Raw genomic sequence first — 121,896 nt, 5'->3', positions numbered from 1 at the left:
CTATAATATTGTAGGAACCACTGTCACCACCAGATAAAAAAGTTATTTGGAGCATCTTTTTTCCTCACCCCCAAGCACCTGAAGAACACTATAAATTGCCAATAGTAACAGCTACACACAACCATGATTTATCTTGAGAATCACTGGCCCACAAAATTTTTAAAGAGTTCTGGAGGAACTCTAGGATTACAGCTAAGTGCTAAAAACAAGAGTTAAAAAATAAAATTTGCAGGCTATGATTCTACAGATTCAACTGTTTAAATGTAGACAGGATAATATTCAGAGTAATCTTATACAAGTATATGAAACACTACTAGGCACAAGAGGATTAACGACTTTCTGTCCCCAGTAGAAAAAAGATAAAATGGGTTTTAGTGGCAGAAGGATTTTAACTACACCATCAGCCATGCCAAGCCCAGAAAGTTATAAGCTGAAAAATAAATCAAGATTTGGATAAACTTAAAATTTAACACTTGCTGCATTGTTACATACTGGCTCCCATGTCCCCTGCCATTTGAAAACATGAACAGTGCCAATGAAAATTCTCCAAGTTGAAGGCTTTGTCTTACCAAAACCACAAAGTTAAACTGTAAATATGAAACCTACAGGAAGGGTAAGAACACTAGAGGGGAACCTTTCCCTATTTTCCTGGAATCTTCAAATTAAAGATATCTATATATCTAGGATAGATTAGTGGCAATGCCTGGCTGGCTTAGAAATTTTCTACAGATTCCTTCCTATCTTTCTGTAGACTGTGATAAAACCTTAAAATAAGGTTTAAAAACACCCATCCTTACAAAAAGCATGCTGTTTTGTATAATGTACCCTAAAATTCTAGTAGAAATACTTCACTTTCCATAATATTTAACCACTGAGATACAATCTTTTAGTTTAATAAACAAGTATTTAAAACAACTCTAGTGTTTTAAAACATATTATTCTACTCTAAATAAATTTATACTATGGTACTTGAAAATCCATCGAAGTGTAGATTTTAACCATCCTCAATTATTTTTATATTAACTGCTTTTATTTCCCCCCTAAAGTTCTTCACCACATGGAATCAACAAATTCCTCTAAACATTTACCTTAAGGATAAAATGGAAGGAGGTACAGTGAAATGGTGCGTGATGGCCACTGTCATTCTAATAAGGGAAAGTTGCACAAAAAAATGTAACAAATTCTGTATATAAACAGTCTAAACGTAGATTTTTACCAATAAACATATAAAATTAGATGCTAATGTCACTGTTTTCAGAAAAAGATAAAGTAATAACTGTATAAGCATTATAGTACTACAAATGATTTACAGAAACTAAGAAACTTAATTAAACATAAACCCCCTCTAAAATGCAAACCATACATTATCTCAACATGATTTATAGAAGGACTGTATCCAATGAAAATTCAAACTCACTTTTAGGTAACACCCAGAAAACTGAAAATGCTGTTCCTATTTTAATTTAACATGTATTTCTCAAATAAGATTCACCATGAACATTATTTTAGACTATATTTTTATATCCTCTTTAGATAGCCAAGTGAAAAATCCAACAATACACAAATTTGTACTTTCATCAGTACATAAAACAACAACAGGTAGTGAGGCTAGAAAACAGAACACAAGTTCAGTCAAATCAATACAATACTAGTACAGAGGCATCCATGTTAACCTACAAGGAAAAATCTGGGCCACAAAACAGGTTTTCCATTTTAAATCTCACTAACTGCTAGACAGTCTGTGTATTTTGACTTTAAAGTGGTCAAAATATTTAATGAGTGAACCTCATGTTCTACTACCTACAAAGGTCCAAAGCAACAGAAAAATTGTCATTTTATGTTGCTAAGAGTTTTTAACTAAGTCTTTTATATTACTTATTTTGTTTAGTAGCACGTGATAGAATTATACACAAATTATTTTTTTAATTAAATGTGGTTATTTCTATATACATTAGGCCCTCAGCATAATTTCTGCCTCTGAAGTGCTAATACAGTATTTAAAACTATACAAACAAACATCCAGTAAACAGCATTTTATTTTATGACACTCTGTGTTAATACAGTAAATATACAAAACTTCCAAACCACTGAAAACATGCAACATTAGAGGGACAGATGGAGGGCATTTATACAGAACCATGACAGTCACCGTAATGGCAGCGCAATATTACTCGTTGACAAAATATACAAACATCCCTAGATAAATAATCCAAGTCCCAAATTAAAAACCACTGAGCAATGATTTTCCAGTGTTCAAACTTTAGTTTGAAATAAAATAGCCAAAACTTAACATTACCAACTGAAAAGTGACATGGATACTTACAATGTGAAGACCATTTCATGACTGAGATACTGGGTAATGCTAATATTAAATATAAAACACTAACAAGTGCCAATCTTCTACTGAGTGCAAATGTGACTATTTACTAATAATTATTGTTAAGAGAATAGAGATTATAAGAATTAAAAACCCCTCTACCTTAAACTGTTAAGCAGTGCCATCATTTTAATGCATTTATGTTTTTAAAAAAACATTTTTCTCTTATAAGCTTGTATTAACCCAAATAACTGGAATTTAAAACATTTCCCCCACCCAAACAAAAAAAGGTACAGTTGGTTGTAATTATTCTTTGCTATTTAGCAATAGAGGATTTCTACAGAATAGAGAGAAGCATTCCTAATTTTTGAAGGAAAGTATCTCAGTATTTTTCAAAAGTCTCTATGATAAAGTTTTCATTTTGCAGTTTAAAGAAAAACAAAAGGAACTTAAGAGATGAATTAATGACAGACATAAGTACTTCTGCTGTATTTTGTGGTTAATGTTTTGAATGTTTGTAAAATCCACACTCAACAAAGCATACTGATGAGACAGATTTTCAGTAAGATTATAGACTCTAAAAATCTTAAACTGGCTTATTTGGTTGAGAAAGTAAGTAGAGATTATCACTGATGAGAAATATTCATAAAAACAGCTTTAAATTCATACTCTGAATCCTACTTTCATCAGAATAAAAGAAATATCTTCCAAGTATATTACTTCAACAAAGTCCCAAATAAATCAAATGTAAACACCATCTGGATGGATCCGTGTTATATCTAGTATCACACAAAGCTTCTTTCATAAATAGTGAGAACTCACCATCCTACCCCCAGCATGAAACTCATTTTAACTCCAGATTTGGGGGGAAGAATAAAAGTGATTTAACCATTTACACCCAGCCAATTTTTTAGTCTCAAATAATATAATCTAATAGAGTACCCTTACTTGTCAAAATCAAGTTGAATACTTATTATTCTGCAATCTTTTAGGTTAGCTAATGACTTCCAAAACAACAGTATCGTGACTTTACAAATGTCTTTAAGTCATTTAATCAATTATTAAAAATGACTCAAAGTTTCAACCCAAGTATACTATAAGGATGAAGTTCTGTGCTGCATAGTAATAATTTTAACATGATTATATCCATAATTAATGCATTCAACTGTATCTGTATTTTCTTGCTTGATGCAAGTTAAATGTTTTATTTTTTCTGTTGCTACAAATTTTAATGTATTCTGTCTGTCTGTCTCAAAAATTCAAAGACTGAGGTGCGTTAGGGATTCAAGTATATGTGAAGTGCCAGGGTCTTTTTATTTTTAATGCCAGCTAGACATGAGAGGCTAAAAGAAAAATTTCTTAAATACTGTTATGTTCTTTTTGGACATGGAGTTAGGCTAGACTTTAATACCTCTGTTAAAAATTACACACACATACCCCAGAAAAGAGCTGCCAAACACAATCTCAGTTCAATTAAAAAGAGTAGCCACAAGAATATACCAAAGTTTCCATACAGTAATATTTTACTATGATATGAATACTGAAAATTAAAAACAAAAAGGTATTATCATCACTACATTCTATTCCATCAATTATCTACCTTTTCTTTTGGATAATGCACTGCATATTATATTATATCCTCGTATTGCACCCCAGTGAATTTTTATTTAGAAGAAAGTATTACAGAAAATCATTTCTATGATTCTATAAACAACTCCCCAATCCTGCAACCATAAGCAGTGCATAACCCAAAATACTCATTCTTTTAAGAAACATGGTGACCATGCAAGATCAGAGCTTGATTATCAAAATATCAACTACTCTAAAAAAAGAAAATAGAAAGATAAAATTTACATTATCTACCATGAAATGTACACAGGCTCTTCACTGGTGACTGAAACTGCTAAAAAGCAAGCCAATTAAAAAATCCCTAAGTCTCTGATGTCCTATTTCTTTCAATATAAATAAGGAAAAGGAATGAAGCATTGCTTTACTGCTCCAATGTGTAATCCTTACGTCTGACTCTTGAAAGAATGACTGCAGCAAGTACTAAGTGCATTTTTAATCATAAGTGCCATGTTAATTTCAGTGTGTCACCACTGAAATAATTCGCTGAACATTCATCCCCCAAAAATATGGAGAATATTTATGTCACATGTAATTTTTTTTTTTTGCAAGGGGCACTGAAATATTAAGAAACTATCAGGTAAATGATAAGACAAGGAAGTTTTTCTGGTTTTAGCCCATGCACAAGTGATTAGGAAATATACGTGCTGTGTGTACTGTGTTTTGAACAAAAAAAATATTTATAGAATACAGTAACTGGAGAAAAAAGTACAGTCAGAAGGTAACAATGTATTGTTTGAAGACTCTAAATTTGGTTACCCTTGAAAGCGTTCTGAGCTGCACTAGTTGCTGCGGTTGAAGCTGCATTTGCAGCTGCAGTCTGGACAGTTTTGTTGGACATCACACCTGTTGCAAACTCTTGTTGGGCCTTCTCAAAACTAGCACCTGTTGTGCGATACAGTCCATGTACCTACAGAGGCACAGAAAAGTGGGAGAAGTTGAGTGGTAATCTATGCGTTCATTATCAATAGCTCTTCAATTAATCCCAACATGACTCAGAGATAAAAAGACTAGATTCTAGGCAGAATTCCTAAGATCAAGAACATCAGCCACCACAGTGGCACACAACATTGTTTGTAAATATTTTCTTAAAATAGATTTTTCCCTTTTATCTCCAATGCAGAAGAGATAATTATGCCTATGCCAAACCAAAAATAATATAAAAAAGGACTTCTTAACCAAATGCAAAAAGCTATGTTTTCCACTGTACCTAATTAAGATATTACAGCCTTACAAAAGAATGGTTTAAACATAACAGGAGACATTCTGACTTAAATACATTAATTTACTACCCTAGACAATTCCAAAAAAATAATACCTTACCTATTTCTATGTTGGCTACATATACACCACTGCCCCTATTGTATCAAATGGTATCGTTTTATCATTTAATGTAGTGAGCAATATGTGTGTCCTTAAAGATAATTCACTCTGAATACTATTTATGTTTTTGTGTATGGTCAAGTCCTAAAGGATTTAAGAAGAAACACTTCTGAGCAATATCTGTCCATACTGATTCATCACTCAAATCTTAGATTTTTATGAGCAGGGTTCAAAAATACTCTTTCTGTTAGCATCTCTCTCGAAGATGCATAAACTATGAAGCACATCAATCCATAACATCAGCCACTCCATCTAATACAAATTTGAGAAAGGAAATAACAAGGCACATTAGGACAAATATTGATATTTACTTATTACATACCTACAAACTTGGGGGTATGAAAGATGAGGAAAAAAGATGAAAAGGAAAGATGAGACAGAAAAGTGAACTTGTAATTACACTGCATTGTGATTAGGTCTAAATTAGAAGCCTGACTAAGAATGTCATCAAAGTAGGTTTGGAGGATGGGGGCAGTACACCCAAGTCAGCCCTTTTCCCAAACCTAAATACGTAGGAACTGGTTAATTGTGGAGTTAAGTGTGGAGTGAGGAAAAGTAGGAGTCAAGTACTTTCAAGTCAAGTTTAGATACTGGGAAGTTGTTTCACAAAGAGAGAATACAGAGGATACGTTAGTTTGGGGGAAGAGTAGACGCTAAGTTCTAAACATTCATCCATTGCACAAATGTTTATTGAATACCTACTCTAAGCCTGCCCCAGCAGACAGGTGAAAATTTGGTTTGGAGGTAGAGAGGAATGGGCTAGAGACATGGACTTGGAAACCAATGGCACATAATGGTAGCTACAACTCTGACGTAATGAAACTGTCCACAGAGAGATAACACATAAAGTAGAAAGAGAAGAAAATCAAGTACCGAAGCCTGTTTAGACACCAATATTTAAGAGGTACCCATAACAACAAGAAATGATTAAGAGAGGAATGAGTAAAACCAGGGACCTTTTCACAGATGCCAAGGGAAGAAAGCAATTAAGGAATGAAGAGCTGTCGGGGAAAATAAGGGGTCAAAGTCCCAAGTTCTTCTGATACACAGTAGCGAAAGCAAATGCCATATTACTATGGATCAAAGTATTAAAGGGTCAGGGAAAGGGACTTCCCTGGTGGTCCAATGGTTAAGACTCCACGCTCCCAATGCAGGGGTCCGGGGTTCAATCCCTGGTCAGGGAATTAGATCCTGCATGCCGCAACTAAAGATCCCACATGCTGCAACTAAAAGATCCTGCATGCCGCAACTAAAGATCCTGCATGCCGCTACAAAGATCCTGCATGCTGCAACTAAAAGATCCCACATGCCACAACTAAAGATCTTGCGTGCCACAACTAAGACCCAGTGCAACCAAAAAAAAGAATAAAGGTCAGAGAGAGGGACTTCCCTGGTGGCGCAGTGGTTAAGAATCCGCCTGCCAATGCAGGGGACATGGGTTTAAGCCCTGGTCCAGGAAGATCCCACATGCCACGGAGCAGCTAAGCCCATGTGCCACAACTACTGAGCCTGCTGCGCTCTACAGCCTGCGAACCACAACTACTGAGCCCGTGTGCCACAACTACTAAAGCCCATGCGCCTAGAGCCTGTGCTCCACAACAAAGAGAAGCCACCGCAATGAGATGCCCACGCGCAGCAATGAAGACCCAACACAGCCAAAAAAAAATAATAAATAAAGTGCAAATTTAAAAAAAGAGAGAGAAAATAAGGGTCAGGGAGAAAAAGAGATCATTGACAAGTACATATACTGGTGAACCTTAAAATTCTTTTAGTACCACAGCACTACCATAAGTATATTTTTATTCCCTTTCCAAACCAAGTTTTTAAAATAAAAAATTAAAGATACAGATAAATTACTACGCCTATGTTCAAGAAATTTATCTCACAATGAGTACATATGATTAGATCCTACAAATTAAGTGTATTATAGAAATCTAATAAACCTTCTTTACTTACTAGACCTAGCCACAGTGCAAAGTAATTACAGGTTAACTTGTCTGTCTCTCCCCCTTCCCCCCACCCCAATTTATGGGCATGTAATTAACAAACATCTGTTCTAATTTATTCCTTTTTTCAAATTTGTATTAAATTGAGTGGCTGATGTTATGTATTCATGAACTTCATGGTTTAATTACTTAAAATGTAATTCATAGCCCCACAGAGCAGAGAGGTAAAATAAAGGTAGGAATAATACATTTCTCAATAGTCTATATCTATATAAACCCAGAGAGCCACCTAGAGGGAAAAGACTGCATATGTATTCAGTGCACAATGCTCAAATACTGCATTAGATCCACGATATCCATGTGAAAGGGGTGATTCTTCATTTCAGTGTCCCAGCAAGATGATGGGCTACTTACAAGGATCAACATCTCAAAAAGCTGACCATTTCCCTGTTATGTTTCAGTGATATCTACTGATATCTATTGATAACACACTCCTTAAGAAATCAGGGAGATAAAACTGTTTTAAGATAAAACAGTGTAATTAAAAAGCAAAAACTAAACAACTTAAATACTTGCTATCTCTTCTACTTATGAGAATTGCACTAACCTACATATTTAGTCCTAGAAGTACCACAGAAAGGACACTAGATTTGGTACCTAGTGATTCCACTACTTTCTGCAGGGCTGGACACCACTCAAAACCTCAAGTTTACTTCTCATACAACAAGAATATTTCTTGTCCTATTTGTCTCTCAGAGTTTTCCTGAGGATCAAATGAGAATTATGTAAATGTGTTAGACTAATAAAAATTAAAATTAACTTTAAAATATCTGCAAAAGTGTCACAGCCAAGACACAACTCCAGAAAAGAATCCTGATTCCTTAATGTATCTTCAAAAATATCTTAGTGTACAATGTGGTTGAATGACACACAAAATATTATTTACTATGGAAATTAAAAACCATGGTACTTTACTTAAACAAAATAATCCAAATGTATTGTTTCCATTAATGCTTCCAGAACACCATATCAAGAAATCATGCTTTTGGATGGCAGAGTAGGAAGACCCTGAGCTCACCTCCTCCCACGGGCACCCAAACTTACAGCTATTTACAGAGCAACTATTGATGAGAAAGACCTGAAGACTAGCAGAAAAGATCTACTAAAACTAAATTTATACAGAAGGAAGCACAATAAGACAGGTAGTAGGGGCAGAGATGCAGTACAGTCAAGGCCTAAACCCCTGGGTGGGCGATCCACAAACGGAAGGATAATTAGAATCACAGAGATTCTCCCTGAGAAGTGAGGTGTTCGAGCCCCACATTGGGCTCCTCCACTGGGAAGGTGAGCCCCCAGAACGTCTGGCTTTGAAGACCAGCAAGGTTTGCTTCCAGGAGAGCCAGAGGGCTGTAGGAACAGACTTCACTTTTAAAGGGCATGCACAAAATGCTACCTGCTCTGAGACACAGGGCAGAAGCAGTAATTTGAAAGAAGCCTGGGTCAGACCCACTTGAACAGCCTCCTGCAGACACAGGAGGCAACTGAAACTCACCTTGGGGACACAGATGCTGGTGGCAGCCAATTTGGGGAGCTCAGTGTCCAATTTGGGGAGCTCAGGTCACCACAAGGGCACTGGTGATAGAAAGTGCCATTTTGGAATCCTCCTTCTTACAAGGGCCGGGACCTGGTCCCACCCACCAACCTGTCAGCACCAGAACTGGGACACCTCAGGCAAAGCTACTAACAGGTGGACACAGCCTGACCCACCAGCAGACCAGCAGCCTTAGGATCCCCAGAGCCCCCAGCTACCCAAGACCCAGCCCCATAAACCACTGGCCAACATCAATCCCCAGATCTCCAGGGCCATGCAGCCAGAAACCCCAGAACCTGGGTCCACCCACCAGTGAGCCAGCACGAGCCCTGGGACCCCCCTATGTCCCATCCCCACCCGCAAACAGGCTGACCCTAGCTTCAGGATGCCCTGGTTCTGCAACCAGAGACCACAGGACCTGCCTATATTCACCAGTGGGCCAGCACCAGCCCCATGACTCAGCCTCATGCACCAGTGGGCAGTCACCAGCCCTGGGACCCCGTGGGCCCCAATCACACCCAAAAGAAAGCCAACACCAGCTTCAAGGCACCATGGACGTGGCAGACAGTTATGTCAGGAACTGGCCCCACCGACCAGCAGGCCAACATGGGATCTGGGACACCTAGCATACAAACCAGCCAACATGAGACCCAGCTCCACCCAGCAGTGGGCCAGAACTAGCCCTAGGACCCCCTGGGGCTCTGTAACCAGCCACCTCATGACACGGCCTGGCCCATGAGTGGCCGGCAGCCTCTACATAAGGCAGGGCATAGCAACCAACCAGAAGACCAGGGGCTAGCCATGCCTACCAGATTGCCCACAGTAGTCAGCATACCATAACAAAAGGGCCCATGCAACCTATCTATGGGGCAATCCTAGAGCATATAGCTCTGGTGACCAGAGGGGAGTGCACTGCTGGGACACATAGGACATTTCCTACATAAGGCCACTTCTCCAAGATCAGGAAATATAACAAGCCTACCAAATACAGAAAAATGAAAACAGTGAATGAGCCAAAATGAGGTGACAGAGGAATATGTTCCAAACAAAGGAACAAGGTAAAACCCCAAAGGAAGAACTAAGTGAAGTGGAAGTAGGCAATCTACACAATAAAGAATTTAAGGTAATGATCATAAGGATGCTTAAAGAACTCAGGAGAAGAATGGATAAACATAGTGAGAAGATTAACAAAGAGTTAGAAAATACAAAGAAGGGGCTTCCTTGGTGGCGCAGTGGTTGAGAGTCTGCCTGCTGATGCAGGGGGCGCAGGTTCGTGACCTGGTCCGGGAAGATCCCACATGCTGCGGAGTGGCTGGACCCGTGAGCCATGGCCGCTGAGCCTGCGCATCCGGAGCCTGTGCTCCGCAACGGGAGAGGCCACAGCAGTGAGAGGCCCGCGTACCACAAAAAAAAAAAAAAAAAAGAAAAGAAAAGAAAGAAAATACAAAGAAGAACCAAACAGAGTTGAAGAATACAATAACTGAAATTAAAACCACACTAGAAGGAATCAACAGTAGGCTAGATGATACAGAGGAACAAATCAGAGAACAGGAAGAGAGAGCAGTGGAATCACTCAAACTGAACAGAAAAAAGAATTTTTAAAAATGAGGACAGTTTAAGAGACCTCCAAAACAACATCAAGTGTACTAACATTCACTTTATAGAGGTCCCAGAAGGAGAAGAGAGAAAAAGGGACAGAGAACATATTTGAAGACATAATAGCTGAAAACTTCCCTAACCTGGGAAAGGAAATAGACATCCAGGTCAAGGAAGTACAGAGAGCTCCAAACAGGATCAACCCAAAGAGGATCACATTAAGACACACTGTAATTAAAACAGCAAAAGTTAAAGATAAAGAGAGAATATTAAAAGCAGCAAGGGAAAAGAAACAAGTTACATACAAGGAAACTCCCATAAGGCTATTACCTGACTTTTCAGGAGAAACTCGGCAGGCCAGAGGGAGTGGCACAATATATTTAAAGTGATGAATGGAAAAAAAACCTACAACCAAGAAGACTACTCAGCAAAGCTTTCCTTCCAGTTTGAAGGAAAGATCAAAAGTTTTACAGACATGCAAAAGCTAAGAGTTCAGCACCACAAAACCAGATTTATAAGAAATGTTAAAGAGACTTCTCAAAGCAGAAAAGAAAAGGCTACTACTAGAGATATGAAAATTACAAAAGGAAAACTCCCATTGGCAAAGGCAAACAAACAGTAAAGGTAGTAAATTAACCACTTATAAAGCTAGTAGAAAGCTTAAAAGACAAAAGTAGAAAATTTTGGACTTCCCTGGTGGCGCAGTAGTTGGGACTCTGTGCTCCCAATGCAGGGGGCCTGGGTTTGATTCCTGGTTGGGGAACTAGATCCCACATGCATGCCACAACTAAGGAGCCAGCGAGCCACAACTAAGGAGCCGGCAAGCTGCAACTGGGGAGCCTGCCTGCCGAACTAAGGAGCCCACATGCCGCAACTAAAAGGAGCCAGCAAGCCGCAACTAGGCAGGCCGCGAGCCACAACTAGAGAGCCTGCCTGCTGCAACTAAGACCTGGTGCAACCAAATAAATATTTTAAAAATAATAAAAGGTAGAAAAATTATCTATATCCACAATAAGTAGCTAAGGGATACTCAAAATAAGATGTAAAATATGATGTCAAAACTGTAAATGTGGCAGGGTGGAGTAAAAATACAGGGTTGTTAAAATGTGTTCAAACTTTAAGAGATCAGCAACTTAAAATAATCATACACACACACACACACACACACACACACACACACAGACTGCTATATATAAACCTTATGGTAACAACAAACCAGAAGTCTATAATTGATACACACACAAAAGAAAGGAATCCAAACATAACAGTAAAGATAGTCATCAAATCACAAGGGAGAGAGCAAAAGAAAGAAAAAAGAACTACAAAAAATAACCCAGGGGCCTCCCTGGTGGCGCAAGTGGTTGAGAGTCCGCCTGCCGATGCAGGGGATGCGGGTTCGTGCCCTGGTCTGGGAGGATCCCATATGCCGCGGAGCGGCTGGGCCCGTGAGCCATGGCCGCTGAGCCTGCGCGTCCGGAGCCTGCGCGTCCGGAGCCTGTGCTCCGCAACGGGGGAGGCCACAACAGTGAGAGGCCCGCATACCACAGAAAAAAAATAAATAAATAAAAAAATAACCCAAAAAACAATTAACAAAATGCCAATAAATACATAACCTAACAGTCATTACTTTAAATGTAAATGGACTAAATGCTCCAATCAAAAGACATAGAGTGGCTAAATGAATACAAAAACAAGATTCATATATATGCTGTCTACAAGAGACTCACTTTAGACCTGAAGTAACACACACGGACTGAAAGTGAGGGTATGGAAAAAGGTATTCCGTGCAAACAGAAAAGAAAGTTGGAGTAGCAATACCTATACCAGACAGAATAGACGTTAAAACAAACAGTAACAAGAGACAAAGAAGAACATTAAATAGATCAAGGGATCAATCCAGAAAAAGGTATAACAGTTGTAAATATATACGCACCCAACATAGGAGCACCTAAATATACAGACTACATACAGTAAGTCCCCTACATATGAACCTTCAAGTTGTGAACCTTCAAAGATTCGTTCCATCAACGTCAGGTGTGAGTGAAACTGCAGCTTACCCTCTATCTCCTATTGCTGACGATCCGTTACCTCTACCATCTCCCACCCCTTCTCCCTCCTCTAGTCAGTAACTCTTCTTGTCTGTTCACTTAATGCCAACCTCTGTATGCCAGCTATTGTACTGTACTGCTGTACTTTCCAAGGTACTGTACTGTAAGATTAAAAATGTTTTCTTGGGCTTCCCTCGTGGCGCAGTGGTTGAGAGTCCACCTGCCGATGCAGGGGACACGGGTTCGTGCCCCGGTCTGGGAAGATCCCACATGCCGCGGAGCAGCTAGGCCCATGAGCCATGGCCGCTGAGCCTGTGCGTCCAGAGCCTGTGCTCCGCAACAGGAGAGGCCACAACAGTGAGAGGACCGCGTACCGCAAAAAAAAAAAAAAAAAAAGTTTTCTTTATTTTTTGCATTTGTTTTTTTATGTATTATTTGTGTGAAAAGTATTATAAACCTATTACAGTACGGTACTATATAGCTGATTGTGTCAGTTGGGTACCTAAGCTAACTTTGTTGGACTTACGAACAAACTGGACTTACAAACACGCTCTTGGAATGGAACTCATTTGTATGTAGGGGAATTACTACACTAACACACATAAAGGGAGAAACTGACAGAAACCTAATAATACTAGCAAACTTTAACACGCTACTTACATAAATGGACAGATCATTCAGACAGAAAAAAAGGTAACACTGGCCTTAAATGACACAACAGACTAAATGAAGCTAATAGACAGATAGAGAGCATTTCATCCAAAAGTAGCAGAATCACGTTCTTTCCAAGTGCACTAGGAACATTCTCCAGGATAGATCACATGACAGGCCACAAAACAAGTCACAGTAAACTTAAGAAAACTGGAATCATATCAAGCATCTTTTCTGACCACAACGCTGTGAGACTGGACATCAACTACAAGAAAAAAAAATGTAAAAAAACACAAACACATGGAGACTAAACAATATGCTACTAAACAAACAATGGGCCACTGAAGAAATCAAAGAGGAAATTTTAAAAAATACTTGGAGAAAAAGGAAAACAAAAACACAATGATCCAAAATCTATGGGAAGCAGCAAAAGCAATTTCTAAGAGTGAAGTTTATAGTGATACAAGTCAACCTCAGGAAATGAAAAATCTCAAATAAACAACCTAACCTTACACCTAAAGTAACTGGAAAAAGAACAAACAAGGCCCAAAGTTAACAGAAATCATAAAGAACAGAGTAGATATAAATGAAATAGAGACTAAAAAAATAGAAAAGTTCAATGAAACTAAGAGTTGGTTCTTTGAAAAGGTAAACAAAATTGATAAGCCATTAGCCAGACTCATCAAGAAAAAAAGAGAGAGGGTCCAAATCAGTAAAATCAGAAATGAAAAAGAAGTGATAACTGACACCACAGATATATAATGGATCATAATAGATTGCGATGAACAATTATATGCCAATAAAATGGACAACCCAGAAGAAACAAATAAGTTCCTAGACATGTACAATCTCCAAAGACTAAATCAGGAAGAAATAGAAACTAGGAACAGACCAACTACCAAGAATTAAATTAAATCAGTAATTTAAAAAAATCTCACAGCAAACAAAAGTCCAGGACCAGATGGCTGCACAGGTGAATTCTACCAACATGTAAAGAAGAGTTAACACCAATCCCTCTCAGCTATTCCAAAAAACTACAGAGAAAAAATGTTTCTGAACTCATTCTATGAGGCCAGCATCACCCTGATACCAAAACCAAAGATATCACAAAAAAACAAAATTACAGGCCAATATTACTGATGAACATAGATGCAAAAAACCTCAATGAAATATTAGCAAACCAAATCCAACAATACATTAAAAGAATCATACACCATCATAATGTAGGATTTATCCCAGGGGTGTAAGTATGGTTCAATATCTGCAAATGAATCAATGTGACACATTAACAAATTTTAGAATAAAAATAATATGATCATCTCAATAGATGCAGGAAAAGCTTTTGATAAAATTCAACATCCATTTATAATAAAAACTCTGCAAAGTGGGTACATAGGGAACATACCTCAACGTAACAAAGGCCACAAATCACAAGCCCACAGTTAACATCACACTCAGTGTTGAAAAGCTGAAAGCATTTCTAAGAACAGGAACAAGACAAAGATGCCCAGACTCTCTTTTAGTCAACATAGTATTGGAAGTAATACACATAGCAATCAGACAAGAAAAAGAAATAAAAGGAATCCAAATTAGAAACAAGTAAAACTGTCACCGTTTGCAGATGACATGATACTATGCATAGAAAATCATAAAGACGCCACCAAAAAACTACTAAAACTCATCAATGAATTCAGTAAAGTTGCAGGATACAAAATTAATATACAAAAATCTATTGCATTTCTATACACTGACAATGAACTATCAGAAAGAGAAATTAAGGAAACAGTCCCATTTACAACTGCATCAAAAAGAATAAAATATGTAGGAATATACCTACCTAAGGAGGTAAAACGTCTGTGCTTGGAAAACTATAAGACGCTAATGAAAGAAACTGAAGACGACACAAACAGATGGAAACATATACTGTATTCATGTACTGGAACAATTAATATTGCTAAAATGACCATACTACCCAAGGCAATCTTAATATTCAATGCAATCCCTATCAAAATACCAATAGCATTTTTCACAGAACTAGAACAAGTCATTTAAAAATTTGTATGAAAACACAGAAGACCCCAAATAGCCAAAACAATTTTGAGAAAGAACAGAACTGGAAGAATCACAGTCCCCAACTTCAGACTATACTACAAAGCTACAGTAATCAAAACACTATGGTACTGACACCAAAACAGACACATAGATCAACAGAACAGAGTCCAGAAATAAATGTGTGTACTTATGGTCAATTAATCTATGACAAAGGAGGCAAGAATATAGAATGGAGAAAAGACAGTCTCCTCAATAAGTGGTGCTGGGAAAACTGGGCGCCTACTAGTAAAAGAATGACATTAGAATATTCTTTAACACCATAAACAAAAATAAATACAAAATGAATACCTAAATTTAAGACTGGAAATCACAAAACTCCTGAAAGAAAACATAGGCAGTATACTCTTTGACATCAGTCTTAGCAATATTTTTTGGATATGTCTCCTCAGGCAGGGGAAACAAAAGCAAAAATGAACAAATGAGACTACATCAAACTAAAAAGCTTTTGCACAGTGAAGGAAACCATCAACAAAACAAAAACGCAGCCTACTGTATGGGAGAAGATATTCCAAACAATTTTATCTGACAAGGAGTTAATATCCAAAATATACAAAGAACCCATACAACTCAACATCAAAAAAACAAACAACCGGGCTTCCCTGGTGGCGCAGTGGTTGGGAGTCCGCCTGCCGATGCAGGGGACACAGGTTCGTGCCCCAGTCCGGGAGGATCCCACGTGCTGCAGAGCAGCTGGGCCCGTGGGCCATGGCTGCTGAGCCTGCGTGTCCGGAGCCTGTGCTCCACAACGGGAGAGGCCACGACAGTGAGAGGCCCGCGTACCGTAAAAAAAACCTCATTTAAAAATAGGCAGAAGACCTAAATAGACATTTTCCAAAGAAAACAAACAAATGGCCAACAAGCACATGAATACATGCTCAGCATTACTCATCATCAGGGAAATGTAATTCAAAACCACAATGAGATGTCACCTCACACCTATCAGAATGGCTATTATCAAAAAGACAACAAATTACAAGTGCTGGCAAGGATGTGGAGAAAAGGAAACCCTTGTGCACTGTTTGTGGGAATATAAATTGAAGCAACCACTATCAAAGACAGTATGGAGATTCCTCAAAAAAATTAAAGAGAGAACTGCCAAAAGAGCCAGCAAACCCACTCCTATGTATTTATCTGAAGAAAATGAAAACACTAATGCAAAAGATATATACTCATTGTAGTATTATTTACAATAGCCAAGATATGGAAGCAACCTAAGTGCACATCAATAGATGGAGAAAGATGTGGCATACACACACACACACACTCACACACACACACACACACACATGCACACACAACAGAATACTACTCAGCTATAAAAAAAGAATGATATCTTGCCATTTGTGACAACGTGGATGGACCTAGAGGGTATTATTCTAAGTGAAATACTGTATGATTCCACTTACACGTGGAATCTAAAAAACAAAACGATTGAACAAACATAGCTAAACAGGAACAGAATCATAGATACAAAGAACAAACAGGTGGTTGCTAGAGGGGAGGGGGTGGGGGGAGGAGAGTAATAGCTGAGGAGATTAAGATTAGAAATTTCTAGCTGCAAAATAAATGAGTCATAGGTATGACATGTACGGTGTGGGGAATATAGTCAATAATTATGTAATATCTTTGTATGGTGACAGTTGGTAACTAGACTTATTGTGGTGATCATTTTGAAATGTACAGAAATAGCAAATCACTATGTTGTATAACAGGAACTAACAGTGTTAGAGATCAATTATACTTCAAAAAGAAACAAATTCATAGACAAGGAGATCAGATTTGTGGTTATGAGAAACAGAGGGTGGAGGGAGGGGGAACTGGATGAAAGTAGGCACAAAAGGCACAAACTTCCAGTTATAAGACAAATAAGTACTAGGGATGCAATGTACAACATGATGAATATAAGTAACACTGCAGTATGTTATATACAAAAGTTCTTAAGAGAGTAAATCCTAAGACTTCTCATCACAAGGAAAAATTTTTTTTTTTTGCGGTACACGGGCCTCTCACTGTTGTGGCCTCTCCCATTGCAGAGCACAGGCTCCGGATGCGCAGGCTCAGCGGCCATGGCTCATGGGCCCAGCCGCTCCGCAGCATGTGGGACCTTCCTGGACCGGGGCACGAACCCGTGTCCCCTGCATCGGCAGGCGGACTCTCAACCACTGCGCCACCAGGGAAGCCTGGAAAAATATTTTTGTATTTCTTTCATTTCGTATCTATACGAGATGATGGATGTTCACTAAACTTATTGTGATAATCATTTCATGATGTATGTAAGTCAAACCATTATGCTGTACACCTTAAACTTATACGGTGCTGTATGTCAATTATATCTCAATAAAACTGGAATTAAAAAAAGGAAATCATGCTTTTCAGATCCCTGTCATACCAAAATGATTTCAACATTTTTTAAAGCTGGGAAAAATGAGTTTTTGAAAATTGTTTCATTCTCATTTTGAGTTTCTGAAAAAACTTCTGGACCTCTAAACCTAATTTTTTCAATTCAACATTTCTTAGAAACTCCCTATGAACCCTCCTGCCCATAGATCTGGGTCAGATACCCTTTCTGTAACCTCTTAAGCTACTACTCTAGATTCACACTATTGAAATTCCACTCATCCTTTGAGGTCTATCTTAAATATTGCTGTCCTCCTTCTGCCTGAAGTAGCTGTGGCTCTCCCTTTCGTCAGCACTTCCAAGACTTTTAGGGATGTATATTGTGACTCTTCTTTTGCAGGGTTTATTCACATGTCTTATATCCTACATGCTTTTTAAGTTCCTTGAGGGGAAGTGGCAATTTCCACTCATAGTTATACCCCCAGAACACATAGTAACTTGTGGCAGAAGTCACTGAACAATTATTTGTTTCCATATCTCCTATGGATTAAACAACTGGCCCCAAATCATCCTCATTATTTAAAAAAAGTTACCAAATAAGTTCAGTACTACTCTAGCAGACTATACCTGTGTTACAAAGTAAAATGCTTATTAGTTTGCAATTACCTCAGAGGTTGTTTTAAAAGTGAACATACTATTTGACACCTACTAGGATGGCTATAATCAGAAAATGGAAAATAAATGTTGGCGAGGATGTAGAAAAATTGGAACCCTTGCACATTGCTTGCAGGAATGAAAAACAGTGCAGTCACTGCAGAAAACAGTTTGATGGCTCCTCAAAAAGCTAAACATAGAATTACCATATGACCACCAAGCAATTCCACTCCTAGGTATATACCCATAAGAACTGAAAGCAGAGACAAAGCAATATTTGTACACCAATATTCATAGTAGCACTACTATTCACAGTAGAAAAAAGATGGAAACAATCCAAGTGTCCATCAACAAACTAATAAACACAATGTAGTATATACACAGATTGGAATATTATTCAGTCATAAAAAAGAATGAAATTCTGACACATGCTACAACATGGATAAACCTTTATGTTAAGTGAAATGAGCCAGACAAAAAAGGAAAATATTGTTTGATTCCAATTATATGAAATATCTAGAATAGGCAAATTCATTGAGCCAGAAAATAGACTAGAGGTTATGAAGGGCTGGTGGTAGGGGGAATTGAAGAGTTACTGCTTAATGACCACAGAATTCCTGTTGGGGTGACGAAAAATGGAAATAGTGGTAATGGTTACACAACATTGTGAATGTAATTAATGCCACTAAATCATACACTTAAAAATTATTAAAATAGCAAATTTTATGTTTTATGTAGAGCCACAATTTTTAAAAATAATGTAATATACCAAAAAGCATTGAATTATACAATTTAAATGGGTAAACTGCATGATATGTAAGTTACATCTCAGTAATAAAGCCATTAAAATATGCATATAAAGATTATTTGGATGAAAATATCATATGTACAGCATTATAAACTAGCAGATCCACCGAATTTGAAGATGCCTAGGTAAAGATAATTCACAATAATTTAGTTATATTAACTGAGGTTTGGGACCTAATAAGTAACTAGCCTAGTACTTACAGAAAAGGATAACAAAATTAAGATTTGGGCAATCAAAAAAAAAAAGTGAACATACTAAGGATACCGACTGATGACAGATATAAAAAATCTGCTCAGAGTGCCAATTTTTCTAGGGATTCAAAAGTATTACTGTACCTACTCTGTGTCCCCTGGATGAAGATAAGCAGCATGTGGACTAGCATTTTAATAGGCAATGTGAATCATCTGAAATTGATACCTAATCAGGAAAGACCTTAGTGTTGGATGATTCAGAGAGAGGAAGAGAGAGAAGCAGCATGCCTGTGATAGTACAGAAAGATATTACAGTAAAATTATCAGCATTCTGTCCTAGATCCAAAATAAATCAGAAAGAAAAGGGGGGGGAGGGTAGTGAACAACTACAATGCTTTCAAAGAAAGTGAAATTCACTTTTAATCTAAGAGGACTATCACTTTATATACAGTAGGATAGCTTCACAAAGCATTTACTGTAAAACACCAATTTAACTAATAAATGAGACTTTTCATTATTGTGGATCTTATACCCCAATTCTATACTCTCACACAAAATAAAAGATTACTTGCAAAACAGATATTTTGGTATAGAAAAAAAATTTTTAAGTACTTTAAAAACTTGTTTTTTGGGCTTCCCTGGTGGCGCAGTGGTTGGGAATCTGCCTGCCAATGCAGGGGACACTGGTTTGAGCCCTGGTCTGGGAAGATCCCACATGCCGTGGAGTAACTAAGCCCGTGCACCACAACTACTCTAGAGCCTGTGCTCTAGAGCCCATGTGACACAACTAAAAAAAAAAAAAAAAAAAAAACTTGTTTTTTAAAGAAGTGAAATAACTTTTTTCTAAAATTCTTCTGAAGTGCAAAAAAATCACTACTAATAATTATTTTATTAATGTGGACAAAGTCTATTAACAATTTTTTAATTTCATAGAAAAATAACCATTCACAACTAGGTCCCAAAGGAAATACAAATTATGTATTATCTATTTATCTCTAGCATACGAAGTTATTCTAGCTTATATCAATTAAAGGATGGGGGAAATTTTGTATTCCACTGATATATAATCTCCTATGACTCATGCATTTGTTATTTGACCCATTTATAATACCTCTCCCTTAGCCCAACACTATTATTTAATTCTTTCTAATAGCTTACTATAAAAAGATGGGCCTGTAAAAAAAATATTGTTTGGGAATAATCTAAAAGAAAAATTTAAAAATCTATCTGTGAAAGGTAAGAATTAAACTATTCCCTTATCTATGAAGAGGTACAAGAGACAGATATTCTTGCATTTCAATTATTTTAAATTTGGATTATAAGATGACACTATGGGGAAGACAAAGATACCATAGTGCTCATACTGGGCACTTTAGACACCAATGATTAGCTAACTCCAAATTATGCAGGACTTCAGAATGTCCACAAAATTCTCAAAATTGTATTCATTGCCATTGAAATAAATATATACCACAGAGCACCATTTAGCTGGTACTGGAGACACAGAATAGCCTAATAAAAAGCAACTATTCTAAAGCCAAAACTGTGCACAGATAACTTTTAGAGGGCATTAACTGCTTATGGAAAGCCTGACTCCTAGTGGTTATAAACTATGGCTACATAGCCCCAAAGGACTTTTTTCTTTTAAAATGTCCAGTGTGGGGAACATAGTCAATAATAGAATACCGTTATATGATGACAGATGGTAACTAGACTTACTGTGATGATCATTTTGAAACATACAGAAATATCAGATCACTATGTTGTGTACCAGAAACTAACATAGTGTTGGAGGTCAGTTATACTTCAAAAACAAACAAATTCATAGAAAAAGAGATCAGATTTGTAGTTATGAGAGGCGGGGGGTGGGAGAAGGGAAATTGGATAAAGATAGTCAAAAAGGTACAAACTTCCAGTTACAAGATAAATAAGTAATAGAGATGTAATGAACAACATGATAAATATAATTAGCAGTGCTGTATGTTATATATGAAAATTGTTAAGAGAGTAAATCCTAAGAGGTCTCATCACAAGGAAAAACGTTTAAAAAATTTTTATTTTGTATCTATATGAGATGATGAATGTTTGCTATACTTACTTACTTACTTACTTACTTACTTACTTATTTATTGATTGATTGATTGATTGATTGATTGATTGTGGTACGCGGGCCTCTCACTGCTGTGGCCTCTCCCGTTGCGGAGCACAGGCCCCAGATGCACAGGCTCAGCGGCCATGGCTCACGGGCCCAGCAACTCTGGAGCATGTGGGATCTTCCCAGACCGGGGCATGAACCCGTGTCCCCTGCATCAGCAGGTGGACTCTCAACAACTGAGCCACCAGGGAAGTCCTGCTATACTTATTAAAAATCATTTCATGACGTATGTAGGTCAAATCATTATGCTGTACACCTTTAACTTATATAGTGCTGTATGCAATTATATCTCAATGAAATTGGAAGAAAAAACAGCAAGTTTTGAGCAAGTATGGAAAAGAAAAGAAAAATCAGGTGTTTTCATTGGATCTCCATTTCTATCAAATTAAAAGACATCCTTGCTGTTACAAATATGAAAGCTGGCTCAAACTATATTTTAGCTTATATTACCTCCATTTATTGTACTTCATAAAATCATCTCATCTAAATTCCTTATTTCACAGACGAAGAATATGAGACTGGAACTAGGTCTTGAAAGAGCACTTGTAAGACTTCAACTGGCAGAGAAGATAAAGTAACCCAGAGGTCAAGAAGCATACCATGAACAAAAACTGAGACCAAGGAATGTACGTGATGTATTTAAAGAAACCAAGCAGTAACTTTGAATGGAGTATAAAGTCTGGATCCGGGAGCTGTGAAGGGTCACCGCCAGCCCCACTACCACTACCACCACAATCCCATTCCCCAACCTGAAGTCCACTTCAAAACTCTTCAGAGCGCTGGCTTTGTTTGGGATTTTTTTTAGATTAAAACAGTAACTATACATAAAGTGAACTGAAGGAAGTGGGAATGGGGTATGAGCGACCTGTAAAAAAATCTCTGGGTTAGCTGAGGTTGGAAATGGAAAGGAAGAGAAAGATGGAACAGACACTAAGAAAGTATCTAGGAAAGTGAGTAAAAAAGTAATGGAGGCACTGACAAAGTACTGACATAAGTTTTAACTGGAATCACATGAAAAAGTACTTAGAACCACTCATGTATAATAGCTAATTTCCTTTTTAAAACACAGCTTCATTGAGATAAATGTTGTACACTATACAATTTACCCTTGTAAAGTGTACAATTCAATGGTTTTTAGTGTATTCGTAGACCTTTTTCATCATCACACCAAAAAAGAAATTCTATAACCATTTGTAGTCACCCTCTACCCCCGCCCCTGGTTATAGGCAACCACGAAACGACTTTCTGTCTCTATAGATTTACCTATTTTGGACATTTCATATAAGTGGAATCATACAATGTGTGGTGTTAATAAATGTTTCTTGAATATGAATCAGAACTTCTGGAAGGAGTGCTGGTTCTGAGAAAAGAATGAGTTTATGATGCATTACTGTGAGATGATGATACCAATCAACTGGGGATATAAACGGTCACCTGAAGATGCAACTAAATGTTTGTGTAAAGCATTGTCTTTCAACTCCAACATTCTAGTTCATGTAGGTAGGGAAGAAACTGAAACAATGAGGGAGGTTGAAATTCCCAAGGAAAAAATACTGTAGAGCAAGCACAAAGAGCAGAGACCTGACTGCATTTAAGAAGACCTTTACTTAAGAGCTGAACAAAGAAATGAAGGAGAAAGACTAGCCTCAGAGGCAGGAGAATCAGAACATAACCATAAAGGCTGAGGAAGAGGGGCCACCTGTAGAATAGAAGGCTTCAGCATCCAAGGAGGAGGAAAATGGAAAAAAAGGCTGGTATAGGATCTAGTAACTTTAGAAAGCGGAGTTTCAATAGTTATGTATGTGTATTTCTAAAAAGAAGTAAAAGCTTTTAAGAGGGAAAATGAGTAGCAAAATATGGACAGAAAGAACATAGCCTAGGTTTCACAGTTTTGAGAAGGATTAAAGACAAATGTACAAGCAAAATATTTTAAGAATGCAGTTTTCTTAAATATAAGGTACAGTTATTTCTGTGCAATCCTTGTACATATTCCCAAGTTGCCATAGAGTAAAAAAAAACAAAGAAAAAATGTTTTAAGGACTTATTTTCATTAATGTGAGACCCACCAAAAAGTATTATTTTAAAACATAGGTGTTATTCACAGGGTCTCTATATTATGTTGGAACATGTGTAGAATATCAAAAATACATACCCAAGGCACGATAAAACTTTATATATAAAAAACCTGACCTTTCTCCCACCCTATGGAATGATTTTCTTTAAGGCAGTGAAAACAGCCATGGGAATTTGACAGGAGGAGGCGCAGTCATCCCTCAGTATCTGTGGGTACGGGTTCCATGATACCCTCATCCTCACGCCCATGGGTACCACAATCTGAGGGTGTTCAAGTCCCGTATACAAAGTGGCGTAGTATTTGCAGGTGACCTACGCACATCCTCTCCACATCTGTCCCATATGTATACTTGAAATCATCTCTAGATTACTTATAAAACCTAACATAATGTAAATGTTATATAAATAGTTGTAAAAACAATGTAAATAGTTGCCATTGTGTGGCAAATTCAAGTTTTGCTTTTTGGAACTTCCTGGAATTTGTTTTGCCCTAATATTTTCAATCCATAGTTGCTCAAATTAGATGATGTGGAACATGTGGATATAGAGGGCCAACTGTATAGCTAAGATAATTGGGCAGTTACTAAAAATAAAATTCAGTCCATAATCCAGCCTGAATCTGTTACCAGCTCACTTTATACTCTTAGATAAAATAATTTAGTGTCTTTAAATTTTAAATACAAATAAAATGCATATACTACACAAGAGATTTACTTCTATTTATTAATCAGTCTACTATGTTTCATATTCAAAAAAAATCAGAATATATAAAAAGATACAAATTTTAAAAATGAGATTGACTCTTCAATTGATAAAAGAAGCCCTCAGTTAACAGAATTTAAAAATATTCCCTATCTATGGGAAACATTAAACGTGATGCAATTTTCTAAAATTTATCTATGCATAACTTTTAATTGTAAAAAGTAATCCTCAGAGAGCAAACTTGCATAAGAACAACAAACAAATGGCTTGAGGTTACACTAAATAAAGAGCAAAATGGGAAAATGAGAACTGAATATCAGGCTCACTAAAAAAAATTTACAGACATAAAATTTCACTTACCTTTTTAAACATAACTAGTGAGATGACTGCTGATGCTGTGAAAAGTGCTGCTATGATTATCATCATGATTCCAACAGGAATACTTTTGTTGAGACCAGTAAGGGATGAAATCCAACCGCTATGAAATTAAAAGAAGAAAACTAAAATTAGGCAAGTAAGTTAATGCACAATTTTTAAAAACAGCATAATAACTAACACATTTTCAGCACTTAAAATCCAAGCAACATTCAAGTTCTTTACATGTATTAACTCATTTAATTATCACAACAACCCGCTACGATGTATGCTATTTTTTTTTTTTTTTTTTTTGCGGTACACAGGCCTCTCACTGTCGTGGCCTCTTCCGTTGCGGAGCACAGGCTCCGGACGCGCAGGCTCAGCGGCCATGGCTCACGGGCCTAGCCACCCCCCGGCATGCGGGATCTTCCCGGACCGGGGCATGAACCCATGTCCCCTGCGTCGGCAGGCGGACCCTCAACCACTGCGCCACCAGGGAAGCCCCTGCTATTTTTAATCCCTATTTTACAGATAAAAAACTGAGTCACCAAGATTATTCAGTAACTTGCCCAAGGTCACACAGCTAATAAAAACAGCACAGTCTGAATTCAAACCTAAACACCAAAATCCAGAGCCTTAAATGTGTACCATGAGATTTTACATTTTTTAAGCCTATGATTTCATTATTATTTTTTAAAGTTCATTTTAAATTCTGCTTAATTATGTAAAAAAAAATATTTGAGAACCATATATTCAACAAAGGGCTAGTATCCAAAATATATAAAGAAACTTCAAAGCTCAATAGTAAAAATAAATTCTTAAAATTAAAAAGTTTCAATTAGAAAATGGGCAAAGGACTTCCGTGGTGGTCAGTGGTTAAGAATCCACCTGCCAATGCAGGGGACACGTGTTCGATCCCTGGTCGGGGAAGATCCCACATGCCGTAGGGCAACTAAGCCCTGCACCACAACGACTGAGCCTACATGCCACAACTACTGAAGCCCACGCACTCTGGGGCCCGCGTGCTACACTACTGAGCCTGCGTGCTGCAACTACTGAAGCCCGCGTACCTAGAGCCCATGCTCCACAACAAGAGAAGCCACCGCCACAATGAGAAGCCCGCGCACCGCAACGAAGAGTAGCCCCCCACTCGCCTCAACTAGAGAAAAGCCCACGCGCAGCAATGAAGACCAGTGCAACCAAAAAAAAAAAAAAAAAAGAAAATGGGCAAAGACATGAAGAGACATTTCACCAAGAGGATATATAGATGACAAATAAGCACATGAAAAGATAAAACGTCATGAGTCATTAAGGAAATAAATATTAAAACCACAGCAAGATATCATTACACACCTATCAGAACAGCTTAAAAAAAGAAGTAGTGACAACACGAGAGGCTGGTGAGGATGTGGAGGCTGAATCACTCATATGTTGTAGTTGGGACTGTAAAATGGTACAGCCATTTTGGAAAAGACTGTCAGTTTTTTAAAAACACTGAACAGGGAATTCCCTAGCAGGTCCAGTGGTTAGGACTCCCTTGGCTTTCATTGCCAAGGGCCTGGGTTCAATCCCTGGTCAAGGAACTAAGATCCCACAAGTTGTGGTATGCAGCCAAAAAAAAAAGAATCTATAAATAAATAAATAAATAAATAATTTAAAACACTAAACATGCAACTTCCATATGAACCAACAATTACATTCTTCTCTTGGGTATTTATCACAGAGAAATGAAAACTTATGTTCACATAAAAACTTGTTCACGAATGTTTTTAGCAGAATAGCCCCAAACCAGGAACAATCCAAGGTCCCTTGGACTTGTGAATGGTTAAACAAACTGTGGTCCATCCATACCATGGATGCTGCTCAGGAATAAAAAAGGATGAACTACTGAGACACAACAACCTGGATAAATCTCCACAGCATTATGCTTAGTGAAAAAAGCTAAAGTTTACAAACTGTATGATTCCATTTATATAACATTCTTGAAATGACAAGCAGATTAGTGATTGCTGGGGTTAAGGTGGGAAGTAAGTGCGGCTATAACGGGCAGCATAAAGGATCCTCTGGTGATGGGAATGTCCTGTGTCTTCACTGAATCAATGTCAAGATCCTGATTTTGATATTATACCATAGTTTTACAATATGTTACCACTGGGGAAAACTGGATAAAGGATACTTGGGATCTCTCTGCATTATTTCTTGTAACTGTCTGTGACTCTACAATTATCTGAAAATAAACAGTCTAATTTTTTAAAGTCTGCTAAATTACATGAGGTCTATCTTACAACCGGTCACCTTGTATGCACCCTCACTAGCAGATTCCTGTGCTATTTAGTCACCTCACAGGCTGCTGTGCTCAATTTTAACACTTTTTTCTAAGTCTGTTCTAAAAAGCAAAAGAAGGGCTTCCCTGGTGGCGCAGTGGTTCAGAATCCACCTGCCAATGCAGGGGACACCGGTTAGAGCCCTGGTCTGGGAAGATCCCACATGCCGCGGAGCAACTAAGCCTGTGCGCCACAAATACTGAGCCTGCGTGCTACAACTACGGAAGCCCACACGCCTAGAGCCCGTGCTCCAGAACAAGAGAAGCCACTGCAATGAGAAGCCCGTGCACCGGAACGAAGAGCAGACCCCGCTCACTGCAACTAGAGAAAGCCCGCATGCAGCAACGAAGACACAATGTAGCCAAAAATAAATAAATTTATTTTTTTAAAAAAAAGCAAAAGAAAATTATTTAGGTTTCATTAGAATACAAAAAGTGCTGTTAACATAAGCAGTGTATTTTTTAAATTAAACATTTAAAACATTTCCTTTCTCTCAAATGCTAAAGACTAAACACTTTTTAAAATCATAATGAATGCTACTCTTTCCTAGAACTGATTTAAAATACCCAAATAAATTCTCTGCATGTATATATGCCCGTTAGATCTGCAAAGCTATCAACAGTTGTCTGACTTCCAGTGACTACTCTAATTCAGTAGCATACTAAATGTTAAGTCTTCAAATACACTCTAGTTACATGATCGTTTCAGTTTATGTACGTAGCGCAGCAAAGTTGCCTCGCACATGCTTTTAGCTTATAAAAATTCAACTGTACGCAATGGTTGTAAGAGAAAGAAGAGAGGGAGGGATGATTTTATACATAGGTACTCTTCTATGCACCACTTCATTCAAGGAATGTTTGTTCCAGAGTGTCTGAAGAGAGATATAAATCTATGACCTTCTAACCTGTGTCCAAATAGTCTCAGTTTCTGAGGGTCCCCCACTGAGCGAGCATTTTGGCAGGCTAAGAATGATTCTATTTGTTTAAAGATATATCCATATATGTGCATGCAGCGACTCCACTTTTCAAAGACGTGTGTATGTGTGCACACACATTTGTGTGTGTATGAAAATATATGTTTGTATACCTAAAATAGTGCTTTACACGTAACAGATAGCCTTTTCTTAAATTCCTTCAAAGGTTATTCCTTAGGAAACTTTTAAATTGCATTTTTTATTATTTGTATACTTTTGCTAATCTGGTTTTTCTATGTCAAATATTTTTAGGAATCCAAAAATTATATTAGGATACTAGATGAACAGATTATAACTAGAGTAATTAAAGTAAATGACTTACCAGTTACCCCAATTATGAAATCCTGCAGCCTGGAGTACATGTACAGCAAACTGACAAATATAGACGAAAAAGAATACAAAGAATCTGAATGAACTGTCACTCCTGTTTTTAAAAAGGAAAAGAGTAGGGAGAAAAAGAAAGGGGAAAATGTCATTGTTCTCAATGCCTTTACATTCACTTGTAGACTGACATTCAAACATTAAAAAATATTTTTAAAAATACCAGTGGCAACTACCTGAGACTTGAAATTAAAATAATAACATAATAATGTATGTGAACCGTTTATCCAAATACTAGACGATGTTGTTATTATGATTCCAGCCTCACTTTGTCTTTTCAATTTCCAACTGCACCGCAAAACATCTTGGCAAAAGAAAAATTATTTGTTTTCCTTTTATTTTTTATCAAATAGCTTCACTGAATTATAATTAACATACAATAAACTGCAAGTATTTATAATATACAATTCGGTAAGGTTTGACATAAGTATATAACTATGAACCTTCTCTAATCAAAATAGTGAACATATTCCAAATTTTCCCTTGTGTTCCTGGTTAATCCCTCCCTCCCCACCCACTGCTTTCAGTCACTATAAATTCGTATTTCAGAGTTTTATTTAAATGGGAATCATACAGTATACACTTTTTTCTTGTCTGCCTTCTTTCATTCAGCACATTTTCAGATTCACTCATGTTGCTGCATGTAACAAAAGTCCATTCTTTTTCATTGCTGAGTAGTATTCCATTGTATAGTACCACCACAGTTTGTTTACTCATTCACCTGTTGATGATCAGTTAGATTGTTTCTAGTTTTTTACTTCTATAAATAAAGCTGCCATGGACATTCATGCATATGTCTACATATGAACATATATTTCTTTTTCTCCTGGGTAACTACCTAGAAGTGGAATGGCTAGAACACATAGACAGAAGTTTAACTCTTTTTTTTAATTAATTAATTTTATTTTTGGCTGTGTTGGGTCTTCGTTGCTGCGTGCGGGCTTTCTCTAGTTGCGGCGAGTGGGGGCTACTCTTCGTTGCAGTGCACGGGCTTCTCATTGCAGTGGCTTCTCTCGTTGCGGAGCATGGACTCTAGGCACATGGGCTTCAGTAGTTGTGGCATGCGGGCTTCAGCAGTTGTGGCACATGGGCTCTAGAGCGCAGGTTCAGTAGTTGTGGTGCGTGGGGCTTAGTTGCTCTGCAGCATGTGGGATCTTCCCGGACCAGGGCGCAAACCCGTGTCCCCTTCATTGGCAGGCAGATTCTTAACCACCGTGCCACCAGGGAAATCCCAAGAGTGTCTTTTAAAGAACAAAAATTGGATTTCATAAAAAGACAAAACTTATCAATTTGTTCTTTTATGGATCTTGATTTTATTGCTGTATCTAAGAAATCTGTGCCAAAGACAAGGACACAGTTTTTTTTCTTGTCTTTCTCCAGAAGTTTTATATTTTTTTGGTTTTACATTTAAGTCTATGTCCCTTTTTTAGTTAATTTTTAAAATATAGTATGAGGTATGGATTAAAGTTCTTTTTTGCATACAGATACGCAATTATTCCAGCATAATTTCTTAAAAAGACCATCCTTTCTATACTGTATTACCTTTGTACCTTTCTAAAAAATCAGTAATATATATATGGGTGCGTTTATTTCTGGACACTCTATTCTGTCTCATTGTTCTACATGTCAACGTTTATGTCAATACAATTACCTGGTTTTCTAATAAGTCTTCAAATTTGTAGTGTTAATCTTCCAACTTTGTTGTCCTTTTTCAAAGTTGTTGTGGCTATTCTAGACTATTACATTCCTATATACATTTTAGAATCACCTTGTTCATTTCTATAAAACAACATGCAGGGATTTTTACTGGGATTGCATCACATCTATAGATCCATTTTGAGAGAATTCACATCATCATAATGTTGAGTCTTCCAATCCATTAACAAGGTATATCTCTCCATTTATATTTTCTGCATAGATGATTATGTAATCTGTGAATAAAGACAGTTTTACTTTTTCCTTCCTAATTTGATGCCTCTTACTTGATTTTCCAGCCTGTTTATACTGCCTAAAACTTCCATTTCAATTTGAATATAAGTGGTGAGAATGAACATCCTTATCTTGTTCTTGATCTTAAGCAGAAACCCCTTTCAGTCTTTCACCATTAAGTATGATGTTAGCTGTTACAGTTTTTCATAGATGCCCTTTATCAAGTTGAGAAAGTTACCTTTTATTCCCAGTTTATTGAGTGTTTTTATCATGAAAGTGATTGTTGTTAGATTTTGTCAAATGCTTTTTCTGTATCAATTAAGATGATCATGTGGGGCCTCCCTGGTGGCGCACTGGTTGAGAGTCTGCCTGCCGATGCAGGGGACACGGGTTCGTGCCCCGGTCCGGGAAGATCCCACATGCCGCGGAGCGGCTGGGCCCGTGAGCCATGGCCGCTGAGCCTGCGCGTCCGGAGCCTGTGCTCCGCAACGGGAGAGGCCACAGCAGTGTGAGGCCCGTGTACCGCAAAAAAAAAAAAAAAAAAAACAACAAGATGATCATGTGGTTTTTCTATTTTAGTTTGTAATATGGTGAATTACAATAACTAATTTTCTAATATTAAACCAACCTTGAATTCCAAGAATAAGCTGCACCCACTTGATCATGACACAGTATCTTTAAACATACTGTTGAATTTGATTTGTTTGGCAAGATTTTCAAATGTCCTAAGTTTACTCCATTCCTGTTCATCCCAGTGACTATTCCAACCCCAAAACACATTTTTGGAAGTCTTCATTAGAGAAGATTTGTCCCTTCCACTTCATTTACTTATCATTTGTTTATGTGAGCATGGCTCATAGATATTTTTTTTCTTGTTAATTATTATCTTGCTTTATTATCTATGTACCAAGAAACCAGAATATCAGAATGGTTAAAATTATATATGTAATATATTCTCTGAATGAGGGCCTCATAAATAGACTAATTCTAAAGGCTTCACAACAGCTATTTCAGTTACCGAAGACGGATCTTTCTACTTAGTTCCAAGCTCACAGATATAGTCTAGAAGCTGAAACTGCCTAATAACAACCTCTAAGAAATCTATTACAAGGTACAGAATATGTTTTAAAATTTAAGCTGTCCTACTAAAAAGGAACTACTTCTAAAACATTGCTCTCAAATACAAATGGAGGAAGGTAAAAATTGGTTCGCCTTCCTCTTTTATAGGTACAGTTAGTACCTATAAAAGCACAGCTAGTATACTAAGTTGATGAAATGGAAACCTCAGAGCCCTTAAAACTCATTTTTTCTACTTTTACTATTGAAGGAGGCTAAATATCTTTCTTGATAGACTGTGTTTGCCTCATTTTATCAACCAACTTTCCTGTTTCTGGACAAGGAGACAGTAAAATTCATTTTGTGTACATTTACCATGCTAATACAAATGATTATTTTAAAAATATTTCAACTTTCTCTGAGATTTAAACTCCATGTGCCAGCACTTACTCAACTATCTGGACTCTTACAAGGTCTTACAACTATCTGGACTCTTACAAGAGTGCACAAATCTTCCTCTATCTAATCTATCCAAATTATTACAAATGTAAAATCAAATTCAAATTTTTTTTTTTTTGTAGACACATTCTTTGTGTGGCCAAAAATCCTGTTTGCGGTGGTCACACCACAACTAGATTAGAATGTGGGGAAGCCCAACAAACAAGTGTTAATTTAAATTTATTTATTTATTTATTTTTGCTGTGTTGGGTCTTCGTTTCTGTGTGAGGGCTTTCTCCAGTTGCGGCAAGCGGGGGCCACTCTTCACTGCGGTGTGCAGGCCTCTCCCTATCGCGGCCTCTCTTGCTTCGGAGCACAGGCTCCAGACGCGTAGGCTCAGCAGTTGTGGCTCACGGGCCCATTTGCTCCGCGGCATGTGGGATCTTCCCAGACCAGGGCTCGAACTCACGCCCCCTGCATTGGCAGGCAGATTCTCAACCACTGCACCACCAGGGAAGCCCCCAAATTCAAATTTTTAAAAGGTTACTTTGTTTTTAACTATACAAGCAGTCACTGAAAATATAGTTCTTCACATCAAAACAATATAAAAGGGCTTCCCTGGTGGCACAGTGGTTGAGAGTCCACCTGCCAATGCAGGGGACATGGGTTCGTGCCCCGGTCTGGGAAGATCCCACATGCCGCGGAGCGGCTGGGCCCGTGAGCCACGGCTGCTGAGCCTGTGCATCCGGAGCCTGTGCTCTGCAACGGGAGAGGCCACAACAGTGAGAGGCCCGTGTACCGCAAAAAAATTAAATTAAATTAAATTAAAATTAAAAAATTTTTTTAAAAAATAAAAAAGTGAATCTGACTCCCCTGTGAAAACGATTTTACAATACCGGGTTTCAATTCCCTGTCAAAAGCCTAAAATTTATTAAAGACATATGCAAAAAATTGAGGTAGTCATAGTGCTCGAAAGCACATTAAGTATAAATAATTTCCCGTATACTAAACAGTAGAAAACTCTGTGAAGTGTAAACTTAAACAATACAATCATCACATGAATTTCAAGTTCATTTGAGTTGCTTTAAGAGCCAGGTAAGGCTGCGAAGCTCTTACAGGGCCAGATAAGCACTCCCCACCCCTCAAGTGGAGGGCTGTACCAGAGCCAGAATCAGAAAAGGTCCAGAAGAAAAAACATCATTGCGGGTGTAGACAATGTCTATTGGCATACCAAAGCAAAGGCGATGGGTCTTGTATATAGAAAGAGGTTACAAAGCCGACTGTTTAAACAACCCAGCTTGTACACAGCCATTTTAATCCAAAGAAGAAAGAGTAGAACTACAGTTAGAAAAACACTATCAACTGACTTAAGCTAAGTAGTTTTAAATTGTAATCCGCCTCAGTTTACAGTGAAGTACCTGTATTCAAGTATTTTGAATATTTATTCATAATAGATCCAACTATGTAACCAATTTCTTCATCAGAATAGATAACTAAATAATAAAAGCTTCCTATTGCTTGCCATCCTGGCTCTTCCAGATCAAAGCCTATTGGAAAACTTAATCTCAAATAAGCCAGTTGTTTTTGGTTTAACTGTCTTCAAATAACATACTGACAAGTTATAGTACACCTTTCATAAAAATATCCTTCCCTATATTATTATTAAAAATCTCAGAAAAACTGTATTAAGATCACATAAACCTTTTATTTCACATTACATATCAATAACAGAGATTAATCACAACTACAGTTTGAGGAATCAGGGAAGACAAAGTATTTCATTATTTTAAAAGGGAGAACAGAAATTTTACATTTAACCAAAATAAATGGGTACAACTTAACTAAAGTACTAAACATTTTACTTTTGGTAACTCAGCATAGTAGTTAAGAGCATGTAGCTTTAGAGAAAGATTTGAGTTTGAATCCAGACTCTTCCAGTTAAAGTTGTGTAACTTCAAAGAAAATTTAGGCCTAAATCTGAGATTTTCTATTTGCAAAATAGGAACAACAGTGGAATTTACCTTTATATGGATGAAATAATACATGTAAAGTGCTTAGTGGGGGATGTACAGGCACATAGGAAAAAATCAATAAATGTTACTTGTTGGTACCTCTCTTACACCAGTACAGTACTGCACTGCAAACAATTTTGCTCACAGAAGTAATATTCTGCCTACAGAAGTGACATTTGGCTTCTGATAAAATCTTGAAATTTTCTGGGACATGGGTGGTAACTTCATTACTACCAGAATCAAGTAATACATGAAATTCCTGATGATGCAGATGATGTAAAGGCAATAGAATAAAAAGGAACCTAAGAAATACAGCTGCTTTCCTTGTCTTAGTCACTTTAAGATGCAAGGCTATCTAAACCAGCCTCATTCTCCCCCTAATGCTTTTGTGCCAAAATCAATTCTTTCTCCAAGAACAGGGTTCCATAAGTAGGCTTTAAAAGGCAGCACCACGAACCCACCCAAATTGTGCATAATATTTTGCATGTCTGCATCTTTTTAGGAAGAGGAGTCACAAATTTTAGATTCCCATTGGAATCTGTGATACAAAATCTATTAAGAACACTCACTAGCCTAAACTAAAATGCATAGAACTGGGATGGAAGGGACCCTAGACTTTGTCTTCTTTCCATCTGTGTTCTGCTAAAAGCAGGGGGCATAATAAAAAGTTTGTATGTAATGAAATTTTAAACTTGGACAATTTTTTTTTTTTTTTTTTTTGCCGTACGCGTGCCTCTCACTGCTGTGGCCTCTCCCGTTGCGGAGCACAGGCTCCGGACACACAGGCCCCGCGGCCATGGCTCGCGGGCCCAGCCGCTCCGCGGCACGTGGGATCCTCCGGGATCGGGGCACGAACCCGTGTCCCCTGCATCGGCAGGCGGACTCCCAACCACTGCGCCACCAGGGAGGCCCTAAACTTGGACAATTTTAAACCTAGTCCACAACCTGGGTTCAAGCTTTGGATCTTCTATACTTAATTGACTCCCTATTTTGCAATATCAGCTAACATTTGTTCAACATTATGTGCCAGGAACCATGGCAAACACATGCATTACCCATTTAATGCTTACATTACCCCCATGAGGTAGACACTAATATTGACTCCATTTTACTGATGAATGAACAGATTCAGAGAGGTTAAATGATCCAAAAACAGAGCTAGTAACAGAAATGCTGAGACCTGTCTGTGTACACTGATGTTTTTAACCATGTGATAAAACTATCTCTAGGATGTTATTTTAATTCCATCTCGTCCAAGAAAGCTAATCATCAATCAAAAGAATACCACTATCTACATTAAATTAATCCCAAATGCTCAGTCTTTCTTATATGAGAAGATTATAAATTTTTTCATTTGTAATAATTTAGGTTCTTTAAAATACTTCCTTTTAGAAAAAGTCAGGGAGGATACAATAGACAGAATAGTATTTTGCAGGTAATAAGAAAATAGGACTATAATTTACTAAAACTTTTACTTGATTAGTCAAAGATTTTCTTGAGTGACAACTAAAATCTCACAGTTGAATTGCAATTCAATTTAGAAAGCATTAAACAGCTAAACGCAGCCAATGGCCAACCATTTTCAAATTACCTTTGAACAGCAAAACTAATTAATTTAAAGCAAAATAGAAGTCAAGTTAACATTGGTTAGACTCTAGATCACAATTAAACTGTTTTCATCATATTACACAAGGCTCTTATCAAAGAGAAAACTTAAGAACATATATTTTTTTCCTACAAATATGCCTCTAAGACACTTCTGTCAACAAAGAATACTGAACAATAATACAGCTTGAGTTTTGAGGTATCTAGCACTCTTATTTTAAATAAGAAATTTAAAATAACTATGATTAATATGTTCAAGACTCCAGTCAAAAAGGTAGATACCATGAATGAAGAGGACTCTCAGCATATAAGTAAGCTAGAGAAAATAAGCAAATGACTATGGTAGAAATGAAAACCATGGTAATAGACATGAAGAATACCTTGGACAAGCTCATCAATACACTCAATACAGCTGAGGGTGAACTTGAAGATAGAAACTATACAAACTGAAATGCAAGGATTAAAAGAGTGGACAAAACAAGAACAGAGCATCTAAGAGCTGAAGGACAATATCAAGCAGTCTGACATACATATAACAGTAATTCCAGAAAAAAAAAAAGAAGTGGCAGAAGAATTACCTAAACAGATAATGACTGAGAATTTTCCAAAATTAACTAAATACTCCAAATGACAAATCCAAGAACATTAGAGAACACTAAAGATACACACCAAAACACACACAAATGAACACACAAACATGCACATCATAATCAAAATGCCCAAAATCAGAAATAAGGAAAAAATCTTGAAGGCAGAAAGAGAAAAAATACTTTAAAAACAGAACAAGAGGGGCTTCCCTGGTGGCGCAGTGGTTGAGAGTCCATCTGCCGATGCAGGGGACGCGGGTTCGTGCCCCGGTCTGGGAGGATCCCACATGCCGCGGAGCGGCTAGGCCTGTGAGCCATGGCCGCTGAGCCTGTGCGTCCGGAGCCTGTGCTCCGCAACGGGAGAGGCCACAACAGTGAGAGGCCCGCGTACCACAAAAAAAAAAAAAAAAAAAAAAACAGAACAAGAATTATAACAGACATCTCATCAAAAGCTCTGCAAGCCAGAACACATCAAAGTGACGTTTAAAATATGGAAAGAAAAAAAAACTGAACTCAGAATTTTATACCCAGTAAAAATATCTTTCAAAAATGAAAAACTAGGGCTTCCCTGGTGGGAACTTCTCAACAGTGGTTGAGAGTCCGCCTGCCAATGCAGGGGACACGGGTTCGTGCCCCGGTCTGGGAAGATCCCACATGCCACGGAGCGGCTGGGCCCGTGAGCCATGGCCACTGAGCCTATGCATCTGGAGCCTGTGCTCTGCAACGGGAGAGGCCACAACAGTGAAAGGCCCACGTACCGCAAAGAAAAAAAAAAAAAAAAAGAAAGAAAAACTAAAGGACTGGTTACCAGCAGACTTGTACTAAAAGAAATATTTAACAAAATTCTTCTGACAAAACAATTATGATATGAGACAGAAACTTGGGTCTAAACAAGAAAATGAAAAGTGATGAAATGGCTTTAATGAAGTCCATTATAAAATTCATTTCTATTTTTAATTTTTATAAGAGACAACTGTCTAAAGCAAAAGTAATTGCAATGCACTGTGTATTTCTAGTGTATGTAAAAATAAAATACCTACCAAAAATAGCACAAAGAACTAGGGAAGAAAATGGGAGTAATCTTTTGGGATGTCCTTACAGTACACATGAATAGGAATATTATAATTTGGACATAGACCAAGACAATTAAAAATGTATACTATAAAAACTCAGGCATCACTAAAAATGATTTTGATAAGAGGTAGAAATAATGAAGACATAGGAGAACATAAAATTATTTACAAATACTCAATTGATCCAGAAGAAGACAAAAAGGAATAAAAAAGAAACAAAAGTTGGAACTAATAGAAAATAGTTTGTAAAAAGACAGATTCTAATCTAATCAGATCAATAAATGTAAATGGCATAAATGCACAATTAATATAGATAGACTGCCAACTTGGATGCAAAAGCAAGACCCAAATAAAGATTGCCTACAAAAAAAGTCACTATAAATATAAAAACATTAGTAGGTTAAAGGTAAAAGAATAGAAAAAGATATAATATGCAAACATAAATTAAAAGAAAGCTGGAATAGTTGTCATAATATCAGATAAAACAGATGACATAAAAGGATTATTATACCAGCGATAATGAGGGAAACTACATAATGATAAGGAATTCAAAGCACAAAGAAAACATATCATAAATATATATCTACTTAACAAGAGTGTCCAACTACATGAAGATAAAACTAAAAGAAGAGAAAAATCCATAATTAAAGTTGGAAATTTCAACATTTTGTCAATTCTCAGGAACTGACAAAACAAGCAGACAAAAAATCAGTATGAATACAGAAGACCTGAACAACACTATCAACCATTTTGACCACACTGATATTAACAGAACATTTCATCCAACCAAAGCAGAATATACATTCTTTCAAGTGTACACAGAAGGAAGTGTCAGTTTCAGAGTTTTTAAATCCCCAGCACTGCTACATTCTCTATGGATTTTCATATCAGCTTCTACCCTCAATCTATTCTATATTACTATGGTTGAAAATTAAGAAAATCAGCTTTACACAGATATACAGTTAGAAAAGGGAGAACCTTAAGCTCTCTGAAAGGAGAATACCAAGGGTCCTTTCATCACACTAGAAAAACTACTATAAAATAAGCCACATAAAAATTAACAGACCATTTTCCTTCTCCTCACTCTCAACACCCAGCTGGTACAGAACTTTGTAATGAATAGTAAGCTCTTAACTACTGTGGATAAAGAACCATTCAAGAAATAAACATTGCCAGTAAATATAGCCGACCTTTGAACAACGGGTTAGGCGTTCGGACCCCACCCCCACCCCAGTCAAAAATCCACATAGAACTTTACAGTCAGCCCTCTGCATCCAAGGTTCCACCTCCACATATTCAACCAACTATGGACCATGTAGTACTGTAGTAGTATTTATTGAATAAAATCCACGTATAAGCGGACCCAAGCAGTTCAAACCCATTTGTTCAAGGTTCAACTGTATTCTAAGATTAATTAACCCACTGAACAGAGATCACTGAGTTACCTAGATTCTCTGCATATTAAATAATAATGTAAACATAATAAAGTAGAAAGGAAAACAGGAGCCCTAAATTTCTAGTCTGAAGGCCTAGGTGAAAATCTTAACAACTAATGAGCCACTAGAAAGATTCTAAATATTAAACAATATAAAGTACTGAACAAGACTTGTAGGCTCTAAAGCACTATATATTTATATACACATGTAAGAAGCTAAACAGTAGGTTCCTCTTGCAGGTATAGAAAGAATATTACCCTTCCTTAAGATAAATTTAATATGAGACTTCACTTTGGAATCAAAAAAGAAAAATTCTCTTTTTCTGGTTATACAAACAGGATGAAAAAGAGTCAAGTTAATTACAAAAGTCAGTATTTTAACGTACATTAAACTAACTTGAAAGACTATTTAAACAACATAAAAATGAACTAATATCAACTCCTGAGCTTTGGATGTTTTTACACTTAAAATCAAATATAAAGTATCTTTTTACAGAAAAAATTTGATTGACTTTCTGGTTCATACACTAGTATAACACTTTTCAAGATGTTAAAATAGTGTTATAGTTCAATTATATTTAATTTTTAATTTCAATTAGCAAAATATTCCAACATAAAAGGTGCAATATCCCTACATATACTAAGTATGTTCTAAAGAAACAGGACCAAAAATATACTGTCTACTGCCCAGAGATAGCTTACTTTTAAAAAGTATACCTGAGGGACTTCCCTGGTGGTCCAGTGGTAAAGAATCCACCTTATAATGCAGGGGATGCAGGTTCGATCCCTGGTCAGGGAACTATGATCCCACAATGCCACGGGAAAACTAAGGCCGCACGCCACAACTACTGAGCTTGCACGCCTCAACTAGAGAGCCTGCATGCCACAAACTACAGAGCCCATGCGCTCTGGAGCCCGCACACGACAACTAGAGAGAAGCCTGCGCACTGCAACGAAGAGCCTGCGCACCACAACGGAAGATCCTGCGTGCCACAACTAAGAGACCCAACGCAGCCAAAAATAAAATAAATAATAAATCTTAAAAAAGAAAAAGTATACCTGGAAGAAGCTTAGAAGTAGCAAACCATCCTACCTACAAGTAAAAAGCTGAACAAACTGAAAAGTCAACAACTCTTCTTAGATCTGAAAGAGAAGTGAAGCCAGAGGGCTAACTGCAACCCCAAAACTGGGAGACAGATAGATGAATACAGAGAATCAAAAGTTATTAGAGCAAAAACCCATAAGCAGAAACCTCTGCAGCAACCATTGCCAGGGGAGGAATTCTGAACTGTAATTGACAAGAGGCTCAGAGTGGACAACTCTGAAGAGTTAAAAACTCCAGGGAGACCTAGTCATATGGGGAATCCCACACATTTGTGAATTTTACCAACAACAGCTCAATATGGTTCTCAGAGTGAATTCTTTAGAGAAAAAAATCCCCTCGGGCTTCCGGGAGGAGATGGGGAAACTGAACCATCTGCAAATACTCTAGAGCACTCTGTTCTTAACAAGGACTGCCCTCAGGAGAAACTAATTAACCAGAGCCCAACCTGCTGCGGTTTTATTAGAGCCTAACCTACATGAGGAAACAGAAATACCCAACTCCAGCCCACTGTAGGCCAGCCTGTCCCACCTGAGGAGAAGGAAGGACTGAGAAGCACTGGTGCAGTTCACAGTCCAGAGGCTCAAGCTAACTGAGAGACAGAGACCTAATCACAGGCCTACAGAACGCTTCCTCTCCCCCACACCTTACCATCACATTACTTAAAGGTCTATTTACAGCAGTTCCTTTTACCTAGTACATCATGTCCAGCTATCAAGTAAAAATTACAAGACATACTAAAATGCAAAAAACAGTTTGAAGAGATAGAGCAAGCATCAGAACCACAGTCAGATATGACTAGGATGTTGGAATTACCAGATCAGGAATGTACAACTGTGATTAATATGCTACGGGTTCTAATGGATAAACTAGACAGTATGCAAGAACAGATTAGCAATGTAAGCAGAGGTGGAAATTCTAAGCACCCAATAAATTAATTTTATTTTTACGGTTCCAAATATGACAGAAAAGCTGGTGTCAAACACATCCCTACCAAGAGCAACTAGAACAGTAGGATAAAATGGGAAAAAAAAAATCTGCTGAAGCATCCAGGAATAGAGAGACCATGATTCTGGGGTGGAAGAGATCTACAGAAATGTAAGCGGACTTTCTACGGCCTCAATTCATTTTTCCTGAATGCAAGACAATAAGTTGAAAATTCAGATTCTGCCTGCAGAGAGTGCTGCTGCCAGGGAACAGACAAACCAACTGAGATTTGGCAAATTCACAGGACTCGCAACACAAAACTAAGGATGCACTGTAACAAAATACTGATGAGAAGTGAGAAGTGAGAAGCATAAAACTGGCCCAAACATGCAGCCAACTTTTCTCTCAAGGCATGTACCAAATACAGAAGCTAGAGAGATAAGCAGAGCCTCTGAAAGCAGAGGAGACTTTTCTGCAGTGTTCCCTAATGGGAAAAGGATTAGAACAGCAATTCTGAAACTTTTGGTCTCAGGACCTCTTTATTTTTGAGCATCTCAAGGAACATTTGCTTATGTGGGGTTATAGCTCTTGCTTTACCAAATGAGAAACTAAAATTGAGAAATATTTAAAGCATTCAACTAATTTTTTAGATAATAAATTGCTTACAATAAAATAACATTTTCATGAAAACTGAAAAAAAACAGCAAAAAGAGTAGCATTACTTTATATTTTTGCAAACCTCTTTAATGTCTGGTTTAATAGAAGATAGCTGCATTCTCTTTTCTGTTTCTACATTCAAACTCTTTGCAAGTCATGTAAGCCTCTGGAAAATTCCACTGTATACTTGTAAGAGAACAACATCTTAATGTTATTATGAAATAGTTTTCATGTCATGGACCCTCTAAAAGGATGTTGTCCTCTCTCCCTTCTCCCCTCTAGGGATCACAGGACTATACTGTGTGAGTCCAGGACTTGCTGAGGGAGGAGCCCAAGTGAACATATCAGGTTCTCAATTAAAAACCTAGAGGGTTAACCTCTATGCCTAGGGCAGAACCAGACATAGACAGAAATTAAACAAAACTGCAACTCAGCCTTAACTCAGCTCAGCCCCTGACTTATGCTCTAGCTGACAAGCATGGCAAAGGTGAACTTGCTCTGAAACAACTGAACATCATCAGAATCCTCCACAATTCTTTATTCACCATATCCAGATTCAATCAAGTCTTGTTAAGTATACCAAAAGATGCACTGTATGATTAAATACCAAGAGTAAAATATGGACAATACAAAACAAATTCACAGAGCATTCTAGATACTGAAGTGTGCACACAAAGACATTAACAAAATTTCATAAGAATAAAATCTTTAAAAAATGTTCAAGTACACATGGCAAAAATGAAAGAAACTACTGAAATTAAGAATTTAATACATGAGTTTATACTGGGATAAATTCCTAGAAACATACAACCTGCCAAGTCTGAATCATGAGGAAATAGAAAATCTGAACAGATCGATTACTAGTAAGGAGATTGAATCGGTAACCAAAACCTCCCAAAAACAAAAGTCCAAGACCACATGGCTTCATTGGTGAATTCTACTGAACATTTAAAGAAGAATTAATAACAATCTTTCTCAAACTCTTTCAAAACACACAGAAGAGGAGGGAACACTTCTAAACTCATTTTACAAGGCCAGCATTACCCTGATACACCCTAGTGTACCGAGACAAGTACACTACAAAAAAAGAAAATTACAAGTCATTGTTCCTAATGAACGTAGAGGCAAAAAACCTTCAATAAAATATTAACAAGCCAAATTCAAGAACAAATGAAAAGGATCATAAAACACAATTAGGTGGGATTTATTCCAGGGATGCAAGGATGGTTCCATATCCACAAATCAATCAATATGATATACCATATTAACAAAATAAATGAAGGATGAGTATCATATGATCATCTCAATAGATGCATAAAAAAGCATTTGCAAAAATTCAACATCGATTTATGATAAAAACTCTCAACAAAGAGGATATACAGGGAACATACCTCAACATAATAAAGGTCATATATGACAAGCCCACAGCTAACATCATACTCAATGGTGAGAAGCTAAAAGCTTTTCCTCTAAGATCATGAATAAGACAGGGATGCCCTCTCTCACCACTTTTATTCTACATAGTATTGCAAGTCCTACCCAGAGCAATTAGGCAAGGAAAAAAAAAAATCCAAATCAGAAAGGCAGAAGTGAAATAGTCACTATTTGCAGATGACATGATATTTACATAGAAAACCCTAAAGACTCCACCAAAAAACTGTTAGGACCAATAAACAAATTCAGTAAAGTTAGAGGGCACAAAATCAATATACAAATATCTGTTGTGTTTCTATACACAAAAAATGAACTAATAGAAAGAGAAATTAAGAAAAAAATCTCATTTACAATTGCACCAAAAAAAGAAGAAGAAGAAAATGCCTAGGGAAATTTTAGCCAAGGAGGTAAAAGACCTACACAATGAAAACTATAAGACACTGATGAAACAAACTGAAGACATAAATAAATGGAAAGATATTCCACACTCACGGATTGGAAGAATTAGTATTGTAAAATGACCATACTACCCAAGGCAATCTACAGATTCAATGCAATTCCTAACAAAATACCAATAGTATTTTTCAGATTCACAGAAATAGAACAAACAATTATAAAATTTGTATGAAACAAATAGATCCTGAGTAGCCAAAGCAACTTTGAGAAAGAAGAACAAAGCTGGAGGAATCATGCGCCCTGCCTTCAAACTATATTTCAAAGCTATAGTAATCAAAACAGTATGGTACTGGCACAAAGACACACACATACATCAATGGAACATAATAGAGAGCCCAGAAATAAACCCACACATATATGGTTAATTAACATTCTACAAAGGAGCCAAGAATATATAATGGGGGAAAGGATAGTCTCTTCCATAAATGGTGCTGGGAAAACTGGACAGCCACATACAAAAGAATGAAACTGGACCACTATTTTAAACCATACACAAAAATTAACTCAAAATGGATTAAAAACATGACCATAAGACCTGAAACCATAAAACTCCTAGAAGAAAACATAGGTGGTAAGCTCCTCAACATCAGTCTTGGCAATGATTTTTTGGACTTGACTCCAAAAGCAAAAATCAACCAGTAGAACTACATCAAATAAAAAAGCTTCTCGGGACTTCCCTGGTGAGGCAGTGCTTAAGAATCTGCCTGACAATGCAGGGGACACAGGTTCGATCCCTGGTCCAGGAAGATCCCACATACCATGGAGCAACTAAGCCTGTGTGCCACAACTACTGAGCCTGCACTCTAGAGCCTGCGAGCTACAACTACTTAGCCCACGTGCCACAACTACTGAAGCCTGTGCACCTAGAGCCCATGCTCCTCAACAAGAGAAGCCACTGCAATGAGAAGCTCACACACTGCAAACAAAGAGTAGCCCCCGCTCACTGCAACTAGAGAGCCCACACGCAGCAACAAAGACCCAACACAGCTTCAAAAATAAGTAAATAAAGACCTGACCTTTAAAAAAAATCTTAAAAAAAAAAAGTTCTGTACAGCACAAGAAATCGTCAACAAAATGAAATCTACCAAATGGGAGAAAATATTTGCAAATCATATAATAAGGGGTTAATATCCAAAATATATTAAAAATCTCATACAACTCAATACCAAAAAAACCCCTAACAATCCAATTAAAAAGTGGGCAGAAAATCTGAATAGATATTTCTCAAACAAAGACACACAGATGGCCAACAGATACACAAAAAGATGCTTAATGTTGCTAATCATCAGATAAAAGCAAATCAAAACCACGAGATATCACCTCATGTCTGTTAGAACGGCTACTATCAAAAAGACAAGAAATAAGAAGTGTTGGTGAGGAAGATGAGAAAAGGGAATGCCTGGGCACTTGATGGAAATGTAAACTGGTGCAGCCACTGTGGAAAAGGGTATGGAGGTTCTTCAAAAAATTAAAAATAGAACTACCATATGATCCAGCAATTCCACTTCTGGGTATTTATCTGAAGGAAATGAAATCATTATCTGAAAGAGATTATTTGTAATCCCATTTTCGTTGCAGCATTGTTCATAATAGCCAAGGTATGCAAACAACCTAAGTGTCCACTGATGCAAGAATGGATAAAGGAAATGTAGTGAGTGTGTGTGTGTATAGTGTGTGTGTATATAAATAAAATGGAATATTATTCAGCCTTAAAGAAGAAGGAAATCCTGCCATTTCCAACAACATGAATGAACCTGGAGGGCACTACACTAAGTGAAGTAAGCCAGACAGAGAAAGAAAAATAGTTCAAGCAGAATTTTTTAAAAACAAAGTAGAACTCATAGAAACACAGAGTAGAATGGTGATTACCAGTGGCTGGAGTAAATGGGGAGAAGTTGGTAAAAGGATACAAACTTTTAAGATGAATAAGGTCTAAGTATCTAATGTAGAACCTAGTGACTACAGTTGATAATACTGTATTCTATAATTGAAACTTGCTAGAGGAGTACATTGTAAAGAAAGAAAAGGTAAATATGTGAGGTGATGGATGTGTTAACTCAATTGTGGTAATGCTCTCACAATGTGTATGAATATCAAAGCACCATGTTGCATACCTTATATATATTACAATTTTTTCAGTTATACCTCAATAAAGCTAAAAAATGAAGGTGAAATGAAAATGTTGTCAAACAAAATTTAAAGGAATTCATTGTCTGTAGACCTATAATAAAAAATGATAAAAGAATAGATGAAAAATAGAATAGTTTATTAATCTAAAAGGTAAAGAAAGAAAAAGGTACGTAACAGATATGCTTTATATGGTAAGTAGTAGCTATAAATATTAGATATAAATTCATGTACATCATTAAAGATAAACAAAAATGTAAATAAACTACATATAATTTTAATGTAATTACATATGTGTAATTACATCAAACATAAATCGACAAAAACTCCACTTAAAAGACTAGATTATCAGAAATTTCTTCTTACAACTCTCTTTATTAGCTGTATTTTGTATATTTCTTCCTATTGATAACATGCACATAACCATGTACAGAAATGCAAATATCATTTCAACTTTTTCTTTTATAGAGCAGGTTCCTATTAGTCATCAATTTTATACACATCAGTGTATACATGTCAATCCAAATCACCCAATTCATTACACCACCACCACCACCACCCCTGCCACTTTCCCCCTTTGGTGTCCATACGTTTGTTCTCGACATCTGTGTCTCAATTTCTGCCCTGCAAACTGGATCATCTGTACCATTTTTATAGGTTCCACGTATATGCATTAATATACGATATTTGTTTTTCTCTTTCTGACTTACTTCACTCTGGATGACATTCTCTAGATCCACCCACATCTCAACAAATGACCCAATTTCGTTCATTTTCGTGGCTGAGTAATATTCCATTGTATATATGTACCACATCTTCTTTATCCATTCATCTGTCGATGGGCATTCAGGTTGTTTCCATGACCCAGCTATTGTACATACTGCTGCAGTGAACATTGGGGTGCATGTGTCTTTTTGAATTATGGTTTTCTCTGGGTATATGCCCAGTAGTGGGATTGCTGGGTCACACGGTAATTCTATTTTTAGTAGGTTAAGGAACCTCCATACTGCTCTCCATAGTGGCTGTATCAATTTACATTCCTATCAACAGTGCAAGAGGGTACCCTTTTTCTCCACATCCTCTCCAGCATTTGTTGTTTGTAGATTTTCTGATGATGCCCATTCTAACTGGTGTGAGGTGATACCTCATTGTAGTTTTGATTTCCATTTCTCTAATAATTAGTGATGTTCAGCAGCTTTTCATGTACTTCTTGGCCATCTGTATGTCTTCTTTGGAGAAATGTCTAATTAGGTCTTCTGCCCATTTTTGGATTGGGTTGTTTCTTTTCTTCATATTGAGCTGCATGAGCTGTTGATATATTTTAGAGATTAATCCTTTGTCCACTGATTCGTTTGCAAATATTTTCTCCCATTCTGAGGGTTGTCTTTTCATCTTGTTTATGGTTTCCTTTGCTGTGCAAAAGCTTTGAAGTTTCAGTAGGTCCCATTGGTTTATTTTTCTTTTAATTTCCATTACTCTAGGAGGTGGTTCAAAAAAGATCTTGCTGTGATTTATGTCAAAGAGTCTTCTTCCTATGTTTTCCTCTAAGAGTTTTATAGTGTGTGGTCTTACATTTAGGTCTCTAATCCATTTTGAGTTTATTTTTGCGTATGGTGTTAGGGAGTGTTCTAATTTCATTCTTTTACATGTAGCTGCCCAGTTTTCCCAGCACCACTTATTGAAGAGACTGTCTTTTCTCCACTGTATATCCTTACCTCCTTTGTCATAGATTAGTTGACCAGAGGTGCGTGGCTTTATCTCTGGGCTTTCTATCTTGTTCCATTAATCTATGTTTCTGTTTTTGTGCCAGTACCATATTATCTTGATTATTGTAGCTTTGTAGTATAGTTTGAAGTCAGGGAGCCTGATTCCTCCAGCTCTGTTTTTGTCCCTCAAGACTGCTTTGGCTATTCTGGGTCTTTTGTGTCTCCATACAAATTTTAAGAATTTTTGTTCTAGCTCCGTAAAAAATGCCATTGGTAATTTGATAGGGATTGCGCTGAATCTGTAGATTGCTTTGGGTAGTATAGTCATTTTCACAATATTGATTCTTCCAATCCAAGAACATGGTATATCTCTCCATCTGTTGGTATCATCTTTAATTTCTTTCATCAGTGTCTTATAGTTTTCTGCCTACAGGTCTCTTGTCTCCCTAGGTAGGTTTATTCCTAGGTATTTTATTCTTTTTGCTGCAATGGTAAATGAGAGTGTTTCCTTAATTTCTCTTTCAGATTTTTCATCATTAGTGTATAGGAATGCAAAACATTTCTGTGCCTTAATTTTGTATCCTGCAACTTTACCAAATTCATTGATTAGCTCTAGTAGTTTGCTGGTGGCATCTTTAGGATTCTCTATGTATAGTATCATGTCATCTGCAAACAGTGACAGTTTTACTTCTTCTTTTCCAATTGGTATTCCTTTTATTTGTTTTTCTTCTCTGACTGCCATGGCTAGGACTTCCAAAACTATGTTGAATAATAGTGGTGAGAGTGGACATCCTTGTCTTGTTCCTGATCTTAGAGGAAATGCTTTCAGTTTTTCACCACTGAGAATAATGTTTGCTGTGGGTTTGTCGTATATGGCCTTCATTATGTTGAGGTAGGTTCCCTCTATGCCCACTTTCAGGATAGTTTTTATCGTAAATGGTTGTTGAATTTTGTCAAAAGCTTTTTCTGCATCTATTGAGATGATCATATGGTTTCTATTCTTCAATTTGTTAATATGGCGTATCACATTGATTGATTTGCATATATTGAAGAATCCTTGCATTCCTGGGATAAATCCCACTTTAACATGGTATATGATCCTTTTAAGGTGTTGTTGGATTCTGTTTACTAGTATTTTGTTGAGGATTTTTGCATCTATATTCATCAGTGATATTGGTCTGTAGTTTTCTATTTTTGTAGTATCTTTGTCTGGTTTTGGTATCAAGGTGATGGTGGCCTCATAGAATGAGTTTGGGAGTGTTCCTTCCTCCACAATTTTTTGGAAGAGTTTGAGAAGGATGGGTGTTAGCTCTTCTCTAAACGTTTGAAAGAATTCACCTGTGAAACCATCTTGTCCTGGACTTTTGTTTGTTGGAAGATTTTTAAATCACAGTTTCAATTTCATTACTTGTGATTGGTCTGTTCATATTTTCTATTTCTTCCTGATTTAGTCTTGGAAGGTTATACCTTTCTAAGAATTTATCCACTTCTTCCAGGTTGTCCACTTTATTGGCATAGAGGTGCTTGTAGTAGTCTCTTAGGATGCTTGTATTTCTGCAGTGTCTGTTGTAACTTTCCTTTTTCATTTCTAATTTTATTGATTTGAGTCCTCTCCCTCTTTTTCTTGATGAGTCTGGCTAATGGTTTATCAATTTTGTTTATCTTCTCAAAGAACCAGCTTTTAGTTTTATTGATCTTTGCTATTGTTTTGTTTCTATTTCATTTATTTCTGCTCTGATCTTTATGATTTCTTTCCTTCTGCTATCTCTGGGTTGTGTTTGTTCTTCTTTCTCTAGTTCCTTTAGGTGTAAAGTTAAATTGTTTATTTAATATTTTTCTTGTTTCTTGAGGTAGGCTTGTATAGCTATAAACTTCTCTCTTAGAACTGCCTTTGCTGCATCCCATAGTTGTGGATCATCGTGTTTTCATTGTCATTTGTCTCTAGGTATTTTTTGATTTCCCCATTGATTTCTTCAGTGATCTCTTGGTTATTTAGTAACGTATTGTTTAGCCTCCATGTGTTGGTGTTTTTTACATTTTATTCCCTGTAATTGATTTCTAATATCATAGCATTGTGGTCAGAAAAGATGCTTGAGATGATTTCAGTTTCCTTAAATTTACTGAGGCTTGATTTGTTACCCAAGACGTGACCTATCCTGGAGAATGTTCTGTGCGCACTTGAGAAGGAAGTGTAATCTGCTGTTTTTGTTTTTTTGTGTTTTTTTTTTTTTTTTTTCTTTTTGCGGTATGCGGGCCTCTCACTGTCGTGGCCTCTCCCGTTGCGGAGCACAGGCTCCGGACGCGCAGGCCCAGCGGCCATGGCTCACGGGCCCAGCCGCTCCGCGGCATATGGGATCCTCCCAGATCGGGGCACGAACCCGTATCCCCTGCATCGGCAGGCGGACTCTCAACCACTGCGCCACCAGGGAGGCCCTGTTTTTTTGTTTTTGTTTTTTTTTTGCAGTACGCGGGCCTTCCACCGCCGTGGCCCCTCCCATTGCGGAGCACAGGCTCTGGACGCGCAGGCCCAGCGGCCATAGCCCACGGGCCCAGCCGCTCTGTGGCACGCGGGATCCTCCCGGACCGGGGCACGAACCCACATCCCCTGCATCGGCAGGTGGACCCCCAACCACTGCGCCACCAGGGAAGCCCCAATAATCTGCTGTTTTTGGATGGAATGTCATATAAATATCAAGTAAATCTAGCTGGTCTATTGTGTCATTTAAAGCTTGTGTTTCCTTGTTAATTTTCTGTTTGGATGATCTGTCCATTGGTGTAAGTGAGGTGTTAAAGTCCCCCACTATTATTGTGTTACTGTTGATTTCTTCTTTTATAGCTGTTAGCACTTGCCTTATGTATTGAGGTGCTCCTATGCTGGGTGCATATATATTTATAATGGTTATATCTTCTTCCTGGATTGATCCCTTGATCATTATGTAGTGTCCTTCCTTGTCTTCTGTAACATTCTTTAAAGTCTATTTTACCTGATATGAGTATTGCTACTCCAGCTTTCTTTTGATTTCCATTTGCATGGAATATCTTTTTCCACCCCCTCACTTTCAGTCTGTATGTGTCCCTAGGTCTGAAGTGGGTCTCCTGTAGACAGCATATAGATGGGTCTTGTTTCTGTATCCATTCAGCAAGCCTGTGTCTTTTGGTTGGAGCATTTAATCCATTCACGTTTAAGGTAATTATCGATATGTATGTTCCTGTTACCATTTTCTTAATTGTTTTGGGTTTGCTTTCACAGGCCCTTTTCTTCTCTCGTGTTTCCCACTTAGAGAAGTTCCTTAACATTTGCTGTAGAGATGGTGTGGTGCTGCTGAATTCTCTTGGCTTTTGCTTGTCTGTAAAGCTTTTGATTTCTCCGTCGAATCCGAGTGAGATTGTTGCCGGGTAGAGTAATCTTGGTTGTAGGTTCTTCCCTTTCATCACTTTAAATATGTCATGCCACTCTCTTCTGGCTTGTAGAGCTTCTGCTGAGAAATCAGCTGTTAACCTTATGGGAGTTCCCTTGTATGTTATTTGTCATTTTTCTCTTGCTGCTTTCAATAATTTTTCTTTGTCTTTAACTTTTGCCAATTTGATTACTATGTGTGTCTCAGCGTGTTTCTCCTTGGGTTTATCCTGTATGGGACTCGCTGTGCTTCCTGGACTTGGGTAGCTATTTCCTTTCCCATGTTAGGGAAGTGTTCGATTATAATCTCTTCAAATATTTTCTCGGGTCCTTTCTCTCTCTCTTCTCCTTCCAGGACCTCTATAACGCAAATGTTGCTGCGTTTAATGTTGTCCCAGAGGTCTCTTAGGCTGTCTTCATTTCTTTTCATTCTTTTTTCTTTATTCTCTTCCGCAGCAGTGAATTCCACCATTCTGTCTTCCAGGTCACTTATCCGTTCTTCCTCCTCAATTATTCTGCTATTGATTCCTTCTAGTGTAGTTTTTATTTCAGTTACTGTATTGTTCATCTCTGTTTGTTTGTTCTTTAATTCTTCTAGATCTTTGTTAAACATTTCTTGCATCTTCTTGATCTTTGCCTCCATTGTTTTTCTGAGGTTCTGGATCATCTTCACTATCATTATTCTGAATTCTTTTTCTGGAAGGTTGCCTATCTCCACTTCATTTAGTTGTTTTTCTGGGGTTTTATGTTGTTCCTTCATCTGGTACATAGCCCTCTGCCTTTTCATCTTCTCTCTCTTTCTGTGAATGTGGTTTTTGTTCCACAGGCTGCAGGATTGTAGTTCTTCTTGCTTCTGCTCCAAACAACATTTTTTAAAGTTTATTTTTATCAAGCAATACAAAGAACCTACATACAGTTTAGTGTACATTATGATTTCCTCCAGGTTAGACTGGGGTACCAAAGAACAATGAACTAAAAGCAGCAAAAAATAACTTATAACCAGTAACGGTTTTATGGATCATCAAAAGTAAATGATAGGGCTTCCCTGGTGGCGCAGTGGTTGAGCGTCCGCCTGCCGATGCAGGGGACACGGGTTCGTGCCCCCGGTCTGGGAAGATCCCACATGCCATGAAGCGGCTGCACCCGTGAGCCATGGCTGCTGGGCCTGCGCGTCCGGAGCCTGTGCTCCACAACGGGAGAGGCCACAACAGTGAGAGGCCCGCATACCGCAAAAAAAAAAAAAAAAAAAAAGTAAAGGATAAAACCTAAGAAAAACAAAAAATAAAACATTCCAGCTACCATTTGTTGATCACCTTTAAAGACAAATATTTTACACATATTATCTCTAATCTTCTTAGCAACTCTGCAAATGTAATGGCCAATTTATACTCAAAAACCTGAGGCACTGAGAGGTTTTACTGCATTTTTGTAACAGCACACAGCTTTTAAGTGGGGAAGCCAGAATTCTAACCCTTTCTCAGTCTGTTTCCAATAATCATACTTTTTCAACAAAACACTGCTTCATTAATAATTACCTAATATTTTAAAGTATTTACATAATGCTTGGTGATTTGTGGAAGCATAAAATTAAGAACAAAGTTAGTCTTTTAAAAAATATGTAAATAACAACTCTGAGTTTAATTCTGATACCTAATAAACTTAATTTTGAAAAGCACATATGCTTGAAACTTCTCTATAAAATTCTCCTTCAGATTCAGTCAATGGGATTAATTCAGGGAGGTCAAAGTCCTTTGCATGTATCAGTAAAAGGAGCTTCTTGTTTGAAAACTAATGTAACTGAGCAGGACCCTATGGGGCCTTCCTGGGACAGACCATTCATTCCCTCATATCCTCCACCGTAGCTCCTCTCTGAAGTACCTAGATAATAATATCTGATGCACACTTCTGGGGTTGTTTTATAGATGCTAAAACTACCACCAAATAGAAGAAATTAACTACTTGACAAGCATGAGCATATAGCCCCCAGACCTGCTGGCGCCTATGGATTGATAACGTTAACCCCTGTTACATCACCAACAACCAGTCAGAGAATTGTGTATGAGCTGATCACATACCCTGGGACACCCTTCCCTCACCTTGCCTTTCAAAATGTTTTGCTGAAACACTTCAGGGAGTTCAGGGGTTTTTGAGCATGAGCCACCTGTTCTCCTTGTATGGTACCTTTACAACAAATGCTGCACTTACCTTCACCACAACCCGGTGTCAGTAGATTGGCTTTACTGCACACAGGTGAGTGGACCCAAGTTTGGTTCAGTAACACTAAGAGAAGTCATATTCATATAGAACAGTATTTTATACAGTTTAAAACTCATCTTTTTCATGGACATTCTGATATTTCAATGGTTCCAGTAAAAACAAGGTTTTGGGTTTTTTTTCTGATTTCAGAGAAGAATGTTTATTAAAAACATAAATCCTCAAAAAGATAATCCAAGAAGACTCACTTGAAAATAACTTATCTTCTATTTAGAGATATATCACAGGTATGATATCAGTATTAAATTACTCTGTATTTCAAATTTTGGGGGTGTTTGAATATTACTCTGTTTTAATGTATAAATTCTACAAGCCAAAGTTTCAGTAATGCCTACTTTTAAACTCATATATTATATATTTCTACAGGGGCAAGTACCATGTCTTCTTTGTATCTCCAACCTAATATATAGTGTCTGTGTTCAGTGAGTGATTAATTTAACCTTAGGTACTTATTTTCTAACTGCTTTACAATCATTAGTTATTTATCTTAACATCTCCCTAAGAGCATCAAGTGAACTCAATAACAAACTTGCAAATGAAATACTGAAACAGAAACTCAGATGACACTGGAAAACCAACTTCTCATGCATGGTAACTAATTTTAAAATGATTATTCCTAAAGGGAATCAACCTTTATCACATTTTAAAATCATTAAATGTAATTATCAGTATGATTTAGTATATGAGATTATTGATTATAATCACTTAAATGTAGATTTAATTTTTTTCAGTAGGCTCTAAAGCTATTAGCAAATACTTTAACTCAATCTAAAGGCATTTTATAATGTAGTTAAAACAATTATATTTTTCTTCACAGCTTAAGAGTTAATATACAAAGAAGGTTTACTCAGCCATCATGTTATTAAGCAAAGTACAACAAATTCTTGATAACAAAGTTAACTATTAACCTTTAGAAAGGTTTTACTTTTAGATTATGAGTCAACAGGGAGGCAAAGAAGGAGATTAACTATATATGGCAATTACAAATGCAACTTCAACTAAGGGACAAAAAACAAAGAACTGATCATTCTAGAATAAAGACTTCCTAAGATGCCCTCTAGTTATTTTCAGCACCCCATGACAAAGATAACAGCTACTCTAGAAACTTGGAATTACCACCTATCTACAAGGGGTGGGGAAAAAAATTCACCAGACAACTAAAAAAAAAAATCTGATCACATTCTCAGGCCTAATGTCCCTCTAACTTGTATGTTTGCAATGACTGGTTTATTCTAAAATCAATCCCTGCCATGTTTCTCTTATTGCTTACCATTCTTTTCTTCACTTCTAGGGAAACCTGAAGAAATCAAGTTCACAGTAGGTATTTAAATATGGCAATAGAGGCAAATACATCATTAGCCAGAGAAGAATAAAACTTGAAAAACTTTTAAAAAGCACTTTAGCTTCACTCCGGAGTCTGATTAATAAAAACTAAATGCTTTCAATAACAACTCCTTTTAAGAAATATGTGCATCTGGCCTAAAAGATTTTAGTTACCCATTTTCTACTGACTTGCGTAATATGTTCAGATGCTTGTGTTTCATTTCTTAATCATCAGTCTTGAAACAGAATATGAAACACTTGCACATCCTGTGACTCTGCCCCGTCTCAAAAGGCAGTAATCCCTGTCAAAATAGATCTCAAATAAAGCACTTACGTGAATACGTAAAGTCTATTTAAAACCCTGTATTTAATATAAATAATCATATCCAATGTATCTGGTTTAAGATTTCCATATTTAAGGGAGAAATCTGTCATCAGTAAATGTCTTAAAAACTTTACCAGATACTTCAGAAGAGACTTATCAGACCCAGAAACCACTGGCAATCCAGGTGAAGAAAATGCCAGTTATACACTGAGAAGGTGTATTAATTAATGATTTAAAATACTTTCAACTTTCCCCTAAAAAAACTATTCCTCTCAGTTCTGCTCCAAACAGTAAAGCCCAGATAATTAACATATTTGTGATACATATACTCTAAAGGGTTGAGATGCAGCTAAGAATTTAGCCCAGGGGTTAATAATGCCAGAAGTAAAAATGTTCCACAAAGCATTTTTATTTCCACTGGCAAAGAAAGGGAATAAAAGGAACCAAGTGAATTCAAGTGATAAATGGCAGAAAACTGGCTTTTTATAGTTTGTTCTGGCTACATTTGTCACAGAAGGCTTAAAATTCAAAGTCTCTAGTTTCAGGTCATTTTCAAAGTCTCAAAGACATCCCCATTCCCACCCACAAGCATCATTATAGATACACTGGTAACATGATGGAAGTAGGCAAGCAGAGGCCACATGTCAAAAAATTTAAAAACTTGTGGGCCAGACTTAGATAACAAGGAAAAGAGCAGCAGTAACTCTCCTTCTGTTCGCGCAAGGAGTAAATAGGTCCCTTTTATTCTTCTCCAACCTACATCTATAGGGGTGCCCCTCCCCATTCTTTGACAACCAACCTCTCACGTTCCATTAGATCCAAAGATTTCCTCCCTTTCCCTCCTCCCATATATTTTCTTCCCTTCATTTCATTTCTAACCAATTTAGTTTTCTGTTGAATGACATCTTTTTTCTCCAAATTCCCTAATCTTCTCCCTTCTCCTTCTTTTTCATTTTCTGTTTACCTATCTGCGTTTCTAATTTCATTTGGCAGGGCTTTGGGGGATGGGGTGGTGATACACATTCTGAATAATCAAAGAAATTTTTTGTTCAAATAGAAAAAAAAAAGTTAAACAACTGAATGTGGCCCTCTAATTTCCCTAATATATCATCTGCACAATACATGCCTATTTCCTAGTAATGCTGCTCCTCATACATGAGAGTTGAAAGAGGTTTGTTATTCATAAATGAATTTACTCAAATAAAAATAAGTTGATAAACAATTGAATACATGGACTCATCTAGGGCTATCATCTAAATCAGCATTTCCCAATGTTTATTTCCTAAAGCAAGAGTCCAACAAGGTACTCAACACACACACACACAAATAATGGTTTCATGGTCATATCACAAAGCACGTGAGGCTCTTAAAGAAGTCTAAGAAATTCTGAAATGAAGAAACTTATTTATTATCCCACTGTTCCCAAACTAATGAACTTTTTTTTCTACAACACCTAGTAATACCCCACAGAACATGCATTTAAGAAATGTTAATCCTAACCATTGATTAAAATATACCATGCAAAGTAGTATAGTTAATCTTATAGGCTAAACAGTTTTAAAACGTTACTGCATTTTGAAAAACCAAAAATGAATTTACACAGAAAATAATTACCAAGTTGCTAGGTGAAAAGTGACTCACTTTAAATATCACATGTATATTCACCCTACCTAGGCTACCTAGGTTCATTTAAAAATTAGGCTGTAATCACCACTTCTGATTTTTTCTGAAGGGGAGAATAAAAAGTAAAAATTTCTTTAAAGTCAAGTGTATCATATGGAATAGAATCTTTTACAAATATTAAGACCTAAGATTGTTCTCATTTTTCCCTCATTTATTTTCATGTTTGATCTTTTTCTCAAGTGGGAGAAAAGAATGAGATATTATTTGTTACAAAGTCAAATGAATACACGAGCATGTTATATACGGACTTAATACACAGAGATGTTACAAACGGACTTTTCTGAAGGTATATTATACAATAATAAAAAATTTGAAAAATGAAAATATGTCACTTTTCCCTTTAAGGTGTACTACAAATTATTTACTTCACAGGTTTTAAAGAGCATATTTTAAAGTACACACATTTTACCTGAAAGCTCCGTAAAGTGGTCTGTACCAACAGACAAATGAACAAGGAGTAAAAAGCAAGAACCACAGGATACTCAATCCAAAATCAACCCCTCTTGGAGGATCAACACAAAACCAAGCCAAGCATCCGAAGATATTTAGAAACAGTGTTACAGCATGGACTGTGGAATCAAAAAACAAAATAGAAAAGAAATGTTTACATTCAATTTATGTGTTCATTCAACAAAAATTATAAATGAAAAAATACTTCCTAAGATCAAGTGTATTCTACCCCATGTTTCCATTTAGTATTTTTCAAAACATTGTTGCTATTTCTTACATGTTTGATTTGAAAACAGAGTATTCACAGGTAGAAGAGTCCTAATACATGCACTGTTTGGCAAAAATTCTTTTGGCCCTCCCCTAATGGGCAATTACACAGCTAAACCAGAGACGCACAACCTTAAAGCGTTCTCCCCTGGGAAGGAAACATGTGATGGCATGTGATGTGTCTCTTGACTCAAGGCCCAAGCAGAAAAATAGTGGCTGCCAGGAAAAGAACCAGGACTTGAGAGGAAAAAGATCCTACACTCAGAACTATAATTTTTACAGAATGGGGCTGCAGGCTCCTCGCAGTGTAAACTACACAGAGAAGAGAAAATAGAGAAGTGCCCTGCACAATCTCACTGTAACATTTTTAAGCAATAAAATTAATTAGAATCATTGGACTAAAAATACTAACACAGCAGAAAATCCAGTGACTATACAGTCAATCTATAAGGATTATTAACTCATCTTCATAAAGCTGTCCACTTTTTAAGGTCCTGGTATTAACAACAATGTTCTGGTAGGGGATTACACTTATTTAAAAAAAAATAGTTTACTATGATGCACTTTACCTGCTGTGGCAGATCTTTCTTTTCATTAACACAAATAGATCTTGGCAAATTCTTCCTATATTGTTAGTAATTACTTTCCCTGACAGACCAAAACCCAAAAATCTGAGTAACATCTAAGGACACTATGATCCTAAAGAACAACATTTACCCATTATAATAACTTTTTAAAGGATTTTTTAAAATTTATTCACAGGCTGAATTTATTACAAGAAAGAAATTATTTCAAAAGTTAAAATACTGTTTAATGTAAACTACCGATACAATAAAAATATACAAGCCACTACTTTAATTAAAAATAACAAAGGGAAAACCAAGTGAATGTAAATTTTAAAAATCTACTTTAAAAAAAACTTTAAAATCTCTTTAAATTATTAATCAAATAAAATTAATACTTAATGAAACAAGGTATAAACACATTCTAGGATGCCTCTAAATTTTCTCTCATCTAACAACCAGATAAACACACAAACTCCACAGAAGGAGAAAGAGCTCCAGAGGAGGAATGAAAACACCTGGGTTATAGTGATATAATATCGAGCTAATCAATCTCTGTGCATTTCAATTTTTCAGCAGGAGAAATGCAGGAGGCTCTTCCAGCTTTAAAATTCCACCCCATTCTACTACACAGGAAAGACACTTTACTTATTCCCATTAGGATTTCTAACTCATGAAAGCTAGCTTACTAGTAAATGTACTCAAAATCCTTCGCCTCGAAATAAAAGTAGTTCTGTTAAGGGCTTAAAAACAGAATTCAAGAGATTGTGAGATATTATTCTGTAATATTAAATGGCATCCAATTGCCTAAAAAAGTTTTAAATGTTCAGAACATTCTAACTCAAATTTCAACCTCCAAAGAAATAACTTTTCAAGGTTTATCTCCTAATCTGCTTAAGAAAAAAAAGACAGACTATATCGGTATGAGTATTTTAAAGTTCACAAAAATTCTTCCAAGTATAGATAAAAATATCAATTAAATTTTGTGTAATCTATTAAAATTTTTTCTGTATGTGTTTTCATAGTAACCAACAACCATGATCAATAATAGGTCATTTATTTGTACCCCAATGAAGAGTAAACGTCCAGGCCTACTTACTAAACAATCAGTCCACTTACACAGAGATCAAAAAACACATAGAAAGGCAAGGTAATGTGAAATGCATGATTCTATGTTGCTAATTTCAATCCAATTCCAATCCACTTGGTGGATTCCAAGTGTAGGTAAAACACTAAAGAAAATTTTAGGCCATTTCGTTTACATGATTTCCAAGTTGAATGACCCTCCTTCTTATAAAATTTCAACTTGCTTTATTAAGCACTCAAATCTGGTATTAGTGGGCCTAAATCTGCAACTATCACTAGAATCTAAATTTGCAACTATCACTCTTCTTGCTAAGTTCTGCATTACAATATAGATACCTAAAATAAACAAATTTAGGACAATATATTATCTTCCTCACTAAGTGGTCTTTAATGTAGCTGGATATTTTTCTTTCTCTTTAAATTCAAGAGTATACTCAAAGAGGTTGAGATTCATTTCATAGCGTATTTCTAATTGCTTCAGTTCCTTTAGAGTGAAAATTATTTGCTTCAAGTAAGGTAACTTTGAAATCATATCTTCATCATATTTGGGTTTAAAATGTAAATTACTTCTTTATTTTGGTACTTTGTAGGTGGTATAACATGGAAATCTAGACTCTGGGATCTAGAGTCAAGCTATCCAACCCCAACCTTACTTGCTGTGTAATCTTGGACAAGTTACCTCAAATTCTCTAAGCTTTAGTTTCCCAATCTATAATACTAGATAATATAGTAGCTGCTTCATAACATGGTTAAGATTTAATAACATAATGTATATAAAGTGATTAGTTCTGTGCCTGGCACAAAGTATTGATAAATCCTCCATAAATGTTATCTCTTGTTATAATTATTAGTACAATGTGAAAGCATTAGTCAACTCCAAAATCAGTAACAAGATGACACTTCTTGAAAATAATTTATTAAAACAACTTATATTTTATGAAATTTAGAGATAGTGCTGAACTAGCACTAGATCTTACTTTGTTCCAGGTAATGCTTCTTCAAATTGGAACCTTAACTGGATGGAATCTTGAGCCCTCTTTGAATAGTTAACAGATCTGCCGACTGAATAGGGCTAGGAAAAACTATAGCCAACTATATTATTTCTAAGAACCTCAGAAAGTTATATATTTCTAAGACAAAGCAGACCTATTTTGAAACAATCAGCATTGGTAAAGCAGTTAACCATTCAGTTAAAATTAATCATCTTCCCCATTCAATCTCTATTTACTAAATTCCTTATAGAATTTTCTTCCAACACCCATCTCCCCCATTTAAAGTGTTTTTTTCACTAAAGTCAAAGAACTTATACTTAAAATGTGAGGCCAATTTCTGTTCATTAAGAAAATAATTATTTTATAATCTACATATATTTTATGATTTATTGATCGAATAAAATATGAGTTGTTTCGTATGGACATATATGGAATCAAAACCTTTAAAAATAAAAATATGTAACACTACTGACACTCAGGATTAACCAAAGAAATCAGATTAACAACATAACTCAAAAGAAACTAAGAGTTAAAAAGGTACCATCCATAAGGAATCACTTCTCATATTCCAAAGCAGTTTCACAAATGTGAAGAATACTCCTAAAAGATTTTGAGGAAAATGATCTCATATACTTGGTGGAGGGAGGCTCCCTAATCATACAGTAAGAACACACAAATTTCCTCCAACGAGAGTTTACTCCACAATGTGTCCATTAACCCAGCAACTGTGCAGATGAGAAGTCATGACAGCTACCTCTCCTACTGACACAATGATGTTCCATGGGGCTGAGACTGCTGTTTGGAATAAAAGTGCAACAGAATAAGTGGGAATTCTGTGTACACACAAAAAACTGGTAACAGCTTGACATTTAGTTTTAATATTCCATGTGTCATAATTATATTCAAAGCAATGTGAACATCACAGGCTAAAATGTATGTCCTAACATTCTATTTAATGAAACATCCTATATTAATTAGGCACTTCCAATAATAAAAGTATTCCTCACCACTTGAAAATGAAAAGTAAATTGTGCTCAAAGCTCTAAGAAAAATAGTTTATAATATTTCAATATTTTATGCCCCCTTTTAAAAAGTCGTAATGCTTTAATAGCCTTCATTTGCATAAAAATCATATGAGTAATTTTTTCAAAGCAAATATTGCCTCGATAACATTTTGCAGGGAGGAAGGATCATTGAAAATTCTACTGTATGATAGGGAAGTCCTTTCCTCAAAAGAATGCCAGTTCTCAATATATAGGTCTTCCTCAGCTAAGAACTTAGATTGTCACATAGTATACAATTTTGACATACCTAAATACGACATGATTCACTCAAAATTAAAATATCTATAGGAAAAGACCAATTTATGATACTACCCTTATATGAGTTTTTAAAAAGTGGATTTTGACAATAAAATATAAACTTTTTCAAATAAATATATAATTTGTTCTATACTCACACATCCATAAGTAGTACATAATCTTTACTGTCTTTTGGAATTCTACAGGAATGTCTACAGAAAAATCCTGATAGAAACAAGGTCCCACAGGAAAATTGTCAGGAAGAGGTGGCCAATTGTTTTTTCTGCCTGCAAATAAAAAAATGAAGTTATTTATATAAGGACAAATGTGTGTTATTCTTTTTGCATGTAATTATTTGTTTCATAATAAAGAATATTATCTATTCTTTTAATAGGTGTTTCAAAAATATAACACTGTATCTCTACATTCCTACAACTCTGAAAACCAAGCTTTTTATTTTTAAAAATTTTCCCAGAATATCAATTTAGAACTCATTAGATGGTAAAATAATTTTCCAGTGTCATACCACTTATGTAATTTGAAACAAGAAAAGAAAAAAGAGCACAGGGACATATCCTGTGACTCTGCCCTAAAAAGAGATTTATTTCAAAGTCCCAAAACTCTGGCTCTCACATGAAGGCCATGAAGTTTTTAAGTTTCTACAGATTTCCTCCTCCACGTCTTCAATCTTTAAATATAACTCCTAACGCATGTGGAGAGGGAAGACCAGCTTCTGAATCTTTCAAGTTTTCTACTGTTAACTCCGTAAAGAAACAAAAGATAACCCGTACCAAAGAATCAAATTGGAAATCTCCAAGTCTGAAAGAAATAATGTCCAAAAGACACATGTAAGAAAAGCATAAAACTATGTGAAAACACAAAACAGTCATGAGAAAGAAGCTGAGGAATTATAGCACCTTCAAAAACCTAGAGAAAAAACAAATTCCAACGGTAAGGAGAGAAAATGTGTCTATTTAAAGAAACTAGACTGAAAATAAGGCTTGGGAAGTGGTGTGGGGAAATAAAAAACTAAAATTAAAGAAGACAAAACATTGAAAACAGAGAGTAAAAATAGCACCTAAAGGCCATTTTCTCATTTTAGATATTATATCCCACACTTACAAAGATTAGATTTTACATACTTTTTCATAGACCAGGAAATTCTTCATAATGGGGAAAAAAGCATCCTCTATTTCTGATTCTTCCCAACATGTCTCCACTGTTTTATCATTCTTTTCAAACTACATGTTGTTCTTTCATTTCTCATACAAGTCTCATACTACTCGAGAAGCAGAGAATAGTAGTAAAGAACAAAGGCTCTGAAACTATCAATAGAGCACCTAGACACTTACTGGCTAGGAGGCCTTGGGCAACTTATTCAACCTGCTGAAGACTTTGTTTCTACATCTGTAAAGTGAGAAGAACTCACCACCCTTCACAGAATTGTACTGAGGATGAAATGAGCTAACAGATGAAAAGTACTTAAGTGTATAACATATGGCAAGTCTCTTAATTTACCACACTTCATAACTACTTCATTTACTAAAACATCTCTCATAGAAGTAATCTGTATTCGTCAAAGCTAAGGGAACAGGACAGATTTTCGTTACATGTACTTTAGAAATATTGATCTCAATTAAACCTCTAGTTTCTCCTTTCACAGATGCTGTCTCGGATGTTGCAAGCAAGAAAATGGCCCAGGATAAATGTGTCCTCATGAGGCCCTAGACTTACACATTCTAGGATAAGGAAGAAATAGTTCAGTATCACTGAATGTTATCACTGTCCTAACATTGTCACTCCATCACTATCCAGACATACAGTGACTTGTCTAGTTATCGCATCACTTCTTACCCAGAGACTTGCTAGCTTTCCCTAAGCTACTCCCTTGAAGTGACCTTTAGTAGTCAGAGCCTGAATGAATTTCATAGGACATAATCAAAATTCACCACTTACTTATTTCTTTGGCATCATCAGAATACCCCAGGCTTCCTAGAGTCACCTCACCACAGATGCCTTTTTTTTTTTTTTTTAACATGGTTTGACATATACGGATGTACTTGTGAGGACAGGGGCAGATTAATCTGAAACTGGTCTGAATAAACCAGAAGTTAAGAGTTAAATGAAGTAAAACATAGAGCACATTCCCATGTACTCATAAAGCTTTAACAGACCGAGGTAAAGGCCCAAGAGCAGAATCAAAGACTCCTGACCTTATAATAAACCAAAATCATCATATTTGTACTCAGAGGCTAACACTTCTAATCTATCAAAACACTATGTAAATCAGCCAAGATCAGAGAGCCACAGAGCATCAGGTAGAAAATCTGCCATGTCTGACCTCCTTGCTAGAATAACAGGGCAGAGTTTTATATCCACAAACCAAATGATCTAGAGCTAGTGCAAAACCTTAAAATTTTAAAGAATTTTAAAGTTATTTTTATTTGAAATTTCTTTGGATATTACCATGTTGACTGAGATTTTGCATTTCTCGTTCTCGACGATCTAATTCTGCTGCTTTTCTTTCTAGTTCTTCCTGGCGTTTAAGAAGTTCAGCTTGGGCCAAGGCATGCTCCTAAACAAAAAATAAGGGAATACATGGTCAGAAGTATAAAATACAGTAACATTTCTACTTCTACTTCTACTATACTCCTACTTCTCTACTATGCTAGAAACCTAATTCAAATGCTCTTTCCACAATATAGGAATTCACTAAACATTACAGTTTCAGAAAATATTATGGAAATATTTGGCCCATTTTGGCCTTTTGGTTATGAAAACCCACAGTAGAAATGTTGGGCCCATTAGGACAAGAAAAAATTCTCTCAGTAAAAGCAGTTAAAATTCTAAGGTAGGACTTGAGGACACAGGGAGGGGGTGTAAGGGTAAGCTGGGATGAAGTGAGAGAGTTGCATGGACTTATATACACTACCAAATGTAAAATCGATAGCTAGTGGGAAGGAGCCGCATAGCACAGGGAGATCAGCTCGGTGCTTTGTGACCACCTAGAGGGGTGGGATAGGGAGGATGGGAGGGAGGGAGATGCAAGAGGGAGGAGATATGGGGATATATGTATATGTATGGCTGATTCACTTTGTTATACAGCAGAAAGTAACACACCATTGTAAAGCAATTATAATCCAATAAAGATGTTAAAAAAAAATCGTAAGGTAATTGGGAAAATGAAATTAAGGTGAACTCTGTGCCTAAACGAGAGTGAGGGACTGAGACAAAGAACAGCTGAGGTAGAGAGACAGATGGAGAAAAGGGCAACTGAATTGGCTCTTATGAATTGGGTTAAATGGTACATAAGGTTCCCAATGCAGGAATATTATATAATATCTTATATTTTATAAGATAATGAAGTGAAAGGAGGATATGGTTAAGAAATTCTGGTTTATAATTCCATCTGACTTTATGTAATACCAGGCATTCTATTCATCTCCTTTTTTCTTGGTATTTTTGCCACCTCCTACTTCCTACCACTGTGCTTTGCTTAGCCATCATAACTCTCTTCCAATAATATCTATTGATATATCATTGTTACTTTAATGGAATTGTGCATTAAAACGTGAGACCAAAAGCAATAAAAATTTCTCTACACAATTTATACACCAAGATGATGTATGAATTCAATAACTGCTAATAATGGAGTGAAGCAAATGCTATAAGCTGAAAAAGAGGTATGAGTATTGTAGGATTGAGAAGCTAGCTAACCCAGACTCAAAAGTGAGTTAAAAATTAAACAATAAGGAATGCACTATACAAAGAATTATTTTGCTCTGAAAGCAAATGTTATTGATATTGTAATTTCCAATATGAATTTACACATGTAACATGAACTAACCTTTGCAATCTGTGTATAAGCCGGATGTTCCTCTGTTGGTTTCATTATTGCTGGTTGTGTACTGGGTACGTTAGGCATTTTCACATTGCCCGGTGGAGGCTAGGAAGATTAAGAAAAGGACAAATTACGTAACATAGAAGTCCAACTTCAACTTCTTTCAAAAAGTGCAACACCAATAAAAACCAAAATGGCAAGAACTGCCTCACTTCCTCCCCTGAATTCTCATAATCCAGTGTGCTGTAAAGAGCTAGTGAAGCGCTTCATCTCCATTTTCTCAAGCTCACTCATTTCTTCACTCTTCAAAGTGGCTGCTACCTCTAACACGACACTGTTAGCACTCTCCTCCAGAACACTATGCATTCAAAACAAAACAAAACGAAAACAAAAAACCTGCAAGCATGTTTTTTTAGTAAAATACAGATAGCACCAAACTGAAGAATTTACACCAAGGTTCACTGTCAACTAGGCTGTCAACTCTTCCCACCTAACAAAGCTATGTGCCAGTGCCCTTAAAAAGTAAATAGAAGGGCCTCCCTGGTGGTACAGTGGTTGGAAGTCCGCCTGCCGATGCAGGGGGCGCGGGTTCGTGCCCCGGTCCGGGGGGATCCCACATGCCGCGGAGCGGCTGGGCCCGTGCGCGTGGCCGCTGGGCCTGCACGTCCGGAGCCTGTGCTCCGCAGCGCGAGAGGCCGCAGCAGTGAGAGGCCTGCGTACCGCAAAAAAAAAAAAAAAAAAAAAGTAAATAGGAGAGGTCCTGGCAGAACCCCACTAATACTCCTTGAAAAGAATAAGAGGGGAGACATTAGGGAGATGGAAAATAAACTGCACAACCTCCACTTTGCCAGTGACGATCAACAGTACGTGAAAGTAGCTGCAAGTTCAAAAAGTAGGTAGATATCTACAAATCCATCAAAGGGGAATTGGTTAAATTACTATATATACATACAATGCAGTCATCAAAAGGAATTAGTTAGTTCTACAGGAGAACGCCCTTTTAAATACTAAATGAAATAAAGCCAACTACAGAACAGCACGCATATGACCAAGTTTTTTTCTTTTATGAACACACATTTGTATATGTCCAGAAAAATATCTGGGATGTCTTAGCAAACTATCAAAGGGATTTGCACCTTTTGCTTTATACACTTCTCTATTAATTGCCTTCTCTCCCCATTATACTACTTTTTTTCAGTTAGAAAATAATTGTAAGCATTCTTTAAAATGGCCATAAGAAAAATAGGACAAGAAGAAAGGGAAAGGAAAAGAAAAGAAAAAAAAAGAGAAAACATACAAGCAAGCAGCTGCAAAGGGAAGTTCAAAGATCAGAAGAACTATTAAAGTCAGAAGACACCACAAATGCAGCTTGATTTTATTCTGACACAGCAAACAGCAGCCCTGAAAAGGAAGCCAGACACAACCAAAGATATAAATGGAGTGCAGCTGATTCTAAAATTCATATGGAAATGCCAAGAGCTAAGAATAGGTCAAACGATTTTGAAGAAGAGTAAGGTAGGCAAACCTATAATATCAAGACTTAATATAGTAATAAACAGTGTGGTACAGATGCCAAAGATAAGAAATATACCAATGAACAGTAGGGAGACAGAAACAAACCCAAAAAAACTTGATACCCAACAGAGGTCACACCACAAAACAGTGGAGAAATAATGTATTAGTCAGTAAATGGTTCTGAGTTAACTGGTTAACCAGATGGAACAATTAAACTAGATTTCCTACTTGACATTACATACAAAAATAAATTCCAAGTGGATGAATGACTTAAAAGTGAAAAAGCAAACTTTAAGCACTTTCAGGAAAAAAATATACATGAATATTTTCATGAACTCAGGGTACGTAAGAGCTTCTCAAATATAAGCTATAGAAATCTTTGTGTATCCTATCTATGATGTATCCCAAGTACCTAAAACAGTGCCTGGAACACAGTAAATGATCAATAAGTATTTGAAAATTAAGGTTAGCAAGCACATAAACCATAAAGTTAAGATTGTTATTAAATTTCAGTACAGTTGAATTTGTCAAAGTGAAAAGTCAAATCACAGACTAGAAAAAATTGGTTATAATAGATTTAACAAAAAGTATTGCTACTCAGAACACAGGAGGAACTGTTACAAATCCATAAAAATACAAACTACTAATAGGAAAATGGGCAAAATATCTGAACTGGACTTCCCTGGTGGGGCAGTGGTTTAGAATCCGCCTGCCGACACGGTTTCAAGCCCTGGTCCAGGAAGATCCCACATAGCGCGGAGCAACTAAGCCCGTGTGCCACAACTACTGAGCACTCTAGAGCCTGTGAACCACAACTACTGAAGCCTGAGCACCTAGAGCCTGTGCTCCGCAACAATAGAAGCCAGCTCAATGAGAAGCCCGCGCACCGCAACGAAGAGTAGCCCCCGCTCACCACAACTAGAAGAAAGCCCACGCACAGCAACAAAGACCCAATGCAGCCAAAAATAAATTAACTTTAAAATTTATAAAAACAAAAAATATATTCAAAATGTCAACCTCACCAGTAATCAAAGAAATTCAACTTTCACCTAATTTATTTTTTAAATGATTATTACTATAAGACTACTACCACATTTTGGGAAAGATGTGGTAAAATGGGCATTTCTCACACACTGATAATGGGAATATAAACTAGTTCATATAAAAATCCTGGAGCACAATTTGACATCATGTTTAAGAGGCATTTAAGTATTTATACCCTATGACCCATAAATAGCTACTCTTTTCTTTTTTTATAAATATATATATATATATATATATATATTTTTTTTTTTTTTTGGCTGCATTGGGTCTTCATTGCTGCGTGCGGGCCTTCTCTAGTTTCATCAAGCAGGGGCTACTTTTCATTGCAGTGCACGGGCTTCTCATTGCATTGGCTTCTCTTGGTGTGGAGCACGGGCTCTAGACACGTGGGCTTCAGTAGTTGTGGCACATGGGCTCAGTAGTTGTGGCTTGCGGGCTCTAGAGCGCAGACTCAGTAGTTGTGGCACACGGGCTTAGTTGCTCTGCAGCATGTGGGATCTTCCCGGACCAGGGCTTGAACCCGTGTCCCCTACATTGGCAGGCGGATTCTTAACCACTGTGCCACCAGGGAAGCCCCATAAATAGCTACTCTTAAAAAATATACAGAAATAATCCAAGGTATGCACAAATGTGTGTATGCCAAAGTACTCCCTACAGCATTATTTGTAAAAGTTAGAAATACCCCCAAATGTCCAACAGTAGATAAAATATAGACAAATTGATAAATTATGATCCACCCATAGGAGAATATATTAGGCAGCTATTTAAAAGTTTTGAAAGAATATGAAATGGGGAAAGCTTGTATCAGTTATAAGTTATGGGACTTCCCTGGTGGTCCAGTGATTAAGAATCCGCCTTCCAATGCAGGGGATGCGGGTTCGACCCCTGGTCGGGGAACTAAGATCCCATATGCCATGGGGCAACTAAGCGCGTGTGCCCCAATTACTGAACATGCGAGCCACACCTAGAGAGCCCACATGCCACAACTACAGAGCCCATGCACTCGGAGCCCACGCACCACAACTAGAGAGCCGGCGTGCCACAACTACTGAGCCCGCGTGCCACAACTAGAGAAGCTGCGCACCACAACAAAAGATCCCACATGCCACAACCAAGACCCCATGCAGCCAAAAATAAAATAAATACATTAAAAAATTATAAGTTATAAAACAAAACTGTATATACAATATAATCCCAATTTTTTATTTTAAAATGTATCAATATGTTAACAGTGATTGTTGCTGAACAGTGGGATGTAAAGCTTTTTCTTGTATTTTTATCTCCACTATAATTTTTATCACCGAAAGAACTGTAAATTCTCTATTCCAACTGCCTGTTCTCTCACTCCAATATTTCATATTAATAGGCAGAAAAACTGAAGCTTATCAATCCTAACTATTCTCCAACTAGAAAATCATGGCCCTAAAGTATCATTCTCTTGGTTTAAATAAGTAGCAACAACAAAACAATGACTGAATAAAATGCCTGGCAAAGTTAGTTTGGCAGCACACTTCAGGAAAAGCACACAGAAATTACTCAAGAATTCACCCAGCTGAAACCATACTATAAATTCTTTACTGCTTTAAGTAACAAATGAAGTATTAAGTGTAAAGAATTACCAGATAAGAATGAAGGCTAGTTTAGAGCTAGTATTTGATATATTCGAGGCAATAGTTGCTTGTGGTATAGCAATTATGAGAATTATTGGAGAAGCACAAATCTCTAATACCACTGATATTAACCTGATAGCTGACAATTTCTTCAAATTTGCCAACGCAAGCTAAATCTCTGTCCAGCTCTGGAACCCAGTATTTTCATCAGCCACAACATGCTTGATTAGCCACCTCAAGCCAAGTATAGCTCTTGTCATAATTACTAAAGACCTATTCTAATGACGGCTCCAAATTCTTTTCCAACTTTTCACTTCTGCACATATGAACAAAAAGAAAATTAAAACAATCCACTAAACACTTCCATTTATGGCAACACAGCAGACCACACATCTGTAGTGACACCCCTGATACGCAGTACCTAAAAATGCTGAATCAAGTTTCATTTAAATAATATTGTAAATACACGACTAAGCTGATAGGAAATCCTGAGAGGGCAGAAAGTAGGAAAAACCACAAATCCAAAGAAGAGCCTTGATGCCATACCACTAACAAAATCACCAGGATTCAATAAGCTGGAGACAAAGCTTGGGAGTCCGTATAAGGTAAAATCAATCTGTGATCACCGCATAAAGCCAGGACTTCCTAAAAAGTAACATTCTCAGTGGATAAGCAGAAAAGCAGCTTCACAGAAAGAAACAGTATGAATACTTGCCTGTCTTGCCCTTGACTCTGGATAGGGAAGGAGAAAAAAAAACAAAAACAAAGAAATCTTCCCTGAGAACTCCTAATCATAAACCTACCACCTTGCAGACTTGGGGCCAGGTTTCACACTACCGATACAGATAAAATATTCCAAGTTGAAATTTTCATTTCCAGATATCCCAGGTTGGTAGTGACCTCAAGTACCTGGCAAAAGTAGAGGAACACACTTTAAAACCAGGCTTCAGGGCTTCCCTGGTGGCGCAGTGGTTAAGAATCCGCCTGCCAATGGAAGGGACACGTGTTCGAGCCCTGGTCCGGGAAGATCCCACATGCCACGGAGCAGCTAAGCCCGTGCACCACAACTACTGAGCCTGCGCTCTAGAGCCTGCGAGCCACAGCTACTGAGCCCACGTGCCATAACTACTAAAGCTCGTGCACCTAGAGCCTGTGTTCCACAACAAGGGAAGCCACCGCAATGAGAAGCCCGTGCACCGCAACGAAGAGTAGCCCCCGCTCGCCACAAGTAGAGAAAGCCTCCGCGCAACAACAAAGACCCAACACAGCCAAAAACAATAAATAAAAATTAAAAAACAAAAAAAATAGGGCTTCTCTGGTGGCACAGTGGTTGAGAGTCCGCCTGCCGATGCAGGGGACACGGGTTCGTGCCCTGGTCCGGGAAGATCCCACATGCCGCAGAGCGGCTGGGCCCGTGAGCCATGGCTGCTGAGACTGCGCATCCGGAGCCTGTGCTCCGCAACGGGAGAGGCCACAACAGTGAGAGGCCTGCGTACCACAAAAAAAAAAAAAAAAACAGGCTTCAAAGAATTTTCACAGCTCAAGTTCCAAGTAACATTGGCTCATGACTTAAACACAGAAGGAAGCAAGCCACCATGAGCAAGGATCCACAGACATACAAACTACAAAGTAAGATCAGAGGTACTGGAATTATCAGATGCAAAATATAAAATAGATATGCTTACTAAAGAAATAAAAGAAGGTAATAAAAGCATGACTAAGCAACAAGAGACTATAAGAATTGACCAAATATCTTTTAAAATGATACAAATGGAACTTACAGAAATGAAAACTATAATAATTGGAATTATAAATTTAATAGACAAGTGTGAAACAGCAGACTACACAAAGATGAAGAGATAATTAGGGAAACAGAAGTGAGTCTAAAGAAACCACACAGGTTGTAGAGAACGTACCTGAGGACACGGGGGGGAAGGGGAGGCTGGGAAGAAGTGAGAGAGTAGCAGTGACATATACACACTACCAAATGTAAAATAGATAGCTAGTGGGAAGCTGCTGCAGAGCACAGGGAGATTAGCTCAGTGCTTTGTGACCCCGTGGAGAGGTGGGATGGGGAGAGCGGGAGGGAGGTTCAGGAAGGAGGGGATATATGTATACATGTGGCTGATTCACTCTGTTGTACAGCAGAGACTAGCGCGACATTGTGGGGCAGTTATAATCCAATAAAGATGTAAAAAAAAAAAAAGAAAGAAAGAAATTGCAGAGAATGTAGCAGAAAGATGAAAAAAAGGAAAACATGAGAGCTTAAGAGAAATGAGAATAGAGTGAGAAGGTACGTACAATTGAGAGTTCCACAGGAAGCAAACAGAGAGAATGAGGGAGAGTCAGTGTTCAAAGGGAACGTGAGGACACTAATTCTCAGACTCCAAACTCCAAAACCCAAACCAGATGTTTTAAAAGTTAACACCTAGACACACGATAGTGAAAGAGCAAATCCTAAGTATGAGAGATCTTAAAACCATCAAGAGAAAGGGGGTGTGACCAAGATGGGAGAGTAGGAAGACCTTCAGCTCACCTCCTCCTATGAGCTTCACCAAAATTACAACTATTTACAGAGCAGCTGTTGATGAAATGACCTGAAGACCAGCAAAGAAGATCTTCTGCAACTAAAGATATAAAGAAGGAGGCACAGCAAGACAGCAGAGTTGCAGTATAGTCAAGACCCACACCCCTGTGCAGGCAACCCACAAACGGGAGGATAACCACAATGCAGAGGTTCTCCCCAAGGAGTGAGGTGTCCAAGCCTCACCTCAGGCTCCCCACTCTGGCAGTCCTGCACTGGGAGGACGAGCCCCCTAGAACATTTAGCTTTGAAGGCCAACAGGGCTTGCTTGCAGGAGAGGGAGAGCACTGTGGGAAGCGGAGACCCCTCTCTCAAAGGGCTCACGTGAAATGTCACCTGCTCGGAGACCCAGGGCAAAAGCAGTAATTGAAGGGAGCCTGGGTCGACCCACTTACTTCTGGAAGAGCCTCCCAGAGAGGGAGGAGGCAGCTGGGTCTCACTCTGGAGACATATCAGCAGATGCTGGTGGCAGCCGTTTTGGGGGAGTTCATTCTGTCACGAGGACACTGGTGCTGGCAAGCACCATTCTGGAATCTTCTCTCTAGCTTATTAGTGCCAGGACCTGGCCCTGCCCACCAGTAGGCCAGCTGCCATGGGACACAGCCCAGACCACCAGAAGGCCCAGAACCATCAACAGACGAATGGATAGAGAAGATGCAGTATATATATAGAATCAAATATTTCTCAGCCATAAAAAAGAATGAAATTTAGCCATTTGTGACATGGATGGACCTAGAGGCTGGCATGCTAAGTGAAATAAGTCAGACAGAGGAAGACAAATACAGTATGAGTTCATTTATATGTGGAATCTAAAGAACAAAACAAATGAACAAACATAATAAAATAGAAACAGACTCATGAATACAGAGAACAAACAGGAAGCTGCCAGAGGGGAGGGGGGAAAACAGAAAAAGGTCAAGGAGATTAAGAGGTCCAAACTTCCAGATACAAAATATATGAGTCAGGGTATGAAATGTACAGTGTGGGGAATATAATCAATAACTATGTAATATCTTTACGTGGTGACAGATGGTAACTAGACTTACTGTGGTGATCATTTAATACGGAATCACTATGTTGCATAACAGGAACTAAAATAGTGTTGTAGGTCAATTACACTTCAAAAACAAACACACAGAAAAAGAGATCAGGTTCGTGGTTACCAGAGGCAGGGGGTGGGGGACAGGGAATTGGATCAAAGTAGTCGAAAGGTACAAACTCCCAGTTCTAAGATAAATAAGCACTAGGGCTGTTATGCACAACATGATGAATATAATTAACACTGCTGTATGCTATATATGAAAGTTGCTGAGAGTAAATCCTAAGAGTTCTCATCACAAGGAAAAAATTTTTTTCTATTTCTTTCATTTTGTATCTATATGAGATGAATATTCACTAAACTTGATGTGCTAATCAATGCATGATTTAAGTCAATTTTTTTTTTTTTTTTTTTTTTTTTTGCTCACACCACATGCGGGATCTTAGTTCCCTGACCAGGGATTGAACCTGTGCCACCTACACTAGAAGTGCAGTGTCCTAACCACTGGACCACCAGGGAATTCCTGTAAGTCAAATTATACTGCACACCTTAAATTTATACAGTGGCATATGTCAATTATATCTCAATAAAACTGGAAGAAAAAGAAGGGAAAAAAAGAAAGACACGATACCTATACAAAGGAATGCCAGTAAGACTGCGAGCTATTTTCTCTACAGCAACAATGGGATCCCAAGAAGAGTGTGCCAAACTGATGAGAGAAAGTAACTGTCAATGCCGACCTCTAAATCCAGTGAAATTGGCTTTTGAGAACTAAGGTGAAATAATAAGTATTTATAAATATTCAAAGAGTTACTACCAACAGACCCTCACTAAAGGAACTTCTACTTTAGGAACAGGAAAATTAGTACCAGAAGAAATATTTGAGATGTAAGAAGTGGTATCTTTCTGCCTCATTGGACTCTCCTGCATATATCATCTTCCTTTTACACTCATCAAAACTGCAGATACAGAAGGAAAGTCAACCTATCTGTAGAAAAAAAGAGTACTCTAGTGCACCTAGATGTACTAGAGTAAGATAGGCTCTTCTCCTGACAATCCTGAAACTGTGTCTGTCACTGCTATGGCAGCCCCTGGGGAAAACTTAAAGTACTGAGAAAAGTACAGAAGGTGGAAAGATGGAGACAGAGAAAAAACTTTAGAGAAACCAGGAGAATAGGAGAGTGACCTCGGGGGCAGAGCTCTGGCCAGAGCAAGGCTGTACATCCTTCTCCCATGGCGGATGAAATTTCACAAGTTAGGAACAGACTACATTTCTTAAATCTCTGTAAAAGTTATTCTTTTATACTTTACATGGTTATATTTATATTTATATATACAAATTACACAAATTTATATATACAAATTTATATATTACAATATTTATATATATTTATATATAATTTATATATATACACAAATTACATTACTACATTTGCCTATCTGTGTGGCTTTGGAGAACTCAACCAGGATTAACAGATTAAAAATTATAGTAAGATATATTTTCACTCAATAGAATTAAGAACATTATAACAATCAAAGAAATACAACTATGGAGAGACTTTTCTGTTATATAGTGAGCTCTCTGCATTGTAAGTTCCAAAGGTGTTTCATTATTAAATAAATGAGCATATAAGATCCCTTCAAGGAATGAGAGGTCCACAAGTTGTCTTTCTCATGTATACAACAAATATGTTCTCCTTCCTGGTTTTCTTCCATAGTCGAAACACCTATTCAAGAAAATTTCTCCTTGATTTTCCCGGCTCTTTCTCTTCCATCTGTGAACCCATAATGTTTCTAAGTATACTCAGGTCTAAAGCAATGTTTCTTAACGTGTTCATAGATCTCCTGCATCAGAAAGCCCTGGTGCTTACTGAAAATGCAAACTCTACGCCCCACTGTGGACATAATGATTCAAAAACTCAGGGGTTGAAGAGAAGGGGTTTGCATTTTCAAGATGGTCACATTTTAAGTAAGCTCTCCAGGGTGATTCTTATACACCCTGAAATTTGAGAACTCCCCTCTGAGGCAACAAAGTTTACAGTTTCTGTAAACCACTGTCTATTCTTTCACCTAATGGAGAGACTGCCAAAAGAAACCTTAAACTTTTTGCAGCTTCCACTGATCTTATCAGTCTCTGATAGAGCAGACAGAACTGATTTTGGCTCTGCCTAACACAGATTCCCTTGTTATTAAGGGTGGTGAAAATTAAACATACTAATGTCAGAATCAGGACAAGTAGAAATAATTTTATCTGAATAGATGACCATTTCAAAACGAGGCTTTTAAAGATTAGAGTAACTGGGGGAGGAGGTAAGTAATAGGAGGAAAGAAGGGATATAGAAGAATGGGAGTTCCCAAATAGAGAAAGGCACATGAAGGAAGAGAGGTGCAGCCAGACATATTTATTCATACGTTGAAACATTCATTGATCAACTGCAATGTGCCACAAACAATTACAGACACTTGGGAGACATTAATGAACACGGCAGGCAAACATCCCTACTCTCATGGAGCTTACAATCTAGCAATGGAAGATAAACAATACATATAATAAATACATTATAGAGTATCTTAGAAGGCAGTAAATTTTATGGAACAAAAAAAAATGAACACGGTAAACGGGTCGTGAGTATAAGCTGAGTAGGGATAATTTTACAAAGGTGGTTAAGAAAGCAAATATTTCAGCAAAAACTTTATGGAAGTGAACAAGTCAGCTTTGCAGGTATCTGGGGGAAGACCATTTAAGGCAGAAGGAATAGCCAATACAAAGTCAGGAGAATGCCTGGCCTAAGGAAGACCAGGGTGCTGGGAAAGAATACACAAAGAAGGAGTGAGGAGATAAGAGTGAGAGATATTAGAGACCAGATTATATGCTATTTTAAGGACTCTTGGTTTTACTGTGGAAAAAAATCAAAAGCTAGTGAAGAGTCTTAAGCAGGAGACTGAAATGATCAACTTTTTTTTTTTTCAAGGTTATCACTCTGGCTACTGAGCTGAAAATAGATTAAAGGTGGAAAGAGAAAGAGTAGTCAAGAAACCACCACTGTAGTAATCCAGACCAGGGATGATGGCAGCTCAAGCCAAGTGGTGGCTATGGAGATAAGGCATCAGATCTGCATGTATTTGTAAGGGAGAGCCAACAGGATTCCCTGACAGAAATGTGCTGTGTAAGGAAATGGAAATAATGCAATACCACCAAAGTTTTGGCCTAATCAACTAACAAGATAGAAATAAGAAAGACTGAAAACGGGCAGGTTTCTAAGGAGGGGGCTCAGTTCAGTACTGGACAAGCTGAATTTGCAGTTTCTAAGACATCCAAGGTAGACATATCTAGCAGGCAGCTGAATACATGAGTGTGGTGTTCAGAGCAGAGTTCTGTGCTGGAGATGTAAATTTGGGAGTCATCAGCACGTAGATGATATTTAAAGCTGTAAGACTGGATGAAATAACCATTTGAGTGGCCCTAGATAGAGAAGAGAAGCAAAGCCGAACTCCTGGCACACTCCAATACTGGGGCTGAAGGGGCAGGGAAAGGAGAGAAATCAGCAAGGGAGACGGAGAAGGAAAAACTTAAGTGCTCTGAAAGCCACATGAAAAAAGTTTTCTAAGAATGAGATAGTGATCAACTGTCAGTGCTGTTGATAGATGGAGTAAGACTGCAGTTTTACCACTGGATTTAGCAACGTGGAAGTCATTGGCTACCTTGAAGAGTGTGTTTTGGTGGCGTGTTGGGAGCAAAAGACTTACTAAATATCTTTTAGGAGAAAGGGTTGAGGGGAAAAAGAAGTAGACAGCTCTTCAGAGGAGTGCTGCAGCAACTGGGAGCAGAGAAAGTTTTTCAATGACAGAGATGTGAGAATTAGACTCGAAAGGAAACAAGGTTAACATAAAGTTTTGTTACAAAGTTACAGTAATCAGGACAGTGTGAGACTGGCATAGGGATAGACACAGATCAACAGAGTAGAATTTAGAGTCCAAAAATACGCCCTTACATTAACCATCAATTGATTTTCATCAAGAGTGCCAAAATAATCCAACGCGGACGAAGATTTTTTCAAAAAATGGTGCTAGAACAAGTGGATATCCACATGCAAAAGAAAGAAGCTGGAAACCTATCTCATACCATTCATGAAAATTAATTCAAAATGGATCATAAACCTAATGTAAGCACTGGAACTATACAACTCTTAGAAGAAAACTTAGGAGTAAATCTTTATGACCTTGAGTTAGGCAATGGCTTCTTCCATATGACACCAAAAAGAGAAGCAACCAAAGAAAAAATAGACAAATGTGACACCAAAATTTAAAACTTCTGTGTGTCAAAGAACACTATCAGGAAAGTGAAAAGACACCCCACAGAATCGGAGAAAATACTTGAACAATGCAAGGGTTAGGCACTGATCCTCCACACAGCTGGAAATCCACTTATAACTTTAGAGTCGGCCCTATATATCCAAGGTTCTGCATCGGGGATTCAATTAACCACTGATTGTGTAGTACTGTACTATGTATTTAGTGAAAGGAATTCACGTGTATGTGGACCCCCATAGTTCAAACCTGCATTGTCCAAGGGTCAACTGTATCTGCAAATCACTTATTTCATAAGTGACCTGTATCTAATATCATGTATTCAATATCAAAAAGAAAATCCAATTTTAAAATGAGCAAAGAATCTGGACACTTCTCCAAAGATAACATACGAATGGTCAATAAGCACATGAAAAAAAAAAGTTCAACATCATTAGCCATCAGGGAAATGCAAACCAAAACCACAAGGATATATCACTGCACATCTGCTAAGATGGCTGTAAGCAAAAAGTCAGACAATAACAAATTTGGCAAGGATGTGAAGATACTGGAACCCTTCTACACTTCTGATTAGATTATAAAATGGTGCAGCCACTTTGTTAAACAGCCTGGTCGTTCCTCAAAAAGTTAAACATATTATTACCATATGACCCTACCATTCCACTCCTATGTATACATCCAAGAGAAATGAAAACATATGTCCACACAAAAACTAGTTCACAAAGGTTCAGAGCAGCCAAAAGTTGGAAACAATGTAACTGCCCATCAACTGATGAATGCATAAATAAAATGTGGTATAAGAAGCCATAAAGAGGAATGAAGTACTGATATATGCCACAACATAGTTGAACCTTGAAAACATTATGCTAAGTAAAAGGACCAGTTGCACAAGACCACACATTTTACGATTCCATTTATATGAAATGTCCAGAATAGGCAAATCTATAGAGACAGAAAGTAAATATACTTGCCTGTGGCTGGAGAGGGAGGGGGAAATGTGAAGTAACTGATAAGGGATGCAGGGTTTCTTTCAGAGGTAGAAGAGACAAAAATATTCTAAAATTAGAATGTGGTAATGGTTGTACAACTCTATTACTACACTAAAAACATTTAAGTGTACACTTTAAATGGGTGTATGGTATATTAATTATCTAATAAAGCTGTTAAATGAATAATAAATTTTTGTGATTTTTTTTTCCTAACAGAAGAAAACATGTTTTTATGATAATGTGAATGATCCAGTAGAAAGTGATAAAACTAGTGATGTTGGAGAGGAGCAATTCAGCAAAGTTCTTAAGTGAAAGTACATGGAATCTACTGCACAAATAGAGGGAATGGCTTTAGATAGAAGCACAGACAGTTCAGCTATAAGTAAAAGGCAGGAAAACAGAACACATGGGTATAAACGCTGGTAGGTAGGTAGACGTGATGGTGGAAGTCTGTGGATGTTCTCTACTGGTTGCTTCAATTTTCTCAGTGAAATAAGAAGAAGTAAGGTCATCAACTGAGAACGAGGATAGGAGGACAGATTTTAAAGATGAGGAGAGAGAAGAAGAGAGTGGACAATTAAATAACTAGGACATTCAGTACAACTTAGAGCTGGTTATGAACTAAAAATGAGGCCATTCAGTATGTTTACATGTGTTTCTCCATATTTAGCTGCAAGGTAAGGGCAGAGAGTATACAGAGTTGTCTTTAACCAGGGCTTGGCTTCTAGCCAAAAGATTATGTCAAAGTAAGGGGGAGAGGGGAAGGCAAGGGAGTTGAGAGTACATGGAGAGTGATTATGACAACTGGATGTGGAATTTAGGCTGAGAGAAGAGAGTAAGATGTAGATAAAGGACAGTGACATAGTAGGATCAACAAACCAGAGGTCCTGGTGGAACTGAAAGGTGTGTTGAAATTGAGGAACCAGAAGAGTAACCGAAAAGATATAAGAAATGGGGGTGAGTGACTTGAGATAACATGGAATGCAAAAATCAATGGAAGAGATGAGGTCAAGGCACTGACAGGCAGGACGTTGGAAAGATCATCACTAAGAATTCAAAATAGGACAGTGGGGACTTCCTTGGCAGTCCAGTGGTTAAAACTCCACGCTTCCATGCAGCGGGCATGGGTTCGACCTCTGGTCGGGGAACTAGGATTCCGCATGCTGCGTGGTGTGGCCAAAAAAAAAAAAAAAATTATGACATTCAGGAGGAGTTCCCTGGTGACCTAGTGGTTAGGATTCCGGGCTTTCACTGCCATGGCCCAGCTTCAATCCCTGGTCAGGGAACTGAGATCCAGCAAGCCGTGCAGCGCGGCCAAAAAAAAGAAAAATACATAATGGTGGATGGGGAAAATAGAGTAGGGAAAAGATGTTTTTAAAAATTACAAAATAGGAATAGTGTCTGAAAGAGTAATAGTGAACCAAGAACTAAAATTAAGAAATGAAAACAAAGAGAAATAAGGTGTAGTAATTCAGAGATCAGTAGATGACAGCCACAATGAGACCTGGGACCCAATTATAATCTGATGACATGAGATTCAAATGATGACATGGGATTTTTTTTAGACAGGAAGGAGGAAGACTGTCTAGAAGCAGCAACTAGAAACCAAGACAATACCTACCCCAATTTTATGCCCAGTTGTCTGAGAACTATGAGAGAAAAAGCAGCTAGTTTTGGACAAGGTTACAGGGGAAGCAGTGTCCTCACAGAAAGGCCAGTTTCCACAGAGCAAAGGATAAAACATTCAGAGAAAAAGATAAAGATATAGGGGATTTTGATGAAGTTGGACTCTGACTTCCAGAAAGCACAAGTTTCAGGAATTCAAGAAATAGAACGGTTCAGACTAAGAAATGTGCAGTGCATCATGAGGATTAAAATCCAGGAGATGAGGAGGAGTCTGGGGCTTCTCGTAGAGAATGACATAAACAGGAATCAAAGGCATAATGAAATTAGTTGATAAACTTAGGGCAGTCAAGTTTTGAGGGTAGGGAGGGATAAGTGTTCTGCAGGCTCCACTTTGATCCTTTTAAATGGGCATGAAGAGATATGAAGTTATACGTCCTAACCCTAATGTGCCATCTTATTCCCAGTGTGGCATACAAACCCTAAGGTGAACCTCAATGATTCTACCCTCCTGGTGTTCACGTCTTAATATAATACCCTCTCCTTGAGTGTATGCAGGACCTGTGACATGCTTCTAATCAACAGAATTCGGTAACAGTGATGGGATATCATTCCCTTGATTACATTATGTAATACAGGGACTCCATCTTAGTAGAAAAGTGTGAGAGACTCTCTGCAGACTCTCTGAAATAAGTGGCCATGATGTTGAAGCTTGTGTGGCAAGAAACCATGCAGCCTCTAGGAACTGTAGACAGCATCGATGACCTGAAGGTGGCCTCCAGCTGAAAACTGGCCAAAAGCTGGCGCCCCCAGTCATACAATCACAAGGGTATTAATTCTGGCAACAACCTGAATGAGCTTGGAAACAGATTCATCCCCAGTCAAGCCTCTGGATGAGAATACAGCCCAGATCACACCTTGATCACAACCTTGTGAAACCCTGAACAAATGACCCAGTTAAGCTGTGCCCAAACTCCTGACCTACAGAAATGACAAAATAATAAATGTGTGCTTTTTCAAGCTGCTAAATTTTTAGTAATTTGTTACACAGCAATAGAAAATGAATATACCTAGTATGAGAGGTTCGTCTTGGCCCATGAAAGGAGGTAAGGATAACCTAGGGAAGCCAGGTATTATGACCACACACAGTGTCTCTTTACTCCATTCAATGACCAATAAATGTCCTAAGGGAGGTGGTCTCAACGGGGTTGTGGGTTAGAAAGTAGATGACTTTAGCTGGAGCAAATGGCACCTTAGAGGATAAGATTAAACAGATAGTCTGGGGAAGAAGTCTACGGAGACTCTCTACTTTCTGCTCAATTTTTCTGGAAACCTCAAACTGCTCTAAAAAATAAAGTCTATAAAAAATTAAAAATAAAAAAAATAGTCTTAAGTCAAATCATGGAGGCCCCACATGGCTCACTACTATGTAGGCAATGCATAATCAATGCACACATTTCTAAGGAGAAAAGACCTAATCTGAACTTTGCCTTAAAAAAATAATTCTAGTCATAGTGCAAAAAACTGATTTGAAGAAGAGAAACTGGAGACAGGTAAGTAGACAGGTCATTGTATTATCTCACATGAGTACCTGAATTAGGACAGTTTAGTAGGAATGAAAAGGACAGACAGGTAATATCTCCTGGAGGTATAAATAACAGGACGTGGCTACTGATTAGATGTAGGAAAAGAAGCTGTTTGAGCCAAAGACGACTCAGGTACTTCCAGCCAATGACACTAGAAGAACAGAAGGCAACAGTTATCATTAAATGAAACAAGAAACAAAGAAGACTGGTTTCGGAAGGGACAGATAATGAGCTCCAAGAAAGACAAGAAGCAAAGGAGAAAGAAAAAAAGAAATGCGTGCCAAGGGAAAAGAAAGACAGATATTACAGTACAGAAATTGCTTTTGTGGTATTAAAAATAGGCAAGCTACTATGTACTATCCAGTCAGTGCCTGGAGCTAAAAGTTTTATCCATTTTCAAAATGAAAGCTGACATCAGAAATTATTTAACGCAACATCTTCCTCTCTGCCTCCACTGTTACACATTGAAAAAAAAAAAGATGCCCAGAGAGGTTAGATGGCTTGTCTAAAGGTACCAACTAATTAGTGGCAAGGCCTAGATTAGAATCCAGGTCTTATGACTCTCGGTCTACTCCATGTCCTGAATTAACTTAGTCAGAGGCAGTTCTTACTTATATAAATCATTTATCTATGTCCTTTATGGTCAGAAATGACCACTTGAGCTTGCCAGTACTTGGAATTTTCTTCTCTTGGTTCTCCTGCAGATCTTGCTGCTTTATATGACAGAAATCATATATGTCAACAAATAGCAGAACAGAAAAGGAACCAAGCAACCTATTCCTAAAGAAAAAAAATATGACAGTAAACTAGGCCTTGAGAAACATCACTAAGGATTTTATCAAAAGCACTACACTTCCCCCACACACACATAGGTCTCCCTATCCTTGTACTTCAACATCCGCCAGAAGACATCCTGTCTGAAGCCGTGAATGCCATCACCAGTGGCTGAAACTAGTGAGAATCAAGCTGCAGTAGGCATTTTAAACTGTTGCCTAATTTAAAAGGAAAACATTCCCCCTAAATACATAACAGTTTTCAAGGATGAGCTAATTCTTCTAGTAATTTATGCATTAAGCTTTAGAGGGCAGGCCAGGGAATCTACCCACCAAGCCCAACATAATTCCAGTGGTAAAATGCATTTTGAGTTCAAACAGAAAAAAATTATTTCATAACCAAAGACTACCCTCCATTTTTTTTTTTTTTTTTTTTTTTTTTTTTTTTTTTTTTTTTTTGCAGTACGAGGGCCTCTCACTGTTGTGGCCTCTCCCGTTGTGGAGCACAGGCTCTGGACACACAGGCTCAGCGGCCATGGCTCACGGGCCCAACCGCTCCGCGGCATGTGGGATCTTCCCGGACCAGGGCACGAACCCGTGTCCCCTGCATCGGCAGGCGGACTCTCAACCACTGCGCCACCAGGGAAGCCCTACCCTCCATTTTATAGCACATCTCAATTCAGACCACCACATTTCGACTGCTGAATAGCCTTCCAGTACACTGCCAACAGACTAAGTCTAAACTATGTGGTGTTTTATGAGGATTCCTTTCTCTGAATTTATAATACAGAATGAATTAATATGTAAATTATTAAAATTATTTAAATATTTGTTACTTTCCTTAAAGTTTCCAATCAAACAGAAAACTAAATATAAAAGGAAACCTAATAAAAAAAATTAAAAAGACAGGAACTTTCTAAAATCTTAAGGTTATATGCTCATTCTGCTGAAGGATCTTCCTACTTGACCTCAAGTAGCTCACCACACCCTTTTGCAACAATCTAGAAGCTTCATTTTCACAAATATTTTTCTAAGACAAATATAGATAACAACAATCAACTAAAATAGTATCTGGACTGAGTTCTGACATATCACTTACATCAATTATCCAAGTACATTTCCTCTTAGAAAATAGTCACAGCTGCAAAACCCGGCGCCCGGGGCGGGAGATAGCGGGGGGGAGTGGTGGGACAAATTTCTAAAATCATATGTATAGGAAACAGAAGAATTTTGAATTTTTAAATTATTGCATCTGTATTTTCCATCATGTAAAAAGTTCAGTGAAAAATGCCTAAGTGCTCTTGTAACAATATTTTTCCTGGTTCTGACACTATCTCACTCAACAAATCTAAGAGGAGTGTTTCATTGTAAGCTGGCTTTTCATTATTGCCTAGCTACTCTCTTTCAGAAAACCTTTCCTTGACTGTAAAGTCTCAACATTTAGAACCATAATTTACATTTTTGTTTTATTCTTCCTGGATATATCTAATTCGTGTAATTTTTTTAAATCCCAATTAGGTGAGAAATTTTCCATAGACCGGGACATTATCTTCTATTTCTTAGGCATCTGTCTCTAAAGATAGCACTAACAAAATGGAAAAGGCAAAAGCTTTACAGAAAAAAGATGAGTTACATAAACCAGTTCTGCCACTTACTAGCTGGATGACTTGTGTCTAAGATTCTTTATCAGTATAAGGAAACAAAAAATATCCATTTTGAATGCTGTTATAAGAATTCGATAAGGTAATACAGGTAAAGCACATGGCACAGAGTAGACAACTTGTTGAAGAACATTACTACTTCTAAAAAGAATAATCTAAAGCTGCTACTGTAAAAAGGTTAAACATTTTTTGCTAGTAAAATCTTCCAAAAAATTATATAAAAATCTCCCTTTATTCTTTACCAACAAATTTAACAGTCTTGCTCCCATCTCCACCCCCCCAGAAATTATCAAACTACATATAGTGGAATAAAATGTTCTGGGCTTTTCTTTTTCTCCTTTCAACTCCTACCAAGTTGCAATCTCATACATTTTCACAGTTCACTATAAGGTTGAGCCATACGACACTGCCATCTTTACATGTCAAAACTGGTCAACTTATTGGCCATTTCACAGGGTTCAGTCTGAAACTGACATGCTCAAAGAACACTTGATGATCCCAGCCTGGGTTGCAGCTGCTACACATAAACAGAGGCTGTTAAAATAAATGAGGGCTTTGAAGTAAAGTGAAATTTTAAAGTTCACTCTTATTTTAGTGCTTTTACTTTGTACAAAGCTCTTCTTAAAACTAAAAAGTTAATACATCTTGAAGATATTTCCAAGCAAAAGCCTACACGATCTTCTAGAATTATTTTCTAGACTATGAAAAACATGCATCAGGAAGAGATGATCAAGTAAGGATCCTTATAATGACATGTAAATCCAAGCACATAACTGAAGAACTTTAATATCTTTAAGAGGATGACTAACAGTTCAAGAGCCAACAATGTTTAAAATTAGGGGCCTCATGAGTGTGATATTTGAGCTAAAAACTCAAATACAGGAGACAAAATTATTTGCCAGAGAAATTTTGAGGCAGAATTCTCAACAGAACCTACCTTCAGTAGTCCTCAAAACTGGCTCACAATAAAATCATCAAAAGCACTATAGCAAAAACAAAAAACAAAACTGCCCTGTGAGAGATTAGAGCCCTAACAGATACTGTAATAAAGTTCTCCAGGTGCTTCTAATATGCATTCAGGGTAGAGAACCCTGTTCTTTAAGGTTTTTTTCCATACTCCTTCATTTTATAAACCAAGACTACATTTTGAGAAGAATATGCTCCTAGGCCAGGTTCCAGAGGTTCTAGTCTACCAGAGTAGAAAGCTAGTCCTATTCAGAATCACCTAATTCAAATGACAATCATACAAATATTCATGGTACAGTTCCAGACGAACATCTCTCTTTGTAAGAAAACATCACCCTGTATTACCATGAAACTAACATGTATACCAAAAAACCTCTCCTGTTTAAAGAACTGTAGTAATTTTAACATATTAGAGGGGTTATTAGCAATTTAATTTGTAGAACCATCATGGTAATTTTCAGTTACTAGAAATATTCCTTCCTGTTTTAATAAACTTGCTAAATTCTAAATAAAACACTAACAGCTTATTTTATATAAGTTTAACCAATCAACTAAAAAGAAACTATAATTGAAATATAAATCCTATTTAATTTCCATTTTAATATTTAAAAGTAGTCCAATTAAGAAGAGTCTTACTGTTCTAGAATCCGAAAATGGATTGTATTCATCAAGTCCTGGTGGGACATTTCTTGTCACTTGTGTAACTGATGGGTCCTGGAATAAAATTTGAAGGAGAAAAAAAAGGTTACTTATTCTTTAAGATACAATTATGATATTTACAAAGCATTTGCTTTATCTGTCCTTTTGGGCACCCAGCAAAGCTAACAGAGGAAAATAAAGAAGATTATCAGATTTACTCAGTCCCACTTCCAGAAAGTTGAAATTTAAACCCACAGCCCTCACACTCTCAAAGAAAAACAAATGAAAACTGGGTTAGATGCAAATCAGCTGCTAGCTATTATTTAAAGAATGAAAATAGACCACCTCATAACAGCTGTGTGGAACCGATTGCACAGGGCATCTCAGCAAATCTTGAGTAAACCCATCCTTTCCTCTGGGCTCCACAAAGAGTTCACGTTCCCCTTTTTTAAAAAATAATATCTTCAGTTTTCCCCACTGCAGATTTAAGTACCACGATACAAATCAATGTCATGTACAGGAAACATCTAGAGCATTCAAGATTAAGCACCTCTTACTTGTTTTATTCTACTACAGTACTTCTCCATGACTGTATTTATTGTTCCACATGATCCTAGACTGTCTCCCTCTTCCAAGTATAATATATTACCACATTAGCCCAGCTTTTCAAATCTTAATACTAGGCTTTCATATAAGTAACTAAATCACAAAATCCTAGTTATTCTATTTCTCTTGACTGTGAAAGTAAGACACAAATATAATTAATGATCATCTCAACAAAATCAACTACATAATTAATGTGAAAGGCATTTGCAAACCATAATATACAGCCTCATCAGCCTTCATATCCTTAGTCTCAAACTTTCACATTCACCAGAATCAAATAAAACACAGATTGCTGCACCCCACTCCCAGAGTTTCTGATTCAGTAGGTCCAGGGTGGGACCTGAGAATCTGTATTTCTAACAAGTTCCCAGGTGATGCTGTTGGTCTGGGGACCATTGCTCCCTCGTCTACACTGTACATTTTCCAATCCATCTTCCTCAACACAGTCATCAAAGTTACCTTTCAAAAATGTAAAGCTAATCTTTTCATTTCCCTCCTCCAATCCCTCTCCTCTGCCCCTTATCCATTTCAGATTTAGAGACTCAACTATAAAATACACATTCCTCAAAATGAGATACAAAGTTTCCAACTAGCCCCTGCCTACCTTTCCAGCCTTATCAACTCTCTTATAACCACCCTCACACCTTGCCAGTCCTTTCCCTTAACCAAACAAAACAAGCTACTGGGCTTCCCTAGTGGCACAGTGGTTAAGAATCCGCCTGCTCGGGCTTCCCTGGTGGCCTAGTGGTTGGGAGTCCGCCTGCCGATGCAGGGGACGTGGGTTCATGCCCTGGTCCAGGAAGATCCCACATGCCGCGGAGCGGCTGGGCCCGTGAGCCATGGCCGCTGAGCCTGCGCGTCCAGAGTCTGTGCTCCTCAACGGGAGAGTCCACAACAGTGAGAGGCCCGTGTACCACAAAGAAAAAAAAAAGAAGAATCCGCCTGCCAATGCAGGGGACATGGGTTCGAGCCCTGGTCCGGGAAGATCCCACATGCCACAGAGTAACTAAGCCCGTGCGTCACAAATACTGAGCCTGCACTCTAGAGCCCACGAGCCACAACTACTGATCCCGCAGGCCACAACTACTGAAGCCCACGTGCCTAGAGCCCGTGTTCCGCAACAAAAGAAGCCACCACAATGAGAAGGCCGTGCACCGCAACGAAGAGTAGCCCTGGCTCCCACAACTAGTGAAACCCCACGTGCAGCAACAAAGACCCAATGCAGCCAAAAATTAATTAATTTAAAAAACAACAAGCTACTATATAAGGAGCCTTGAACTTAGCAATAAGCAAGCGGTAAGTATAAATTAAAAGTACAGCAGAGATGAAAAATAAAGTCTTTAGGCTTGCTCAACAATAAAATGGGAAGGGGGCAAAGAAATCACTCTACCTCCTCTCAGGGTTACCCTCCCCAGTTTATACAAAAATGAGTAGGAAGATTATCAAGAGGGGATGTATGCTTCAGGGGGAAAATTAAGAAAATAGAAACATGAATATTTTAATCAAATTTTTAATCAAGTTGGCATTGTTGTGCTTAAATTTAGAAGTGGGTCAGGGTCAAAAAGTGGAGACCTAGCAAATCCAGATGGTCCAGCTGCAGTCATGTCACAACGCCCAGCCCACCACAACCCACCACAAAACCAGGCAACCTGTGACTGCTCAGACACCATATTCTTCCTTGGCATTGCTTCCTCTGGCAGTAATACTCTTCCAGGCAGGGTCAGCCTAGCAATCTCCTCCTCTTCCTTAAAGACTCAACCCAAAGACTACCTCATATGCTAACCAATAATCTTCCTGATACCTTCCTGATATCCAAGTCACTCCATCCCAATCTCAATGCTCCCACAGAACCTGGTATTTATCTCCATCAGCATTTATTTCACTGAACCATGATGATCTTCATGCAAGTCTTTTTTCCCAAATTAGACTGTGACATCTCTGAATACAAGAAATATGTAAATAGGTTTTTATTTAATCATACATGAGAGGTAATACTGTTTCTTGAGTGATTATTATTACGACCTCTGGGGGGGGGGGAAATCCAGAATAATTATTCACAACAGTAGCAGCAGTAATAACCAAGAAATACTTCTTTAAAAAATTAACATAGGGCCTCCCTGGTGGCGCAGTGGTTAAGAGTCCGCCTGCCGATGCAGGGGATACGGGTTCGTGCCCCGGTCTGGGAGGATCCCATATGCCGCGGAGCGGCTGGGCCCGTGAGCCATGGCCGCTGGGCCTGCGCATCCGGAGCCTGTGCTCCGCAACGGGAGAGGCCACAACAGTGAGAGGCCCGCATACCGCAAAAAGAAAAAAAAAAAAAAAAAAAATTAACATAAATATGAAGTTAATTCAAAAAGTTTAAGTGAAAAGATGTTTAATTAATGTTTACTCTCACTCATAAGAAGAGAAACACTAATTAAAACTACGGCTGACCCTTCAACAACACAGGGGTTAGGGGCACCAACCCTCGGCTCAGTCAAAACTCCTTGTATAAGTTATAGTTGGCCCTCCCTATACTCCACATTCATGGTTCTGCATTCATAGATTCAAGCAAGCACAGATCGTGTAGTACTATAAAATTTACTATTTAAAAAAATCCACATATAAGTGGACCCACAAAGTTCAAACCTGTGTTGTTCAAGAGTCAACTGGATGCTGATGTAATCATTTCTCACGTATCAGATTAGCAAAAATCCAAAAGTCTGACATACTCTGTTGACAAAACTGTAAGGAAATAAAGATTCTCACACATTCCTAATAGGAAGAGAAACTGTTACAACCTCTATGGAGGGAAAGTTGGCAAGTGCTAGCAAAACTACATCTGCATTTGAACTATGACCCGCAATCTCATTTCTAGGACTTTACTCCAAAGATATACTGCAAAATACTATTTGTAATAGCAAAGAATGGAAGCAAACTAAATGTCTATCAATAGAAGATGGTTGAATAAACTATAATACATCTATATGACAAAGTACTATGCAGCTGAGTATTATGCAGTTGTAAAGTGGTATAAGATCTACATGCTATGGAATAGTGAAAAAGTAAAGTGCAGAATGGTGTAAATATAATGTTGCCTTTTATCCACAAAGGAAGATAAAAATGAATGTGTGTCTTTGTTTTTAAAAAAAGAATAAACCAAAAACAAACAAAAATGATTGCCTATAGGGAGAGGAAGAGAACAGTGAGCAGACAGCATAAACTTGGAAGCTAGACTTCTCTGAATGTACCGTCTTGTATAGTTTTTCCTTTGGAACCATGAAAATGTTTTCCACGATTACAGAAGAAAGTTAATTCAAAAAGAAAAAAGGGGGGAGGCAAAAGGTAGGGTCGGAAAGACGGGTCCTGCTTAGCCAACATTCATACCATCAATGTCATTCTCGCAACGCTACTTAAGTACAATGAGTTCCAACTTTCATTCTACCAATACGTATATCCAATGATCAAGTGTCCTCAAATTCAAATTCACATTAAATTCTTTTTTTTAATCCTACATAAGGTAAAACTTAGTTCTAAAGAGGCCTAGAATGAAATCATTCTTCCAATTTTCTACTTGTGACGACAATAATTTAAATGATCTTGTTTCCTTTTAGGTTCTAGAAAAGTTTAATCTAGGCTGAAAGTTAACTGGCAGTTTGCTAAAATCTCTGTCTCAAGTGAACTGAGTTCAATTCTAGTCGGTCTGGAATTTCCCCTAACATAGCATTAGGTGACCAAGCAGTAGACTATATGCCAAGAATGATCTAGGGGCTTCCCTGGTGGTGCAGTGGTTGAGAATCTGCCTGCCAATGCAGGGGACACGGGTTCGAGCCCTGGTCTGGGAAGATCCCACATGCCGTGGAGCAACTGGGCCCGTGAGCCACAACGACTGAGCCTGTGCGTCTGGAGCCTGTGCTCCGCAACAAGAGAGGCCGCGACAGTGAGAGGCCCACGCACCGCGATGAGGAGTGGCCGCTGCTTGCCACAACTAGAGAAAGCCCTCGCACAGAAACGAAGATGCAACACAGCAAAAATAAATTAATTAATTAAAAAAAAAAAACCTCACTCACTAAAAAAAAAAAAAAAGAATGATTTAGGAAGATAAAGAACTGATATCTCTGAATTATCACATAATTAACATTTCAAATGAGTTTTTCAGTGTTGAGGGAGCTATAGTTTCTAAACTGGGAGAAAAACAACAAAGCTGATGATTTAAGTAATAATGAATGATCTTTCAATGCCTATTAAGTATTGAGCACTTATTTACATTATTTCCAACCCTTTCTATGATCCTCCCAGGTGGATGGTATTGTCCCATTTTTCAGAAAAAGAAGATATGGCCGTAAAAAAGAAACTTCCTCAAGGTTAATTAGCATATATCTGAGATAAACTAGGAAGCCAGGACTTCCAATGCCTATATATACTCTTTCCATCAGATATACGAAAAACAGTTTACCACAATCATAACTTTATCCAGAGAAGACACTGGTTGAGCTCGTTGTTTACTGATTCTAAGAATTTAGCAGGAAAATATCTCACTTCTTCTCCAACACAATCAAAATGAAATCGTTTTAACTTAAGTTGGTTGCTTCTATGACAGTGATTCTCAAACTTCGCAAGCACTGGAATCACCTGGAGGGCTTGTTAAATACCCAAACTGCTGAGGCCCACTCTGAACGTACCTTGATGTGCAGGATGGTGGCTGAGAATTTGCATTTCTACCAAGGAAAGCATTCTGACCTGGTCTTATTTTATTGACTTAGAGGAATGTACTAGACTTCTGTATTTTACGAACTTTCAAGAATCAAGACATTCTTTAGAGTTTAAATATCCTTTTTGGACCTGACTATCCATAAAGTTATGTCATTTAGTCAAGCCGGGGCTATTCTGCTAACCCTTTAGTAAGCAACTTAACTCCATGGTCATGTTTCATTAAAAACCAAGATGCATTACAAAAATAAATGTTTTTTCAAAGAAGAGAATAAGTAAATATTTTACATCTAGCATAATTAGCTCTTTTCTATCTTTAATCCAAGTTTCTTTACCAAACGCTCCAGGGTTGTGCACCTTCACTGTATTTCAACTGATTTCCTCCATCATGCTTTATATGTTGGACTTTCTCAATCACTGCCACATATAACCACAGGAAGATTCCACCCTGGCAAAAAAGTACTTTCACCTTCAGCTAGACATGAGGACATTAATTCAATAATAGTTTCTGCAGGGAACTAAGATCCTGCATGCCGCCTGGCTCAGCCAATAATAATAATAATAATAATAATAATAGTTTCTTCAACAAATATTTCTTGTGAATAATCAACTCCAGTCTCTTCTCTGTATATATATATATATATATATATATATATATATATATATATATATATATATCATCCTCAAGCTAAACAGTAGGCTAAAAACAAAAAAAGCTTACATGGATGATTGTGTACAACCATACATTATGTATCCACTTACTGTATCTGCTAACACTTAATAGGTTTGGGTTTCAAAATTAACATTCAAAACTTTGTGTCTTAGGTACTTGTTCTAAAGCAGAAAAGAGGACTAGGTCTAGGAATCAGAAACTCTGGGTTCGCTGGAAATGACTAGCCTCTGCAACCTTAAGCAAGTCAACTAAACTCTCAATTGCCTCATATGTAAAACAGGAGAAATATGATAGATGACTGCCCTGGTCAGTTGCAGCTCTGAAATGTTATGCTATAGACTATAAGTCTTTTACTGTTTGAAAAGGTGACTGCCTGTATTCAACCTTCCCCACCCCACTAATGAAAAGCTGTAAACATTGAACAGGCACTTCATATTTCAATGTGACTCAGGTTTTTCATCAGTAAAATGCATCACATAGCTCATGAGCTACTACATGTAAAATGCTTAATACAATTCCTGCACATGGAAAACACTTGTGTGATAGCTAAGGCTGTTATCATTATTACCAACAAAATAGGATCAAACAAAAAAAGCTGTCCATTTTTGATGAACTGAGGTATCAAGGACGTACAGAGCATCCTATGTAATGAATAAGCCAAAAAACAACCACAGACACCTCCTGAGGAAAGCAATCAGGAGTTCTCCACCTAGCCTTGTGTCATGTGACCCCAGTAGCTTAGCTACATGTGAAAGGATGAAGAATGGGCCTCTGTGCCAACGGCAGCCATTTTTAGAACTGGACATGAGGGAGCCTAGCAGACCCCAACAGAAGTGACTCTATATTGGATAATAACTAATCAATCCAATTAGAGCCTATTTGTTGAGGCACTTGAATATGAGACATAAAGATTGTACTATAATCAGTAGCAGCAGCAGCAGATGACACTAGTTCATGGTGTAAAGACAGACAAATAGAAGCTAAGTCATAAGAAGGTGACCAGAAAAGCGGCAGTAGGTTCAGCACCTGAGGGGAATGGCATTTACTGGAGTTGCCAGTGAGTGACCAAAGCAAAAAGAGGGCCAAGAGAGTTACTGCTCTTCTAGTTGATGAGGAATGACTCATCCTCAGGAAGATGTTAGATGTTAGGATGTTAGAGGAGTTTTCACATGTTCCTATAGATCCTCAGACGGGCCTCGGGAAGAATGGAAAAGGAGGAGGAAGTGTCAGAGGGGCGGAAGAGGGGAAAAAGGCTGGCAGAGATCAGCCCCCTAACCTTCACTTGAATCAGTGAAGCTCAATTTTTATGTTTTATAAATATTGATTTCACCTGAAAATGGTTTCCACTGTTTGGCAGGAGGGAGGTAAAGGGCAGGGGCTATGGATTGAGGAAACACCTTGTTAGCTCTCAGAAACTGTTTCATCACAACCGCAGAGATCGACTGCGTTGGGGTTCCTTCCCTCCCCAAGAATCCAAAACAAAAAGACTTCCATCACCTGAGGTAATCTGAGTGCATCTCCATGCCTTAAAACCAGAACAGGTGGAACCAATGTTCTTTGCCATTTTGTGTTCCATTAAAACTTTATGGAAAAACAGTGTACTGCCATTAACTATATTTAAATAAAATCTTCTGGGTGAGAAAGATTTTAATAAGTATATTTTCTGACGCCTAGTATACACACTGATCACAAACATACTTACTGATCCAAAACTGCTGCTCAATCACTTTTTTTACTCAAGTATAGTTTATTTACAATGTGTCAATTTCTGTACAAAGTGATCTAGTTACACATATATATACATTCTTTTTTTAATATTCTTTTCCATTATGATTTAGCATAGGATATGGAATATAGTTCTCTGTGCTATACAGTAGGACCTTGTTTTTTATCCATTCCCTATATAATAGCTTACATCTGCTAATCCCAACCTCCCACTCCATCCCTCTCCCAACCCCCTCCCCCTTTGCAACCACAAGTCTGTTCTCTATCACTTCTTAATTTAACTCTAATTTCACCTTCTCTCTCCCTTCCAATTTAAAAGAGAGGGAGGAGAGTACAACTCTAATTTATCCTTTATTTTTCTTAGTGATAGATATTCCCCACAGTTCTAAAGTTTAAGCCAACTTGACAAAACCTATTTAAAAAAAACAAACAACAAACCTCTCTTTATATACAAGTTTCATCTCTTCCCATCTTTTCTCAGGATCACCCTATAAGTTAACCTTTTCTCTCATATGTTCATCTGCTTCCTCTCAACAGGATGCCTCACATCTACATTTCAAGTCTCAATTATCTTTAAAATGCACACAAGCAAAGAAAACCAAAAGCATTCCTTCAATCACTCTCAAGCTACTATCAGCCCCCTTCTTTCCACTTCTCCAACTCCCACCCCACACTCCCTCCCATTAGCTGCCAGTATTTCTCATATGTAAACTGCAATGGCCTTCTTACTGTTCCCCCCAATCTTCTGACCCCTTCCCCAACGTATTCTTCACAGTGATCCAGGATGAGCTTCTCAAAATACGATCTTGCTCATGTCACACCTACAGATTTGATGAATGTGAAGAGAACAAACATATATTAAGTTTGGTTTATGCTCTCAATAATCGAAGAGCATATTTTGGGCCTATGAAAATTTACGAATCTTTGGGAATGGACAATGAATAACTGGTAAAATCACTTATGGGATAGAGATTGCAAAGATGGGTAAATTCTAACCACCCACATAAATGACTGCTAAGGCATGAAGACAAGCTTTAAACCAGTGATAACCACTGACATTTTTATCAAACACAGCTAAAGCCCACTACTGCTGTAATATTATATTTTACTCACGTAGACCTTTGCTATATAATGTAGTGGCCACTAGCCACATGTAGCTCTTGAAATATATCTAGTCCAAATTGAAATGTGCTGAAAGTATAAAACATACCATGTTTTTTACTTCAAAGCACAAAACAATGTAAAATATCAATAACTGTTATGTTGATTATGTGTTGAAAGATATTTTGTATATAGGGGGTTAAATATATTATTAAAATTAATTTCGGGCTTCCCTGGTGGCACAATGGTTGAGAGTCCGCCTGCCGATGCAGGGGACACGGGTTCGTGCCCCAGTCCTGGAAGATCCCACAAGCCGTGGAGCGGCTGGGCCCATGAGCCATGGCTGCTGAGCCTGCCCATCAGGAGCCTGTGCTCCACAGCGGGAGAGGCCACAACAGCGAGAGGCCCACATACCGCAAAAAAATAATAATAATAATTTCACCTGATTTTTTTCCATATGGCTACTGCAAAATTTTAAATTACATGTGGCACAAATATTTGCATTCAACAGTGCTGATCTAGTCATTATAATTTATTCAAGAATGGCTAATAATTTCACTTTCATCCATTTGGGCAAATTCAGTATGTTACAAAAAGGAAAACAAACTCAGACTTAAAGCTAAATTCCCTCAAAGTTTTTCAAAATTACAAAAGATGACAAGAGACCTGATCAGAAGTTTTCCAAGCCAACGTTCTTATACAACACAGTAGCAGACTTTCACCATACTTTTTCACTTTCCTCACACTTTTTCACGAGATATCAGAAGACAATAATTTAAATATTTTTTAAAATTCAGAAAAAGATGAATACTTACAATTCTATCAAGGAAACCTATGGGAAACTGAAGATAGCTAAAGCAAAGACAGACTGAAGGAGAGAGAAAGAATTCATCTAGTTTAGCACAATACTAGATTTTTAAATTATCTCATGTAATCCTCAGAGCACCCCTATAACTTAGATTCTATATCCTTTCTTTCACTGCTGAGAATACTAGCTCAGAGATATTTAAGTAATTTGCCCAAAGTCATATAGTTAACAAGTGACATGGTCAAGATTCAATTTCAAATCTGACTCCAAAGACCAAGTTTTTAGAAGAAAATCTGAAAAAGAATACAAATTTATGTTTCAGACAATATGTCTTCAAAAGAAAAAGGCTGAATTAAACACTGCATTGCTCCACAAAACTTAATTAAAATACTCAATAGCTCTGCTTAATCCAATCAATATTACACACTAGACTAGGCAACTTGATTAAACAAGAAAAGTCCCAAACTAGGGGCTATGAGAGGTACTACCTTCAGAGAGTAACACTTTTTTCCTACTCTATACTTCTCAACGCTATTGTAATCATATGAATTTAAAAGACACTGAGAGGGCCTCCCTGGTGGCGCAAGTGGTTGAGAGTCCGCCTGCCGTTGCAGGGGATACGGGTTCGTGCCCCGGTCTGGGAGGATCCCATATGCCGCGGAGCGGCTGGGCCCGTGAGCCATGGCCGCTGAGCCTGCGCGTCCGGAGCCTGTGCTCCGCAACGGAGGAGGCCACAACAGTGAGAGGCCCGCATACCGCAAAAAAAAAATTAAATAAATAAATAAATAAAAGACACTGAGAATTTCAAGGGGGGAGGGGGAACTACTACAAGAAGCCATTAAAAATCTCAGCAAGAGGGCTTCCCTGGTGGCACAGTGGTTGAGAGTCCGCCTGCCGATGCAGGGGACACGGGTTCGTGTCCCGGTCCAGGAAGATCCCACATGCCGCGGAGCAGCTGAGCCCGTGAGCCATGGCTGCTGAGCCTGTGCGTCCTGAGCCTGTGCTCCACAATAGGAGAGGCCACAACAGTGAGAGGCCCGCGAAAAAAAAATCTCAGCAAGACTCTTAAAACAACATTTAGCAAAACTTCTATAACTCATTATAAGGAGTGCTTACTAATCACTAGGAATTATTCAATAAATCATGATGTTGAAAAATTAATATTCATTGTCACTGCAAGTCATGACAATTTTAACTCAAACCTGAGAGACTCAAAACTAATTTTTTATGGACCAGATCTCTCCTTAGTAAATTAGAAACAACTGAAGCAAACACACCCAAGCAGATTTACCTCATAAGTGCAACTTAAAAGTTAACAAACCACACCTTAAATTGCAATTTTTGTCCATGTTAACACCAGCATTAAGTGCCAAAAAAAAAAAATTATTTCACTATCTAGCCCCTCTACATTCTAAAGGAAGAATTCTTTGGAAACAAAACATAATTTCTGAACATAATATAATTTGGTGAAAATTTCATCCAGATAACTAATGATCTATGGAAGGGACTTAAATAATATAGAAAGCAAGAAACTCTAGTTTCTTAGCCCACAGTCAAAATGAAATTAAGAGATCTGGTGCTTTCTATTCTATATTATATTGTGTATATATATGTTCTATTTTATACTGCCAACAGCACTCTGAGCAGTTGCTTTAAGAAATCCTCTATCCTTATTAAAGCCATTCATGGAATAGTTTTCATCCAAGTTCTGTAATTCATGACTAAACTTGAAACTATTAACCTCTGTGTCTGAATTTTCCCATCTATAAAATGAGGGAGGCAAACTATAACAACACCTAAGCTTTCTGCCTCAGACTCTGCATTCAGGGGAACTGAGGCTACAATACTGACCAATTCTTTCTCCTTCAAAGCACTTAACCGCACATTATGTCTCCCAACTCAAGTGTGGATCCTTAACATCAGGGACTTCTTCATCTCTGTATTCCTAGTGACTATCACAGTGTCTGATTCACTTTCAGTGCTCCATAAATTTTTGGCTAAATAAATAATCTACTCTTGTTCCATCTTCAATGATAACCTCTAGAAGACAACTGAATTTGAAACTGTTTAATCTCTAATACAATCACAGCAATTACACAAAAACTTTAAGTAACTATAAAGACCTTATCAAACCGGCAAATACTAAAGTTTAAATATAATGGTGATAAAGACAGAGGATATGCTTGGCTTGTTTTTCAAATTATGCCACTGGATCCACATTAACCATCTAACCAAAATAACAGAAAATAGTCCACTGGCAAAAGAATTAGCAAATGCCATATCACTAAAGTAAAGGGGTCCTACAATTCCAAACTGCATATTTATTATGTGGCACCATTTTGAGCTACATGAATTACATGAAAGCCAGACAAAACAAGACAATATGTCTAAAGATAGAGCAGTGGCTAGAAACCTAACAAGTGACTTCTTAAACCAACAGGGTAAGGAACTGAACATTAAGATAGTATCAAAGTGTCCTACATCTGTAATAAATCCTTAAAGATTTTAAAAGTTAAGTAACTTTAGAGAACTGACACCTCTGACCATATACAAAAATTAACTCAAAATGAATCAAAGCCCAAAATATATGCACTAAAATTATAAAACGCTTAGAAGAAAACACAGGAGTAAATCTTCATGACCTTGGGTTAGACAATGTCTTCTTAGATATAACACCAAAAGCATAAGCAACAGAAGAAAAAAACAGATAACTGGACTTCATCAAAATTTAAAACTTTCCTGCTATAAAGTACACCATCAAGAAAGTAAAAAGACAACCTACAAAATTGGAGAAAATTTTCACATATATTTGATAAGTGACCTGTATCTAGAATATATATAAAAAACTTTATCTCAGTAATAAAAAGACAACAATTTTTAAATGGGCAAAGGATCTGAATAGACATTTCTCTAAAGAAAATGTACAAATGGCCACTAAGCGCATGAAAAGACACTCAGCATCACTAGCTATCAGGGAAATGCAAATCAAAACCATACTGAGATACCACTTCACACTACTAGAATAGCTATAATAAAAAAGATAGTATTGGTAAGGATGTCAAAAAACTAGAATCCTTACACTCCCCTGGTAAGAATGTAAAATGGTACAGCCATTTTGGAAAATACTTTGGCAACTAACAAATGACCTAGCAATTCCACTCCTAGGTATATATCCATATATCCACTTGTAAAAAACTTGTACAAATATTCATAGCAGCATGATTCCTAACAGCCAAAAGTTAGAAACAACCCAAATTTATATCAACTGACAAATGTACAAATAAAATGTAGTATACCCATGCAATGGAATTATAATTTGACAATAAAAAGAAATGAAGTCCTGGGCCTCCCTGGTGGCGCAGTGGTTGAGAGTCCGCCTGCCGATGCAGGGGATGCGGGTTCGTGCCCCGGTCTGGGAGGATCCCATATGCCGCGGAGCGGCTGGGCCCGTGAGCCATGGCCGCTGGGCCTGCGCATCTGGAGCCTGTGCTCCGCAACGGGAGAGGCCACAACAGTGAGAGGCCCACATACCGCAAAAAGAAAAAAAAAAAAAAAGAAAAAAAAAGAAATGAAGTCCTGATACATGCTATAATATGGATGAACCTTAAACACATGATGCTATATGAAAGCTACCAGTCATAAAGACTACATACTGTATGATTCCATTTGTATGAAATGTCCAGAAAGAATATTAGTGGCTGCCTAGTGCTGGAGAAGTTGGGAGGGAAATGAGGAATGGCTGCTAAAGGGTATGGGGTTTCTTTCTGGGGTGATGAAAATGTTCAAAAATTGATAGTAGTAATGACTGCACAACTGTGAAAATACTAAAAATCACTAAATTGTACCCGTTAAATTGGTGAACTGTATGGTATATGAATTATATCTCAAAGTTGTGTTTTAAAAAGATAATCAGATGTAACATTTCTTGGAAGAAATGTTGCCAACCAGCTATAAGTCCATATGTCTTCAAAATCTAAGTACCAAATCACTCACTGCCCTCATTAAATAGAGAAACGCTCATTAGGAAAGTGAAAAGGGGTGGGGTAGGGGGATTGGCAAACGGAGACTACAGTAACACCAGAGTTTGAATACTTACAAACTGGATACTTTATTTTAGCATTCTATTATATGGAATCATGAAAATTTCTTCTGAAATTTGAGAAATTGGGTAGCTAAAAGAGCTAGGTGCCCCAATACTAATGCACAGACATAAAAAGAAAAAGGTTGATCACAAAGAACAGGAAAATATTCGTCATATGTCTGTTCAACTGACTGCCAAGCTCAAATGACCACTAATGAATGAGCCACTGAACTGATATCCTAAGGATGGGAGGACATCCCTTATTTCCAATAAACTCTCAAGAGATTTTTGCAACAAAAAGTTTGTTTTATCATACATAGTGGTTCTCCACCAAGATTAATGAGTTTTCTGTCATTCATATTAAATACTGAAATAGCAAAACAATTACCGCTAAATGTGGCAGGCAAAGACCTGTGAAAAAAAATTTTTTTAAGTCTTAGTATTTTGGTCATATTATAGGCAGTCAACTTTTTTTTTTAACATCTTTATTGGAGTATATTTGCTTTACAATGGTGTGTTAGTTTCTGCTGTATAACAAAGTGAATCAGCTATACATATACATATGTCCCCATATCTCCTCCCTCTTGCGTCTCTCTCCCACCCCCCCATCTCACCCCTCTAGGTGGACACAAAGCATCAAGCTGATCTCCCTGTGCTATGTGGGGCTTCCCACTACCTATCTATTTTACATTTGGTAGTGTATATATGTCCATGTCACTCTCTCACTTCGTCCCAGCTTATCCTTCCCCTTCCCCATTGCCTCAAGTCCATTCTCTACATCTGCATCTTTATTCCTTCCCTGCCCCTAGGTTCTTCAGAACCTTTTTTTTTTTTTAGGTTCCATATATACGCGTTAGCATACGGTATTTGTTTTTCTCTTTCTGACTTACTTCACTCTGTATGACAGACTCTAGGTCCATCCACCTCACTACAAATAACTCAATTTCATTTCTTTTTATGGCTGAGTAATACTCCATTGTATATATGTGCCACATCTTCTTTATCCATTCATCTGTCGATGGACACTTAGCTTGCTTCCATGTCCTGGCTACTGTAAATAGAGCTGCAGTGAATATTGTGGTACATGACTCTTTTTGAATTATGGTTTCCTCAGGGTATATGCCCAGTAGTGATTGCTGGGTCATATGGTAGTACTATTTTTAGTTTTTTAAGGAACCTCCATACTGTTCTCCATAGTGGTATATCAATTTACATTCCCACCAGCAGTACAAGAGGGTTCCCTCTTCTCCACAACCTCTCCAGCATTTATTGTTTGTAGATTTTTTGATGATAGCCATTCTGACCGGTGTGAGGTGACATCTCATTGTAGTTTTGATTTGCATTTCTCTAACGATTAGTGATGTTGAGCATCTTTTCATGTGTTTGTTGGCAATACAATACATTTTGGAGAAATGGCTATTTAAGTCTTCTGCCCATTTTTGGACTGGGTTGTTTGTTTTTTTGATATTGAGCTACATGAGCTGCGGCAGTCAACTTTTTTTTTGCGGTATGCGGGCCTCTCACTGTTGTGGCCTCTCCCGCTGCGGAGCACAGGCTCCGGACGCGCAGGCTCAGCAGCCATGGCTCACGGGCCCAGCCGCCCCGCAGCATATGGGATCCTCCCGGACCGGGGCACGAACCCGTATCCCCTGCATCGGCAGGCGGACTCTCAACCACTGCGCCACCAGGGAGGCCCAGTCAACTTTTAAATGTAGTTTTTCCACCTCAGATTAAATATATGTTTTACAGAACATTTTTTTTAATTTATTTATTTATTTTTGGCTGCGTTGGGTCTTCATTGCTGAGCACGGGCTTTCTCTAGTTGCACAGAGCGGGGGCTACTCTTCATCACAGCGCGCAGGCTTCTCATTGCAGTGGCTTCTCTTGTTGCATGGGCTCTAGGCGCGGGCTTCAGTGGTTGTGGCTCATGGGCTCCGGAGCACAGGCTCAGTAGTTGTGGCACACGGGCTTAGTTGCTCCATGGCATGTGGGATCTTCCCGGACCAAGGGTCGAACCCGTGTCCCCTGCACTGACAGGCAGATTCTTAACCACTGTGCCACCAGGGAAGCCCCCAGAACATTTTCTTATGAAATGATTTCTGGCTAAATGACCTACTCTTGTTAACTTAGTGGTTAAGCTCTTCAGACCAGTACTTAAAATCATACCACCAAATCCAAATCTACAACTATATATCCATGGGGAGAAAATGTTCAGAGTTCCAACTGTGACACCAGGGGATTCATCTCCTGCTAACTTCCCATGATGTCAAAAAGTAATCATAATCACAACTTTAAAAAATATTAGACTCAAATATAATAAAAAGAACACTAGATAGCCTTTTCAAAAATCATCAACATTAAACAACCAAGTGTACAACTTTCCAACATTTAAACAAAGTTTACATCACAAGGTGATTTGTCATAAAAATAAAATGAGCTCTCATTATTACTACCCTCAGTTCAGGTTGTGATATATAATAGCTTCTAAAATCCCCACATTTTGTAAGACAACCAGTAATTTCTATGTTTTGTTTTTGTTGCTATTTCTGTTGATACCAAAAGTTTAAAAGTTAATAAAAATTAGAGTCTGCCTTAGGAAACATAGGCAATTTAGGGATAAAATAAACGAGAAGAATAAATAATCACATGTTGCAACCAAAGATAATCTTGCACCATAATTTATTTCCTTTATCTGTTATTTTAAGAGCTTCCCATCTTTGTCTTAATTCAAAAGCTAAACTTCTGGAACTATAAGAAATGTAAAAAAATAAATAAATAAATACTGAAGGCAGAAAAATTAAGCAATTTGCCTAAGGTCACCTAGCTAGGAGGCAGACAAGCAAATCTAGGCTGCCTGGTTCCAAAGCCACCCTTTTACCAACTCCCCCTGGGCCACCTCTGTAAACTTCATTAACTTCTTCCTCTAAGCCCCCAGCACCAGGCTAAGAACACAGAAATGTTTGTCTGCAATATATATAGCTCATAGAATATTTTCTTATGGACTCAACTCTAAATGGTGGTTAAGTTCCCCTGAGATTCAAATATAAACATTTCCATAAAAATTTTTTTTAATCAAGTAGAAAAAGCATGTAACACTCTCTGAAGCTTAGGGAATACATTAATTTACATTTTTATAATATGCCACTTACTTATAAGCAACTCACTAAAATTTATGACTATTTGAGACGCCAAAAATTAGGTATGCTAGGCCATAAATAAAACCACAAGACTGGCTAAATCAACGCAAAAGAAGCATAAACAGCTTCGGGAAAATTGCTAAACGGTAGTAAAATTACACTAGTACACCAGCCCCTGCTGTGACTGGCCCATATTCTTTTTTTTTTTTTTTTTTTTTTTGCAATACGCAGGCCTCTCACTGTTGCGGCCTCTCCCGTTGCGGAGCACAGGCTCCGGACGCGCAGGCTCAGCGGCCATGGCTCACGGGCCCAGCCGCTCCGTGGCATGTGGGATCCTCCCAGACCGGGGCACGAACCCGTGTCCCCTGCATCAGCAGGCAGACTCTCAACCACTGCGCCACCAGGGAAGCCCTGGCCCATATTTTTTCCTATCTCCTATCACCTACCACCTTCCACATATATTCCACATCACTATATGAGAATTCTAACCACCATTGGAGGGTTCTCACAGATAAAATGACTGCCAGTAGCATATATACAACTCTGCCTTTGCTTATTTCTCTTGAACAAAGTGGAAACATCCAGTATTTGTTGTGTACATATTGTTTTTTCTATGATATGCATTGTTTTGGCTGTGTTTGATAAGAAAAAATCTGTAATAGCTACATATACTAAATCACTTGCATTCAAATGTCTGATTTATTTTTCTTCTATTAACAATCAATTTAGAATTATAATGCATACCTATCACAAATCCTTTCTTCCTAGTTTGACCTCACCAATACTCAAAATGCACTACACTTTATAATATACACTTATTTCTTGCTTTATTCTTTTAAGAGGTTCCAACAATTCTGCTGATATGCAAAAAAGATTCAGTAATTCATCTGTACTCTGTAAAATAAATGGAAGTGTTTCTTTTAAAGAAAAGGAAAAGTATCAAGTTGGTAATATTGATGTATTTAGAATTACGTTCTAAAAACAAGTATAAAACCCACTATTACTTTTTTTTTTAATGCTTTGAAACAAGCAGAGATTAGAAGGAGCTGCAACACTAGCTCTGGCAATTTGGGAAGCTGGGAAAGCTAATATATATACTCTAGGGACTTCAGCAGGTATTTGGGAGCCATTTTGCATGAAATACGAAGGGCTTTTTTAACTAAAATATTTCATTTCTTTTGCAAGAACACAGATTAAGAATAGAGATTTTTCAACGAGGGTGCCAAGATCATTCAAAGGAGAAAGAACAGTCTGTTCAACAAATGGTGTTGGAACAACTGGATATCCACATTCAAAAGAATGAAGTTCGACCTTACTTCACACCCTGTACAAAAATTAACTCAAAATGAATCATAAAGCTAAGAGCTAAAGTAAGTAAGAGTAAGAGCTAAAACTATAAAGCTCTTGGAAGAAAACACAGGGATAAATGTTCATTACCTCAGGTTTGGCAAAGGATTCTTGGATACAATATCAAAACAAAAGCCACTAAATATAGATAATTTGAAGTTAATCAGAATTTAGAACTTTTGTGCTTCAAAGGACATTAACAAGAAAGTAAAAAAGTAATCGACAAAATGGGAGCAAATATTTGTAAATCGTATATCTGGATAAAGAACTTATATCCAAAATATATTTAAAAAATCACTTACAACTCAATAATAAAAAGGCAACCCAATTTTAAAATGGGCAAAGGATCTGAATAGACATTTCTCCAAAGATGATACACAACTGGCCAATAAGCACATAAAATATGTTCAACATCATACAGTCATCAGGGGAATGCAAATCAAAACCAAAATTAGATACTTCACACTCACTAGGATGGCTAGATTTATTAACAGGTAACAACAAATATTGACTAGGATGTAGAGAAAGCGGAACCCTCATACACTGCTGGCGGGAATATAAAATGGTGCAGCCACTTTAGAAAACTGTCTGGCAATTCCTCAAATGATTCAGCATTGCTACCAGAAGACCCAGAGATTCTACTCCTAGGTATATACCCAACAGAAATTAAAATAAGTGTTCAAACAAAAACTTGTATACAGATGTTTATAGCACCATTATTCATAATAGTCAAAAGGTGGAAACAACCCAAATGTCCATCAACTGATGAACTGGCATTACTAATTCTTATAAGCACCCCATACCAAATGCCAGGGAGAAGGAGATTATTGAGATTGCTATCTGCATACACACAAGGATTTCTTGTGGCATTTCTTGCACAGGGAAGACACTTGGTACAAAGTCAAATCCAACCAACCTCCAACATCGTCTTTTATGCCCATACCTATTAAAAGTTGGGAAATTTCCTTCTTGTGATTTAAAAACATCCCATAGTGTTTGGACTTTCATTACCACCAAAAACTAAGTACAACATTAATTATATCATGTAGACCTCTTCTATCATTTTTATCTGTATTCGGTCTAAATACAGGGTTTTTTTCTTTTTTCATAAATTTATTTATTTATTTTTGGCTGCGTTGGGTCTTCGTTGCTGCATGCGGGCCTTCTCTAGTTGCAGTGAGCAGGGGCTACTCTTTGTTGCGGTGCGCAGGCTTCTCGTGGTGGCTTGTCTTTGATGTGGAGCACGGGCTCTAGGCGTGCAGACTTCAGTAGTTGTGGCTTGCAGGCTCTAGAGCACAGGCTCAATAGCTGTGGCACCCGGACTTAGTTGCACTGTGATATGTGGGATCTTCCCGGACCAGAGCTCAAACTCGTGTCCCCTGCATTGGCAGGTGGATTCTTAACCACTGCACAACCAGGGAAGTCCCTAAATACAGGTTTGATTTTTTTTTTGTTTTTTTGTTTTTGGCTGCATTGGGTCTTCAGTGCTGCGCGCAGCTTTCTCTAGTTGTGGCGAGCGGGAGCTACTCTTTGTTGCACAGGCTCCTCAGTGTGGTGGCTTCTCTTGTTGTGGAGCACGGGCTCTAGGTGCGCGGGCTTCAGTAGTTGTGGCTCGTGGTCTCTAGAGCGCAGGTTCAGTAGTTGTGGTGCGTGGACATAGTTGCTCCACGGCATGTGGGATCTTCCCCGACCACAGATCGAACCCGCATCCCCAGCATTGGCAGGCAGATTCTTAACCATTGCGCCACCAGGGAAGTCCCTACAGGTTTGATTCTATCACTATTTGGGCAAGAAGATATTGCTTTGCATTTACCTTTAGGCAATTCTGGTTGAAAGAAACAGACTCTGCACACAGAAAGAAGGATGCCAGGTTTCACAGAGGCTGGAATTCTTCAAAACATGGCAATATCTCTTGTAGTTCAAGAGCAGCTCAAATAAGGGACTGGAATTCTATAAAATGACCTCAGAAGCCCTGGTCAGATGATTCCTACTCCAGTGCTTCATGATTTGCAAGATAGATAATTTGGCTCTTTCCCCATGTCTTTCCATGGTTATCCTCACTACAACTACCTGACTTTTTCTCTGTGCTCTCAGTTCACGTTCCTGAGAAAGATAGCTCCGTTAACTATCACTGTTCTTGTTGGGGCAAAGTTTTTGGACCAAGCGATCTTATCTGTTCCTGATCAGCTCAAAGACTGGCTTCTGCTTGATAAGATCATTCAGCTAAGACCAGCATGGCAAGCATAACACGGTAAAGGACATGTTCGCCTATGTGTAAGTAATCACTTCAGGCTGCTCCCTCAGTAGATGCTGGGGCTCAGAGCACAGCATCCTAGAACATAAACCCTCTTCTCTGAGATGATCAGACTAATTCCAATAACCAGTAGATTAAAACATGAGAGAACTTATGCATTCACAAAATGGTCCATAAGGGTACAAAAATGTAACAGTTAGAGAGTTTTAAAGTAGAAAAAAAACTTGAGACACAAATCTCTGCCTTAGCATCTGTGATAGGTCATTGAAATTCTGTTTGAATTCCTTCAAGTGCTGGGGAACTCCATACCAAAAAAGCATTGTCAGGCTATTCTAATAGACTTTTAAAAATCTTTATGTTAGGATAAAATCTATTTTCATATAAACTCTGCCCATTGGCCTTTTTTTTCCTGAAGCAAGAACAAATTTATTCATTCAACCAACTAAGAACCCTTCAAGCATCTGTATATCTCAAACTTCCCTTTAGCCTTCTATAGACTAAACCCATTGAGTAAACTTAATTTTCCTAGGACTTGATTCCAGACCCATGGTCATTCTGTCTTCTTCTTGGGAACAACCTATCTTGTTCAAACCAGTCTTTAAATATGCACTTGGAACTGAAGACAATATTCACTGGATGGACAAGAACAGAATACTGTAGATTCATTTTTAAGAACTGGTCACTAACTTCATTAATCCAATATATATTTTCAGGAACTACATAACACTGTGATTCATATTAAGAAAATATCCAGTAAGTTTCCTGGATCTGCATTTGACACTAGTAAATATTAACTGCACTCCAAAAAACCTTTCTGGTGGGGGGGGGCAACATCAGCAAAACAACAGTTTATATTCAAAATTTTCACACTCACCATCATTTCTGTTACAATTATTGTTAAAGCCAAGGACCAAAATAAAACATGCTCAAACACTAGTTTTGTCATTTAGTATTTGTGAGAGGTACCCCGCCCACACTAGCAGCCTCCCATTGTACCTGCCTGGGAGCTTACACTGCCCTAGGAGATAATCCATAGACAAAAGGTTTTTACATATCTTAAGAGCGTTGATCCATAGCACCCTGACACTATACCCTAAATAAAGAAGACTGTCTCAAAAAGAACTACAGACGTGTTTTAAGCGATAGTTTGAACCCAGATAAGATTAACAAATTGTTAAGAGGGTTGTACCAGCCTGGACTAAAAGAAACAGAGACATTTCAAATTGAAAAGAGGTTTCTGGACTCCCAATTTTCAATGGGAAGGAAGCAGACTGAAAATACTACTCAGTTACAAACTGAGGTAATTTACAGAAAAGAAGGACTTCTCAGAGGGTAGAGCCAAAAGCAGAAGAAAATAAGATTAGAAAAAGACTTCCAAGGTAGTAGAACTGGGCCCTAATCAAAGAACTCTCATTGCCCCCAAAGCAGGGGACCCTGACTAATGAGCCTGGCTGGATTTCAGACCTGCTATTTGTACCAGCGACTGCTACGTGCCTCCCACTCCTCCTCCATTTGATGGGAGTTCTATTGAGGTTATCCTGTACCTGTCTCACCATTTTACACTGGGTTTATCTTTTCAGTTCCTAGGTCTGTATCAAGAGGGACAGAGTTCCTTTCATCAAGATGTGAAGTCTAATCCTCCCACTCCTTTTCTGAATCTGGGCTGGTTTTGTGGCTTGTTTCGACTAAAAGAATGTAGCAGAAGTGAACTGACTCAAGAAGCCTTGTGGCTTTCACTCTTGTCCTCTTGGAACACTGCTACCACCACGTAAAAAGCCCAGGCTATTCCTAGGAAAGGCCACATGAAAGAGCACCAATCGCTGCCCCCACTGACAGCCCCAGGTAACTGCCAGGTACTTGAGCGAGGACATCTTAAACCATCCCACTCTAGTCAAGCTGCTGGATGATTGAAGCCACATGAGTGACTCTAGACAATAACATTTAAAAACAAACCGTCCAGCTACATGTAGCTCAAATAACAAAATACTGAGCAAATAATTTTTGTTTCAAGCCACTACATTTTGGGATTACAGTCAATCGTCCCTTGCTATAAGCAGGGTATTGGTTCCAGGAGCCCCCTTGGATACCAAAATCCTCAGATGCTCAAGTCCCTTATACAAACTGGTGTAATGCAGTCGGCCTCCATATCTGCGGATTTTGCATGTATTTGTTACACAGCAATAGATAACTGAAACAGAGTTAAATAAAATAATGATGCATCTTAATTTGATGAAATATAATCGGCAGCTCAATGGACTCTTTTTTAAAATATCGACCTGAGGAAAAGAGAGTGGGAACTCATGCAGTTCACATGAACATAAAATACCACAGACCATAAATTACTACCACTATGTTCCAGATTAATGCTGAAAGATAAAGAAAAAAATCCTTTCCTGTTGCTATCCAATCTCCAGTCTTAAAATTTTAAATGGCTAAGGGAAGAGTGGCATCCACTTTATTGTAAATGAAAACAAAATGGGTAACATCCTTGAATTATGGGTCTCTCTCTCTTTTTTTTTTTTTTTTGGCTGCGTTGGGTCTTCGTCGCTGCGTGCGGGCTTTCTCTAGTTGCAGTGTGCGGGCTTCTCATTGCGGTGGCTTCTCTTGTTGCAGAGCACGGACTCAAGGCCTGCGGGCTTCAGTAGTTGTGGCTTGTGGGCTCTAGAGCACAGGCTTAGTTGCTCCACGGCATGTGGGATCTTCCCGGACCAGGGCTCGAACCCATGTCCCCTGCATTGGCAGGCGGATTCTTAACCACTGCACCACCAGGGAAGCCCATGGGTCTCTTTTTAAGACAAAGTTTTCAATTTTCAACTTCAACTAAACTCTTAGGATACCACTGATATTACTGCAACTAAAAAGATAAATAAGAACACTGAATTGTACATCATTTTAAATAGATTATTTCAATAGAGTAGAATTAATGTTTGAGGCCAAAATAAAATGGACAGTTGCTCAATTTTAATATAAAGTTCTTTTATTAGGGAGGAAGCATGTGAAGTGACAAAGCACTAGGATTCAGACAACCTGGGTCTATACTCTTAGTAGGGTGACCTAGGGCAAACCACTTAATTATTTTTAGCCTTGATTCCTCAACTATGACCCGCCAAACAGGTACTATTAGCACTCTAGAAGATTCAAAGGTAACATGAACTTCACCAAATTAATAAGCTAAGAATAATATCGTCAACTATAATTAAATACAGTTCCTTGAATTCCTATTAATACTACCTATTATTATCTAATTAAAGGCACCATGCATTGAGCACTGATAACACACTAAATGTATGTTCACCTAATCCTATTAACAATCCTATGGAGAAGGTACTATTGATATTATTCTATTCTACATAATAGTAAACTAAAGGCATAGAGAGGCTAAGAAACTTTCCAAGGTTTCACAGCTGGTCAGTGACAAAGCCAAGATTAAATGCAGTTTTGGGTTTTTTGTTTGTTTGTTTAACTCTTGAGCCAAAACTTTTAAATACTACATGAGAGCCTCAAGTCCAAGCTCCAAACACAAAACAAGAATTTTGGTGAAAGAAATGCAAACAGAATATATAGTGCCATCAGCAATTGACTAGGAATCAGGTGATCTAAATTCCAATGCTAATTCTGCACTACCTACCTTGATGTAAGACAATGGGCAAGTTAGCAATGGAAATCAAATAGCTTTTAATCAAGAAGAAATTAGGATGGTTGCCAAATGTGAAATATATATTTTGAAAATATGAACTTTATTTTTGAATATTGAAATATTTCAAATATTGAAAATAAGAACAGATTTGAGAAGAAAGATGACAATAAGGTAACACAAAGATGCACCTGAAAACTTTTTGTAAGTAAGTAGAGAGGACCAGAAATGCTATTTCAAAAATCACATTTACATAAAAGGAAACCAACAGTAGAAAGTAGAAAGAATATGCTATAAATGTAAAGCTTTACTTTGAGAGGAGGAAGGGTAGCTGAATTTAAGTAGAAAAATAAAAGGTCAGATACACAATGCCCTGACAGTCACCGAAAATAGGGAAAGATCATAAACAGAAACGTGTACAACCGAGTCTTCTTTAGGCCTAAATTATCCATCCTTTGAGGCATTTTATGAACCTAAATAATCCCTGTCCTCTGAATGCACCCACTTATAAAGAACAAAAAAGTTTATAATTTTATACCACAATGAATATTTAAAGCTACTTTTGGGTTTAGAATTATTACAGCAACCTTCTGTACAGCAGAAGAGGAAAGTGTCATGGCAACATTACACGTCACAAAAAAGCGGTCTGGGCTAAGAAGCCGACAATGCCTTGCCCTAACAAGAGAACTAGCTACGTAAATTAAGCCAGGAAATGGAATGACAGAACAGAAAACAGCCAAACTGTCAGATGCTGAATAAACAGCATCAATGAATTATTTGAATTAGGAAGAGCTAACAGGTTCTTAATGTTATACCTCAAAATATTCTAAAATAATACCCGTTTGGCAAGTTATCAGGTGTCTCTTTAGAATGTTTATGATTTAAGAATAATCCGATTTTCCACAACATGGGATGATGGAATACTAAATACTAAACTTCTGGGGGGAAAAAATTCTACTCAGAGTATAACCATATCATCTTTAAAACCTAAAAGTTTCAGGCCAGGTGTAGAGAATTTTCTTAAGTGATATTAGAGGCAAAGGAATAGTTGACTGAGTCTATTCTACATTTCTACAGTGAGTCAAGCTGTCAATAATTATTTAGTTAAGATAATCCTCCATGAAATTAACAGGCAAACAATCAGAAGAGGGATGTTTTTCCTTTTCTAGAATTCTTAATAAGAGATAAAACCAGGAGTAAAAGAAGAGATGTAAACTCAACAAGCCAGAAGTGACCCTTGTAGGACCACAAATTAAAGTTACTATTGTACATAACCAGGAGAAATTAACCAACTTCGAGCAACAGAAACAAATTACACCTGCTAAACAACAGCACTCATTAAGAAACCTGGAGTGGTACTTTTTAAGATATTTATATAGACGTTGCATTAATTTAGGCGCAGATAATGAACACCTTAGTCGTCTTCCTTTGCCGGTTTCTATGCCAAGCCCTCTCGAAGCTGGGATCCAAAAGGTAAGACTCCAAGAAAGAAAGAATCTCATGTGGGAAATGGTATCCTCATACAGCCCAGAGAACAGCTGACGCACAAGGAGCTTGGAAAATATCCCGTCGTTTACCTTACTAAGAGCGGTTAGGAAGGAAGATGATCGTCCACGTGCACTATTGTTTCCAGGTGTGTTTATTTATATTTAACTTACGCTTTGATATCAGTACCCTCAACCTCAAGCAAATGGTGGGGAGGAGGGATGGCAGCGCCGCTGGTGGCACCTGGGCGCACCACAAGTTTAAAAAATAAAAACAAAAACCTTTTATTTTTAATTGCAGCGTACTCGGTGCCCTCACCTCTCCTCCACCATCTCTGCCATCACCCACACAGCTCCTCTCAGCGCCGCCTCGGGTCCCCATGACAACCCCTCCCGAGGGTGAGCCCCCCTCCGCCGCGTCCCGGCCCCCGCCCCTGCCCGGCCAGCCACACTTACCTGACAGGTGACAACTCCACCTGCTCTAGGCTCTCACTCTCCCCGCTCCCGAGAGGCGGGCCGGGAACCCCGAAGCCCCGGGAACCCTCACTCCCGAGCCAGGGCACGACCCTCTCCAGTCGGGGACGCGGGGAGGGCCGGCCGTATGGGGAGCTGGGTAGGTTCCACTCCGACCCCAAAACGAGTGACGCGTGGGCCGGAGCGCGACCCCCCAGAGGGGTGCGGCGGGCCCGAGCCTCTGTCTTAAGGGGCTGAAGGGGGCCGAGTGGCGGGCGCGAAGGAACTTGTCGGTTTAAACAAACAACGACGCGTCACGGTGGCGGGAGATGCTGGGGACGACGCTCACCTTGAAAGGGTTGTTGAGATCCGGGTCTGCAAACGGGTTACTATCAAAATCCGACATCTCGCGCTCGGCGTCACCCACCCGACCCAGGCGCAGAGAGAGAGAGAGAGGAGGCGAGGCCGCCGCCCCCCTGCGCGCTCACGTCGCCGCCGCAGCCGCCGCCGCCGCCGCCGAGCAGATCCGGGTGCAGCTCGCGAGGCCACCCAGCCAGCCGTGCCACTGAGCATGCCCGGTGCGACGGGCTGCTGGACGCCGGCGCCGCTCCTAGTTCGCCATCCCGTTCCTCCGGGCCGCACTCCAGCACTCCGGGCTTTAAGTACGACCGAGTAGGAACTAGGGGCGGAGGAAGCTGGGAACGGTGGAAGGAGCGCGGAGGTGTACTGTGCTAAGCGCATTTGGAAGAGCGGCGCGTCTGGCTGGACTTGATGGTGTTATCGATTTAAAATCGGCGCCGTGTGGCCAAGGATGACTTACGGGAGAGGTGACACTTTGTGGGCAAGAAAGACGTACACTGAGACCACTTCCCCAGGTTGGGAAGGCAGCTTGGGACGCAGGCTGCACACCTGGGGAAAGAGTGGCAGCTTAACTGGACTCAGAGGCGCGGAGACCTAGAGAAGCTCCGCACCTGTAACCACAGATAACGCCCGGTGGGGCCTTGTCCTCACTAATGATGAATTTCGCACACCCCTGATTCCACCTGGGAAACCCTGCCTCCCGTCTTCCGGTTTTTTCCGACTCTAGGTTGCTGCTAAATCACGGAGACCAGCCGTGATGCTACCGATCCGGACTGGCTCCGCAGGCGTTTGGGAAAGAGAGATTCAGTACCAGGGTCCGGCCCTCGGTACCGTTCTCCAGAATCTGCAAAATGGCTACTTCTCCAGAAATGATCGCGGGGTGGCACAGGTCCAAAGATCAAGGCCCTTAAGTTAATGTTAGTGGATGACAAAAAGATGCCGTTTTTGTTTTCTTTCAAGCATTCAGGCGCAAAATATACACTTCTGATTTTTTTCCTATCCACTACCCAACACCAGAGATTACCAAAAAATGAGTATGTGTGTGGAATTTATTTGTACCATTCGTTGCCCCACCCTTGAACTTAATGAGGGGCCATCTCTTTCCCCCCGCCCTCACCTTCTTTTTGCTCTAACAGCAAAACACTTAGCAGATAAAGCTATAAAAAGCCAGAATTATTTTCACTTGATAGGTGCCTAAGAATTGGAAGGAACTAGAGTTAGTCTTCTTGGTCTTCTTGCACTATTCAAAATCATCTGGGAAATAGTTTCTCCCCACTGTGAAAACACTAGCTAGTGATGATAGACAAAAAAGCACATTTGCTGTAATCTCTCTTTGGCGGGATCCAGGTTGGGATATATGACAAAGAAGCTGCTTCTAGGCAGCCGACTAGGACTGTCAACTAATAAGGGACAACAGACTGGAATGATCCTGGCCGAGCTACAAGATTGTGGACACGAAAAAGAGCAAACCATCTATTGTGCTTGCCCTCCTATCCTCAGCAGCTGCCAGGAGTCTATAGCTGAGTGCTCAAAATATGCGTGGGGTTCAAATCCCAATTTTGATACTACTTGTGCTACCCACGTCACCTGTCTGAGTTTGTAAAGGGTTATTTTAGAATTAAATGAAATTAGAGAAAAGTGCCCTGCCTGTATATAGTGCCTAACAAATACTGTTGAATGTTTGAAAATGCCAAGGGAGCCCAGTCCATTGTTCTTATGTGTTTTTCCTCATGGCTCCTGATCTTGACCTTGCCCAGCTGATCGACTTCTCCCACCACTTTGGCCCTCACTCCCTCCACCTGTCCTCCAAATGACTCAAATAATCAGCAGCTATTTATTATGCATCTATTATGTTCCAAGACAATGAAGATCGGCTGAGCCTGCATTGCAGGATGGCAATTTCCAACGAAGCTGTGTTTACAGCTAATGATATTAGCACTTAATGCAAAGACTTACAGATTTCATTGTTACAGAATCACTTGGAATATTTGTTAATGATGCACCTCTCCATATCTCCTGACCCTGAGATTTGGCTTTACAGTAGGGACCATGGATCTGCATTTTTAATTCTATTTTTAAATGTCTTTATATATGAATATATTCCTTTACATAAATGCATAAATGGGTTCATAGCATACACACTAGTGTTTTCACCTTTTAAAAATTTTTTTTATTTTTTGTGCTCCTTCCTCTCTTCCGTATGTTAACAACCCAGTATGTTCCTTTCAATATTCTTATAATACTGTATATCTACAAGCACATAACGTAACTCATAATCATATACAAACAGATAATACATATTCATGCAGACATGCTTATACATAGTCATACAAAATTTTGGTATTGTCTTGAAAAACGGGGATCTTTTTTTTTTTTTTTTTTTTTTTGCGGTACGCGGGCCTCTCACAGCTGTGGCCTCTCCCGTTTCGGAGCACAGGCTCCAGACGCCATGGCTCACCGGCCCAGCCGCTCCGCGGCATGTGGGATCCTCATGTGGGATCCTCCCGGACCAGGGCACGAACCCATGTCCCCTGCATCGGCAGGCGGACTCTCAACCACTGAGCCACCAGGGAAGCCCCCATTTTTCTTTTTTTTGCAACTTGTTTTTCTCACTCAGTGGCACAGTTTCTCAGTGAGAGGGGAATTGGCAAAGAGACAGTCAGTCTAAAGTTTCTTACCCCAGTACACCACATAAATATTATCACTTTTTATGTGTACCATTACTATAAAGGTGGAAAGTGTTAGGAAGCATAGCTTAATGGAAATCCCTCCAAATCAACAACTACGTGTCTAATTTATTTTTTTTAACAATTACAAAATCAGCATAGTTAAAGGACCCCAGGTGATTCTGATAGAGGTGATGCAATGACCACACTTCAACGACACTGATATAAGGATATTCAGACATACAGTCCACAGGTGAGCTTATTAGAACCTTTCATGAAATTTAGAATCACAGGGACAGGAGAACTGAAAGAACCTTTAGTCCCTCTCACGACCAAAAAAGAAACTGAGTTTGAACAGGTTAAGTCATTTGCCTCAGTTACAAAGGAAGTGAGCGGAGGAACTAGGAACAGAACTCGAGTCTCTCAACTCACATTTCAGGCATTAAATTGATATTTTGGTTGGTAATATTTCGTATAGGAAGAAGAAATGCTATGTGCAAGGTAGAGAGAAAGCATACAGGAGGCTTCATTCATCGGAGTAGTTCATTTTTTAGGAGCTGCCTCCTAAATTTGATAGAGCAAAGAATGAAGAGTCAAAACTAGTTGCTAGATCCAGCTCTACCATAAACCAGCTGAGTGACCTTGATCATATCAGTTCACCTCTCTGACCTGAGTTTCCGTACTAGTCAGTTAACAAGTATTTACTGAGCACCTGCAAAGTGGTGAACATTGTTTTAGGTGTTGGGGTTAAAGCAGTGAACAAGCTGTAAGGGAGGTTCTGTTCCCAAGAAACTTCCTAAAAGGCCCAGAACATGGCTAAATGGTATCTCGAGTCCTTTAAGCAGCTAGAACATTCTGTTAATCTGTGCCAGTGACCCACCCCTCCCTAACTCTGTTTCTTTTTCTCCTTAGGGTATGCCTCACCCCGCCATCATGCTGCGTCTCCCTCAGTCTGACAAATTTAATTTGTGAATCCTTTGGGCAAGGGCTATAATCTGAATTCCATGTTTTCTATACTGACAGCCGGTGAGTATTGAGAAAACGTCAAGTTAGAAAGTTATATTTCTTACCTCAAAAGTTTCACTGGACTCTGGGTTCACTAATGGGTTAAAGCTGAAATCCATCATCTCTTGCAGTAGAGAGTCTCCAGTCATGCTGCTGTGACTGCTGCTACTGATACCCACCACACACTAACAGGAACATACGTGGCCCTCTGTTCTGCCACTGGCTACACTTCCAGGAGGTATCCAAACAGCTGAAGGCACTGTGTGGTAGGCCTAATGATGATCCCCCAAAGATGTTGACACTCTACTCTCTGGTACCTGTGAATATGTCACCTTACATGGCAAAAGGGACTTTACGATTAAGGTTAAGGACTTTGAGATGAGGAGATTATCCTGGATTATCCAAGTAAGCCCGATGGAATCACATGAGTCCTTAAAAGTGGAAGGGGAAGGAAGAAGAGTTGCTGGTTTTGCATATGGAGGAAGGTGTTCATGAGCCAAGACACATGAGTGGCCTTTAGAAGCTGGGGACAGCCCTCAGCTGACAGCCAACAAGGAAATGGAGACATCAGTCCTAAAATTCTGCCAACACCCTAAATGAGCAAGGAAACAATTCTCCCTGAGAGAAAAGAAACCCAGCCCTGCTGACACCTTGATTATAGCCTCATGAGACCCATAAACATATTCACAGCACCACCCATTACCCAGCTCACTGCCTTCCAAACTCACCACCTAAGCTAAACCCAGCCCAACCAGCTCTCTTGTCACCTTTTCCCCTGTGATTATACGCTGTTGAAGAGGCTGATGGTCTGAGTATCCTTCAGATAATTATTTCATAGTGGCATTCTTTTATGATTCATTGGATAAAAGTATTGTGTAGTATGGAAACACAATACACTTACGAAAAATAAATGTATGTTGAGTCTCAGTTTACCTACGACTATACGTGCACATACAGTCCCTGCTACAAAGAATGTCCTTCTCCCACTCAGTTCTCACTTGTCAAAGTGCAATCAATCATTCATGGCCAGTTTCAAATAACATGCCTTGAATAAATCCTTACTGGCTATCCCTAATCCAAACTTGTCTCTCCTTTCCCATAGTATCTAAACAATCCTGTATCTTTGTTATAGAACTCACAATGTACCATCTCCTATGGGTATAAAGTTGTTAGTACATGCCGGGCATGTACAGTAGCTCTCAATATTTGGAGTGAATGAATGTATCTGTCTCTCTCCACGATGTAAGCTTCTAAAGGCAGGGAGAAACTTCATCTTTGTATTATTTACAGAGCCTAGCACAGCATCTTGTTCAAAGAAGGTACTCAAGAGATAATTGTGTTTACTGTTAAAATGTCTTATCTTATAAAAGAGATTGCCACTTAACATCTTTGGTCAGAGTAAGTTCAAATATAAAATGAAGAGTAAGCATTTTAGTAGTCAGTACAAACAGAATTGTGCAGCTACTGTGATAAAATCTTCTGTCTGAAAATCTAAATGATGACTTCATAGAAAGACCATGGAACATTTCAAATGGTATGGACCAATGAGATGTAAGAACTAACTGTGAAGCTCATTTTATTACCTAGAGTATTCTGCATAAGAACATTATGGTGAAATTATCCTCATTTTGCAAGACAGAAAGACATTATTGCACATACATATACATTACGTAACACACAACATGTATACGTATACCTAAATATTAAGGAGGCATTTACCAATAATCATATATAAAATACTATTTTTATAAAGCAAAACAGTATTATAGTGAAATATATAAATTAGATAGTAAATTGTATGGTATATAATGTATACTATAATATGTGATAAATTATATAGTAGTAGTAAAATATATAAATATAGCAATATATAGTAATATGTAGTAATATATACAGTAACATATAAATGTAGTAAAATAGTAAAAGAAGCATTACAGTCCTGTGACTTTTTTGGATATACTATTTGTTCTTGTGTGAACAGACAGAAAGAAGACTGCTCTTATTTTTATCTAGGTACATTTTCAGAAAACTGATTTTGTTTTTTTCATGAACCATGAATTATATAATCATACTTGATATGACCTAATGTCTATGCAATTTCATATATGTCTTCAAAGTAAGGACAGTTTATAATTCTTAGATTGCAAAATGAGGCATAACTTTTCAGGGGGACTCTTATAAGTGAGGAAATAATCAGAGCAATCTAACCCATTTTCTCCCATCCAAGTACTAACCAGGCCCGACCCTGCTTAGCTTCCAAGATCAGAAGAGATAGGGTACGTTCACGGGGGTATGGCCCATTTTCTGATCTCCCGAAAGAAATACCCCAAATCTGGTTATTAGGCCTTTAAGGAAAGAAAGATTGCTTTCAGGTTCTCCCTTTACTTTAATGTTGAGAATTTTAAGAAAGAAATCAGATTTATTTTAAATGGCTATTCTCTTCCTTACCTCATGAGAAGAGAGGGTAGAGACAGCTAAAATTTCTTGAACGCCTGGCATATGTCAGGCACTGAGATGCTGGAGGCTCAACAGACATTTTCTCATATGCAACATACCTTTGGGAGGTAAGTATTATTATTTCCATTTTACAAATGAGAAAATGGAAACTCAGAGAAGTGAGTGAATCTGGAAGTAATTTTTTTAACTGTGTGTTTTTTATTTGGTTACATAAATAATATGTAAAAGATTCAGATAATCCAGAACAGAACATAAAGTCCCCTTTACCATTCCCTCCCACGCCCAGCTCCCTGTGCCTCCCTGCAAGTAACCACTGTCAACAAACAGGTGGCTCCCTTCCAGTCCCCTTTCAACACCTTTATACTCTTACACACGTCTTTTATGTATGTTGGACCTTATTATACATCTGTTCTGCAACTTCCCATTTTTTTTTTATTTTAAGAATTATGTTGAGAAATAGAGGCCTAAAGCTGGGGGTTTGTGTTGCTTGTCCTTGCCTTCTACATTAGGCTTTATTATATTGCCCAAATGGAGAAGTCCATGTTGGTTTTTTATAAAGAAGTGTCATAGTCTTGTTGGTTCATTAAGCATGACATGGTAACTCATGCTTGCCCAGTGTCCAACTACCAAATGACCAGGGAGAAATGGTGACTGGGTTGTGGATAACCATATTCATAGTCTCTGAGTCTGAGAACCAGAGATCTCACCCAACCCCCACTACATAACTGCCTTCGTCTGCCCAGTTCATGGGGCAGCTGCCACAGTTGGCTTCCCGCCATTTGTGGCCTCAGGAACTTCGATGGTTCTGCATGCCTCTTGGCATGGTTAGAGGCTCTAGAGTCGAGAGAATACATTGTTCCTCCCAACAACACCAGTATGGACCTGCTCAGACCTCATACTCTCCAGAGGTCTCAGGCAAAGCACTGGGTTTTCCTGGGGGATGGGCCTTCCCCAGGGAGGTTCTCATAATTTTAGGGTTTTTTTTTTTACAATGATTTGATGAATCACAACTTTTCCTTTTGACCTTCTCTTTAAATTTTTACAGCCCTTCTCTCATGGAACCTGACACACATTCTCCTGGGAGCTTGGTAACAAGAGAACAGAAAGCCACCACACAGTGTTGCAAGCAAACTGTCCTTTCATCCCTGACCACAACCATTATCCCTGGACCAAGCCTGGATATCTTGACATTCTCCTACCTTGAAGCATCCTCCCTGGTCCAGGGTTGTTTTCAAAGGTCAAAGCATAGAACTGTTCCTTTTCTTAGTTCTAAAGGCTACTTAGTCTGAGAACTGGGCATTAGCTCCACCTTATCATTCACTCCTCCAGAAAGCCTAGAAAAGCTCAGGCATGTATAAGTCACGCAAATAACAGGAGATATGCAAAGTAGCCTCTGTTATATCATCCCAGAACTATATATCTCATATTGAGCTATAGTTAAAGAAATTGGAGAGCTTTATCTTTCAACTATCAATTTTGAATTTCTCCCTTTCTTTGGCTCCTGCAAATAGTCTTTCCTGGCAACTCCTACCGAGAGAATTAGTTGCTCCATCCTCTGTAGAACAAGAGAACTCTGTTTATATCTTCATCACCTACAGATATTATTACCTTGTATTAATAATACAAGAATTGGGTTTGACCAAAAGCAGGATCTGGGGTGAAAGTGATGAGGAGCTTGAGTACACATAGTCTATTTGTGTCGTGTTCCCAGGAAGACAGAGTGAGGAAGAGGGAAGGAAGAGACAGATAAAGAGGGAAAGCCAATAAAGGAGGAATTATTAAGCAGTTTACAACTGTGGGTAATTAGGGCTCAATCCCAACACACACACACACACACACACACACATAACACGCGCACACACACACACACACACACACATACACATGCACACACACAGAGGCAAAGAGTAGCTTCAGGGAGAGCCCTGAGGCAGTAAAGCTGAGAAACTCAGTGGACACTAGTAGTGAGAAGCCTTCATGGGACATCCCTGGTGGCCCAGTGGTTAAGTATCTGCCTTCCAATGCAGGGGACGCAGGTTCGATCCCTGGTTGGGGAACTAAGATCCCACATGCCGCAGGGCAACTGAGCCCACGTGCCATAACTAGAGAGCCTACGTGCCGCAATTACAGGGCCCACGCGCTCTGGAACCCATGTGCCACAACTAGAGAGAAACCTGTGTGCTGCAACAAAAGATCCCACATGCCACAACTAAGACCCGACTAAGCCAAAAATTAATTAATTAATTAATTTAAAACAAAAAAGAAGGCTTCAACATACATGGCACTGTCTATCACAGCTCAAGTTAGAGGTGGCCAAAGGAATGTGACCTGGGGCATCAACAATGTCTATAATACCCCTTGACACATCTCTGTCCCCCTTTAGATTATATATCTCTCTGGGGCACACACCATATCTGGATCATTTTCATATCCTTGATACCCAGCACAGCATCTGGCATAATGTGAAAACTAAATGACTGCATGGAAGGATGGATGGATGGAGGGATGGATGGATGGATTTAAGAAAGAAGTTTCTTTCACATGAGATTTGCACTCACCTAACAGCTTTTCTAACCTCTTTTTATTACTTGCTTTGTTAATAGTAGTTTTTACCATACCTTCTGAAGCTTTGCCATAAAGGCTACATTTTATCATAGTACATAAAAGCTGTAGGAAAAGTTTCTAAAGAGATTTTTTAAGAACAATGAAATTTCTATATAAAAATTTAAAAAAATTATTTCCTTTCCTTTTGCCTGCTTTGTCACCCACTTTTCACCATAAAGGGCACGGGAGAGAGTGAACATAAAATAAAAACAGAAAACATCTACTTCATCAGGCAAGGTTCCAAAGAAATTAATCACATTTTCACAAGGGTATCAGACCAGTTTCCTGATTAAATTGTAGTTTGGTACACAAATGAATTTGAAAAATAAACTCAGTGGAGATTTAGTGATGTGAGATTTTAAAATTAGTGTTAACAAAAGAATAATCAAGTCCAATAATTTCTAAATCAGTGGAGTGAGGGTCCCAGAACATTAGCTCAAGTTGAGAAGTTGAGAACTCAGACAGGTCTAAACACGTCAGGGTAGCCTGTAGACAGGCTCACCAGAGCACAACTTTAAGAGGACCGAGGAGCATCATGGGAAGAACAGTGGGAGATGCTGACAGCCAACGTCTAGGCCTTAGGCCCTGAAACCACTGGGGAGCAGAAGCTCTTCCTTTATCCTCTGACAGGCAATGTACTTGGTGGGGAAAGAGTTCTACCCCAGAGGAGGGAATGAGAGAACCAGGCTTGTTAAGTAGACAGGGCTGAGGTCTGAGAAGGAGGACAAATCTGGATGCAGCATGAGATTGCCTTCCCATCCAGCCCTCAGAAACTCATGCCAAATTCCTAGGGAGAGAAAAGCTGTAATAGAGAGGAAGCTAAATAAAGAACTATTATCACTAGAAGCACAGAATGACGCTGAGAACAGATAGCTCTGTGTCACGTGAGGAAAGAAATAACCTCACTTCAGAACCAAGAACCTTGCCAGTATTGGGAGAACGGAGAGAAGGGGTTAGGCTGAGCAACAGGGGTGCGACGTCATGTACTTCTAAGCGGAAGAAGAGGGAGGTCATGATGGAATGACCTACAGAGAAAAGTAGTACATCAAGAGGAAGGGTGGAGGCATCCAGGCCACCAGCTAGGAGGCAGAACTGAGATTAAAACCCCACTTCCTGCCTTCTGGGTGGCAGAATCATGAAGAACATCCTCTTACCCTCTAACCTTGTGACTGCCCATCTCAGGCCAATCCACACTGCCCAAGACAATCACTCCTTACTAGACAAAATTGATTTTTGTTCCTTCCTTATGTGGAAATCTTCTGAAAACTCGATTTGATTAAGCATACAAATGAGACATAGCATTAAATATTTCTTACTATTTGTCAAGGTGAAGAAAATTATAAATAAGAAAGCTTATTTGACTTGATTATTAAATTTAATTCATATGTAAATACATGTGTTTTATTATATAAGCAATTGATATCTATTAGAAGAAAGGTTCTGGATTACCCTATGGTTTGCATAGATTTGAAAAAAAATGTTTGAAGTGGCATTCTGGTGCATTATCCCATCAAACAAATAAATAAAAACATTATTTGAGAAAAATATAGAAAACTAAAGTCAAATGGTAAAATCAACAATGCTAAATCCATGCAAGAATTATTATATAACCATCAAAATGATGTTTCTTTAAAATGTGTAATAACTTGAAAAAACAAGTATAATGATGAATGGGGGAAAGGTAAGATATATTGAATATAAAGAGTAGAGATACAACTTCATTTTTTTTTTTTTTTTTTTTTGCGGTACTCAGGCCTCTCACTGCTGTGGCCTCTCCCGTTGCGGAGCACAGGCTCCGGACGCGCAGGCCCAGCGGCCATGGCTCACGGGCCCAACCGCTCCGCAGCATGTGGTATCCTTCCGGACCGGGGCACGAACCTGTGTCCCCTGCATCGGCAGGTGGACTCCCAACCACTGCACCACCAGGGAAGCCCACGACTTCATTTTTAAAACCTAAAATTAGAAGATAGATGAGACAATGGACTATTTGTTTTCTTTTTCTACTTTGCCTTCTATTTATTCAATGACCATGAATTATGTTAACAACTTGAAAATAGGCACAGGAGAAAGAATATGGCTTAGTTTTAACTTAAATGATTGTGTAGAAAAAAAACACACCAAATCTTCACAGGGCTTAGATTTGAAAGAAATGACTTTACAGATCTAGAATAAACTGTTTTGAATCAAATAATTCTGTGCCTTAG

At 38.2% G+C, this 121,896-nt stretch overlaps 1 protein-coding gene and 1 non-coding gene across 2 annotated transcripts; both read right to left on the bottom strand.

Annotated features, from left to right (window-relative positions):
- Positions 1-1,500: 1,500 nt before the first annotated feature.
- Positions 1,501-111,116, bottom strand: SCAMP1 (secretory carrier membrane protein 1). Its single transcript, XM_060093078.1, has 9 exons — positions 110,950-111,116; positions 84,606-84,683; positions 64,278-64,376; positions 62,897-63,005; positions 60,589-60,717; positions 56,181-56,340; positions 28,167-28,268; positions 24,551-24,668; positions 1,501-4,853 (listed from the first exon to the last, which is right to left on the bottom strand). Exons 1-9 carry the CDS (start codon positions 111,004-111,006, stop codon positions 4,689-4,691), a joined length of 1,017 nt encoding a protein of 338 aa, XP_059949061.1. The 5' UTR covers positions 111,007-111,116; the 3' UTR covers positions 1,501-4,688.
- On the bottom strand, positions 72,510-72,582 carry TRNAR-UCU (transfer RNA arginine (anticodon UCU)). Its single transcript has one exon. It is a non-coding gene; the product is annotated as a tRNA-Arg (tRNA).
- Positions 111,117-121,896: the final 10,780 nt, after the last annotated feature.

Source organism: Mesoplodon densirostris, chromosome 3 (assembly GCF_025265405.1).
Source record: "Mesoplodon densirostris isolate mMesDen1 chromosome 3, mMesDen1 primary haplotype, whole genome shotgun sequence".
Taxonomy (NCBI): domain Eukaryota; kingdom Metazoa; phylum Chordata; class Mammalia; order Artiodactyla; family Ziphiidae; genus Mesoplodon; species Mesoplodon densirostris.
The sequence above is the reverse complement of the archived record's forward strand: the minus strand, read 5'-3'. Positions and strand labels throughout refer to the sequence as shown.

Excerpts from the sequence above, each read along its gene's own strand:
- SCAMP1 (XM_060093078.1), bottom strand. The coding sequence starts at position 111,006 with ATGTCGGATTTTGATAGTAACCCGTTTGCAGACCCGGATCTCAACAAC. Across the intron at positions 84,684-110,949 it reads ATCTCAACAACCCTTTCAAG|GACCCATCAGTTACACAAGT; the intron begins GTGAGCGTCGTC and ends ATTTTATTCCAG. Across the intron at positions 28,269-56,180 it reads CCACTTTACGGAGCTTTCAG|GAGTGACAGTTCATTCAGAT; the intron begins GTAAAATGTGTG and ends TTTTAAAAACAG.